Genomic DNA, 144,179 nt, shown 5'->3' on the forward strand with positions numbered 1-144,179 from the left:
TCCCATCCTAAAAGAGCGTGATAGCCACTGCTGAACGGGGCCACTTGGAATGTAATTTCTTCAGACCTGTAATTGTCCGGCATGCCGAATACCACATCTAGTGTGATTTTCCCAGCACAGCGTGCTTCCCGACTGTGGATAATTCCTCTGAAGCTTGTGCTACTTTCCTCGATGCGGTTCCAGTCTATTTCCATCTTTTGGAGAGTTTCCTCGTAGATGAGGTTTAGTCCGCTGCCGCCATCCATGAGTACCTTGGTGAGTCAAAAGCCGTCCACGATTGGACTGAGGACCAGTGCGGCTGGTGCTTGGGCTGTTCGGAACTTAGGTTCATCACTGGCATTGAAAGTAATAGCCGTGTCACTCCATGGATTTGTTGCTGCTACGTGGCAGATTTCGGCCATGCCGCGGAGTGTTCGCTTGCACCTATTATTTGACGCAAAGGTTTCGAACACTGTTAACACCGTATCGTTGTCCACTGGTGGTGCTTTGTGGTATGTGGGATAAGAAGATTCTCACCACTCTTGGCCACCTGCCAGAGTATCCAACATCCTCTAAGGCTGTGCGTTGGTATTATATTCGCCGTGCTATGAATTTTGCAAGGTCCGTTGAGCCATCCCTCCAGTACGGTTCCTTGCCCTGTAGAGGGTTTTTGCTTTTTGGTAGCTAACCCGGGTGTATTGTGATGATGCACCCTTTTATTTCGGACTGGGTTTGTGTTCAGGGCCGGATTATCCCAAAAGTTTGTTTCGGTTTTCCAGGCACTTTCCATCGCACAGTACTTTCGTACTATGGACGCCAAGTCAGCAAAGCGTATTATTTCATGGCGATTTATGGCGTTAAGGATTCCCTTGTCCATGCAATTATTGCAGAAAAAATAAGATTGCGTCTTCCTCACTACAGTCCTTAACCTTGTTCATCGCAAGGAGGAATCTGGCCCAGTAATGATGCACTATTTCCTGGGGCTCTTGCCTGATGTGGGAAATATCACTTGTGTTTGGGTGGGTGGGTGGGTGGAATTGAATCCGAACCCCTACCCGATCTGGGATCCAGGGGCCGAGGAGTTTCCAATTTTGGAAGTTCCGGCTCCGGGGTGTTACCCGCTAATCCTGGTCCGCTGTCTGACTATAAGTTCAGGGATTGGATGTTGTCCTCCCGCGAACGGGCGTCCGGCTCGGAGAGCTCGGAAATCCGGACATAGTTGGTCCTCAGGATAGAGGAAAGGTCGCCACATTGTTCCTCCACCACTGCAATATGATGGGTGACCGGTGGAGAATTAATATCCCTTTGATCGGGTTTGAGCCCAATCCGATCATAGTCCATAGCGACTCCCAAGGCAGCGATGCGATCCAAGAGCTCGTTTATGGCGGAGAGCTCCATTGGATCCATCTGTTCGGCGAGTGCCGATTTGACGTGGAGGCTGTTTTCGATGACCCGAGAATTCATCGTTGGCACGACGGCCAAACAGGCGGTCATGATGAACCCGCCTAGCCGGAGAGTTTGGCCGATAGCCAAAGCTCCCCCAATAGTAGTACCGTCTTTAAAGATGAGACGACACATCCTTCCTTCTAGCGACGACACAGAGGAACTCAGAATGAAAGCACCAATGTCGGTGTCAAAACCGGTGGATCTTGGGTAGGGGGTGCCGAACCGTGCGTCTAAGGCGGATGGTAACAGGAGGCAGGGGACACAATGTTTTACCTAGGTTCGGGCCCTCTTGATGGAGGTAAAACCATACGTCCTGCTTGATTAATATTGATGATATGGGTAGTACAAGAGTAGATCTACCATGAGATCAGAGAGGCTAAACCCTAGAAGCTAGCCTATGGTATGATTGTATGTTGTCCTACGGACTAAAACTCTCTGGTTTATATAGACACCGGAGTGGGCTAGGGTTACACAAGGTCGGTTACAAAGGAGGAGATACACATATCCGTATTGCCTAGCTTGCCTTTCACGCCAAGTAGAGTCCCATCCGGACACGAGTCTAAGTCTTCAATCTTGTATCTTCATAGTCCAACAGTCCGGCCAAAGGATATAGTCCGGCTGTCCGGAGACCCCCTAATCCAGGACTCCCTCACTCGGTGAGACCGATTTTGGTAATGGAATAACAAAGAGTTCGTCAGGCAAACTCGGTGGGACCGATTTGCTCATCCCGGTTCGACCGAAATATTACAAAAGGGAAACAGAGAGTTTGCATTGCAATCTCGGTGGGACTGGTCGCTCATCTCGGTTGGACCGAAATGTTACGAAGGGAAACATAGAGATTACAATACCATCTCGGTGAGACCGAGATCCCTATCAGTGAGATCGAAAAGACTAGGGTTTCTGGCAGTGGCTATGTCAACTGAACTCAGTGGCGCCAGATAGAAAGTTTCGGTGGGGCCAAGTTTTACTTTTGGTTTGGGACATATGTGGATGTGAGAATGTAGTTGAGGTCTTTGGAGCATATCACTAAGCACTTTGAGCAATCAAGCCATTAGGCAACACCTCATCCCCTCCTAATAGTATTGGCTTTTCCTATGGACTCAATGTGATCTTGGATCACTTAAAATGAAAAGATGTAGAGTCCTGAGCTTTGAGCTTGAGCCAATTCTTTGTCCTTAGAATTTTGAGGGATCCACTTTTCTCATCCATGCCATGCCAATCATTGAGCTTTCCTGAAATGTTTATCTTCAAGTAGCATTAGCTCAATGAGTTATATGTTGTTAGGAATTACCAAAACCACCTAGGGATAGTTGCACTTTCATAAAGGCCTAATCCAGTTTGAGGTGCTATTGCTTATGTCTCAATTACCAGGGAGCGAATACGCTTGGCCTAGCTTTCGATCTCTTCTTTATTTTTCTAAGTCACCGTTGGGTCGTCCCTTTATATACACAGGTTGACGCGCAGCGGTTTACATTGTCCTGGCCGGCTCATAAACAACGTGTCCGACTCGGTGACTAACTGCACATGCCTTATACTACAAGTTACATACATATGACGGTTTACAATTGTTTGGGCCTTAAGTCGCCTTTGGGCTCCAGGCTTTGTCATCTGCATAATAGACTACCGCCTTAAGCGTCTTCATGGGCCTTGTCTTGATAAACCGCCAGGGACTTAACCCGGCCCCTCCTCGGAGGGTTAACCCAATAGTCATATCCCCAAGAAGGAGGTCTCGGGCTGGAAGATGCTGCATGAGCAGAGCAGTGCCTCAGAGATGACGTTGAAAGCAGTCATTGAGGAACTGATGGGTGGCTTGAGGAAGCTCCGGATCGAGCGTGGGCAGGAGGTGGAGGAATCCGTGGCTGCTTTCAAGCAAAGTCGTGAGGAATTGAAGAAGGAGCTGGAGGATTTCGCCGCCCGGTGATCCATCGACGAGTAGAGACAACAGCGACCCAGATCGTTGTCTACAATTTCCTTCTTATCTTGCCCACGTGTCTTCCGGGCTTTGCCGCATGTGGCATTTTAAATTATCCGGAATATGTAAGACAATTATTATATGCGCCATTGTAATTTGTTGTTGTATTATCCGTTGCCATTTTATTTGTGGTGGTATTATCCGTTGCCCTATGTGGCAATTTAAATTAGGGCGGAATACGAGTTGAAAACATGAACGAAGCAAATGCTGCCATGGGATCACAAGCAAACACCCTCGGTCCAGGTGCTTTAATTAACCCATTGATGGAGAAGTTGTGAGCGAGGCGGGCAACGGTTGGTGCATGGAGGTCAAAGAACTCGCTTCCTGGTGAGCGTGGGTGGCCTTGCTACTCGCAGATGTCCCATCGAGCCTGTGAGGTGGACAGGATGCACGTGTCTCATCGAGCCTGCACGGCGCACTGCTCGCACGCGTCCCGTCGAGCCTGCAGGGTGGACTTCTCATGCTCGTCCCGTCTAATCAAACAGCTACACGCATGCCACCGAGTATGGTCAAATTTCGACACGGTTAATACAATACAACCATTTGCGATATTAGCGCGTCAGCTTTTTGTTTCAAAAAGGACTTCGTTGGCTACTAATGTGTGTGCCTCTTCTCAAACTGGACAATTTTTTTACCATGGCATATATGTGCTATCTCATGAAACCATGCCAAGTTTCATGTTTTTTGGGTGACTTTTTGATTTACTGCCATTTAAAAAACGAGATTCTCAATGTTTCAGGACGACGACAAGTTTGTAATTCATTCCCATTCCTTAAATGAGACCTAAACATGCACCCAATGACACATGTGCGATTTCCCACCGATTTTGCTTCACTAGACCATGTGGTCGTAGTTCAAATTTGAATTATGGACTACATTAAATGCATAGAAAACTTAGTAATTAGTAATATATATAAAATGGCCAAACGAACCCTGAATAGTTTCAAATTTCAGCCCGACGCTCCTGTTATTCTATGTTGCCTGTAGAAAACAAAGTTCAAGGCGAGAAGAGGTAGTGATTATCGTTTCGCCCACAAGAGGGGCATGTTTCCCTATTGGAACCATGAGTGTAGCGACATGCTCCGGTTTGTAAAAGGATTGTAATATGGCTTCGCCCAAATTGGAAAATTATATGTACCATGTAGTGACACCATGCCAAGTTTCATGATTTCCAGGTGAGTTTTGGATTTACAGAGATTTAAAAACTAAGATTCACAATGTTTGTGGCCAAGCCAGGATGGCGAGACAGTTGAATTCGTCCCCATTCGTTCCATGGGACCTAAACATGCACCCCAAGGAAACATGTACATTTTTATAGCCATTTTGGCCCACTAGAGCATGTATTTGTAGTTTGGATTTGAATTATGGACATTAAATGCCTAGAAAACTCAATTAATTATTAAAAAAGGTCAAGCAAACCCTGAATAATTTCAAAGTTTAGCATGAATCTCCAGTTGTTTCATGTCGTGTGTAGAAGAAAATACGAGGCTGGAAGAGGGAGTGATTATCGTTTGGCCCACAAGGGGACACGTTTCCCTATCGAAACCACGAGGGTTCTTGCGACAGGCCCCGGTTTGTAAGAGGTTTGTAATAAAGCTTGGACGAAATTGGCAATGTTTTACCACGACATATATGTGCCATGACGTGACACCATGCCACCTTTGATGACTTTCTGGTGAGTTTAGGATTTATGGGGACTTAAAAACCGAGATTCGAAATGTTTGAGGACGAGCCAAGACACAGGTCACTGGTAGAAAAAGGGCATATAGTCCCGGTTCATAAGGGCCTTTAGTCCCGGTTCCGGAACCGGGACTAAAGTGTCGGTACTAATACCTCCCTCCTTTAGTCCCGGTTCAATCCAGAACCGGGACTAAAGGCCCTCCACGTGGGCAGTGCGCAGAGCCCAGTCAGGAGACACCAACCGGGACCAAAGGGTCTCCTGACTGGGCTCTGCGCACTGCCCACGTGGAGACCCTTTGGTCCCGGTTGGTGGCACCAACCGGGACCAATAGGCATCCACGCGTCAGCACTTCTGTGGCTGGGGTTTTTGTTTTTTTTGAAAGGGGGGGTGGTTGGGGGTTTTGGGGGGTTAATTTAGGTGTTTCATATATTGTGTTAGCTAGTTATAATTAATAGAGAGAAGTGTCCTCTGTTATGTCCGTGCTTGGTCGACGCTACGTACTATACATACGTATATAGAGAGGACTAGACACGCTAGCTAGCTAGTAAGCAAACGAAGGAAACAGAAGATCGTCATGAACATATATGCATATATACAGAGAGAAGTGATATCGACCACCTCTCGTTCTCCGAGAGATTGGTCGAACAACAAGTTCTCGTATATCTATCTGACACTACCGGCTACATATATACAATAATTATCTCTTACAAATATAATCATGCGGACTCAGGGTCCACATAGAATTCTCCGTCTTCAGGGATCACATGGTCAAGAAAGAATGCCGCCAATTCCTCTTGAATTGCTCGCATGCGAGCTGGTGCTAGGAGTTCATCCCGCTTCCGAAACATCTAATTTGAAGAAGGGGGTCAATACATATATATATATATAAATGAATGAAACTCAACACAAATGATGGTAATAAAATAAAATTGTGAATGTTGTTATTTACGTACTTCATATTGTTCGTTAGAGTACCCGCCCTGCTCACAGGTCGTGTGGCGGATGGACTCGCAGATGTAGTATCCACAGAAATCATTCCCTTGTTCCTGCCACAACCACTTTACAAGAAATAGAGGTCAATCAAACTGATAAGCAAGAATGCTAAATGGTATTGATGAAACTAGCGCTTGAATCACTAGGAGATGCGCGGAACATGCTACTATAGTACTTACTTTCGGGTGTCTAAATTCCAGCTCCTTCGGCAGTCCCGGAACTGTTTTGGTGAATTTTCTCCAAACCCTGCCGGACAAAGAAAACAATTACTTGATATCAGGAAATGAACAAAGTTGCTGATATGGTGGATAATGATCGATTTAACTTACTTCTTGAGGATTTCAGTCATGTCCGCATACTTCTTGGGATCTTTTCGTTTAGAGTCCAAGACGGTTACTACTCCCTGCTCAAGCTTAATCTCTAGGAGAATATAGTGGTAACTGCACACACATGCATAACTCATCAATTACATTACTATAACCTTGACTAATATATAAGAGAAACCGAATACGCACAAGACAGTAACACTCACCTGAAGTTGTAAGGAAAGAGTATTATATCTTTGTTTTGATTTATTACGAACAATCGTAGCAAGCTGGCCTCGGTAGCTGCGGCATGAAGTTTAACCTGAGTTGCATCTATGAGATATGTGTTAATGAACCCAATATCACCGACTTGTCTTTTCTTCAATTCGGCGATCTTCAATCTGCATAATATAGTGAGGATGATTATAAATACATGCAATGAAAGAGCTAAGCTATATAGAGAAACTTAATGACAGAAGTAGTACTACTTACAGACAGTAGCAGGCGACCGTTGTTTTATCGAGGGCCAATTGATTGAAAAACTGATAGAACTCCTCAAATGGAATAGGCAACAGATCAATTCCAACGAGGTCATGCTCCGGTTTAACTCTCGCATACAAAGTACTCCTCCCCCCAGAGTCTCTGCAGATTTTCAAGTACCAATCATGCAATCTTCGCATCATCGTTGATAGAGATCTTTCATCTTTGACGAGAGGCTTCCCGTACTCGTATCTTTGTATCTACACCTCCATGGGTTCATAATATACTTCATCGGGCAGGTAATCTGCAAGATTGCTATAACCGGGCACCATCCTCGGATCATTATCGACGTTGTTGCTAGGCACCTTGAGCGGGGGGCATGATTGCTTCGCTTGTTCGCCGAGCTGGGCAATTTGTTTCCCAGCTCGTCGTTCTTTCAGCCTTTGATCACTGACAGTACTTCCCAACCGCTACGCTTCGGCAAATTCCTTTCCAATAATGCGGTCATAGTTTCCTTTCGGTGGATCAAACTTCGGTGTTTTTGTCAGGGCAGCTAGAGTGCGCTTCACTTTCACCCGATCTACCTTCTCCTCCGGAGGTTGATGTTTCTTTGCTTTCACCCCTTCAAAGAAGTTCCTCACTTCTTCTCGCGCGGTCTCGGCGTTCTCCTCCAGGGTCCTCTCATATGGTAACTTCTCTGGAGTCTTCAGAGAAGGACCGAATCTGTATGTCCTCCCGCCTCTGATTGTACTACTAGACGCCGACCGAGCAGACGGAGCGTTGTCTTCTTTACTTGCTTAAGCGGCGGAGGAGAAGGACTACGACGCGCCGGAGCAGCTGGAGCGGCGACAGGTCTCTTCCGCCCTTGCTGACGAGGCGGAGAAGGAGGAGGCTGGCTGCTCGGGCGCGTCGGCGCAGGCGGAGAAGGAGGCGGAGTGCCGCCACGCGCCGGAGAAGGAGCCGGCCGAGGGCCATGATCGTCACTCGCCGGAGGAGGAGGCGGTGGAGGCGGAGTGCCTTGACTCGCCGGAGGAGGAGGAGGAGGCGGTGGCGTCCAGTTCGGAAGGTTGATGAGCTCCTTCCGCCATAGGCATGGAGTCTTCAGAGCAGACCCCAGCCGAGTCTCCCCTTCACCGGTAGGGTGGTCAAGCTGGAGGTCCTCAAATCCCTCCGTTATCTCATCCACCATCACCCTAGCATATCCTTCTGGAATCGGCCGGCAGTGAAAAGATGCGCCGGGTTCAGTAGGATAAACAGAGCCAACAGCCACCTTGACCTTCAAATTCATCCATTGCGTCATAAGGTGGCAGTTTTGAGACTCCGTTATAGCATCCACGGGATAGCTGGCAGGAGCCGTCAAGGCATGCTCCAGCTAAAGCAGCTCGGTGGAAGCCACACTGCTTCTGCGCTGAAATGGCAGGGTAGCTTCGGGGGAGGCTTCGGCAGTACGTTTGCTGCGATTTGCTTATCGTTCCTCTATCGCGTCTACCCTTGCTTGCAGCGCCTGTATTTGGGTCTGCTGCACTTTTTTCCTCCTCTCATGGGATTTGTAACCGCCTGCGTCCGGAAACCCAACCTTCCACGGAATGGAGCCTGGCGTGCCTCGTGTCCGTCCAGGGTGCTCAGGATTCCAGAGGGCCATTGTGAGCTCGTCGTTCTCTTTGTCTGGAAAGAACGTCCCTTCCTGCGCTGCTTTGATATACTGCTTAAGCTTACTGACTGGTATGTCCATTTGATCGTTCGTCCAAATGCACTTCCCTGTTACAGGGTCCAGTGTTCCGCCAGCCCCGAAGAACCAAGTCCAGCAACGGTCTGGCCAGTTAATTGTCTCTGGTTCAATCCCTTTATGAACCAGATCATTCTTAGTCTTGGACCACTTAGGCCGGGCTACGAGGTAGCCACCTGACCCCGTGTGATGGTGAAGCTTCTTCTTCGCAGCATTTTGCTTGTTTGTCGCCGACATCTTCTTACTCTTTTCCGATGTCTTGTGGGCCACAAATGCGGGCCAGTGATCTCTGATCTTCTCATATCTGCCCTTGAATTCTGGTGTCTCATTATTTTCGACAAACTTATTCAGCTCTTTCTTCCACCTCCTGAATAGTTCTGCCATCCTCTTCAGAGCAAAAGACTTGATTAATTTCTCTTTAACTGGGTTCTCTGGATTATCCTCAGGCGGTAGGGTGAAATTTGACTTCAGCTCAGTCCAAAGATCATTTTTCTGCATATCATTGACATAAGACACCTCAGGGTCTTCTGTAGCCGGCTTAAACCATTGCTGGATGCTTATCGGGATCTTGTCCCTAACCAGAACCCCGCACTGAGCAACAAATGTGCTCTTTGTCCGGAGGGGTTCAATAGGTTGGCCGTCGGGCGCGATTGCTATGATCTCAAACTTTTCATCCGAGCTCAACTTTTTCTTCGGGCCTCATCTCTTTACCGAAGTTGTGCTCGATTCAGAGGGCTAGAAAAAAGAACAAAGACTTAATTAATATGTGTACATGCCAAAACAATGAATGCATCAATCAGCTAGTCAGCATAGGCTTAACTAATATATATACCTGGCCGGACTCGGTTCGGTCACCGGAGCCGTCATCACGGTCTCCTTCTTGCACCGGCATTGGGTCACCGGAGCCGTCCTCATGTTCTTCTTCTTGCACCGGCATTAGGTCACCGTAGCCAGCTTGTTCACCCTCTCCTTCCAGACCATCGGTTTCGTTGAGAAACAACGAGAGGGCATCACTTCCTTCTGCGATTATGTCCCTCAACAACGCTTCTTTTGTTGCTTCATCTAGGGCGGTGTCCATAGTTTCTACAAATATTTACAACATGGCAATTATTATTCAAACATGACAGATGGATATATTAGTGCCAAACGTAGAACTAGCTACATAATCATAGTAAGCTATCGGGAGGGGCTATATATCGACAACGACGACACTACATCATGTTCGAGAGGATCGCCGAGGGGTCGGGAGGTTACCTAGTGTCAAAGTATTCAACAAAACCATGTCTTCATCATTAGGCGAAAGTAACGTGTGCATGATGGTACGAAGCTCTTCAAAGTTGTTCTGGAACGGAGTCCCAGATAGGATAATTCGCTTTTTGGTACAAAGTTCAGAAAGAGCCTTCCGAATATCGCTATTTGGAAGGCCTTTGCTGAATTCGTACCAAAAGGCGGATTATTCTATCCGGGACTCCATTCCAGAACAACTTTGTAGAACTCCGTACCAACATGCCCTGGTTACTTCCGGCTAATGATGAAGGCATGGATTTGTTCAATACTTTGACACTAGGAAACCTCTCTCGACCCCTCGAACCCTCGACGACCCTAGAACCCTCGACCCCTAGACGACCCTGTTCTTCCTCTCATGTTCGAGAGGATCGCCGAGGGGTCGGGAGGTTGCCTAGTGTCAAAGGATTCAACAAAACCATGTCTTCATCATTAGGCGAAAGTAACATGTGCATGATGGTATGAAGCTCTGCAAAGTTGTTCTGGAACGGAGTCCCAGATAGGATAATTCGCTTTTTGGTACAAAGTTCAGCAAGAGCCTTCCGAATATCGCTATTTGGAAGGCCTTTGCTGAATTCGTACCGAGAAGCGGAATACTCTATCCAGGACTCCATTCCAGAATAACTTTGCAGAACTTCGTACCAACATGCCCTGGTTACTTCCGGCTAATGATGAAGGCATGGATTTCTTCAATACTTTGACACTAGGAAACCTCTCTCTACTTCCGGCTAATAAGAAGAAGAAGAAGAAGAAGAAAAGAAGAAAAAAAAAGAGGAGAAGAAGAAAGGAATAGTGGAGAAAAGAGAAAATAGAATAGATTATATTTTCTCTTCTTCTCCTCTTCTTTTTCTTCTTTTTTCTTCTTCTTATTTATTTCTCCTCTTCTTTTCGGTAGAGAAAACCCTAAATAGCTAGCAAGTATCATGGGTGTGAGATACATGTGGCCTTCGGTGTCGGACACTACATCCACGTCCCACAAGTGACGTGGGCGTCGAAGCCCGCGCCACTTGTGGGATGTGGGTGTAGTGTCCGACACCGACGGTACATGTATCTCAGACCGACGATACTTTCTATTTAGGGTTTCTCCTCTACCGCTCCTCGACCTCTCGACGACCCTCGTTCCCGATAAAATAAAGAGGAAGAAGAAGAAGAAAAAAGAAGAAAAGAAAGAATAGAGGAGAAGACTTCCTCTTCTTCCTCTCCTCTTCTTCTCCCTCTTCTTCCCTTTCTTCCTCGCCTCTCTCAGGAATGTCCGACGTTCTCGACCCCCCCCCCCACGTGTCGAAGAAAAAAAAGAATAAAAAAAAGAGGAGAAGAAGAAAGGAATAGTGGAGAAGAAGAGAAAATAGAATATATTCTATTTTCTCTTCTTCTCCACTATTCCTTTCTTCTTCTCCTCTTCTTTTTCTTCTTTTTTCTTCTTCTTATTTATTTCTCCTCGTCTTCCTCTCCCCTCTCGGCGACCCTAGACCCCCTCTCGACCCTGGACCCCTAGATGACCGTCGACCCCTCTCTTTTTTTTCTTCCTCTTCTATTTTATCCTCTTCTTCCTCTACCGCTCGGCGACCCTCGACGACCCTCGTTCCCGATAAAAAAAGAGGAAGAAGAAGAAAAAAAGAGGAGAAGAAAGAATAGAGGAGAAGATCATCTCCTCTATTCTTTCTTCTCCTCTTTTTTCTTTTCTTATTCCTCTTCTTTTTTTTATCCTCTTCCTCCTCTCATGTTCGACGACCCTCGACCCCCTCTTCTTCTCCCTCTTCTAATTCATTTGTTCATATGAATATACAAACATTTTCATATTTACAATAATTAATATCACCAAAAAAATCTATGAACAGAAAAAAATCCTAATTTTTCTAATCCTAATCTTTTGCATATATACATGAACATAGATATATACACAGAGAACATATGTATACATATATATATAATCCTAATATTGTTCTCCCTCTTCTAATCCTAATCTTTTGCATATATACATGAACATAGATATATACACAGAGAACATATGTATACATATATATAAAACAAGCACATATATATGAAAAAAAGCATATATATGAAAAAAATGCTAGCTAGGGCGCCGGCCGGACCAGAGGAGGACCGCGGAGTCGGCGGCGAGGATGGCGACGGGGCAGTGGGCGCGCGCTTGGGGTAGGAGACGCGGGCGACGGTGATGGCGGGCTGGGGCGGCGGGCGTCGGGCAAGGGGCCGGCCGGCGCGGGCGACGGCGAGGGCGGGACGGGGCGGTGCGCGTCGTGGCAGGGACGAGGGCGACGGCGACGGGGGCGGGCCGGGGCAGCGTGCGTCGCGGGCGACGGCGACGATGGGCGCGGGCGACGGCGACGATGGGGGCAGGCGGTGTTGGGGCAGCCTGGCGGCGTCGGCAACTGCAACTGCAAGATGAGAATGAAAAATTCCAAAGTGTGGCCTTATATAGCAGAGGCTTTAGTCTCGGTTCGTGGCAGCAACTGGGACTAAAGGTGGGCATTAGTCCCGGTTGCTTCCACGAACCGAGACCAATGGCCTCTTTTCAGCAGCCCAAAGGGCGGGAAGCGACCGTGACCATTGCCCACCTTTAGTCCCGGTTGGTGCCACCAACCGGGACCAATACCCTTGTGCGCCCCGCGCCCAAAAGTTTAGTCCCACATCGTAGTTGACAGCGCCCAACACCAGTTTATAAGCTCTGCTGCCTCCTCCCTCTCGAACTCCTCTGAACTGCAGGCCTATGGGCCTAATTTGACACTGCTTTGCCTGTGGGCCTATTGGGCCTTCTGCGGGCCTGAATCCTGGCCCATGTAGGGTTTCTAGTCGTATTCAGGCCGTGGAGGCCCCGTAGGTGGCATTTTTTTTGGTTTTTTCTTTTTTATTTCTAAATTTTTTGGTTTTTTATTTTTTTTATTTCTACTTAAAACTAAATACTTACAGTTTTTTAGTGATTTCTTTTTGCTTTTAGGTCACAAAAATTATAAACTTTCTGTTAGTGCCATTAGTTTAAATTTTAAATAGTTTAAATTTGAATTTTTAAAAATTTGTGTGAATCACTAGTTTATAAATAACTTTACTATAAAATTAGAAATTTTTTCTATTTATTTTTTATTTCTACTTACAAATAAATACTTACAGTTTTTTAGTGATTTCTTTTTGGTTTTAGGTCACAAAAATTATAAACTTTCTGTTAGTGCCATTAGTTTTAAATTTTAAATAGTTTAAATTTGAATTTTTAAAAATTTGTGTGAATCACTAGTTTATGAATACTTTAATATAAAATTAGAATTTTTTTCTTCTTTGCTATTTATTTTTTATTTTAGGTCACACAAATTATAGTTTGATTTTAGGTCACACAAATTATAGTTTTCTTTTTGCTATTGAAGAATATTATAGTTTTATTTTAGTTGATCATAACATAACATTTTAATTGATTGTTTTTATTTTCATAAAAGTTTTGTAGTTCATTCTGTTTGCTATTAATTCATTCTTTGAGCTAAATGACTCTGAAATTGGAAAGCATTTCAAAATGAACTCTGAAAAGGTTGAAAGTTGGCATGGTCTCATCATTTCACCCACATAGCATGTTCCAAAAAGTAGAGAGGGTTACGACAAAAACTTGATGCACTTCGTGTACAAAATGGACAATCACTTTCGAAGTATCAAAGTTTCGAACCATAAGACATGAAAGCATTTCAAATGAACTCTGAAAAAGTTGAAAGTTGGGATGGTATCATAATTTCACCTACATAGCATTTGCTTATTGCGGGAGAAAGTCTTCACTTTTTCTTCGCTTGTGTCATTTTCTTATTGCGCCGTAACCATGGATAATCTTCATTGTTTATCAGGATGCTTGGGTCAGCCTTGACATTGAAGGGAGGAATTTCATGAAACTTTTCATAATCTTCAGACATGTCTGTCTTGCCGTCCACTCCCAGGATGTCCCTTTTTCTTGAAAGAACTATGTGGCGCTTTGGCTCATCGTATGATGTATTCGCTTCCTTATCTTTTCTTTTTCTCGGTTTGGTAGACATGTCCTTCACATAGATAACCTGTGCCACATCATTGGCTAGGACGAACGGTTCATCAGTGTACCCAAGATTTTTCAGATCCACTGTTGTCATTCCGTACTGTGGGTCTACCTGTACCCCGCCGCCTAACAGATTGACCCATTTGCACTTAAACAAAGGGACCTTAAAATCAGGTCCGTAGTCAAGTTCCCATATGTCCACTATGTAACCATAATATGTGTCCTTTCCGCTCTCGGTTGCTGCATCAAAGCGGACACCGCTGTTTTGGTTGGTGCTCTTTTGATCTTGGGCGATCGTGTAAAATGTATTCCCATTTATCTCGTATCCTTTGTAACTCAATACAGTCAAAGATGGTCCCCTGGACAACAAGTACAACTCATTACAAACAGTGTTGTCACCTCTGAGACGTGTTTCCAACCAACTGCTGAAAGTCCTGATGTGTTCACATGTAATCCAGTCGTCGCACTGCTCCAGGTGTTTGGAGCGCAGACTGTTCTTGTGTTCATCGACATACGGGGTCACCAAGGTAGAGTTCTGTAGAACTGTGTAGTGTGCTTGAGACCAAGAATATCCGTCCCTGCATATTATTGAGTCTCTTCCAAGAGTGCCTTTTCCAGTCAGTTTCCCCTCATACCGCGATTTAGGGAGACCTATCTTGTTAAGGCCAGGAATGAAGTCAACACAAAACCCGATAACATCCTCTGTTTGATGGCCCATGGAGATGCTTCCTTCTGGCCTAGCGCGGTTACGGACATATTTCTTTAGGACTCCCATGAACCTCTCAAAGGGGAACATATTGTGTAGAAATACGGGCCCCAGGATGACAATCTCGTCGACTAGATGAACTAGGGCGTGCGTCATGATATTGAAGAAGGATGGTGGGAACACCAGCTCGAAACTGACAAGACATTGCGCCACATCACTCCTTAGCCTTGGTATGATTTCTGGATCGATCACCTTCTGAGAGATTGCATTGAGGAATGCACATAGCTTCACAATGGCTAATCGGACATTTTCCGGTAGAAGCCCCCTCAATGCAACCGGAAGCAGTTGCGTCATAATCACGTGGCAGTCATGAGACTTTAGGTTCTAAAACTTTTTCTCTGGCATATTTATTATTCCCTTTATATTTGACGAGAAGCCAGTCGTGACCTTCATACTGAGCAGGCATTCAAAGAAGATTTCTTTCTCTTCTTTTGTAAGAGCGTAGCTGGCAGGACCTTTATACTGCTTCGGAGGCATGCCGTCTTTTTCGTGCAAATGTTGCAGGTCCTCTCGTGCCTCAGGTGTATCTTTTGTCTTCCCATACACGCCCAAGAAGCCTAGCAGGTTCACGCAAAGGTTCTTCGTCACGTGCATCACGTCGATTGAGGAGCGGACCTCTAGGTCTTTCCAGTAGGGTAGGTCCCAAAATATAGATTTCTTCTTCCACATGGGTGCGTGTCCCTCAGCGTCATTCGGAACAGCTAGTCCACCGGGACCCTTTCCAAAGATTACGTAGTGTAAATCATTGACCATAGCAAGCACGTGATCACCGGTGCGCATGGAGGGCTTCTTCCGGTGATCTGCCTCGCATTTGAAATGCTTGCCTTTCTTTCGACATTGATGATTGGTCGGAAGAAATCGACGATGGCCCAGGTACACATTCTTCCTGCATTTGTCCAGGTATATACTTTCAGTGTCATCTAAACAGTGCGTGCATGCGTGGTATCCTTTGTTTGTCTGTCCTGAAAGGTTACTGAGAGCGGGCCAATCATTGACGGTCATGAACAGCAACGCCTTAAGGTTAAATTCCTCCTGTCTGTGCTCATCCCACGTACGTACACCATTTCCAATCCACAGCTGTAAAAGTTCTTCAACTAATGGCCTTAGGTACACATCAATTTCGTTGCCGGGTTGATTAGGGCCTTGGATGAGAACTGGCATCATAATGAACTTCCGCTTCATGCACATCCAAGGAGGAAGGTTATACATACATAGAGTCACGGGCCAGGTGTTGTGATTGCTGCTCTGCTCCCCGAAAGGATTAATGCCATCCGCGCTTAAAGCAAACCATACATTCCTTGGGTCCTTTGCAAACTCATCCCAGTACTTTATCTCGATTTTTCTCAACTGCGACCCGTCAGCGGGTGCTCTCAACTTCCCATCTTTCTTTCGGTTCTCACTGTGCCATCGCATCAACTTGGCATGCTCTTCTTTTCTGAACAGACGTTTCAACCATGGTATTATAGGAGCATACCACATCACCTTCACAGGAACCCTCTTCCTGAGGGGCTCGCCGTCAACATCACCAGGGTCATCTCGTCTGATCTTATACCGCAACGCACCGCATACCGGGCATGCGTTCAGATCCTTGTATGCACCGCGGTAGAGGATGCAGTCATTAGGGCATGCATGTATCTTCTCCACCTCCAATCCTAGAGGGCATACGACCTTCTTTGCTGCGTATGTACTGTCGGGCAATTCGTTATCCTTTGGAAGCTTCTTCTTCAATATTTTCAGTAGCTTCTCAAATCCTTTGTCAGCCACAGCATTCTCTGCCTTCCACTGCAGCAATTCCAGTACGGTACCGAGCTTTGTGTTGCCATCTTCGCAATTGGGGTATAACCCTTTTTTGTGATCCTCTAACATGCGATCGAACTTCAGCTTCTCCTTTTGACTAATGCATTGCGTCCTTGCATCGACAATGACCCGGCGGAGATCATCATCATAGGGCACATCGTCTGGTTCCTCTTGATCTTCAGCAGCTTCACCCGTGGCAGCATCATTGGGCACATCGTCTGGTTCCTCTTGATCTTCACCAGCTCCCACCGTTGCAGCATCACCGTATTCAGGGGGCACATAGTTGTCATCGTACTCTTCTTCTTCGCCGTCTTCCATCATAACCCCTATTTCTCCGTGCCTCGTCCAAACATTATAGTGTGGCATGAAACCTTGTAAAGCAGGTGGGAGTGAAGGATTTTCCGGTTAGAGTAAGACCTCGTATTCCCACATTCAGTGCATGGACAACACATAAAACCATTCTGCTTGTTTGCCTCAGCCGCATCGAGAAACTCATGCACGCCCTTAATGTACTCGCGGGTGTGTCTGTCACCGTACATCCATTGCCGGTTCATCTGTGCGTGCATTATATATAATTAAGTGTCCAAATTAATAGAAGTGTACAAATCTCGAGGAAAATGGAGCTTGAAGGTCGAGCTTCGAGAGGAGTAAGCTTAAGTAGTGTGGCTCGGGCATTCCATCGAACACCTCATGTGCATAGGAGGTGAGCTAGAGCACCACAAAGCCCTCTCCCCCTCGGCCAGAAAAAACAGAGCACTGTGCTGTGCTCTTGCGCGAGGGGGTATATATAGGCACCTCATTGGTCCCGGTTGGTGGCATGAACCGGGACTAAAGGGGAGCCTTTGGTCCCGGTTCAAGCCACCAACCGGGACCAATGGTGGTGGGCCAGGAGCGAGGCCCATTGGTCCCGGTTCGTCCCACCAACCGGGACCAAAAGGTCCAGACGAACCGGGACCAATGGCCCACGTGGCCCGGCCGGCCCCCTGGGCTCATGAACCGGGACCAATGCCCACATTGGTCCCGGTTCTACACTGAACCGGGACTAATGGGCTGAGCCGGCCTGGACCATAGCCCTGTTTTCTACTAGTGGGTACAGTTGTAATTCGTTCCCATTCCTGGCATGAGACCTAAACATGCATCCAAGGACACATGTATAATTTTTGTAGCCATTTTTGTGAACTGGAGCATGTATTTGTAGTTCAGATTTGAATTATGGATATTAAATGCCTAGGAAACTCAATTACTGTATAAAAAGGCCAAACGAACCCTGAATAAGTTTAAATTTCAGCACATATATCATGTTGTTCCATGTTGCCCGTGGAAGAAAATACAAGGGGAAAAGAGGCAATGATTACGTTTTCCCCACAAGGGGAACACGTTTCCCTATCGGAACCACGAGGCTTCTTTGAGAGAAACTCCGATTTTTGTAAGAGGTTTTGTAATAAAGCATGGCCCAAATTGGACAATGTTTTTACAATGACATATATGTGCCATGACGTGACACCGTGCCACCTTTGATGACTTTCTAGTGAGTTTAGGATTTGTGGGGACTTAAAAACAGAGATTCAAAATGCTTGAGGATGAGCCATGACACCGGTACGGTTGTAATTCGTTCCCTTTCCTAGCATGGGACATAAACATGCACCCAAGGACACATGTATAATTTTTCTATCCATTTTGCTTAATTGGATCATGAATTTGTAGTTCATATTTGAATTATGGACATTAAATGCCTAGGAAACTAAATTAGTGTATAAAATGGCCAAACAAACCCTGCATAAGTTTAAATTTCAGCACGGATATCCTGTCGTTCCATGTGGCCCATAGAAGAAAATACAAGGCGAAAAGAGGCATTGATTACGCTTCGCCCACAAGGAAGACACGTTCCCTACCAGAACCACGAGGCTTCTTTGAGAGAAGCTCCGGTTTGTAAGAGGCTTGTAATAAAACTTGCGCCACAATGGACGAAAAACATTCCTCGACATATAAGTGCCATGTCGTGACACCATGCCAGGTTTCATGATTTTCGGCTTAGTTTTGGATTTATGGGGATTTAAAAATCAAGATTCTTCTCACAAAATGTTTTCAAATAGCACACGGTTCACTCACGAAAGCTGATATTCAATGAAAACTTCATGGAAACCATATTTTAAAGTTTCATAAAAATCTGAAATAAAAGTGGGATGTTAAGAAGGTGATGTTTTATTGCAACACAAAATTTCAAGTTGAATTACAAGATGTGAGCTATGAAAAAGACAAACTCAGCCCTGAATAGTGACATTACTACTCGGCACTATTCAACGCTGATTTTGTCTTTTTCATAGCTCACATCTCGTAATGTGTTTCAACTTCAAATTTTGTGTAGCAATAAAACATCATCCTCTTAACATCCCGCGTTTTTTTCAATTTTTTTGAAACATCAAAACATCTTTTTCTCGTGGTTTTCACCGGTTTCACCGAATGTTGGTTTCTGTATGATATTCTCCCCCTCCCCGTGCTCCGCGCGTGATCTGAGTCGTGCGTTCTGATTGGCCAGAACTCAAACCCCACGGATCGTACATGTGCACCGTTGGATGCTCCTAGATCGAGCGGCAACCCTGATCCCTTTCGACAGCACGTGAAGTACATGGGTAAGCACTGTGCGCATGCGTCGTGTAGCTCACCCTTCCTTCTCTACTCTGTTTTCATTCAAAATAGGCTACCGTTTCTCGCCACTCCTCTCATCGGTTTACCGCTGATAACCCACAAGTATAGGGGATTGCAACAATTTTCGAGGGTAGAGTATTCAACCCAAATTTATTGATTCGACACAAGGGGAGCCAAAGAATATTCTAAAGTATTAGCAGCTGAGTTGTCAATTCAACCACACCTGGAAACTTAATATCTAGAGCAAAGTATTTAGTAGCAAAGTAATATGATAGTGGTGATAATGGTAACAAAAGGTAATAATAGTAAAAGTAATGTTTTTGGTATTTTGTAGTGATGATAGCAATAGCAACGGAAAAGTAAATAAGCGAAGAACAATATATGGAAAGCTCGTAGGCAATGGATCGGTGATGGAGAATAATACCGGATGCGGTTCATCATGTAACAGTCATAACCTAGGGTGTCACAGAACTAGCTCCAGTTCATTGATATCATGTAGGCATGTATTCCGAACATAGTCATACGTGCTTATGGAAAAGAACTTGCATGACATCTTTTGTCCTACCCTCCCGTGGCAGCGGGGTCCTTACAGAAACTAAGGGATATTAAGGCCTCCTTTTAATAGAGAACCGAAACAAAGCATTAACACATAATGAATACATGAACTCCTCAAACTACAGTCATCGCCGGTAAGTATATCGATTATTGTCACTTCGGGGTTAACGGATCATAACACATAATAGGTGACTATATACTTGCAAGATAGGATCAAGAACAGTCATATATTGATGAAAACATAATAGGTTCAGATCTGAAATCATGGCACTCGGGCCCTAGTGACAAGCATTAAGCATAGCAAAGTCATAGCAACATCAATCTCAGAACATAGTGGACACTAGGGACCAAACCATAACAAAACTAACTCGATTACATGATAGATCCCATCCAACCCATCACCGTCCAGCAAGCCTACGATGGAATTACTCACGCACGGTAATGAGCATCATGAAATTGGTGACGGAGGATGGTTGATGATGATGATGATGGCGATGGATTCCCCTCTCCGGAGCCCTGAACGGACTCCAGATCAGCCCTCCCGAGAGGTTTTAGGGCTTGGCGGCAGCTCTGTATCGTAAAACGCGATGATTTCTTCTCCTTGATTTTTTTCTCCCCGAAACTCAATATATGGAGGTGGAGTCAAAGAGGCAACAGGGGGCCCACGAGGTAGGGGGTCCCCCTGGCCTTCATCTTTGGCAGGTATTTTTCTTATTTTCTGAAAAGTGTCTCCATGAAGTTTCAGGTCATTCCGAGAACGTTTGCTCCTGCACATAAATAACACCATGGTAATTCTGCTGAAAACAGCGTCAGTCTGGGTTAGCTCCATTCAAATCATGCAAGTTAGTGTCCAAAACAAGGGCAAAAGTGTTTGGAAAAGTAGATACGTTGGAGACGTATCAACTCCCCCAAGCTTAAATCTTTGCTTGTCCTCAAGCAATTCAGTTGACAAACTGAAAGTGATAAAGAAATTTTTTTACAAACTCTATTTGCTCTTGTTGTTATAAATAAGTAGAGCCAGCATTCAAGTTTTCAGCAAAGATTATAACTAACCACATTCGCAATAACGCATAGGTCTCAAGTTTACTCATATCAATAGCATAATCAACTAGCGAGCCATAATAATAAAACTCGGACGACAACACTTTCTCAAAACAATCATAATATGATATAACATGATGGTATCTCGCTAGCCATTTTTGAGACTACAAAACATAAATGCAGAGCATCTTTAAAGACCAAGGACTGACTAGACATTGTAATTCATGGTAAAAGAGATCCAGTCAAGTCATACTCAATGTAAACTAACAATAATGAATGCAAATGACAGCGGTGCTCTCCAACTGGTGCTTTTTAATAAGAGGATGATGACTCAGCATAAAAGTAAATAGGTAGGACCTTCACAAAGGGAAGCGGGGAATTGTAGAGGTGCCAGAGCTCGGTTTTGAAACAGAGGTGAATAATATTTTGAGCGGTATACTTTCATTGTCAACATAACAACCAAGAGATGGCGATATCTTCCATGCTACAGACATTATAGGCGGTTCCCAAATAGAATGGTAAAGTTTATACTCCCCCTTCCACCACAAGCATCAATCCATGGCTTGCTCGAAACAACGAGGGCCTCCAACTAACAAGAGCCCAGGGGGAGTTTTGTTTGCAATTATTTTGATTTAGTTTGCATAAAGCATGGGACTCGGCATCCCGGTTACCAGCCATTTATCTCGTGAATGAGGAGCGGAGTCCACTCCTCTTGAGAATAACCCGCCTAACATGGAAGATACAGACAGCCCTAGTTGATACATGAGCTATTCGAGCATACAAAATAGGATATTTATTTGAAGGTTTATAGTTTGGCACATACAAATTTACTTGGAACGGCAGGTAGATACCATATATAGGTAGGTATAGTGGACTCATGCTGAATAACTTTGGGGTTTAAGGGATTGGATGCACAAGCAGTATTCCCGCTTAGTACAGGTGAAGGCTAGCAAAAGACTGGGAAGCGACCAGCTAGAGAGCGACAACAGTCATGAACATGCATTAAAATTAATCAACACCGAATGAAAGCATGAGTAGGATATAATCCACCATGAACATAAATATCGTGAAGGCTATGTTGAACATGTGCCAAGTCAAGTCACTTAAATCATTTAGAGGAGGATACCAACCTATCATACCACATCATAACCATTTTAATAGCATGTTGGCACGCAAGGTAAACCATTATAACTCATAGCTAATCAAGCATGGCACAAGAAACTATGATCTCTAGTTGTCATTGCAAACATGTTTATTCATAATATGCTAAATCAGGAACGATGAACTAATCATATTTACAAAAACAAAAGAGGTCGAGTTCATACCGGCTTTTCTCATCTCAGCCAGTCCATCATATATCATCATAATTGCCTTTCACTTGCACGACCGAATAGTGTGAATAATAATAATAGTGTACGTGCATTAGACTAAGCTGGAATCTGCAAGCATTCAATAAACAGGAGAAGACAAGGCAATATGGGCTCTTTTGTCAGATCAACAATAATGCATATAAGAGCCACTTCAACAATTTAATCATGGTCTTCTCCTATCGACCCCCAAAGAAAAGAAATAAAACTATTTACACGGGAAAGCTCCCAACAAGCAAAAGAAGAACAGGAAATCTTTTTGGGTTTTCTTTTTAATTACTACTACAAGCATGGAAAGTAAACTAATTAAAATCTACAGCTAATTTTTTTGGTTTTTCTTAAGGTTTATTAAACACACAAGAAGAACGCATAAAAAGGAAATAAACTAGCATGGATGATACAATGAAAAAGTATGAGCACCGAGCAATGAGTGTGTGAACATAAATGTAATGTCAGTGAGAAATACGTACTCCCCCAAGCTTAGGGTTTTGGCCTAATTTGGTCTATGGCCATGGCTGTCCTGGCGGATATCCATAATAATAGTTGGGGTTGTACCGTGGTGCAGACGAGGAAGAATCCGATTGCCACTGGCTGACAATCATCTCAGGATCCCACTGGTAATTAGACTGTCGTGAAGGATCAAATTGTGGTTCCGGCTATGGCTACTTGGCTGGTGCAGGGTTCCGGTAGGCGTGGATAACCATCAACGGAACAAGGTACGTGCCTACACTCAAATCAAACAAAGAAGGAGCAGGCAAGGTAATAGTCTCAGGATGATGTTTATTAAAGAACAATTGATATTTAAGCTCTCCTTCCCTATTCTTAACAATAAAATCATGCGCCACCATACTTTTATAATCTAAATAAACACGAGGCAGCACCTTTTCTTCCTTCTCATAATGCCTAATAGGTATGTTAAAATGTGCAGCTAGGCGTGTAGCATAGATGCCTCCAAAGATGGGGCCCTTGGTACGGTTCAAACTTAACCGTTTGGCAATAATGCCGCCCATACTAAAAGAGTTATAACCGTATAAACCGTGGTGCAAAATAATAATATCAGGGATACTTAGGTTTCCACAGGTTCCGCGACCAATTAAGCAACGACTAGCTAATAATGCAAAATAACGTAAAACTGGAAAGTGCATGCTAGTGATTCGTGCATCGGAAACTTTCCTTGTTTCCCCTTCAGTGATAGTGTCAATAAATCCCTCCACATCATCACAACGTGGTTCTTCTGTATTGCCCTCAAAAGGGACTAAACATATCTGACAGAAATCATAAAGTGACATCTCCTTATGCTCATCATATAAATAAAACTCCACCGTAGGTGGTGAGCTCCTAGAATGGAAATGAATGTTTTGCACAAAGATATTTGTGAGCAAGAGATACCGATCGCATTGGTCGTGGAGGAAAGCGGTAAGGCCCGTAGTCTGAGCCAATTCATGAAAATCTTCATAAATCCCGGCTGCTCTTAAGAAATCCTCGGAAGGCCATTCACACGCCCGAACCTCCGCGGTGCGAGGCAGATTATACTTAGGCTTCGGTGCCTTTTCCTTCGAGCATTGGCTCGATGAGCCCCTCAAAAGTCTCCTCATCATTTTCTGAAAAATTCTGAAATTTTTAGTTACTTCAAAATAAAAGTAAATCAAACTCAATAATATTGATAGTAACTACTCCTACAAGTGCCTAGGGCCTATATCATACATCAAAACTACATGGAACCATATAAATTTGACATGGAAGCTCAAGAACAGGGTCACCTAAGCAGCAAATTTTTGCAATGAACAAAGCACTAGAACAAAAACAAATTGTACCAATGGGGGAGTCACATACCAAGGAACAATCTCTCCAAGCAGTTTTGTGAGAGGTGCTTTGAGCAAGGAGATCGAAAATGGCAGCAAAACGAGCTTGGACTCGGGTTTGAGTTGGATATTCATGTTTGGGGAGGAAGATGAAGTGTGTGGGTGCATGAATAAGTGGAGGAGGGCCACCGTGGGCCCACGAGGCAGGGGGCGCGCCCTAGAGGGGTGGGCGCGCCCTCCACCCTCGTGGGCAGGTGGTTGGCCCCTCTGCTGTGTTCTCAGTTCCATAAATCCTCAAATATTCTAGAAAAAATCATATTTATTTTTCAGGGCATTTGGAGAACTTTTATTTTCAAGGTATTTTTATATTGCACGGATAATCAGATAACAGACAGACAAATATTAATTTTTATTTCATTTAATATAAATAACAGAAAGTAAAAGTGGGGTACATAAGGTTGTGCCTTCTAGTTTCATCTATCTCATGGTCATCAAAAGGAATCCACTAACAAGGTTGATCAAGTCTTGTTAACGAACTCATTCCGAATAACATGGAACTGGAGAAATTTCGAATAACACTATGTTACCTCAACGGGGATATGCACATCCCCAATAACAAGAATATCATATTTCTTCTTGACAGTAGGAAGAGGAAATTCAAAACCTCCAAATATAATCGATGGAATTATTCCAATAGAGTTGATACTATGAACTTGAGGTTGTTTCCTCGGAAAGTGTACCATGTGCTCATTACCATTAACATGAAAAGTGACATTGCCTTTGGTGCAATCAATAACAACCCCTGCAGTGTTCAAAAAGGGTCTTCCAATAATAATAGACATACTGTTGTCCTCGGGAATATCAAGAATAACAAAGTCCGTTATAATAGTAACGTTTGCAACTACAACAGGCACATCCTCACAAATACCGACAGGTATAGCAGTTAATTTATCATCCATTTGCAAAGATATTTTAGTAGGTGTCAACTTATTTAAATCAAGTCTACGATATAAAGAGAGAGGCATAACACTAACACCGGCTCCAAGATCACATAAAGCAGTTTTAACATAGTTTCTTTTAATGGAGCATGGTATATAGTGGGTACTCCTGGATCTCTAAGTTTCTTTGGCATTCCACACTTAAAAGTATAATTAGCAAGCATGGTGGAAATTTCAGCTTCCGGTATCTTTTTTTTATTTGTGATAATATCTTTCATGTACTTAGCATAAGGATTTGTTTTGAGCATACCAGTTAATCGCATACGCAAAAAGATAGGTCTAATCATTTCAGCAAAGCGCTCAAAATCCTCATCATCCTTTTTCTTGGATGGTTTGGGAGGGAAAGGCATGGGTTTCTGAACCCATGGTTCTCTTTCTTTACCATGTTTCCTAGGAACAAAGTCTTTTTTATCATAACGTTGATTCTTTGATTGTGGGTTATCAAGATCAACAGCAGGTTCAATTTCTATATCATTACTAGGCTGAGCATCATCATGAACATTATTATTAGCATTATCACTAGTTTCAGGTTCATTACTAGATTGTGTTTCAGCATCAGAAATAGAAATATCATTTGGATTCTCAGGTGTTTCAACAATAAGATCACTAGAAGCATGCAAAGTCCTATCATTTTTCTTTTTCTTCTTTTTAGAAGAACTAGGTGCATCTATATTATTTCTCTGAGAATCGTGCTCAATTCTCTTAGGGTGGCCTTTAGGATACAGAGGTTCCTGAGTCATTCTACCAGTTCTAGTAGCCACTCTAACATCATAATCATTATCTTTACTATTCAATTCATTGAGAAAATCATTTTGAGCTTTAAGTACTTATTCTACTTGAGTGGTAACCATAGAAGCATGTTTACTAATAAGTTTAAGTTCACCCTTAACATTAGCCATATAATCACCCAAGTGTCCAAGCATATTTGAATTGTATTTTAATTGTCTACCAAAATAAGCATTAAAATCTTCTTGCTTAGCCATAAATTTATCAAACTCATCTAAGCATGGGCTAGCAATTTTAGTAAAGGGGATTACAGCTTTATCATATCTATAGAGAGAATTTACCTTTACTACCTGTGTCGGGTTATCAAGACCATGAGTTTCTTCAATAGGCGGTAAATTAAGACCATGTATTTCTTCCATAGGAGGTAAATTCTTAACATCTTCAGCTTTAATACCCTTTTCTATCATAAATTCCTTTGCCTCTTGCATATCTTCAGGACTGAGAAATAGAATACCCCTCTTCTTCGGAATTGGTTTAGGAATAGGCTCAGGAATTGGCTCCAAAGGTGTCCAATTATTTTCATTTGTCAACATATTATTCAATAGAATTTCAGCTTCATCCGGTGTTCTTTCCCTGAAGACAGAACCAGCACAACTATCCAGGTAATCTCTGGAGGCATCGGTTAGTCCATTATAAAAGATATCAAGTATTTCATTTTCTTAAGAGGATGATCAGGCAAAGCATTAAGTAATTGGAGAAGCCTCCCCCAAGCTTGTGGGAGACTCTCTTCTTCAATTTGCACAAAATTATATATATCCCTTAAATTAGCTTGTTTCTTATGAGCAGGGAAATATTTAGCAGAGAAGTAATAAATCATATCCTAGGGACTACGCACACAACAAAGATCAAGAGAATTAAACCATATCTTAGCATCACCCTTTAATGAGAACGGAAATATTTTAAGGGTATAAAAGTAGAGAGTTCTCTCATCTTTAGTGAACAGGGTGGCTATATCATTCAATTTAGTAAGATGTGCCACAAAGTTTCAGATTCATAACCATGAAAAGGATAAGATTCAACCAAAGTAATTATATGAGGATCAACAGAGAATTCATAATCCTGATCAGTAACAAAGATAGGTGAAGTAGCAAAAGCAGGGTCAGGTTTCATTCTAGCATTTAGAGATTGCTTACTCCATTTAGATAATAATTTTTTAAGTTCAGTTCTATTTCTGCAAGCTAAAATGGCTAAAGAAACATCTTGATCAAAAACATAACCCTTAGGAATGGCAAGTGGTTCTTCATCATCACTTGCATCAGTATCATCAGATTCAAAATTTTCAATTTCTCTAGCCCTAGCAAGTTGTTCATCAAGAAAAGCACTAAGTGGCATAGTAGTATCAGGCATAGAGGTAGTTTCATCATAAGTATCATGCATAGCAGAAGTGGCATCATCAATAACATGTGACATATCAGAACGAATAGCAGAAGCAGGTGTAGGTGTCGCAAGCTTACTCAAAATAGAAGGTGAATCAAGTGCAGAGCTAGATGGCAGTTCCTTACCTCCCCTCGTAGTTGAGGGATAGATCTTGGTTTTTGGATCTCTCAAGTTCTTCATAATGATAAGTAGATATATATCCCAAGTGACTCAAAGAACAGAGCTATGCTCCCCGGCAACGGCGCCATAAAATAGTCTTAATAACCCACAAGTATAGGGGATCGCAACAGTTTTTGAGGGTAGAGTATTCAACCCAAATTTATTGATTCGACACAAGGGGAGCCAAAGAATATTCTCAAGTATTAGCAGCTGAGTTGTCAATTCAACCACACCTGGAAACTTAATATCTGCAGCAAAGTATTTAGTAGCAAAGTAATATGATAGTGGTGATAACGGTAACAAAAAGTAACAGTAGTAAAAATAATGTTTTTGGTATTTTGTAGTAATGATAGCAATAGCAATGGAAAAGTAAATAAGCGAAGAACAATATATGGAAAGCTCGTAGGAAATGGATCGGTGATGGAGAATTATGCCGGATGCGGTTCAGCATGTAACAGTCATAACCTAGGGTGACACAGAACTAGCTCCAGCTCATTGATATAATGTAGGCATGTATTCCGAACATAGTCATACATGCTTATGGAAAAGAACGTGCATGACATCTTTTGTCCTACCCTCCCGTGGCAGCGGGGTCCTTACGTAAACTAAGGGATATTAAGGCCTCCTTTTAATACAGAACCGGAACAAAGCATTAACACATAGTGAATACATGAACTCCTCAAACTACGGTCATCACCGATAAGTATCTCGATTATTGTCTCTTTGGGGTTAACGGATCATAACACATAATAGTTGACTATAGACTTGCAAGATAGGATCAAGAACACTCATATATTGATGAAAACATAATAGGTTCAGATCTGAAATCATGGCACTCGAGCCCTAGTGACAAGAATTAAGCATAGCAAAGTCATAGCAACATCAATCTCAGAATATAGTGGACACTAGAGATCAAACCCTAACAAAACTAACTCGATTACATGATAGATCCCATCCAACCCATCACCGTCCAGCAAGCCTACGATGGAATTACTCACGCACGGCGGTGAGCATCATGAAATTGGTGATGGAGGATGGTTGATGATGACGATGGCGACGGATTCCCCTCTCCGGAGCCCCGAACGGACTCCAGATCAGCCGTCCCGAGAGGTTTTAGGGCTTGGCGGCGGCTCCGTATCATAAAACGCGATGGTTTCTTCTCCTTGATTTTTTTCTCCCCGAAACTCAATATATGGAGGTGGAGTTGGAGTCGGAGAGGCAATAGGGGGACCACGAGGTAGGGGGCCCCCTGGCCTTCATCTTTGGCATGTATTTTTCTTATTTTCTGAAAAGGGTCTCCGTGAAGTTTTAGGTCATTCCAAGAACGTTTGCTCCTGCACATAAATAACACCATGGTAATTCTCCTGAAAACAGGGTCAGTCCGAGTTAGTTCCATTCAAATCATGCAAGTTAGAGTCCAAAAGAAGGGCAAAAGTGTTTGGAAAAGTAGATACGTTGGAGACATATCAACCGCCTCTTCTCCCATCGTTTTCCCGCGACCAGTGTTAAGTGCTCATTGAAAGTTTGAGTAATATATGCATGATGTAGATATTCATTTAATTCAATGGCCAACTTTCAAAGTTATTCACACACTATATAGGTGTATAGATGTATGTATATATATATATAGATGTGTCCCATGCTAGACAAAATAAAGTTTGAGCGCATGCGTGGGACAACCCCCCCCCCCTCGCCGCCGCCGCCTGCTCGAAGTTGGGAAACTGACATCGTACGTATTGAACTAGGCTTGGAGTCGGGTACAGTGTTCGGTTTGTAATGTAGTTGGTGGCCCATCGAAGTTATGCATTTGGGATTTAAACATATCATACACCAACGTACCATTCATATTTTCGGTCCGCATGCAGTTTATACGGGGTCTTCTGATCGACCACATCTCCCTTGTGCGCTTTTTTGTGACGACACACATATCTGTGGGCTCCCCGAGTATATATATATATATATATATATATATATATATATCCCTTTGACCGATTATGGGGGTTATGTGTTGGCCATGAATGGATTCCTCCTAGTTCGTGTTAGGGCCGGTCACCGTCAAATGCCGCTCAACCAAAGCTCGAGCTCATGCGTTGTCAGGATTCCCTCCCAGATGCTCGGATGGTTGGGTTCGACCTACATCAAACCCTGCGTATCTTGTCCATAACTACATTGCCTTCATGGTTGTTGTCTGTATCGAGAGGTGGCCGCATGCAGTTTATACGGGGTCTTATGGTACTAGTGAGCAGGAATTTCAGAAGGCCACTGACGCCCTATGCATTGATGGGGGTGCGTCTTTGCACACCTCTCATCGCCAACTGAAGCGATGGGCACGAGAGGTCAATGTTGTGGAACCAGCGCTAGAGGCCCGGAAACCGCTCAAATGGTCCCGCACACCCATCAATTTTTATGAAGAAGGTCACCCTGATCGCACCACTGCGGTGGGGTGTTTGCCGTTGCTGGTCTCCCCAACAATTCGCAACCTCAAGGTCACAAAGATGCTAGTGGACGGCGGGGCCAGATTGAATCTGATTTCCGCCAGATTGAATCTTCCCCTTTAGATAGGAGAAGAGCATCTAGAGGTCACCGGCACATTTCAAGGAGTTAATCCCGGCAAGAGTCATCCTAAGGGGAAGATTACGTTGCTGGTGACGTTTGGCGGAGAGCTGAATTATCGGACTGAGAAGATAGTGTTTGACGTGGTTGATCTCCCCCTGCCGTACAATGGGATTCTAGGACAACCAGCCCTAGCCAAGTTCATGGAAGCATCCCACTATGCTTACAACACTCTAAAAATGCCTGGGCCATTAGGAGTCTTCACTATCCCGTCATTTGAGAAGGATGCGATTATCTGTGTGGACAAGATGTATCAGGATGCAGTCGCAGTAGAGGCTGCGGCAGCAGCAATTCCCGCCAAGGAAAGCAAAGGAAACAAGAGGGATTGTAGGACCTCCGGAGAGGAGTCCAGGAAGCGTGCCCCCTCTAAGTGCACGACACCCGTTAACGACATGCCGGAGTGTTCCAACAACAAGAGATCCAAGGTTACTGCACCCCAAGTGAAGAAGGTCCTGGCAGGGCTGGCTGGCGTTGATGGTACTTTCACTATTAGCGCCATCCTTGATGACAAGTAGGAAAGCGCGCTCATTGCCTTTCGGCGGGCGAATATCGATGTGTTTGCTTGGCAACCATCTGATATCCCCGGTGTTCCTAGGGAGGTAATTGAACACCACCTTGTTGTCTTCCCACATGCCCGACCCGTGAAGAAGAAAGTACGGAAGCAGGCCTTGGAGAGTTAGCAGTTCATTGCCGAAGAGATCAAGAAGTTAGAGGCGGCTGGTTTGGTCTGAGGAGTACTGCATCCTACATGGTTGGCAAATCCAGTAGTGGTCCGGAAGGCTAACTGGAATTGGAGGCTTTGCATTGATTTCACAGACCTCAACAAGGCTTGCCTGAAGGACCCATTTCCCTTGTCGTGCATCGACCAGATCGTGGATTCTACTTCGGGATGTGATTTGCTCTCCTTTCTAGATGCATACTCAGGATATCATGAGATCTTCATGTCCAAGGAAGATGAAGAGAAGACATCATTCATCACTTCGTGTGGTACATACTACTTTTTCCACATGTCGTTCGGATTAAAGAGTGCCAGGTCCACTTTTGCAAGGGAAGTCCATATCGGTTTTGAGCCATAGTTGCACAGGAATATAGAAGCCTATATGGATGATATCATGGTCAAAACCAAGGATAAGGCCACCCTTATCCAGGATTTGGAAGAGACATTTGCCAATCTGTGCAAGATCAATTTGAAGCTTAATCCAGAGAAGTGTGTATTTGGTGTTGCCACCGGCAAACTACTTGGGTTCTTCGTGTCCCAACGGGGGATCGAAGCCAACCCTGACAAGATCAAGGCCATTGAGCAGATCCAAGCGCCAAGGATAGTTAAGGATGTGAGGCGCTTGATGGGATGCATTGCCGCGCTGAGCAGATTCATCTCCAAGTCTGGCGACTGTGCCCAGCCATTCTTCAAGGTTTTGAAGAAGGTAGGGCCTATGAAGTGGACCCTGGTAGCAGAAGCAGCTCTGTAGGAATTGAAAGCCTACCTATGATCTGTGCCTACCTTGGTGTCACGAAAACCCTTAGAGCCATTATTGCTTTACTTGACGGCAACCAACCAAGTGGTCAGTGTGGCTTTGGTAGCGCAGCAAGATGTGGATGAGGCAGAAAGTGGCCAAATCACGGTAGAGTCAGAAAAGAATCAGGACAACAGTGAGTACGGCAACGAGAACAACCCCAAGGATGTGCCCACTGTACTTTGTCAGCTCCTTGTTACAAGGAGCTAGATCGAGGTACTGTGGCATGCAAAAGTTGATCTTTGGTGTCATTATGGCCTCAAGGAAACTACACCATTACTTCCAAGCCCATGAGATCACGGTTGTCACTCATTTTCCATTGCAAAGGATACTCCGAAACCTTGAGGAAACTGGCAGAATAGTGGAATGGACTTTGGAGTTATCCAGCTTTGATTTGAAGTTTGAGAGCACTTCAACTATTCATAGCAGGGCAGTGCCAGAGTTTATTGCAGAATGGACATCAACCCCTGATGAGGAAAGGACGGAGACAGCCATCCCCGGCATGGAATCACCCCAAGAATGGATTATGTATTTTGATGGTGCTTTTTCCCTACAAGGTGCATGGGCTGGCATGCTTCTTGTTGCCCCCTCCGGGGAGCACTTGAAGTACGTCGTCCAGATGCACTTTTCCCGAGAAGAAGCCACCAAGAATACATCGGAGTATGAAGGGCTCCTTGCAGGGCTCAGGATTGCAGCAGAATTTGGAATTAAGAAGTTGATCATTCCATGAGATTCACAGCTCGTGGTGAGACAAGTTGTCAGGACCCCGATTCCAAGTCACATCGATCTAGCCGGTAACACCTCATATCACTTTGCGGCCTCACGCACGGTATCCCACGGGTGTCGCCTTACCATGGCTTGGGACCGTTTGCGCCTTTTGGCTCACGTATATGATAGTGTCGCTAGCATCCATATGACAGAGAACCCGGGCTGACATGGCTAGTCGTGAACCCAAAGCGGCACAGACCTATGGAGACAGGCATACATGAATCACATCGAACATGTCGGTCATCAACGAGTGATTCCGGGCTGTAGCACTGGGCTAACAGGACTCCGGGGAAGCCCGGGCTGTAGCAGGCTAGGCAGGACTCCGGAAGTCACCGTGTGACATTTCCCCGAAGGGACAGACATAGGGACGAAGTGAAACACATGCCGGCCAGTCAAGTGTCCTGAACAGTAGTGCTGGGCTAGCAGGACTCCGGTGAACCGGGCTGTAGCGGACTACTATGGCTCGAGGAACACTAGACTACATTTCCCCATAAGAAAGGCTGCCAAGGATAAAAAACTAGATTGTCGGATCCCACTCATACCAAGCATTTCAATCATACACACAATATGCCCGATATGAGTACATACAACATGGCATCACAACAAAACTCTACAACTCAAGTACTTTATTTAAAGGCTCCAGAGAGCCATACATAACATGTTCATACAGATAGGGGTCACATGACCCGACACTCAAGTCATACAAACATACAAGCACATGCGGAAGCAACTAGTCTGAGTACATACTCTAGAAAGAAAGAAGGCTTCTCGAAGCCTGTCTATCTACATAGGGCCCTCCATGGCCAGGATCACCACCTGGGTGGCTAGTCACTCGCCGACGTCAAGGTCTACATAAAACCCATCGGAGGGGGCAGTGTTGTCGTCTGAAAACAATAAATAAGCAAACATGAGTACAAAGGTACTCAGCAAGTCTTACATCAAAACCTACTATACATGCTTATTCTCAAGAAGGCGGTGGGGTTGATGCAGCAAGCCAGCTTTGACTCTTGGCTAAGCTATCCTACGGAACTCCACCAGTAAAATAGTTTTCGCACATGAGTCCACTACTCACCAACACAATACTCCACCGGGGATCCTCCCTCGTCATCCTACGAGAGGGCCATCCTCGGTACTCACAATTATCTTGAGTCTTTTAGTAGTATCCATTAACTTGTCTATGAACTGTATAGGCAACCAAGTAGTCCTTTACCGCGGACGCGGCTATTCGAATAGTTTTATACCCTGCAGGGGTGTACTTCGTCACACATGTTTCCACCACTTAGCGTCTGCACACGACATGTGCTCGGCAGACTTCAAGCGAAAACCGACGTGGGTGTAGACCACGACCTGACTAAGCTCACAAGTCTCTAGTCCAGGTTTATCGCCTATTCAGGTTCCATCCGCAAGGAAATCCGGCCGGGGTGTCCTCAACGGCCCCAAACGATGTGTACAAGGTCCCGAGACGCCAAACGGGCGCCCGGCATACCCGGCCACGGTGTATCTACCGCATCATAGCCCACCCCTAGGGTCAGCGCTACGCACGGCCGCCAACACATGTCCTACAAACACCAGAAACTAGTTGCAACTCCTGGACAGAGGCGAGAGGGGTCAGTAAGTCGAGTGGGATCATATTTCAGGGCCCAATGTGTGGTAGTAGCTGAATCTTAAATCATGCATACAGATCTTAGTTCTTAGGGGCGGCCTCAATGAAACAACCCACCATGTACTCCTACATGGCCTCTCATCGATACCTTTACCAAAACATGTTCAATACATCCCTCATATTACTGACATAAGCATTTCACTCTAGCTCATCACCCAGATGAACCAGACCTGACCCAACTCTAAGCATAGCAGGCATAGCAAGGTAGGAATCACATACATGGCTCAATCGACTCCTACACATGCTAGTGGGTTTCATCTAGTTACTGTGGCATTGACAGGTCATGCAGAGGATAACGGTTCAACTACCGTAGCACACAGCAGTTTGAATCGCGGTGTCTTAATGCAGTAAACGAGAGCAGGAGCGAGAACATGGGTTGTATCGGAATGATCAATGGTTGCTTGCCTGATGGAGTGGTAACGGGATACTGCCCTTCAGTTGGATACTCGTGAATATCCTCGGAGGCAGAACCTACCACGAAGAACACATCGGAACACAATCAACACATGACGATATGCAACAATATGATGCATGCTATGACATGGCAATATGATTGTGTCTTGGCCTAATGCAAGCTAAAATAGGAAGGGATGAACCCATTTGAATCAAGGATTCAAATATTAGCTCATTAAACATGGCATTTATAGTGCATTACCTTATTCTGCCTAAACAGCAAGGTAAACTTGTTTTGTCATGCATGAAACCATTACAGATGGATAGATTGAATTTTTCTGATAATTTTTCATATATAATTTATCTCATTTGGATCTATGGTTGAATTTCTATGAATTTTTGAAGTTTGAACTATTTTCTGGAATTTCCTGTATAAAAAATAAATCCAGAAAATGCATTACTGTATCAGCATTGCGTCATGCTGACCTCAGCAGGTCAAAGGCGCCAGCCCAGGTCAAACCTGACTGGTGGGCCCCTTTTGTCAGCCTCTTAGTGCACTAACTACGTTTAGTTAGCCTAATTACTGGGCAGGGCCCACTAGTCAGTGACTATACTAATTAAACTAACTAATTTTAGTTAGAAACTAATGTGGATAATTAGCAGAGGGGGGGCCCACTTGTCATTGACTCAAAGGAGTCAACCTGGGCCCACCCAGTCCATGTCAGTGGTCAAACCACCGGTCAACAGGGCTAATCCCGCCGGCGTTGAGTCGCCGGCGAGGCCGAGACGGTGGAGTTCTTCGGAAAACGCCCTCAGGCGACCAAATCGACGGCGGAGACAATCTACGGGTAGCTGGGAACGAGCCGCAGCATTTGGTGGTGGTAGTTGGGCTCGAGGTGGCCGGAAACGTCGCCGGCGACGAGCTTGGCGGTCGCCGGAGTCGGGTGAGGTCGGTTTCGACGCTACGGTGCACAGGAGGAAGAGCTGGGGGTGGCTACGGGTTCCTGGTGCTGCACTGAGCATGGTGAGGCGCTCGGACGCGTGCTTACACGGCCGTAGCCACGACGGCGACATGGCCGGTGGCGAGGAGCGCTCGGGATCGAAGGGGGCGGTGGCTACGAGGCGTAATCGAGCACGGGAGCTAGGGGAAAAGAAGAGGAGCTCACAGTGGAGTCGAAGAGGGGGTCAGCGAGCTTGGGGACGGGCTGGAGAAGAGATACGGTCGCCGGCGATCTCAGATGCCCAAGGTTGAAGACGAGGGCGAAGGCGGCGTTGCAGGGCTTTCGGCGAAGCGTGGCTCGGTGGGGAGGACGAGGGAGTCGAGGCGGAGCTGATGGGCTCGTCGGAGGGGTGAGGGGAGGTCTCTGGCGGCGACTACGGCAATCGGCGGCAAGGGACGCGCTCGGCCATCGCGGAAGAGGATGAGGGAGACGAGGGGGAGAGTGAGAGAGGATGAGAGGGAGATGTGGGGGTCGCGTGGCGTCCTCTGGGCGTCTCCCGGCGTCGGCAGAAGCAGGAGGTGGCCGGCGCATGGCCGGCGCGCGGCGAGCACGCGCCCCTGCCTCCTGGCGCTAGGTAGGGGGTGACTGGCCGAGCCAGTAGGCTGGGCCGAGCTAGGTAAGGCCCAGGTGGGCTTCTTTCTCCCTTTTTTGATTTAGTTTCTGTTTTCTATTAAACTGCATGGTTTAGCTTTATTTAAAATACTAGAACATTTCCAAAAATCCTAGAAATAAATGTGGCCTCTGTTTAAATTATTTCCAACAGGAAACATTTACTCCCAGAGTTATTTGAGCATTTAAATTATTTTATAGCATTTAAATGCCCAAATTCAAATACTTATGATTTAATTCAATGACCTTCTGTTGACCTAGAAAATTGTGCACCAATTTTGCCAGAGGTTCTAAGCTAAGACAAAGAGGGTGAACATTTTAGAAGGGCATTTCAGGTTCATTGAAATTATTTTTAGTAAACCCTAGTTGATTTCAAAAGGGTGCTGGGGGTTCTGCCTTCCCCATTTCAAGTTTCTGATGAAAAGTAAACATGATGCACACTCTAATGCATGGACTAGCTAGGGTGTGACACAAGTCAACAAGGATTACAAAAGCCCATTGATGGAAGCATATGTCGAGGAATTAAGGAGATTGTAGGAGCACTTTGATGGGTTGCAAACAAAGCACGTACCCTATGCGGAAAATAGCATAGCTGATCACCTGTCAAAGTGTGCTACGCAGAAGCTTCCTGTGGAACCAAGAAGTTTTGTTCTCCATCTCTCTCAACCCTCCGTATCATCAGCCACAATGGCCCGGAAGAGGAGAAAGTTGGACTACGGTAAGCCTCTCCCGACAGAGCCATCTGCTCCCGACAGAGACCCTGCCGGAAACAACTCCTCACAGCCTGTCGGACCACCCCCTCTACCCGGGCCTTTGGACCCCGCGAACAAGGCTGGTGCTCCCGCAGCAGAGGAGGTGTCACTAGTCCTCATTGCCGAGCCCCGGGCTCCAACCTGGGCAAGGCACATTGTCCACTTCCTCCAAATCATAGAATTCCCTGGCAATCAGGACGAAGCTGAAAGAGTAGCCCGGAGGGCCAATATGTATTAGTTTTTCGATGACACTCTGTACAGAAGGAGGCCCAACAGTGTGAAATTGAAGTGTGTTTGCCGGGAGAATGGAAAGGAACTGCTAGCTGAGGTTCATAGAGGAATGTGCGGCTCACACATTGGATAAAGGGCAATAGTTGGGAAAGCATTCCGGCAAGGATTCTATTGGCCCACAACCCTCCAAGATGCAGTTGAGCTCGTCACGAAATGTGAAGCCTGGCAGTTCCATTCCAAGAGAACACACCTGCCTACCCAAGCCCTTCAGAGAATCCCTCTATCATGACTGTTGGGGATATAACTATTGGGTATAAACCGCCCAGAGGGGCCGGATTATACCCATAGTGAGCTGTTCCTATCATAGCCCATGAGGACAAGGAGTACGATGCTTTATGAAGGAGAGTTAACAAGAAGGCCCAAGGCCCAAAGGCGGATTATGGCCTATAGAGATAAACCGCCATAAGATGTATAACTTGTGTTGTAAGATAAGAAAATGTAGAAACCAAGACGGACACGTTTATGAGCCGGCCGGGACTCTATGTACTGCCGGGTGTCAACCTGTGTATTGCTACCTCTTTTAGCACTGCGTTGGTTTTCCCCGAAGAGGAAGGGATGATGCAGCAAAGTAGCGTAAGTATTTCCCTCAGTTTTTGAGAACCAAGGTATCAATCCAGTAGGAGGCTACGCGCGTGTCCCTCGTACCTACACAAAACAAATAAATCCTCGCAACCAACGCAAATAGGGGTTGTCAATCCCTATAGGGCCACTTACGAGAGTGAGATCTGATAGATATGATAAGATAATATTTTTGGTATTTTTATGATAAAGATGCAAAGTAAAATAAAGGCAAAGTAAATAGCAAAGGTAATAACTAAGTAGTAGGAGAGCAATATGATAAAGATAGACCCGGGGGCCATAGGTTTCACTAGTGGCTTCTCTCGAGAGCATAAGTATTCTATGGTGGGTGAACAAATTACTGTTGAGCAATTGCCAGAATTGAGCATAGTTATGAGAATATCTAGGTATGATAATGTATATAGGCATCACGTCCGAGACAAGTAGACCGACTCCTGCCTGCATCTACTACTATTACTCCACTCATCGACCGCTATCCAGCATGCATCTAGAGTATTAAGTTAAAAAAAATAGTAACGCCTTAAGCAAGATGACATGATGTAGAGGGATAGACTCATGAAATATGAAGAAAACCCCATCTTGTTATCCTCGATGGCAACAATACAATACGTGCCTTGCTGCCCTTACTGTCACCGGGAAAGGACACCGCAAGATTGAACCCAAAGCTAAGCACTTCTCCCATTGCAAGAAAGATCAATCTAGTAGGCCAAACCAAACTAATAATTCGAAGAGACTTGCAAAGATAACCAATCATACATAAAAGAATTCAGAGAAGATTCAAATATTATTCATAGATAGACTTGATCATAAACCCACAATTCATCGATCTCAACAAACACACCGCAAAAAGAAGATTACATCGAATAGATCTCCACAAGAGAGGGGGAGAACATTGTATTGAGATCCAAAAAGAGAGATGAAGCCATCTAGATACTAACTATGGACCTGTAGGTCTAAAGTAAACTACTCACACTTCATCGGAGAGGCTACGGTGTTGATGTAGAAGCCCTCCATGATCGATGCCCCCTCTAGCGGAGCTCTGGAACAGGCCCCAAGATGGGATCTCGTGGATACAGAAAGTTACGGCGGTGGAATTAGGTTTTTGGCTCCGTATCTGATCGTTTGGGGGTACGTGGGTATATATAGGAGGAAGAAGTACGTCGGTGGAGGAACAGGGGGCCCACGAGGATGGAGGGCACGCCTGGGGGGGGGGGGCAGGCGCGCCCCCCTACCTCATGGCCTCCTGTTAGTTGGCTTGACATAGGGTCCAAGTCTCTGAGTTGTATTCGGTGAGAAAATCAAGTTCCCGAAGGTTTCATTCCGTTTGGACTCCGTTTGATATCCCTTTCTTCGAAACCCTAAAACAGGCAAAAAATCAGCAATTCTGGGCTGGACCTCCAGTTAATAGGTTAGTCCCAAAAATAATATAAAAGTGGATAATAAATCCCAATAATGTTCAAAAACAGTAGATAATATAGCATGGACCAATCAAAATTATAGATACGTTGGAGACGTATCGAGCATCCCCAAGCTTAATTCCTGCTCGTCCTTGAGTAGGTAAATGATTAAAACCGAATTTTTCATGCAAAGTGCTACTTGGCATAATTTTAATGTAATTCTTCTTAATTTTGGTATGAATATTCAGATCCAAAAGATTCAAGACAAAAGTTTATATTGACATAGAAAATAATAATATTCAAGCATACTAACAAAGCAATTATGTCTTCTCAAAATCACATGGCTAAAGAAAGTTATCCCTACAAAATCATATAGTCTGGCTATGCTCTATCTTCACCACACAAAATATTTAAATCATGCACAAACCCGATGACAAGCCAAGCAATTGTTTCATACTTTTGACATTCACAAAACTTTTTCAATCTTCACGCAATACATGAGAGTGAGCCATGGATATAGCACTATAGGTGGAATAGAGTGGTGGTTATGGAGAAGACAAAAAGGGGAAGATAGTCTCACATCAACTAGGCGTATCAACGGCTATGGAGATGCCCATCAATAGATATCGATGTGAGTGAGTAGGGATTGCCATGCAAAGGATGCACTAGAGCTATAAGTATATGAAATCTCAAAAATAAACTAAGTGGGTGTGCATCCAACTTGCTTGCTCATGAAGACCTAGGGCACTTTTGAGGAAGCCCGTCATTGGAATATACAAGCCAAGTTCTAAACACTAGTAGAAAAAGGTTCAAATGCGAAGCACATTAGTGCCGGTTTGAATGTGAGCCGGCACTAATGTGTCCATTAGTGCCGGTTCCAACGGCTAGGCGGGCGGACATCATTAGTACCGGTTCGTGGCGAACCTTTAGCACCGGTTCGTGCCACGAACCAATACTAAAGTGATTGGTGGCAGGATGTTGTTAGTCCGGGGCCCCTCCAGCACCTTTAGTACCGGGTCGTATCACGAACCGGTACTAAAGGTCGTCCTACATACACCTTTCGTCCACCCGAGCTCGCTCTATTCTTCCCCTTTCCCCTCTCCTCTCTGTTCTTTCCCTCTTCCTCTCAAGCTCACCACACATTTTGCCCAAAATTTGTCAAGATTTGAAGGCCCGCATCCATTCAAATGATCACAAAGGTTAGCAACTTTGTCCTTCCATCTCTCATTGCTAGATTAGCTCGTGCAATGCTTTATATAGTGATTGATTTTTGAGTTTAGTAATTTGGGAGGAATTATATATATGTGCTAGTATTTGATTTATATGCAATTTGAGGTCAAAATAACACTTAGTTTGAATATGTAGGTTGGTTTAGTTAGTGCCTTCTAAATCTCCATCGTAACCACCGTCGATCGCCCGCAACGTCCCGTCGCCGACATCACTTTGTGGTGAGCCTCTTGTTCATGAATGCTTTATATAAAAAATTGATGTTTGTGTGATTTCGATATATAGTTACTCGTATAATTATCTTACCCATACGTTGTTTGTTATACATAGTGCCATGGTTTTGATATCCGTCCCCGTCGGCCCTCGTCCGGGTTATGATTCAGATGTGCTATATTCTCTTTTAAAACTATTTGTTGAATTTCGTGTTTATGACAAATTATGTCCATCAAGTTGACATAGATATTTGTATGTAGGAGGTAGTTGAACTGGAAATTCCAACCGACCCTATTGTCGAGAGGTTAAATTTAGTTGAAAGAGAAAACGAGGATTTGAAGGAAAAATTGAAAAGAATTGAGGGGAGAAGATGGAACTGGAGTCGCATTTTGCCGATGTCGTCGATGATCACAAGATTAAGATGGAGAAAATGCGCTTGAAGATTAGAAAGATCAAAAAATATGCCATTCATAGTGAGGCTTGGTATCATTATGCTGTTGGATCAATTGTTACCTTAGTTGCGATCTTGATCGCATTTGTTGTTGCATTTAAATTCTTTAGCTAGAGAGTTATTTGTTTGTTGCATTTAAGTGTTGTATGAACTTTATGTATTGTATCAATTTGTTGTTTTCAGTGCTGTGTATTGAAGATGAGCCGGCAATGGATGTACGATGATCGATGGTCTCCCAAGTTCATTAATGGCGTGCATACTTTTCTGCTTGCGGCTGAGGCAAACAAGCGGGCGGATGGTTTTATGCCTTGTCCATGTGCTGGCTGTAAGAATGGTCACAATTACTCTACGTCAAGAACCATTCACGTCCACCTGTTTGAGTCTGGTTTCATGCCCCACTATAATGTTTGGACCAAGCATGGAGAAAGAGGGGTTATGATGGAAGACAATGAAGAAGAAGAGGACGACGATAGATATCCTGGCCATGGGTTCCCTGAATACGATAATACAACAATGAGGGAAGAAGCTGAGCAGGTAATGCAGGAAGAAGCTGAGCCGACAATACGGGAAGAAGCTGAAGAAGAGTCATCGGATGAGCTCGTTGATGATCTAGGTCGGGCCATTGCCGTTGCAAAGAGAAACTGCGCAAGTGATTTGGAGAAGAAGAAGTTGTAGTGTATGTTAGAGGATCACAAAAAATTGTTGTACCCGAATTGCGTAGGTGACAAGAAAAAGCTGGGCACTACACTGGAATTGCTGCAATGGAAGGCAGAGAATGGTGTATCTGACAAGGGATTTGGAAATTTGCTGGTAATGATAAAGAATATGCTTCCAAAGGACAACGAATTGCCCGAGAGTACATACAAAGCAAATAAGGTTGTCTGCCCTCTAGGGTTCGAGGTGCAGAAGATACATGCATGCACTAATGATTGCATCCTCTACCACGGTGAGAACGAGGATTTGAACGCTTGCCCGGTATGCGGTGCATTGTGCTATAAGATCAGCCACGATGACCCTGGTGATGTCGAGGGCGAGCGCCCCAGGAAGAAGATTCCCGCCAAGGTGATGTGGTATGCTCCTATAATACCACAGTTGAAACGTTTGTTCCAAAACAAAGAGCATGCCAAGGCGATGCGATGGCACAGAGAAGACGGTAAGAAAGACGGAAACTTGAGAGTACCCGCTGACGGGTCGCAGTGGACAAAAAACGAGAGAAAGTACGGGAAGGAGTTTGCAGATGACGCAAGGAACGTATGGTTTGGTCTAAGCACGGATGGCATTAATCCTTTTGGGGAGCAGAGCAGCAAGCATAGCACCTGGCATGTGACTCTATGTGTGTATAACCTTCCTCCTTGGTTGTGCATGAAGCGGAAGTTCATTATGATGCCAGTGCTCATCCAAGGCCATAAGCAACCCGGCAACGATATTGATGTGTACCTAAGGCCATTAGTTGAAGAACTCTTACAGCTGTGGAATGGAACATGTGTACATGCGTGGGATGAGCACATGGGGGAAGAATTTGACCTAAAGGCATTGCTGTTCGTGACCATCAATGATTGGCCTGCTCTTAGTAACCTTTCAGGACAGACAAACAAGGGATACCGCGCATGCACGCATTGTTTGGACGATACCGACAGTATATATTTGGCTAATTGTAAGAAGAATGTGTACCTGGGACATCGTCGATTTCTTCCGAGTAGGCATTCTGTAAGAAAGAAAGGCAAGCATTTCAAAGGTGAGGCGGATCACCGGACGAAGCCTCGCCACCGTACTGGTGCTGATGTACATGATATGGTCAAGGATTTTAAGGTAGTCTTTGGAAAGGGACCTGGCGGACAACCTGTTCCGAATGACGCTGACGGACGCGCACCCATGCGGAAGAAGAAATCTATATTTTGGGACCTGCCCTATTGGAAAGACCTAGAGGTCCGCTCCGCAATCGATGTGATGCATGTGACGAAGAATCTTTGCATGACCCTGCTTGGCTTCTTGGGCGTGTATGGGAAGACAAAAGATACACCTGAGGCACGGGAGGACCAGCAACGTATGCACGGAAAAGACGGCATACATGAGGGTCATGCCAGCTATGCTCTTACCAAAGAAGAGAAGGAAATCTTTTTTGAATGCCTACTCAGTATTAAGGTACCGTCTGGCTTCTCGTCGAATATAAAGGGAATAATAAACATGGCAGAGAAAAAGTTCCAGAACCTAAAGTCTCATGACTGCCACGTGATTATGACGCAACTGCTTCCGGTTGCATTGAGGGGGCTTCTACCGGAAAACCTTCCATTAGCCATTGTGAAGCTATGTGCATTCCTCAATGCAATCTCTCAGAAGGTAATCGATCCAGAAATCATACCAAGGTTAGAGAATGATTTGGTGCAATGTCTTGTTAGTTTCGAGTTGGTGTTCCCACCATCCTTCTTCAACATCATGACGCACGTCCTAGTTCACCTATGCGAAGAGATTAACGTTTTGGGTCATGCATTTCTACATAATATGTTCCCCTTTGAGAGGTTCATGGGAGTCTTAAAGAAATATGTTCATAACCGTGCTAGGCCAGAAGGAAGCATCTCCAAGGGCCATGAAAATGAGGAGGTCATTGAGTTTTGTATTGACTTTATTCCTGACCTTAAGCTGATTGGTGTTCCTGATTCGCGGCATAAGGGCAGACTGGATGGAAAAGGCATGCTAGGAGGGGATCAAATAATATGTATGGACGGACATTCTCTAACTGAAGCACACTACACAGTTCTATAGAATTCCACCTTGGTGGCTCCGTATATGGACGAACACAAGAATTTTCTACGCTCCAAACACCCGGAGCGGTCTGATGACTGGATTACATGTGAACAAACCAGGAGTTTCGCCGGCTGGTTGTAGACACATACCATGCATGACGCCTCTATTGAAGTTGACATGTACTCGCTGTCCCAATTACCATTTTCGAATATAATGACTTTCAAAGGGTAAGAGATAAATGGTAATACATTTTACACGATCGCCCAAGATAAGAAGAGCACCAACCAAAACAGTGGTGTCCGCTTTGATGCAACAAGCAGGATGGGAAAGGAAACATATTATGGTTACATAGAGGATATATGGGAACTTGACTATGGACGTGGTTTGAAGGTCCCTTTGTTTCGATGCAAATGGGTCAATATGACACGAGGCGGGGTAACGGAAGACCGACAGTATGGAATGACAACAGTGGATCTCAACAATCTTGCGTATGCAGACGAACTATTCGTCCTAGCTAATGATGTGGCACAGGTTTCTATGTGAAGGATATGTCTACCATGCCGAGAAAAAGAAAAGATAAGGAAGCGAATGCATCATACGATCAGCCAAAGCGCCACATCATGGGAGTGGATGACAAGACAGACATGTGAGAAGATTATGAAAAGTTTGATGAAATTCCTCCATTCACAGTGAATATTGACCCGAGCATCCAGTTAAATGATGAAGATTTTCCATGGCTACGGCGCAAAGGGACACACGCGAAGAAAAAGTTTCACACCCAAAGATCTGCGATGTGATCGGCTTCACTATCATCACTTTCTTCTGTGTTTCACACCCAGGAGGGAATTTCTGTAATAGTTAGGGTAGTTATGTGTTTTGGCATTTTAAACGCGAAGAAATTTTATGTGCAAACAAATTGTTTCATGCATTTACTGATTTTTTTTCAGCTAAATGCCCCTGAAATTGAAAAGCATTTCAAATGAACTGAGAAAAGGTTGAAAGTTGGCATGGTATCATAATTTCACCCACATAGCATGTGCAAAAAAGTAGAGAGGGTTACCGCAAAAACTGGATGCACTTCATGTACAAAATGGACAATCTCTTTCCAAGTATTAGGGTTTCAGACGAAAACTCATCCGTTACAAAGGCATTTCATTTTTTAAATAACCTAAGCATTACCAAATTGAATATAATGATAAAACACACTAATATTAAACATAAGAAAAAAGAATCACTGAAAAATCTATTTTCAAAGTTAAGTTATTCACAAACTAGTGATTCACACAAATTTCAAATAATTCAAAATTTAAAATATTCAAATTTGTAAACTACCGGCACTAACAGAAAGTTTGTAATTTTTTGTACCTAAAGCAAAAATATTCACAAAGAAACTCTAAATACAGCAAAAAACAACTCAAAAATAAATAAAACAAAAATAAATAAATAAAAAATAAAGCAAAAAGAAGCCCGTCTACTGCGCCACAACGGCCTGCATACGACTAGAAACCCAACCTGTTGTTGGGACAGGATGCAGGCCCGCAAAGGCCCAGTAGGCCCACAGGGCAGCACAGAACATTTAGACCCAGTAGGCCTGCTTTGGAGAGGAGCTCGAGAGAGCTACCGCACCGGGGCTTATAAACCAGTGCGGACGCCCCTCGGCTAGCGAGGTGGGACTAAACATGACGCACCGTACCTGCGCCAGCGCAACCCCTTTAATACCGGGTGGTGGCTCATACCGGTACTAAAGGGGGGGTCTTTAGTACCGGTTGGAGCCACCACCCGATACTAAAGGGGTGCCGTTCCCGCCGCTTGGCCTGGCCAACAAACAGACCTTTAGTACCGGTTGGTGGCTTCAACCGGTACTAAAGGTTGTTCTATATAAGAAAACACTTCAAAAAATTTGTCAGTTTCTCATCTCTCCCTCTGCTTCTTTCTCCTCTGCACCGTCGCCGCCGCCCCTCGCCGCCGCCCCTCGTCACCGCCCCCGTCCCCGTCCGTCGCTGTCCCCGTCCCCGTCCCCGTCCCCGTCCTCGTCCCCGTCCCCGTCGTCCCCGTCGCCGCACCGCGCCCCGTCATCGTGCCCCGCCCCGTCCTCCCGTCGTCCCCGCCTGGCCCGTCCCCGTCGTCGTCTCCCCATCCCCATCCCCGTCGTCACCGCCTGTCTCCGTCCCCGTCACCGCCCCCCGTCGTCGCGCCTCGCCGGTGAGCTCCTGCCTCGGCCGCACACACACAGTCTTATAGAAATATTTGAAATGTTAGTTATATAGAAATGTTTTTTAGTTATAGAAATATTAGAAATGTTAGTTATATAGAAATGTTAGTTATATAGAAATATTAGAAATGTTAGGTATATAGAAATGTTAGTTAATTAGAAATGTTAGTTATATATAAATGTTAGTTATATAGAAATGTTAGTTATACAGACATGTTTTTTAGTTATAGAAATATTAGAAATGTTAGTTTTAGTTATAGAAATATTAGAAATGTTAGTTTTAGTTATAAAATTTAGAATTTGCATATATGAAATCACAACCCATCATTTAAAAAATGTTACTTTACTTTTGCGGCATATAGTATTTGTTGTCGACGATGCCCAGCCCGCATCCTTGCCGTCGACCAGTTCACGATGGCATCCTGCTTCAGAGGACCCATGTACGAGATTGGGCTCCGCCGGGCTAGCACTGGGAGGTGCTACCTTTAGGGGCGCGACGCTTGGTGAGGAACCCGGCCCCGGGTCCCATCGTCGACCCTGATCTCCTTTGGTGGCGTTTGCGTGGGCCACTTTCGGTGCAGAGGGAGCCGGCCCCGCCGGAGGTGGTACGTCATTGTGTCAGGGAGGAGGACGAGCACGTCCATCGCTACATGGCTGCTATGGACGTTAGGTTCTCCATTACCTGGCAGGTTCTTTGGGGAGATCACACGAGCTATGACCCAGTGATGGTTCCTTCACTTTGGTTGTCCACCGCCTAGATTACTCTCTAGTATTCGATCTTTATTAGCTATCTAGCTAGCTAGTGATGTATTCGATATATAATATTCGAGATGATTTATTCGAGATTGTATATATTATTCGAGACGATGTATTCGATATTATATCTATTATTCGAGACGACGTATTCGAGATTATATTCGATGATGCTTATTATGTACTATGATTGATTCAGTTTTTCCTTATTAATTGATTGCATCCATGCATTGTAATTTGAATATATTTCTTTTGGATTAGTTAAATAAAACCTATGGCGGACAATACTGGCAGAGAGGGAGAAGAGGCCCTGTTCAATATCATACGCAATCCTCGCGGGCCAGATGATGATCAGAATGAAGAAGATTATGACGGCTCCGAATATCTAAACAACACCGGGGAGGGTGATATGATATTCGATCGCGACGACCGAATTGATGAAGTCATGAACTATGAACATGACGAAGAAAATGTTGATCTTGAAACAACAAAGACCGGCGAGGTATATTTATATAAGCAGGCATCTGGTGATCATCACATGTTTTAAATGACTTGAAGATATATATTAACGAATCGATCTTTCTTCTTTCAGCCATCCGGATCGGGTAAATCTTCAGGCAGCAGGACAGTACGAGGCCCGAACAAAAAGTTGAAGGAGGGCGTAAAGTACAATATCGAGGCCATCAAACCTAATGGTGAACCATTAGCACCTTAGAAGATTGCAGACAAGTTCATTCGTCAGTGCGGAGTTCTTGTGAAGGACCAACTCCTGATCTCCCTTCAAGAATGGAGAGAGCCAGCAAAGCCACGTCCAGATCTTACTTTTGTCGACGACAGACAAAAACTTCTGCTTTGGGAAACGCTCATGGGACATTTCACCCTACCAGATCATTTCACAGATGCAGATGTGGAGAAAGTCAAGGACGCTGCTCTTAGGAAGACGGCGGTTGCAATCAACAATCACAAGAATCGTGTATGGGACTAGTATGTCAAGGAAGGAAAGAAGACTCCAGTATTCAAGGGAACACTAGATAAGCAAAGTGCTCATTGGGACGATTTCGTGAAATTCAATGAATCGGAATTATCTAAGGAACGGTCAAGAATAAACAAGGCCAATGCCGCAAAAAAGGATAAGTTCCATAAGCTGGGGCCAGGTGGCTACGCGGTGGGAATGCCTAAGTGGGATAAGTCTGAGAAAGAGATGGAGGATGCAGGTGTCACTCCAGAAACATTAAGCTGGCCCCCTAGGTGCAGGACTTGGTTCTATGCGCATGGGGGGAGTTGGACCCGAAGACAGCCAAAGTTTCGAAGAAGGCATGTCTGGACGGAGCCGAAGATAAGCTACTTGTTGCAATAGAAGAGGCTCGATCGGGGGTGTTCGAGCCCAACAGAGAGAACAACGAGCTTACGCGTGCCCAGGGAAATCCTGAACACCCGGGAAGAACACGAGGCAAGGGCGTTATTCCGTGGTATGAGGGGTTTTCGGACTGGAACGTTGACTACAGAACCCGTGCGAGAAAGAAGATTGCAGAGGAGAAGAAGAGGAAGATGGAGGAGGAGTAGAGGAAAATGGACTATGAACGCCTTCAAGGCCTTGAATCAGTGTATGCGGACTTAGCTGTTGAATTCCAGCGGCAGCAGGAACAGATCGACTCACTTAGCCAGCAAAGGGGGTCTCAGCAGCTGCAGCAGCTAGCGGATGATCCAGCATTGGATAGCACCATCCCATCCATGCCAAGAAGCAGCGTGGGTTCCGCCCCGGGCGACGCATTGCTGGATAGCTACCCAGTGGATGACATCATGGAGAACACTAACTGCGAGCTACACTTCAAAATGAAGAACATATCCATGAAGGTGGCGGACGCCGTTGCTTTTACAAATCCCCCCGAGGCAACCTTCCATTGCAACCCGATTCCAGCGGGCTATGCTCGTGTCTTGGTTGATGAGGTGGTGGGCCAATATTCGGGGCTAGAGCTTGACATTCCTGGAGGTGACGAGGAGCACACACTGGGAGAGGCCAACCATCGTATCATCCTATGGAGAAAGGATTGCATCATCTTTCAAAGGCCACTGACACCGCGTCATCCGACTCGTCGTCGAAGTCCGCCACTGAGTCAACACACTTCCGCTCCTCCAAGTCCACCAACGCGTCAGGCCACTCCTCCTCCAAGTCCGCCACAGCTTCAGGCCACTCCTCCTCCTCCAAGTCCGGCAAAGCGCCAGGCCACTCCTCCTCCAAGTCCAGCACAGCTTCAGGCCACTCCTCCTCCTCCAACTCAGCCACGTCAGCCGTCTTCGCCGCCTCAGCAATCACGGAAGAGAGCCACCTCAGCTATGGTGCGTAGCGGTAGAAGTCGAGGTAGTACTGGAGGTACAGGCGGAGGCAAGCGATTTCAATATGGTGCAAGCAGCATCGCGCCTCTTCTGCAGAGGCCTTACGACAAGTCCGAGGAGGAAAATGCAGCCATATCGAAGGCCGAGGTGGAAGCCCATTTTGCATCGAAACCGCCACCGCCGCCAAGGGAGAAAGTGCCTAAGGAAAAGACTGACCACTTCATTCATATGGCTAGAGCACCAGCTCCCAAGCCTGTTGACACAGACTATGAGCGCCACCTCAGGAAGTTAAATCAAGCACGTCTACAGAAAGGGACGAGCTCGAGCTCGAGCAAATCAACTGGCAAAAGGAGCGGTAAAACCGTTCCCCAGCTGGGAGAACAGGCGGCGCAATCAATCCCCCCGCTTGTTGTGCCAACAACACATGAGAGTACGCGCGCCCAATATTATTGTGGGCAAACCGTTAACATTCCTGGGTTGGGCGATGTGGTAATAACCGAGGAGCATATTGAGTAGGCTGAAAGGATCATGATCACTATTGGACAACTCCTTGATATCGAGCCCATGTCTCTGATTAGAGAGGAGGAAATAGAACGGAAATATGTCCAGGGCCAACCTTTGGTCGAACCAGACAAGGTCAAGAAGCTCCCAACGAGAATGTATGAATTGCATCAATGGTACATGGACATTACCAAGATTTCCAATCGAGAGTCCCTCATGGTGAATGTCAAGAAGGATCATTACTACCATGAGAAACCTGTGTCTGTTGAGTATTCAGAACTATTTCAGTTATACAATCAAGACGCACTCGACAAATCTAACGTCAGTTGCTATTGTCTGTAAGTGATTTATTTCTGTAATTTAAGTCTCAAGCTAGCTGTAGTGATCATTTTGATCAATCATTACCTGTAATTATCCTCACTATATTCTTTTCTGTGGTATTATGCAGGATGAAGATTTATGAAATGAAAAAAGGTGGATGCTATGGCATTGGGTTCATTGACCCAAATAGAATTAATGAATACACATGGAAATTAGATCCATATTATGAAAAAAGTGTAGAGGAAAGCATGCTAGAGTTCTTCAAGTGCCTCAATACCAATGAAGATATACTACTTCCTTACAACTTCGAGTGAGTCACACTGTCTTGTACTACAAATTCTGTTTTTGCCTACTAGCTAGCTACATGTTTTTGCTTACATATGCCCGCTTAATTAAGACATCCAAACGTGTGTGCATGCAGATTTCACTGGATCTTGTTAATCGTTAAAGTTGATGAAGGAATAGTTGAAATACTAGACTCACTACTTAAAAAAAGCAAGTGACTACACCATCTTGTTTGGGATAGTCAATAGGTAATTTCAATCATTATTAACTATATCTCGGCCTATTTAGTTCGTCATTTCCTGATATGAACTATTTAATAACCCCTTTATTCATTTTCTTTGTCGGCAGGCAGGGCTTAGGCAAAGTTCATCAGCGTCACTCCAGGCCAATGGAAACGAAAGCTGAAATGGTATCGACCCAAGGTAAGTAATTAAGTAGTACAAGCTAGCTAGCTGCCATCTCTTTAATTATCATGCTTGATTAATTATTATCTGATCAAATTCTATTCTCGTAAAGGCCCTGAAGCAGGCGCCGGGGAATAATCTGTGTGCATACTACGTTTGCGAGAACATTCACATGATGGCGTCCGAAAGGAGTAGATCTCAAAGACAGGAGTTGGTACGTTTCTTAGAACACTATTCACAATTTTTACACCATTATCGATATCTAGTCACACAACTAATACACATGCATATTGATCTCCTTCTTAACAGTTCAAAGAGGTGCGGGAGTAGCTCCTAGCATAGGATCACATAGAAGCAATTCAAGAGGAAATAGCCGGATTTTTGCTCGACCAGGTCATAGATCCCAAAGGAGAATACTATTACCCGCTACCGCCCCCATGAACCACTTCCAATTGTCATCGTGCTCCGAAGGCATCAATTAGGCTAATGCCACTGGCTCCGAAGGCACCAATTAGGAGAAATTGTATATAGCTAGCTAATTGTATATATATATATACATGTGTGTATATATGTGTGAATTAATTAATGGTGGTTGTGAGACATTCGATGATATATATATATATGTATGATCGGTTCTACTAGAAATTCTATTTATATATATGCATAACGTGTACAATATGTAGTATCGTAAAATACCAGCAAACGAAAAAGAATTAAATGGAAAACACAAAATTCAATGAAAAAGAAATCATAAACCCAAAACCCCCCCCAACCTTTTAATACCGGTTGGTGTCACCAACTGGTACTAAAGGGCTCCCTGCCCCCGTAGCTGGCTCGTGCCACGTGGTTGCCCTTTAGCACCGGTTCGTGCTAAACCGGTACTAAAGGGGGGGGGCTTTAGTGCCCACACTTTAGTGCCGGTTACCGAACTGGCACTAAAGGGCCTTACGAACCAGCGGTATTGCCCGGTTCTGCACTAGTGATAATGAAAAATTCCCACTAGTATATGAAAGTGATAACATGAGAGTCTCTCTACTATGAAGATCATGGTGCTACTTTGAAGCACAAGTGTGGTAAAAGGATAGTAACATTGTCCCTTCTCTCTTTTTCTCTCATTTTTTTTCTTTGGGCCTTTTCTCTTTTTTTATGGCCTCTTTTCTCTCTTTTTTTCGTCCGAAGTCTCATTCCGACTTGTGGGGGAGTCATAGTCTTCATCATCCTTTCCTCACTGGTACAATGCTCTAATAATGATGATCATCACACTTTTATTTTTCTTACAACTCAACAATTACAACTCGATACTTAGAACAAGATATGACTCTATACGAATGCCTCCGGCGGTGAACCGGGATAGGCAATGATTCATGAGTGACAAGTATGAAAGAATTATGAACGGTGGCTTTGCCACAAATACTATGTCAACTACATGATCATGCTAAGAAATATGACAATGATGGAGTGTGTCATGAACGGAACGGTGGAAAGTTGCATGGCAATATATATCTCGGAATGGCTATGGAAATGCCATAATAGGTAGGTATGGTGGCTGTTTTGAGGAAGGTATATGGTGGGTGCATGATACCGGCGAAAGGTGCGCATTATTAGAGAGGCTAGCAAGGGTGGAAGGGTGAGAGTGCATATAATCCATGGACTCAACATTAGTCATAAAGAACTCATATACTTATTGCAAAAATCTACAAGTTATCAAAGCAAAGTATTACGCCATGCTCCTAGGGGGATAGATTGGTAGGAAAAGACCATCGCTCATCCCCGACTGCCACTCATAAAGAAGACAATCAATAAATAAATCATGCTTCGACTTCATCACATAACGGTTCACCATACGTGCATGCTACAGGAATCACAAGCTTCAACACAAGTATTTCTCAAATTCACAAATACTCAACTAGCATGACTTTAATATCACCATCTCCATATCTCCAAACAATTATCAAGTATCAAACTTATCATAGTATTCAACACACTCATAAGAAAGTTTTATTATTAATCTTGCATACCAAGCATATTAGGATTTTAAGCAAATTACCATGCTATTAAGACTCTCAAAATAATCTAAGTGAAGCATGAGAGGTCACTAGTTTCTATAAAAAAAATCCACCACCGTGCTCTAAAAGATATAAGTGAAGCACTAGAGCAAAATTATATAACTCAAAAGATATAAGCGAAGCACATAGAGTATTCTAACAAATTCCAAATCATGTATGGCTCTCTCAAAAGATGTGTACATCAAGGATGATTGTGGTAAACTAATAAGCAAAGACTCAAATCATACAAGACGCTCCAAGAAAAACACATATCATGTGGTAAATAAAAATATAGCTCCAAGTAAAGTTACCGATAGAAGTAGACGAAAGAGGGGATGCCTTCCGGGGCATCCCCAAGCTTTGGATTTTAGGTGTCCTTAGATTATCTTGGGGGAGCCATGTGCATCCCCAAGATTAGGCTCTTGCCACTCCTTGTTCCATAATCCATAAAATCTTTACCTAAAACTTGAAAACTTCACAACACAAAACTTAAAGTAGAAAATCTCGTGAGCTCCGTTAGCGAAAGAAAACAAAATACCACTTCAAGGTACTGTAATGAACTAATTCTTTATTTATATGGGTGTTATATCTATTGTATTCCAACTTCTCTATGGTTCATAAACTATTTTACTAGCCATAGATTCATCAAAATAAGAAAACAACACACACAAAACAGAATCTGCCAAAAACAGAAACGAATGTAGTAATCTGTAGCTAGCGCAAGATATGGAACCCCAAAAATTCTAAAATAAATTTTTGGACGTGAGGAATTTATCTTTTAATCATCTTAGAAAAGAATTAACTAAATAGCACTTTCCAAATAAAAATGACAGCAGTTCTCGTGAGCGCTAAAGTTTCTATTTTTTACAGCAAGTTCAACAAGACTTTCCCCAAGTCTTCCCAACGGTTCTACTTGGCACAAACACTAATTAAACAAAACCAAAACAGAGGCTACATAATTTATTTATTACTAAGCAGGAGCAAAAGGCAAGGAATAAAAATAAAATTGGGCTGCCTCCCAACAAGCGCTATCGTTTAACGCCCCTAGCTAGGCATAACAAGCAAGAATAGATCTAGGTATTGCCATCTTTGGTAGGCAATCCATAAGTGGCTCTCATAATAGATTCATAAGGTAATTTAATTTTTTTCTAGGAAAGTGTTCCATGCCTTTCCTTAACGGAAATTCGAATCTAATATTTCCTTCCTTCATATCAATAATTGCACCAATCGTTCTAAGGAAAGGTCTACCAAGAATAATAGGACATGAAGGATTGCAATCTATGTCAAGAACAATAAAATCTACGGGCACATAATTACTATTTGTAACAATAAGAACATCATTAATTCTTCCCATAGGTTTCTTAATAGTGGAATCCACAAGGTGCAAGTTTAGAAAGCAATCATTAAAATCATGGAAACCTAAAAAATCACACAAAGTCTTTGGAATCGTGGAAACACTAGCACCCAAATCACATAAAGCATAGCATTGATGATATTTAATTTTAATAGTTGGTTCCCACTCATCATAAAGTTTTCTAGGGATAGAAACTTACAATTCAAGTTTTTTAATAAGATTGCATCAAGGCATCAACGATATGTTTAGTAAACGCTTTATTTTGACATAAGCATGAGGAGAATTTAGCACGGATTGCAACAAGGAAATACAATCAATAAAAGAGCAATTTTCATAGTTAAATTCCTTGAAATCCATAATAGTGGGTTTAGCAACATCTAGGGTTTTAATTTCTTCAATCCCACTTTTATCAAATTTAGCATCACGATCAAAAGATTCAGAATACTTGGAAGGCCTTCTAGGTAAAGGTGGATCATATCCAGTCCCATCATTATCAAGATTCATATTGAAAAACAAAGATTTAATAGGGGACACATCAATAACTTGTCGATCTTCATCATTATTTTCATAGGAACTAGAAGAACACGCTTTTATAAAGGCATCTTTCTTAGCACGCATCCTAGCGGTTCTTTCTTTGCACTCGTCAATGGAAATTCTCATGGCTTTGAGAGACTCATTGATATCATGCTTAGGTGGAATAGATCTAAGTTTCAAAGAATCAACATCAAGAGCAATCCTGTCAACGTTCCTAGCCAAATCATCAATCTTAAGCAATTTTTCTTCAGTCATAGCATTAAAATTCTTTTGCGAAGTAATAAATTCTTTAATATTAGAATCAAAATCAGAGGGCATCTTATTATAATTTCCATAAGAATTGTTGTAGGAATTACCATAATTATTAGAGGGATTACTAGGATAAGGCCTAGGATTGAAATTTCCTCTATATGCATTATTACCAAAATTGTTCCTACCAACAAAATTCACATCCATAGATTCATTATTATTCTCAATCAAAGTAGACAAGGGCATATCATTAGGATGAGAAGAAACACTCTTATTAGCAAATAATTTCATAAGTTCATCCATCTTTCCACTCAAAACATTAATTTCTTCTATCGCATGCACCTTTTTATTAGTAGATCTTTCAGTATGCCATTGAGAATAATTAACCATAATATTATCTAGGAGTTTAGTAGCTTCTCCTAAGGTGATTTCCATAAAAGTGCCTCCCGCGGCCGAATCCAAAAGATTTCTAGAAGCAAAATTTAATCCGGCATAAATTTTTTGTATAATCATCCACAAATTTAAGCCATGAGTAGGGCAATTACATATGATTAATTTCATTCTCTCCCAAGCTTGTGCAACATGTTCATGATCAAGTTGCTTAAAGTTCATAATATTGTTTCTAAGAGAGATGATTTTAGCGGGAGGAAAATACTTAGAGATAAAAGCATCTTTGCACCTGTTCCATGAATCAATACTATTTTTAGGCAAAGACAAAAACCAAGCTTTAGCATGATCTCTAAGCGAAAAAGGAAATAGCTTCTATTTAACAATATCATTATCCAAATCTTTCTTCTTTTGCATGTCACACAAATCAACGAAGCTATTTAGATGGGTCGCGACATCTTCACTAGGAAGGCTGGAGAACGGATCTTTCATGACAAGATTCAGCAAAGCAGTATTAATTTCACAAGATTCAGCATCGGTAAGAGGATCAATCGGAGTGCTAATAAAATCATACTTGTTGGTATTGGTGAAGTCACACAATTTAGTATTATCTTGAGCCATCGCGACAAACAAGCAAACTAACACACAAGCAAACAAAAAGCAAGCGGACAAAAAGGGGCAAATAGAGAAAGAGAGGGAGGATAGAGAGAGAGGGCGAATAAAACGGCAAGAGTGAATTGGGGGGAGAGGAAAACGTGAGGCAAATGGCAAATAATGTAATGTGGGAGATAAGGGTATGTGATGGGTACTTGGTATGTTGACTTTTGCGTAGACCTCCCCAGCAACGGCGCCAGAAATCCTTCTTGCTACCTCTTTTAGCACTACGTTGGTTTTCCCTGAAGAGGAAGGGATGATGTAGCAAAGTAGCGTAAGTATTTCCCTCAGTTTTTGCGAACCAAGGTATCAATCCAGTAGGAGGCTACGCACGAGTCCCTCGTACCTACACAAAACAAATAAATCCTCGCAACCAACGCAAATAGGGGTTGTCAATCCCTATAGGGCCACTTACGAGAGTGAGATCTGATAGATATGATAAGATAATATTTTTCGTATTTTTATGATAAAGATGCAAAGTAAAATAAAGGCAAAGTAAATAGCAAAGGAAATAACTAAGTAGTAGGAGATCAATATGATAAACATAGACCCGGGGGCCATAGGTTTCACTAGTGGCTTCTCTCGAGAGCATAAGTATTCTACGGTGGGTGAACAAATTACTGTTGAGCAATTGATAGAATTGAGCATAGTTATGAGAATATCTAGGTATGATCATGTATATAGGCATCACATCTGAGACAAGTAGACCGACTCCTACCTGCATATACTACTATTACTCCACTCATCGACCGCTATCCAGCATGGATCTAGAGTATTAAGTTAAAAACAGAAAACCCCAACTTGTTATCCTCGATGGCAACAATACAATACGTGCCTTGCTGCCCTTACTTTCACTGGGAAAGGACACCGCAAGATTGCACCCAAAGCTAAGCACTTCTCCCATTGCAAGAAATATCAATCTAGTAGGCCAAAACAAACTGATAATTCAAAGAGACTTGCAAAGATAACCAATCATACATAAAAGAATTCAGAGAAGATTCAAATATTATTCATAGATAGACTTGATCATAAACCCACAATTCATCGGTCTCAACAAACACACCGCAGAAAGAAGATTGCATCGAATAGATCTCCACAAGAGAGGGGGAGAACATTGTATTGAGATCCAAAAAGAGAGAAGAAGCCATCTGGCTACTAACTATGGACCCGTAGGTCTGAAGTAAACTACTCACACTTCATTGGAGAGGCTATGGTGTTGATGTAGAAGCCCTCCGTGATCGATGCCCCCTCCGGCGGAGCTCCGGAACAGGCCCCAAGATGGGATCTCGTGGATACAGAAAGTTACGGTGGTGGAATTAGGTTTTTGGCTCCGTATCTAATTGTTTGGGGGTACGTGGGTATATATAGGAGGAAGAAGTACGTCGGTTGAGGAACAGGGGGCCCACGAGGGTGGAGGGCGCGCCCCCTACCTCGTGGCCTCCTGTTAGTTGGCTTGACGTAGGGTCCAAGTCTCCTGAGTTGTATTCGGTGAGGAAATCACGTTCCCGAAGGTTTCATTCCGTTTGGATCCGTCTGATATTCCTTTTCTTCAAAACCCTAAAACAGGCAAAAAACAGCAATTCTGGGCAGGGCCGCCGGTTAATAGGTTAGTCTCAAAAATAATATAAAAGTGGATAGTAAAGCCCAATAATGTCCAAAAGAGTAGATAATATAGCATGGCGCAATCAAAAATTATAGATACGTTGGAGACATATCATGTATATAAAGCGACGACCCGACGGTGGTTTGAGAACATGAAACAAGAGATCGAGAGCTGGGTCAAGCGTATTTGCTCCCCGTTCATCAAAACTCTAGCAATACCAACTACAAACTGGACTAGGCCTTTACCTTCATCGTAAGGGGCCGAACAAGTATAAACTCCCGTGTCCTTTGTCCTGTTTAACCCCTTTACGCTAACCACCAATGCGATGGCCTCATGACTAAGTCCTCACACTAGGACATCTGCCATGACGTTTCCATGAGAGTTGGCACCCACCGTGGAGCTATCGCATGATGGTTTAGAGTTCTTGAAGGGCAGCTTTGAAGGGCTCAAGGGATACGCCGTGGGCCGGATGACCAAGATTCTCTGCAGCAAGCTCTACATCAACGACGCAGGCTGGGGCCCCGAGGCCGTTTACATTGAGTACGGGTACCGGGTCCCCTTCGGCAGAATTCACGTCTTCATCGGCAAGATCGGCAAACCGGGCCCTGAGCCGGACATCTACACCGACATCATCCAAATGGCTCAGTGTGCGAGACCCGCCCGGGTTCAACCTGCGATGAAGCGTGCCTTCGTTGGAGTCATCCACAGGGCAGAATCCGAGGATAGATCGGTATCTGATGGTGAAACTTTCGTTTACTCCGATGGCGATTTATCTACAGGAGAGACCGAGTCATTGTACTAGCTGCAAGACGGCCAGCTTGGGGGCTATTCCGATGGCAACAGTATTCCGCATTCACACGAGCTGTTGAATAGGGTTGCAATCTTCATGGCAGGTACACAGCTAGTGCAGAATTCTTCAACTGCGGCGGCATTAATCTCTGGGTCAGCAGCGACAACAGCGGCCGGGGCAGGAGGCCCTGTGCGCCCGTCGGCTCAAGTCTTTGTCCGGTTTACTTGACGTGTAGCAACACTGATGACGACCAAGGTTAGTGCGGTAAACCGGGATGAATATAATGCGGAAATTGCCAAGGTGAGAGACCAGATAACTCAAGCCAAGGAAGACCTGGCGGCCGAGGATATAAGGATGGCCACGATGCAGGCCGAGTTGGAGGCTCAGGTGCAGCGGGTTCAATCGGAATCCTTCCGGCTTATGTTAGATCAGAACGCGTCGAATGATGTCATGAGGAGAAGGCATTAGACCCGCCTACCTTTGGTTTACGAGCCAAGAAACCTCCTCAACATGCCTGGAGCAGGGACTAGTAACCAGCCAGTGATAAACTGGACTGAAGCACCAGGAACAGGGGTGCCGGTTCAACCGCGCACGATGGATCCGCCTCGTCAGGGTGATAACCCGCCGCGGCATGCACCGACGCCGCATCATGTGTCGACACCGTCGGGTCATTACTCTAACCCCTTGGATAACATGGTCGCGGCCGCTTCACGCTTGGCGGCTCTCCTAGTCGAAGGCGAGTCCCCAGTAGCGGTTGAGATGCGACAGGCTAGAGAGCTTCTTCAGACAACCTTGGCTCAGCAGCAGGCTTATTCATACAGCCGTGAGAGGATTCATTCCACCCCCTCGTCCGAGCCGGAGTTACAATAGACATATTGATGAGCCAGCCGTGTCCAGCAGTGGGTGGAATCGTAATCCGCCTCATGGCCATAACCCGGTAGGCGGTTGTGCCGGTGCTCGGAACATGGTGGACCAAGGGAGAGCACGTCAAGAGGCCGAGTTAGTGGTGCAGTACGTGGCCTGTCAACCTTCTCCGATTAATCTGACGGCTTCAGTCGAGACAGGAGTAACTTTCAGGTCTTTGGGTGTGCCATGTTTGACCCCGGCTTTGCGTGACGTACGGTTGCCCAAGGATCTCAAAGTTCCCCGTAAGGTACCCAACTAAACGGCCGATTTACCTCCTGAATCATGGATTAAGAGTTATGAGATGGCGATGGAACTGTTGGATGTTAATGATTCTGCGTGTGCGAAGTATTTTACCATGATGTTAGAAGGAACGACTCGTACTTGGTTGAAGGGTTTACCGGCTAACTCCGTTGGGGCATGGGCTGAGTTAAAAGCCTGGTTTATCCATTTCAAGGACACGTGTAAGCAGCCCATGTCAATTGTGGATTTGGCCTCCTGTGTCCAGGAAGAAGGAGATTCACCAACCCATTGGGTGCGCCGGGTTTCCAAGATACTGCACTCTTCAGACGAGATCAATGCCGATTCAGCAGTCTTGACGTGAGAGAAAAATAGCCGTTTTATGCCCCTCAAGCAGAAATTAGGGCGGCTCAAACGTTACTGCAACGACATGGGGACACTTATGGCTGCTCTGGGTAAGTACGCTGACTCTGATAGTACCAAATATCCTGAGTCTGACGATGACAAACAGGGAAAGGGAAAGAAGTGCAGGAGCACCAAAAGGCAGCACCATAATGCGGCGGCGAATCAGGGACGTAATGGTAAGCACAAGGCTGATAGCAACTTGGATTTTGTAGCAAATACCAATACGCAGAATAATGGCCAGGGACATAAGGGTAGACTGCCCCCACAGACCAGAGGATCAGGCGTTAATCTTGAGCATATGTTGAATCAGCCCTGCCCGAAGCATGGTACACATCAAAGATCGTCTACTCATCTTTGGAAGGATTGTTACATGATGAGGGAATTCAAGAATTCAAATCTTTTTCAAAGTAACCATGGACCGGGAGGCGGTCCGAGGTCCGGTTCACAGAGTCTGGGTTACGGTGGTGGTGGTTCAGGCTCCGGTTTCCAAGATCATCAAGGTCATCAGGGTCATCAAGGCAACCAAGGCAATCAGGGCGGCTACCATCAACAGTCTGGTCAGGGGAATCAGCAGCAACAGTCTGGATAGCAAAGTAACCTGAAACAATTAAATAGTGGATAGTATCACGTCTTCACCATGAGTTTGTGCACGCGGGATCGGAAGCTTCATAAGAGGGCAGTGAACTCCGTTGAACCGGTAGTACCCCGTTACTTGCGCTGGTCTGAGCAGCCCATTGTGTGGAGTCGAGAGGATCATCCGCCCCGGGTTGATAATCCGGGTCATCTGACATTAGTGGTTGCGCCTCAGGTTGGCGGGTATAAGTTCACGAAGGTGCTCATGGATGGAGGGAGCAGCATTAATATCCTTTATTATGACACCTTCCGTCGTATGGGTTTGACGGATAAAAATCTTAAACCGTCAAACACTATTTTCCATGGAGTGGTGCCTGGTAAGTCGGCGTATCCAGTTGGTAAGATAGCCCTGGAAGTTGCTTTTGGAGATGATCATGATTCTAGATCGCAGACGTTGACCTTGGAGGTGGACAAAATCAAGAGCCCTTATCATGCCCTGTTCGAACGGCCGGCTTATGCTAAGTTTATGGCAAGACCCTATTATTTTTATCTGCAGCTCAAGATGTCAGGTCATAAGGGGACTATCACGGTACATGGGGGCCGAAAGATAGCTTTGGAATGTCAAGAAGGTGATGCGGCTTATGCTGAGTCGGTTTGTGCAACAAAGGAGTTGAAGTTTTATAAGGACAATGTTAATCCAGTAGATATGACTTCTTTAAAAAAGCCAACTACAGAGCATGATCTGGCCTTGAAGTTTAAATCACTGAGGAAACCAAGTTATTTTATTTTGTTCCTGGCGATTCATCCAAGCAGTTTAGCATCAGTGCTAATCTGGATCCGAAATAGGAAAGTGCGCTCATCGAGTTCATCCGTGAGAACCGGGACATCTTTGCATGGAAACCTTCTGACATGCTAGGTGTACCGAGGGAACTCGCTGAGCACACTCTTAATAATGATCCTAAGTTTAAACCGGTCAAGCAGTTTCTCCGCCGCTTCCATGAAGAAAGACGTAAGGCTATTAGTGAGGAGGTAGCTCTACTCCTGGCAGCTAGGTTTATCATTGAAGTGTTTCATCCTGAGTGGTTGGCTAACTCGGTGCTGGTACTTAAGAAGAATGGTACTTGGCGCATGTGTGTGGACTACACAGATTTAAACAAGGCGGGCTGATCCTTTCGCCCTCCCTCGTATTGATCAGATTATTAATGCTACGGTGGGTTGTGAGCGTTTGAGTTTTCTGGATGCTTATTCTGGTTATCATCAGATCAAGATGGAAGTTAAGGACCAGGAGAAGACAACTTTTATAACTCCCTTTGGAGCCTTCTGCTATGTGTCTATGCCTTTTGGGCTCAAGAGTGCCCAGGCGACTTATCAGCGCTGTGTGCAAAACTGTCTTCATACTCAGATTGGGCGTAATCCGGCCAAGTGTGCCTTTGGTATACCGACAGGAAAGCTCTTGGGTTTTTGGGTGTCTAACAGGGGTATTGAGGCTAAGCCGTAAAAGATTAAGGCAATTACTTCTCTGGCTAAACCGGCGTGTATCAAAGATGTTCAACGTCTAGCGGGTCGTATTGCAGCGTTGAGCCAGTTTATCAGCCGGTTGGGGGAGAAAGCTATCCCTGTATATCAGATCATGAAAAAGACAGACAATTTTGTCTGGAGTGATGCTGCTGATGCGGCGTTTGAGGACTTGAAAAAGCAGTTAACTGAGCCACATGTCCTTGCTGCTCCTATTGATAAAGAGCCGTTATTGTTATATGTGGCTGCCAATGCCAGGGCTGTCAGTGTGGCTATTGTGGTAGAGCGAAAGGAGGCAGGCAAGGAATATCCGGTTCAACTGCCGATTTATTATATCAGCGAGGTTCTCATTGAGTTCAAGCAGAGATACCCACATTGGCAGAAGCTAGTGTACGGAGTTTTCATGGCGAGCTGGAAGCTCAAACAGTATTGTCAGGGTCATCCCATCACTGTGATCAGTTCTGCTCCTTTGGGAGATATAATCCAAAACAGGGAAGCAACTGGCCGGTTGGGTTCTCAACGTAAACCGGTACCGCCCAATGTTTTTGTTGATGTCCTTCATAACCCATCAGTCAAGTTACCCATAGAGGAGGATTTGGCTATCCCTGACCCGGAGGCTCAGTTGGTGGCAGCTCTTCATGTTATCCCGGATTGGACAGTTCCCTATTTGGCGTATATGACCCGGGGCGAGTTACCTGAGGATGAAGTTTTGGCCAGGCGGATAATCTGGCGGTCCAAGTCAATGACTATTGTCAATGGAGAGTTGCATCATTGCAGTGTCACAGGGGTGTTTCAGCGTTGCGTGTCTCCTGAAGAAGGTTATGGGATCCTACATGAAATCCATGAAGGGGACTATGGTCATCATGCTGGTTCAAAATCTCTGGTGGCCAAAGCTTTTCATCACGGTTTTTGTTGGCTCACGACTCATGCTGATGTTGAGGACTTGGTCAGAAGGTGTGACGGTTGTCAGAAATTTGCACGTCGAGCTCATGTTTCGGCTCAGGAGTTAAGGATGATCCCAATTACATGGCCTTTTGCAGTCTGGGGACTTGATATGGTTGGGCCCTTTAAAAGATCCAAGGATAAGAAGACCCACCTCTTGGTAGCAGTTGACAATTTCCCTAAATGGGTAGAGGCAGAGCCAGTGAGTAAGTGTGATGCAGCAACGGCGGTTCAATTCATGAAGAAGGTGATTTTCCGCTTTGGCTTTCCACATATCATTATAACTGACAATGGCACTAACCTCTCCAAGGGAGCTATGGAAGATTTTTGTCACCGTGAGCATATCCGGCTTGACGTATCATCAGTGGCTCACCCCAGTCTAATGGTCAAGCTGATAGAGCCAATCAAGAGATTTTGAGAAGTATCAAACCCCGGCTTATGGTTCCCTTGCAGAGGAGACCGGGATGTTGGTTCGAGGAGTTACCTTCCGTGTTATGGAGCATTAATACCACCCCCAACAGGTATATGGTCTATACGCCTTTTTTCATGGTTTATGGAGCAGAGGCAGTTCTCCCTAGTGACATCCTCATGACTCGCCCCGCGTGGCGGCTTATGTTGAAGCTGACAATGAAAAAGCACATCAGGAAGCAGTTGACCTGTTATATGAAGAGCGTGACATCGCAGTGCCTCGTTCGGCGATTTACCAGCAAGATCTGTGCTGCTACCACAGCCGCCTGGTTAAAACCAGAACTTTTCAAGAAGGAGATCTGGTGCTCCAGCTCATCTAGGATCAGACTAATATGCACATGTTACCCCACCTTGGGAAGGACCTTTGTGGTCAGCAAGAATCTAAACAACGTATTAGATTACCTTATCGATGTTCGAGAGCACAAGGACTCATGCACGTCGGAGGAGGAGACCCGTCGGCCTTGGAATATCGCTCAACTTAGGCCATACTACACTTGAGCCGTAGGCTCTCCTTATGTACATATTTAGACAATGTATATATTATGATTGATATAATAAACCGACATCCTTGCTAAAGCGGGGCCTCAGTCGTTCTTTTAAATGAGTTTCCGATCTGGCTATCAAGCCCATATCATAAGAGCACAACTCTGGTTACTTCGGTAATCCGGCTATCAAGCCCATATCATAATAGCACAGCTATCAAGCTTTGGTTACCTTTGTGATCCAGCTATCAAGCCCATACTATAACAGCACAGCTCTGGTTACCTTGGTAATCCAACTATCAATCCAATATTATAACTTCATATGAGCATAGCTCTAGTCTACTTGGAGGCCTCAAATAAAGGGACCAAAGAGAGTCTGCTGCACATCACAGCTCAAACATAAGTACCCCTTGGGCACAACCCAGATAATCACTTGAGGTCTTGGTCGTATTCGAATCATAGGGATACCTCTTGATTGGCGTAAGGCCACTAGGGAAATCACTTGGGGGCTTGGTCGTATTCGAACCATAGCTACACCTCTTGATAGGCATAAGGCCACCAGGGAAATCACTTGGGGGCTTGGTCGTATTCGAACCATAGATACACCTCTTGATAGGCATGAGGCCACCAGGGAAATCATTTGGGGGCTTGGTCGTATTCGAACCATAGCTACACCTCTTGATAGGCATAAGGCCACCAGGGAAATCATTTGGAGGCTTTGTTGTATCCGAACCACAGCTTAAACCCTCTTGATCAGTGCAACACCACAATTATGACTATTTAAATCCTTCTTGATTTTTTCGGTTGATAATGTTTTATCTATACTTATTAACCCGGCCTGGCCTTTGACTATAAGTCACCAGCAAGCAGAAAATTATTGTCTGGTGTTTATTGATCCGGCCTGGGCCCGTTCATAAATTGGCAAATAGATGATGAATACCAGTATTCAAGTTATGGTTTATCACCCTTATTATACCAGATTGCTAACCCAGCAGTGTGAGAAAATATCACAGGTATGGTATATCTTACATTGTATATGGTTATTTTCATGCTTAGCCATGGTTATAAACTATGTTGTTGGGCAAGATAACCCGTCTAGCGGTACACCGCTAGGACGTTTTTTATTTTATTAATTGTAGGAGCAGATTCTATGGTGCTAAAATATCATAAGCAGACATAACATATATTAACATGGCGGATTAACAGTGTCATGCAAAGTAAATATGCATGATGGCATGGCAGACCAAGTGTTTCAACTAGCCTATTACAAGGTGGTTTGTTGCCCATAAGAATAATTGTTTTAAACAAGTCTTGCAGCGGGAAGAAGCTAAACTGGCTACCTGTTTATGAATCTTGATCGGGCTGGCTTGAAGGTTCTGGATCATCTTGTGCTGGTTCACCCTCCTCTTCTCTACCCAGTTGCTGGAAGTCATTGGTTGACCAATCGATCCCAGTTAAAGCCCTGAATACATCTTCATCTCTTATAAGTGAGGAGGGGTCAACATCAGGAGCATAAGAATGCTTACGGATTAGCGGAATAAGATCCGGAGCATTGCAACTTGGCGGATTAACCTTCTTGTTGTTGGCATCATAAATCGCCTGATAATGTGACAGATCAGTTTCTCTAGCCAATTTGCTAGCCAGTGGGCACATCTCCCTTGTCAAAGCTCTAAGGTCATCATTATCAAAATCTGACCCGTCCTCTTTTATGCTAGGATAGCCGTTTCCTAGATCGGCCAGGTCAAGACCAGAGATCCAGGCTTTGGCTCGCGTCAATGCGGTAAGAGCACCCGCCCTGGCAGCTGATTTCTCCAGCTCCTCAATCCGGGCAGGCATCACAGCTAGCCTTACCAATGTATCTTTGATCAAAGTTAGGGCGATTTATTATGAGAAGCTATATAGATGACCCTTTGTACGCCGGTATATAGCTGTTCTATAAAGGTATAGGCAGCCTTCAGACTTTGACGCATGTCTGAGCCCATATGACCAAATTGGTAAACCGGCAGTCTATTTGATAATACATGTTTACGGTTTGTGAAGATAATTACTCACCAAAGACAGCAGTAGTCATGGAAGTTATTTGCCACTTTAAGCCAGTTAATTCCTCCACGACCGGATTAAGGGCCGCTTCAGCGTCTTCAGCCTTCTTCAGCAGAGTGGCTTTCTCTGTATCCCAACCCGCCCGCTCACTCTTAAAGTTCTCTTTTAGCTTTTCCATAGCTGCTAAAGCGTTGGTCAGCTCTTCTTTGTCCTTGGAAGTCTCGGCTTGTTGAGTTTTGATATTCTCTTGAAGGTTGGCGACTTGGGATTCCTTTTTGCTAAGCTCAGCCTGCAAGAGGTATGCAATTTGTGAGTTGGCAGTATACATTTGAAGTCCCAAGCACATGACAATTCATACACTTGGCACTTGGGGGCTAATGGCTATAGTTTCTTCTCTAAAATTATTACAAAGTCCCAAGCACATGACAAGTCATATACTTGGCACTTGGGGACTAATGCATATTTGCTCAAGTTAAAGACTATGGATTTTGCTGCCATCGATCAGTTTGGTGGTTCATCAGTTTACATAGGTTTTTGCATGAATGTTGGGTTTGACTAATAAGCCCCGGTTCCTCTTGAAAAGATAAACTAGTCCTTAGGGGCAACACAGGGAAAAGTTGAAGTATTTTTTACAAAGTCCCGGCTAAATATCAGTACTATAAACCGACCCTTGGGGGCTACTGGAGTTAGTAGCACTAAACCGGTTATAAGGGAAGAGTAGTCATACATAAGTGTTTACCTCATATCGCTCCTTCATCATGTTCAATAACCCGACTTCATAATCACGGCTGGCATACAGCCGGTTTAAAAGACCAGAGTGGATATCTTGGGCGCTGAGATGGGTATAACTTTCCAGATCCATCTTCCACTTTCCCTTGTCTATAGCAGAAAATTCCTCTTTGGCGCTATGTTTTGACAGAGTAGTGGGATTGCCGGGGGCAGTATAGCTAACACGAGTAACAACAACATCGTCCGTTTTATCATCAGCAACTTTGGTTGGACTTGGCTGGTTATCATCATGGTCCATCGGATCAATTTACACTTGCTCAACAAAGGTTTCATGGTCTTGTGCTGGCGGATCATCAAGGACAACATTAGTATTTCGTTCAGATGGTTCTGGAGTCTTTTCTGGGTCAGCTGTCATGTCATCATCAGCCGGTTTATTCAATTTGGCCTTTTTGCTGGGTCTGGCCTTGGCTCTGAAATGAATGGAACTAAAGTTTAGCATATTAAATAGGCTCAAGGTGTAAAGGGTTAATTTTGATAAGCTCACCCAGGAACAGTTTTAAGAGGTGGTATCTGTGTTCCTGTTGACTCGCCAGATGATGAATGAGATGTTCCCTGATAGTTTGAGTCAGATGGATTAAGAGGTTGCCAAAAATAACCTGCCTTGGGATAAGATGTTTCAAGAGTAGGTGAAACCTCTGGGCGGCATTTACGAACCGGCGTGTTCGGTAAACCAGACGAAGTAACCATCTGGCCACTATGCCGGGTTGTATGGCGAGCTTCATGTTGCTGTTTCTTCAAAGAAAGTTTGGATCCAGATAAGCTAGAGGGTGTGAAAATTTTACTTTCCGGCTTTCTTGACGGGTTTTCTGTGTTGGCAGAGGATCTGAACCGGAGGAAAGAATAATTACCTATACATCATCAGCCCGGCTAGCCTCAGCGTCATCCTGATAATGGTCATTGTCAATGAGGTGTATGAAAAAGGAACCAAGAGACTCAAGTTCTACCTCTGATTCCAGGTTATCAAGATCCTCGTCGATGTTCAGCTCGGCGAGCTTGGCGGTTTTCTTCTTGGCAGGCCTTTTGATGACCTTTGTCTTGGGGCGAGGCATCTTGGCCGGTTTATCCTGAGCTTTCTTCTTCCAAAATGGATCATCATCCTGTTAAAACATTGACAAAGGTTATAAGGAAGGGTTAAGAATATAAGGTTAACACAGGGGTTATGCAATTCTAACAGCTGGCAGTTTATTTGAAACACAGAATGGAGTAAGCCCTGTTTTGTTGCAGACAACCACCGGTTCATCCAGTATCTTTTTGACAACTTAAGTGATTTTAGCGTCAGTTAACTGAATGTCAGTGTGCCGTTGAGGGTCTTTCAAATCCCCTATGTACTCACACATTAAACCGGGGCGACGCCTTAAAGGAAAAATTCCCCAAGATATCCAGCAACGAACAGAGTCAAAGCCTGTTAAACCATTAGCCACAAAGGCTCTGAGCTTTGCAAGTTGTGGTGCATATTTGCCCCGTTCTTTTGTAGTAAGCATTTGGGGAAATGGGTGTGTATTGGTAAGCCGGTGAGCACGATAACGCGACAGAGGATTCTCATCAGCTGGGGATGTATCTTTGCAATAGAACCAAGTCTGGTTCCAATCCTTGGGGTGACTATGATGCTTGGCGTGAGGGAAGCTGACATCTTTCCTTTTCTGAATTGAAATGCCGCCAAGTTCAATATTAGGCCCATCTGTAAATTCAGTACGGCGGTTTAAATAGAAGAAGTCTCTGAACAGTTCAACGGTCGGTTCTTCTTGCCGATAAGCCTAAGAAAACACTTGAAAATTGCAAATATTGGACACAGAGTTAGGTCCAATATCTTGAGGGTGGAGTTGGAGGCTAGCAAGCACGTCACAGAAATTTTATGACCTGGGATGTTTAAAACCGTGACTCAGATGATCAACAAACACAACTATTTCGCCATCCTTGGGCTCAAGAGGATTTTCTGGACCGGGAGCTCTCTAATGGATTTCATTCTGTTTGGATAAAGCTCCAGTTGCAACAAATCCATTCGGATCTTCTTTCGTAATCCGGGACGGAACCCAGTTGCAGGCACAAAAAGACTTGGCCATTTCTTTCACAACATGATGGAAGGTTTGTGCCGGTTTAAGATTCATGATTGACAAGCATAAAGCATTGTAGGTTATGAGATGGAAAGTGTTGAAACATGCAAAATTGTTAAACCAGATATCGGTGTTGTCGAAGGTACAATGCTAAGCGATTGGCGGTTTAAGAGGGGACTAATCGTACCTAGCGGGTTATCATTTTCTAAAGTTAAACCGCCTAAAGATACAGATCTGAAATAACTAAGTGATGGAAAAACAAGTTTCACAAGTTGGCACAATAATTTTGGATCTACCACGGGTCGGAAAATGAAAGTATATTCAGACTTAAATATGGATACCGAAGCAGTTGATAAAGGTTCATATTGGAGTTGCTGTTTAAACAAGATGTAGTGATGAAAAAACAAGGACTATGGCCATCACTATACAGGTTGAATATTGAGGTTTGAATCAAAAATCATCGCACAGTGACGAACGCCAATGAACAGCGATGAACGCTCAAACCCTAAGGACAGATCTACAGAGGAAGAAAAGGAAGCTTACTAAGGCTGGGGAACAGCAGAGAGGTGTCGCAATTCTCTGGTATGTTCAGGGTGATGTAGCGGCCAAGGGCGAAGCAGAGGCAAAGTCCGATGGCGGCGGCGGAGTTTGAAGCACTGGGGCGACGCTAGGAAGACGACAAGACAGAGAGGCATGAAGGGGAAAAGGGAAATGACCCCCGGCCCTATTTATAAGGTGAATGGAGAAGTGCTAGGCACAGGAATCGAGGACGTCGAAAAAACAGATATGTAGATATGTAGACGCCTCGATTTTTGGAGATTCATTAAAGGATATATATTAAAAGATTTGGGTTCTGTGTAAAGTTAATGGCAGATGACGTCACGACGGATTACCATGGTCTTGGAAGATGACGTCATGATGGTTTACAAGGTTTTTGTGAAGATATTGAAGAAGGAATTTTTCTAAGTGTTGAAGATTGACATGAACAGGTTCAAATCAATCTGGAGCCTAATGTTGGGGATATAACTATTGGGTATAAACTGCCCAGAGGGGCTGGATTATACCCATAGTGAGTTGTTCCTGTCATAGCCCATGAGGACAAGGAGTACAATGCATTACGAAGGAGAGTTAACAAGAAGGACCAAGGCCCAATGTCGGATTATGGCCTATAGAGATAAACCACCATAAGATGTATAACTTGTGTTGTAAGATAAGAAAAGGTAGAAACCGAGCAGGACACGTTTATGAGCCGGCCGGGACTCTGTGAACTGTTGGGCGTCAACCTGTGTATATAAGGGATGACCCGGCGGCGGTTTCAGAATAAGAAACAAGAGATCGAGAGCCGGGTCAAGCGTATTCGCCCCCCGTTCATCGAAACTCTAGCAATACCAACTACAAACTGGGCTAGGCCTTTACCTCCATCGTAAGGGGCCGAACCAGTATAAACTCCCGTGTCCTTTGTCCTATTTAACCCCTTTAAGCTAACCATCAACGCGATGGCCTCATGACTAAGTCCTCACACTAGGACATCTGTCGTAACGTTTCCATGACAATGACCATTTTCGGTCTGGGGGCTTGATATCCTCGGCTGTTTTCCCCGAGAAACCGGGGGATTTGAATTCTTGTTCGTTGACATCGACAAGTTTATAATCGGCTAGAAATGACTGCCATGAGAAAGGTGACTGCTTAGTCAGCTATCAAGTTCTTGAAAGAATTGGTGTGTCATTTCGTAGTTCCGGTAAGGATACACAGACAACGACACCTAGTTCACGAGCCACGCCTTCATGCAATACATTCACACCCTCAGATGCAAAATCTCTTTCGCTTCTATGGCACACCCCCGGAGAAATGGACAAGTTGAGAGGGCGAACGCTGAAGTGGTTCGTGGACTCAAGACAAGAACTTTCGATACACTGCAAAAGCGCGGCATGCGGTGAATTGAGGAGCTGTCGGTAGTTCTCTGGTCCATCAGAATGACACCTAACCGAGCTACTAGGCAGACTCCCTTCTCCCTGGTCTACGGGGCAGAAGAAGTTATCCCTACGGAACTCATTTATGGGTCCCATTGATTGCTTGCCTACGATGAAGTTGCGCAAGATTAGCACCAGCATGATGACGCTGTGCTACTCGAGGAAAACCGTCTCCGGGCTGCTATGCGTGTTGCACGCTACTAACAAGCCCTACGTCGCTATCATAGGCGCAGGGTTCATGCCCGGTATTTTGAGGAAGGTGGCCTTGTCCTTAGGCGTGTTCAACCTGCCAAGGGTACACACAAGCTGTCACCATAGTGGGAAGGCCCTTACTGGGTGGTACGAGTTACCACACCTGGCTCAGTCCGTTTGGAGACCTGGGATGGCACACAGTTGCAAAACTCATGGAATATTGAGCATCTCCGTAAGTACTACCCGTAAGGTGCGAGGCTGCCGGGAACTGATGAAGCTATGTACCTAGGGTAGGGTCATAGACCTGACCTAGACACCCTCCCCTAGGACACCATCCTAAAACCAGAAGCATTCGAGGTATAGCTTCATCCACTTGACTACGAGGCATCCCACTCGAAAGACTCAAAGTCACTAGACCATGACAATTATCACTCGACGGACAAAAGATCTAAAGTCACTCTGCACGACAATGGTCGGACGTTTACTTCATAGAGTTAATAGGCATTTATGTCACTTTATTGCTAGCGTTACTAGTAACGCCCCCCTCTTGATGTACCTTAAAACACCTGTGACGTGGGCTGGCTGGGATCTGGGCGCACTCTATATAAGCCACCCCCTCTACTGGCATAAGGGTTCGCACCCCCTGTAAACACACACGTACATAATCCAGTCGACCGCCTCCAGGCACCGAGACGTAGGGCTGTTACTTCCTCCACGAAGGGCCTAAACTCGTAAAACTCGTGTGTACAACTTTGCCATAGCTAGGATCTTGCCTCCTCATACCTACCCCCCATTCTACCGTCAGTCTTAGATCCACGACAGTTGGCGCCCACCTTGGGGCAGGTGTCTTAGCGACTTTTTGGTGGAGTTGCGATCCTTCCGATTCTCATCATCATGGTTTCCGCTGGCAGATTGGTTGAGGGCCGCGAGATCCGTCTCGGCGCGTTTGTTTTCATCACCGACGACTCCGGTTGGCTTCAGGAAGCTCCACTCGACGTCGATGCGCTCCCCGTTCGCGGGGAGACGCACTTTCGCGCGTGCGTCCGCGGCGTCCTTCTACGGCAACTGTCGACCTAGTATCTGTCGGTTCCTATGGTGTCCTCATCCCCCACTATTCGCCAGCATAAGCGTTCCGGTCGGTCGCGGCTCCAGCGGTGGGTGAGACACGTGGTGGCCCGCCAGTCGGCCACCTCACAAGTCGTGGAAATCGAGCCCGGCGAAACTCTCTACGGCCTGTTCGACATGTCGACTAGCTCCATCGAGACCGCATCCAAGTGCGACAACAGCGATCCCACGGCAGAAGTCTTGATGGTCAATGGACTACCCAGTCCTCCTGGCTTCCCCCGCGACAACGGTGGTGATGGTGGCGGCGATCCGTCGCACGTTCATGAAGAGTACCGCCCCGGGCCCCTTTCTTCACAGCGGAGGGAAGAGCTTCGCCACCGCAATATGGATGCACTTCACACTCCTATCGTTGGAGAAACCCCCGAGGCTCGGGCCTTGGAGGAAGCGCGCCTGGCCAACTTGGATGAGCGCACTCGACTGGAGAACTTGCAGCATGCACTCGACGAGCGTGCTCGGCAGCGGATCCCTGAATCCAGTCGACGGCAACTGTTTCCGCCTCAAACTCAGGTATACTGCACTTCGATTCAAAATCTCACAGCTGCAGCCCGAATAGCAGAGTCAATCCAGCTATCCCAGTCAGGGGTAGGCAGAGGTTCGATGCAGATCCGGGCCTTGCTCCGAGCGGCTGGGGAGTAGAACACAACAGTCTCCTAGTCGCGGAATAGGACTCATAGCTGGTCTGTGGTGGCGGATACAATGCAGTCGGCCCACAGCCCAAGATCGCCCCCGCGGCATGAAGGACATGGGCACAGGCAAGATCAGTACAGAAACCATGAGCAATATGATCACCACCTTGGCCACGAAGACCGACGTCGAGTGCCCATATCTTATGTGCCTCGGCGGCATGATGACAGATGCCCTGTCAGGACCCCGATTCCAAGTCACATCGATCTAGCCGGTAACACCTCATATCGCTTTCGGCCTCACGCACGGTATTCCCACGGGTGTCGCCTTACCATGGCCCGGGACCGTTTGCCCCTTTTGTCTCACGTATATGATAGTGTCGTGAACCCATATGACAGAGAACCCGGGCCGACATGACTAGTCGTGAACCCAAAGTGGCACTAACTTACGGGGACAGGCGTACATGAATCAGCATCGAGCATGTCGATCAGCAACGTGCGAATCCGGGCTGTAGCACTGGGCTAACAGGACTCCGGTGAACCGGGCTGTAGCAGGCTAGGCAGGACTCCGAATGTCACCGTGTGACATTTCCCCGAAGGAATAGACACAGGAACGAAGTGAATCACATGCCGGCCAGTCATGTGTTCCGGAGCAGTAGTGCTGGGCTAGCAGGACTCTGGTGAACCGGGCTGTAGCGGAATACTATGGCTCATGGAAGCACAAGACTACATTTCCCCGTAAGAGAGGCTACCAAGAATAAACAACTAGGTTGTCGGATCCCACACATACCAAGCATTTCAATAACATACACACAATATGCTCGATATGTGCAAATACAACATGGCATCACAACAAAACTCTACAACTCAAAGTATTTATTCATTATGCTCCGAGGAGCGAGATATTACCAACATCATTCTCATGACCCAACATTCAGAGCATACAAGTCAAAGCACATGCAGAAGCTTAACATGTCAGAGTACAGACATCTACAAATGAAAAAGGCTGAGAAGCCTGACTATCTTCCAGATCCTGCCAAGGGCACAAGATCGTAGCTGAGGTATCAAGCTAAACGTCGAAGTCCACACGGAACTACTAGCGAGACTGAAGTCTCTCTGCAAAATATAAATTAAGCAAACGTGAATACAAATGTACCCAGCCAGACATACATCAGATCTAACTACATATGCATCATTATCAACAAAAGGATGGTGGGGTTTAACTACAGCAAGCCAGCATTGACTCAGTGGGTAACCTGAACTACTACTGCAAGTAACTTTTTTGAGGTGGCGCACACGAGTCCACATATTCACCATATCAATACACCACTATGGATCCGCTCCCGTCTCCCTACGAGAACGCCATCCATAGCACTCAAGCTTATCTTGCGTATTTTAGAGTATCCACTTTAACTTGTCTATGAACTGTATAGGAAACCAAGCAGTCTTTTACCCAGACGCGGCTATTCGAATAGATGATGTTAACCCTACAGGGGTGTACTTCTTCACACACGCTCTCACCACTTACCGTCGTTTACACGACATGTACTCGACAACCTTCAAGCGGAAGCCCAACGAGGGTGTCCGCCACGGCCTACCTAAACACTCAAGTCTCTAGTCCAGGTTTATCGCCTATCCAGGTTCCATCCGCAGGGAGTCCGGCTGCGGTTTCCACATACGGCCCCGAACGATGTGTATAGGCTTCCCGAGACACCAAACGGGCGACTTGGTACACCGTGCCACGGTGTATCTACTGCATCATAGCCCACCCCTAGGGTCAGCGCTACGCACGGCCGCCAACACATATCCTATAAACACCAGAAACTAGTAGCAACTCCTGGACAAAGGACTAGGGTGGTTAAGAAGCCAAGAGGGTCCATTGGATTTGGGCCCAATGTGTGGTAGTAGCTGGTTATTAAATCACACATACAGATCTCGGTGCTTAAGGACGGTTCCAATGAAACAACCCACCATGTACTCCTACATGGCCTCTCATCGATACCTTTACCAAATCGTGTTCAACACACTTAGCTAACACAAAGTAGGACATGTTCACAACTTTCCAATTCATCCTTGATGAATCAGACCTGACACAACTCTAAGCAATAGCAGGCATGACAAACAAGCATGAATGAGTAGGCACATCAGGGCTCAAACAACTCCTACTCATGCTAGTGGGTTTCATCTATTTACTGTGGCAATGACAGGTCATGCAGAGGAAAGGGGTTCAACTACCGCAGCATGTAACAGTTGAATCGTTGTTGTCCTAATGCAGAAAAAGAGAGCAGGAGCGAGAGAGTGGGATTGTATCAAAATGAAAAAGGGGGTTTTGCTTGCCTGGCACTTTTGAAGATAGTATAGTTCTTCATCGGTGTCATCGAACTCATCGTCGGAAGCACGTCTATCGAGAGGGGACAATCACCGCAACTGAGAAAGAACACAGTCAATGCAATGCCACAATATGATGCATGATCATGACATGGAAATATGTTGTGATTTGAACTAATGCATCTAGCTATGATTTAAATGAAGTTGGTTTGAATACATGATTCAAATTCCAACTCCATATATGATTACTTAAATGCCCTTTATTTTTTTGGTCCAAAACAGAGGACAAAGATTGTTCAGACATGCATGAAAATGGTACAGATGGATTCCTTGAATTTTTATGATAATTTTTCATATATAAATTATTTCATTCTGAGTTATAGATTAATTTCTATGATTTTTAGAAGTTTTAGACATTTTCTGAAATTAATAATTCATTTCTGATTTATTTAAAATTCCAGAAAACGCTTATTGCATCAGCATTTCATCCGGGTGACGTCAGCAGGTCAATAGACGGGGTCTAGGTCAAACCTGACCAGTGGGGCCACTGGTAAGTGACACACTGCAGATTGGGTCACTTACATGTGGGTCCTAGTCAACGGCCAAATCAGCAAGTCAACGCTGACGCGTGGGGCCACTGTGATTAGTTTAAGCTAAACAGAGAAATAAACTGCGGTTTAGTAAAACGTGGGGCCCAGGTGTCCATAACTCGGGGGGGGGGGGGTTAATCAGCAGGGTCATTAGTGGCTAATGACAGGCCACGTCATCTCACCGGAGTCCAACGCCGGTGAGCACACAGACGCAGTGGCGATGATCGGGACGGCTGCTCCGGCGACCAAATCAATAGCCGAGCCCACCTACGTGGAGTTGGGCCTCGTGCACATCCAACTGTGGCAGGGGGAGGGCACAAGGTGACAGGAGTTGGGCACGGCATCAACCTTGGCGGCGGCCGGAGCTACGGCGTCGAGCGGAACGGGGCTGCGGAGCACGACAGGAGGAGCTGGGGAATGTGTTGGGCTCCTAGGAACTCGGTGAGCACGGCGACATGCTCAGGCGCGAGCTATGTCGTCAGTAGCCACGGTGGCGCCATGGCCAGCGGCAGTGAGGTCTCGGGCTTGACAGAAGCAACAACCAGGGAGGCAAACGAGCACGGGGAGAGAGGGGTTCGGCGTAGTGGCTCACGGCGGTAGTAGGGGCGTGGAAGTGGGCTCGGGGAAGTCCTGCGTGCGGCGAATCAACGGTGGCGGTGGTCGGAGCCCGAGGTGGAAGACAACGACGATGGCGTCGTTGACGGCCACCTGCGGTCGCGTGCTTTGGCGTGCGGCTCTACGGCGTCGAGGCGGAGCTCGTGGGGGCGCTGGTTGGGCATGGGGGTGCTGGTGGCCACGGTAACGACGAGCGGCGGCAACGGCAGCGCTCGGACTGCGTGGGGGAGCGAGCCAGGGAAAGGGAAGAGGTCCAGGGAGAGAGGGGAGAGGTGCAGGTGGTCGAGGGCGGGTGCGTGGCGCCCTCAGGTGCCTCCAGCGGCGAGCAGATAAGCAGGAGGTGGCCGGCGTTTGCCGGCGCGCGGCGGACACATGCCCTCATCCTCCTGGCGCTGGGTTGAGGACGATTGGCAAGTCGCCAAGTGGGCTAGGCCAGCCAGTGGGCGAACTACACTAGCAGGTAAGGCCCAGGTACTTCTCTCCTTCTCTCTTATTTCTCTTTTCTATTTTGTTTAATTTGTTTTGATTTGATTTTTATACCAAATCATTTCATAAACTTCTGAAAATTATTATGTGGCCTGTTAAAAAGTATTCAAGGCCACTTGCAAACTTTCAGAGTTATTGGATCATATTTGAATATATCAAATATAAATCCAATGCAAATAATTATTGACTTAATTCCAAAAGCCCAAAATAAATTTTTATGTGATTCCGAAAGTATTGGTTTGAGTTTTACTTCTTGACATTATTTTCAGAGATTAACAGGAACATTTTCTTGGGCTTAGTTGAAGCAATTTTTATCTTGGTCATTTTCAGAAATGATTTCTGAGGCTTTCACATGTCCCCATTTCAAGTTCATTGAAATTTAAACATGATGCACACATGACTAGCTAGTCTAGGTCATACCAGAACCAGGGATGTGACAACTCACCCCTACTAAACAAGAATCTAGTCCCGAGATTCAAGCGTAGGGTAAGATGAAGGGGAAACGCAAACTAACACAGTCTTCAAGATTCTGGTTGCACTTTGTAATAACATTGATTCGTCACCATCTTTGTCTCGTAGTCTTACTCTGAGAACTCCAGTCAACATGGCAATGAGAGGAAGAGGAAACTCTAGAAGGCTCGATCTTCTCGAAGATCGAACAACTCAGGATCAACTCACGGAATGAGACATAGAAACATCCCTCAATCTGAGACATTCAAACAGACCTCAGAAGGGATGGGAGAACAGATGACTGGGTCTAATTTGGTAGGCAACAATTCCATGCTTGAGAGGATGGTGAATGGGGTCAAGTAGCGAGGAGATAATTGCCATGATTCCATAACGGGACACCTCGGGGAAGGTGACTCGTAGAATTATTCCCTTAAGTGTCAAAAAGAATTACTTTTGATATCTAGATCATCAAAACTTTTCATACCAGCCTAGGGAAAATCACAATTGATCGTTTCGGAGAGTTCGAAGAATTTACATACCCAGACTAGGATGGATGATGTGGACTACCTTGTTGAAGACAACACAATGGATGATTTTTGCTTATCATCGTAAATGGATGGGATCCATGGCAGGACTACTTTTGAAGATGATCCGACACATCAATTACTGAGAGGGCAGCCCATGGGAAATGGGCACAATGGCGGTGCAAGCTGGGAACAAAATGCAAATGGTGAGAATGATACAACCATCATATCTGCCTGAGATTCAGATCTGGTTGGTAATGGAATATTTCAGACATCATGTTTGGAAAAAGAAAGGTAGCGACACAAATCGACAAGATGACGTTGTGAGATTCTCAGGAGATGGACTATGGTAGTAGGCTTAAAAACAGGAGCTGGTTCTGCTAAACAAATGTGAACACGCTGTCCCAGACAAGCATGACCACATGGTGGTCTTACAATGAAACACTACTGAGTCCTGGTTGGGAACCATCATCAAGTATATCAAAGTCCTTGCATTAAGTCATATGATTAGCTCTTATGGAGAACTTCTTCTCCCTGAACAAGTCAGCCAGTGGCTTGGTGTACTAGGGAATACATATGGAATGGAGGTAATTAATCTACCAAACCACAGAATACTTCGCACATGCATGACTGACTTGGGATGATTCCATGGGAAGCAAAACTAACTTTCTCAAATTCACGGCGGCAACTTGCATCGAATGCACATGAATGAGAGGGAGTCACTTCTTTCATCCAACATATGCTTCATGAACGGGACATGAAGATAATGCTTATAAAAGTTTCCAACACTAGCTTCATGTTCAACATGATTCATGGAGGAGAAAAAATGTTGTTGATGGACTCAATAGCAACTCATTGGAATTTCCATTTCACTGGACTCCCACCATTATGTGAACATGGTGATGGAATTGGTTAGACCAAAAGATGTAATGGTGTCTTCTCGAGGGATCAACCACGAGTAAGACAACATTACGAACATCGTTGGTTCTGATTTGACTTGACGATAGCCCATACTCAAGTCAAAGTTTTGACAAGACAATAGATCCAACAACTGATCACGAGGACCAATTGGTGAAGATATCATGTTTATTCAACACACACACACAAACACAAGATATCCTTTCAAAAAGAACCAAATTCGGCAAGCTTTTTATCTTCCAACTCTCCAAGTTGTTGTTTAGCTTAACCAACTAGCTCAGGGGTATCCAACACAGATTCTTGGAGAAGGGGTGGTTTATAAGAAACCAACTTGACCATGAACTCCACATAGTGGTCAGGTGACAACCTGGTAATACTTCCGAGAACATATTCGGAAAATCACGAACCACCGATATGTCACTAAGCTCGAGAACAATCTTGCTTTTCAGGGCAAGACGATATGATCAAATAAGCAAGGATTGACACTATCCTAACTCATTGATCAAAAGGTGCACCGGAAATAAGGACAGGTAGCACGATAAACCTCAGGGTGATGATTCAATAATCAAGACACTAAGGATAAGATTGTTGGCCATTAACTACCAAGCAACACAGTTACTAGGAGTATTGATTTCACACATCACGATTCACTGGTCGGCATTCTGGTTTCAACAACACAACACCGAGGAACGAATAATGATGGCGAGAAGTATCACTACGTCAAGAATTCATAAGAGAAGATGCAATTCTCATGACATTCCTGGCATAAAGTGGGTAATACTTCAGGGTAGAACATAACAAAAACTTGATTGCATTTGATCTGCGGAATACAACTGCTTTGACCCAATCCTAGAAATGGATGAGGTACTGGAGTTTGTTTGTCCTAGTCATTCTAAACTAGAATGGCTTGACGGACCACAAGAATGATAGGCACCGATGAATGAATGCATGCATACTCTTGACTATCAATTGATAGAAGAAGGTCAGAAGACAACTAAAGAGAGACAACTCAAAGGAACATATGTTTTTCTAAGTTGTGGATGCATGGATTAGTGTGCCGAACAAATTCAACATATTTCTTCCGGATAACCCATGCAGAGAGGTAGGATTGGCAGAGTCACAATATAGAATGGGTAACTCATCGAGAGCACTCTTGTTGTGATCTTTTGGTTCAACGAGGAACTTCTTCCAAGGATGGTTCATGGTATTTGGAAGAATGATATACCACAGACCTCGAAGACTATCACAAGGTCACTAATATCCTAAAGGAACGAGAAACACTATCTACACGAATTAAGTAGAGTGAGTCTTGGGTTCAAGAACCCAGAAATAGAATGCCTACTAACTAAATGGCATCATGAGATGCTTTCGAGAATGATGGCCAGAATCATCACACTGGGAACACAAAACATGACTAGATTACTAGGTGACTCCCTAAAACACCTAGGGTCATAATAATAGCCCCAACATATATACCGAGGCAATAGAGTACCTCAATGCACCAGTTAGTGTGCTTATTCTGACCAAAAGGACATTGAGAGCGGAAAGAAAGGATTTGCAAGTGCATCAGACTATTTAGTAACCTGGGATGACTCGGACAGCATAACGGTTGTAAATGCTCAAAAAGATTTGAGACATCCTGCAAAATGGTGGCATAATCACTCAACTTCACAATATCAAGGTTCCGAGACCAACTATGAACACACGGAAGTATTGGAAACTGAACTGAGACATGAATCCATCAATCATATAGGTCTATGGAATAGTAACACGTCATCCTGATAGATAGATAGATGAGAAAGCCTAGTTTCTTAACCCCCATAGAAGACAAGAGGATGACTCAGTTTAGAAGGGCATAAGGTAAAGGAGTAAAAAGAACCTTACGTTCCCTTCCACAATCAATTCCCTTACATAACTAAAGCATTTCTAGACACAACTTCGACTTGGCTTGGTAATCCTACAGGCAGTCAGGCTCTGATACCAAAGCTGTCAGGACCCCGATTCCAAGTCACATCGATCTAGCCGGTAACACCTCATATCGCTTTGCGGCCTCACGCACGGTATTCCCACGAGTGTCGCCTTACCATGGCCCAGGAGCGTTTGCGCCTTTTGGCTCACGTATATGATAGTGTCCCTAGAATCCATATGACAGAGAACCCGGGCCGACATGACTAGTCATGAACCCAAACTGGCACTAACTTACGGGGACAGGCATACATGAATCAACATTGAGCATGTCGGTCAGCAGCGTGCGAATCCGGGCTGTAGCACTGGGCTAACAGGACTCCGGTGAACCGGGCTGTAATAGGCTAGGCAGGGCTCCAGATGTCATCGCGTGACATTTCTCCGAAGGAACAGACACATGAACGAAGTGAATCACATGCCGGCCAGTCAAGTGTTCCGGAGTAGTAGTGCTAGGCTAGCAGGACTCCGGTGAACCGGGCTGTAGCGGACTACTATGGCTCATGGAAGCACAAGACTACATTTCCCCATAAGAGAGGCTCCCAAGAATAAACAACTAGGTTGTCGGATCCCACACATACCAAGCATTTCAATAACATACACACAATATGCTCGATATGTGCAAATACAACATGGCATCACAACAAAACTCTACAACTCAAAGTATTTATTCATTAGGCTCCGAGGAGCAAGATATTACAAACATGGTTCTCATGACCCAACATTCAGGGCATACAAGTCAAAGCACATGCGGAAGTGTAGGATCGAAAGTATGTCTAGAGGGGGGGTGATTAGACTACTTGACCAAATAAAAACTTAACCTTTTCCCAATTTTAGTTCTTGGCAGATTTTAGCTATTGTAGGACAAGTCAAGCAATCATCACATAATTCAAGCAAGCATGCAAAGAGTATATCGGCAGCGGAAAGTAAAGCATGCAACTTGCAAGAATGTAAAGGGAAGGGTTTGGAGAAATCAAACGCAAGTGGAGACACGGATGTTTTTCCCGTGGTTCGGATAGGTGGTGCTATCCTACATCCACGTTGATGGAGACTTCAACCCACAAAGGGTAACGGTTGCGCGAGTCCACAAAGGGCTCCACCCACAAAGGGTAACGGTTGCGCGAGTCCACAAAGGGCTCCACCCACAAAGGGTCCACAAAGAAGCAACCACCCACAAAGGGTCCACGAAGAAGAAACCTTGTCTATCCCACCATGGCCATTGCCCACACAGGACTTGCCTCACTAGCGGTAGATCTTCATGAAGTAGGCGATCCCCTTGCCCTTACAAACTCCTTGGTTCAACTCCACAATCTTGTCGGAGGCTCCCAAGTGACACCTAGCCAATCTAGGAGACACCACTCTCCAAGAAGTAACAAATGGTGTGTAGGTAATGAACTCCTTGCTCTTGTGCTTCCAATGATAGTCTCCCCAACACTCAACTCTCTCTCATAGGATTTGGATTTTGTGGAAAGAAGATTTGAGTGGAAAGCACCTTGGGAAGGCTAGAGATCAAGATTCGTATGGTAGGAATGGAATATCTTGGTCTCAACACATGAGTAGGTGGTTCTCTCTCAAAACATATGAGTAGGAATTGTGTATGTGTTCTGATGGCTCTCTCCACGAATGAAGAGGAGGTGGAGGGGTATATATAGCCTCCACACAAAATCCAACCGTTACACACAGTTTTCCAATCTCGGTGGGACCGAATCAACAAACTCGGTCGGACCGAAAAGGTAAACCTAGTGACCGTTAGAGATTTCGGTGGGACTGACATGCAACTCAGTAGGACCGATATGGTTAGGGTTTGGGCATAACGTAATCTCGGTGAGACCGATTACACAAACTCGGTGAGACCGAATTTGGTAATTAGCTAACCAGAGAGTTGATCAGGCAAACTCGGTGGGACCGATTTGCTCTTTCGGTGAGACTGAAAAGTTACAAAAAGGAAACACTGAATTTACATTGCAATCTCGGTGGGACTGATTCGCTCTTTTGGTGAGACCGAAAAGTTACGAAAGGGAAACAGAGAGTTTGCAATCCCATCTCGGTGAGACCGAGATCCCTATCGGTAGAACCGAATTGCTAGGGTTTGGCAGTGGCTTATGACAAGTGAAACTCGGTGGCGCCGGATAGGAAGAATCGGTAGGACCGAGTTTGGCTTACGGTTTAGGTCAAATGTGGATATGGGAAAGTAGTTGAGGGTTTTGGAGCATATCACTAAGCACATGAAGCAAGAGGCTCATTAAGCAACACCTGATCCCTCCTTGATAGTATTGGCTTTTCCTAAAGACTCAATGTGATCTTGGATCACTAAAATATAAAATGAAGAGTCTTGAGCTTTTGAGCTTGAGCCAATCCTTTGTCCTTAGCATTTTGAGGGTTCCACTTTCATATCCATGCCATGCCAATCATTGAGCTTTCCTGAAATAATCATCTTGGAATAGCATTAGCTCAATGAGCTATATGTTGTTATGAATTACCAAAACCACCTAGGGATAGTTGCACTTTCAATCTCCCCCTTTTTGGTAATTGATGACAACATATAGATCAAAGCTTCGACAAATGATAATAAGCATGAAATATATCGTCGCTTTGAGAAATATGTGACAAGTAAGAGCTCCCCCTAAATTTGTGCATATTTTAAAATTTGCTTTTGACTGCAAATGAACAAGGAGTTAGAGTCATGGGTTACTCTTCCATGTCACATACATCTTGGTGGAGCGCTTAAAATGATAAGAATGAAATACATGCACTCATCACCAAGAAAAGTGAATGATCACATAAGATAGATAAGATAATAGCATTAAGCAAGCATTAAGTGTAGCTTATGATCAAACACATGATCATCAATGTCTCACAAGCAATGACATAGTATCTCAAGCACTCAAAAGCAAACAAGTTCGAGAAACCACCAAATAAAGCAAGAGAGAAAAGGGCAACACTCTCTCTCTCGAAGCCTATGATCTATACATTTTTCTCCCCCTTTGGCAACAAGTTACCAAAAAGTTCCTAGAAAATGCATAGTGCTAAGTCGACGCTCAGGCTTGATCTTCAGGTGGTGGTGGAGTCCGGATCACTCCAAGGACGAAGGCTTCTGTAGACGCTGAAGTAGACGCTGGAGTTGGAGCTGAAGTAGATGCTGGAGCTGGTGGAACTGAGGCTGTAGCTGGTGTAGAAGTGGTGGCTCTGGTGTCAGCAACTGGCACGGCAGACGACCTCGGACCTCGTGGCACTCTGGCAAAGGCATCAGTGGTAGTCCTGCCTCTCCTCTCCTGCATGTCATCCTGGAGCTGCTCCACTGCAGTCTCAATCTCTGTCACCTTGACATCCAAGTCATAGAACTTTTGTTCCATAATTCTCTCTAGGCTTGCCTGGTTCTGAGTTAGGGTGGCTAGTCCTTTCTCAATCCGCAGGGTGGATGCAATTAGGTAACCAAGCTGCTCTTGTTTGGTCTTCAAGAAATATTCAGATGCCTCCTCTTGAGTAGGCATCTTGGCAGCTTTCTCCTTCCTCGCCTTCTCCTTCTTGGCTTGTGCTTGAACTAATGATGGCTCATTCTCAGTCATGACTACTTGATTGTCCTCAAAATCTGGACGGATGGGCAAGTGTTCCTTGACCAACAAGTATATGCCCGTGCCCATCTTGGAGTTAATGAGCTCCTGAATTTGTGGGGCATATCCACAGCTCCTCTTCTGATCTGCTGCAGTCCTCTTGATAGTCTCTACTATGAGGCTCATGACCTTGAATTTTTGAGGTACATCAAATACATGTAGCAAGTTGATTGCATGGCCTCTGATCATCTTGTGATCTCCAGATTTGGGCAAGAGAGTGTGCCTCAATATCCAATTTATAGTAGGCAGCCCTGACAGAAGATAATGCACAGACCCAAACTTGAAAGTATCAAGAGCTTCATTTGGAATCTCCTTGTACATATTGGACATTGAGTTGTGGTCCATCTTCTTCTTGGCATAAATGTCCAAGTCATCTGCTTGCTCCTCTGGGGCATTGATCAACTTTGCCCATTCCTCAATAGTTGATTGGTACCTCGTACCTTCAGACATCCATGTGATCCTTCCATCTGGGTAGAAGTGTGCTGTGGAGTAGAACTGCATGATTAGCTCCTCGTTCCACTTTGTGAGCTTCTGCCCAACAAAGTCTGCAACTCCACACGCACTAAAGCTGTCATACACTCCAGGGTAGTACTCTTCGTTGTCCTTGATGTATTGCCAATCGACCCATCTCATGTCACAGACTATTGGCTTCTTGTCAAGCAAAACTGTCTCATAGAAGTCCTGCTATTCCTTGGTGTGAAATCTGTAATCCACAGCAGTCCTCCTCCTTGAAGCATACGGATCTGCTTCTCTCCACTTCCTCAGCCCTGAGTCTCTCCTGAGCTTCATGTCCTCAGCCACAGGATGAGCATCATTGTGGTCTGGGATCTTGGGCTTGAGCTTTCTAAGTACTTGCTCTTCATCCTCTTCTTCAGCAGCTTCAGGCACTGGGGCCTTGTTCTTCTCAGTTGCAGGTATGCTCCTTGTATTCCTCTTTGGTGCAGACTTGGGCTTGGAGGCAGCTTTGGGTGCTTCTTTGGGCTTAGATGTAGCAGCCCCTGTCCTGATAGCATCACCCATAAGCTTAGGTGCCTTAGGTGCTGGTGCAACAACCTCTTCTTCCTCTTCCTCTTCCATGATGGAAGCCTTTCCAAGCACTCTAGCTACGGTCTTCTTGACCCTTTCCTTCCTCTTCTTGCCTTCAGCAGCAACTGGCTCTTTGGGTACAGGCTTTTCAGTTGAAGCTCTAGCCTTTGACATAGGCTGCCTGCCTGCTGGCCTTTTGACTTTCATCCCTGGCTTTATGCCTTGAGCTGGCTCAACTCTCTTTGATGTGGCCTCTTCCTCTGCCACATAGTCTTCATCTTCAGAATCTGAAGTTCTCTTCTTCCTCTGTCGAGTGGCAGCTTTTGGCAGATTGCTTGGGGTACTTCTGCTGCCATCATCTGAAGAGCTGGAGGGACTAGTGCCCTCACTCATCTGCACTTGCTGCTCTGACAAGTTCTGGCTTTCACTCTGATCAGACATGTTGCAAACTCTGACTGCTGACCCTGTGAATAGTTTATAGATGAGGTAGAATAGATGAGCATCACAAAATGCAGAGATTTTTGCAAAAAGAATGATCCAAAAACTTAGTTTTAGTTTCCCACTGAAATCATCTCAGATCTACCAATTTTCAAACTCAGTGATACCGAAGCAGTTTTGGAACCTAAACTAGTGAACTCGGTTGGACCGAGTCACAGTTCAGTGGCACCGAGACTGCTAGGGTTTCACAGAGTTCCAAAATCGGTCACACCGATAAGTAATTCTCGGTCAGACCGAGTCTCACTTGTGCAATGGCATAAGCCAAATCGGTGGGACCAAGTTTTTCAACTCGGTGGGTCCGAGATGGTTTCGGCGGAAACCTAACCCTAAAATTTTCGAATCAAACCTAATCTACGAACGCATTAACTGGATAGGAGTGTTTCAATCGTGGCAAGAATCATGATGATCACAATGTGCTAAGAATCAGATTGGAGAATAGAACAAAGATCGAGTCCATACCCTAGTTCGGCAGAGACTCGCTACGGCGGCAACAGCGGGGTAGAATTCCCGTTGACGGCGACAAAGACCAGCGACTGGAGGCGGCTGGCGGCGAGGAGACGATCCGGAGACCACGTTGGTAGAGCAGGCTATCGCGCGGGCGAAGGGGTTCGGAGAAATTTCCAAAATTTTGCCCGTGACTATATATAGCCCGACCCTGTCGGTGTGACCGAGTGGAACAGCTCGGTGGTACCGAGATTCATAACTGCAAGCAGTTACTGAAACTCGGTGTGACCGAAATGTTCAAATCGGTTGCACCGAGATCGAAAACCTAGATCAACTTAATGATCTCGGTAGGACCGAAAGTGGGGTATCGGTCAGACCGAGAATCATAAAGAGGTTTTGGAAGTTTAAGTCTATGACGAATCGGGGACTCCGAGCGCTCCTCACACAGAGTGGTTCGAATCTGACTTGATCAAATTTTGTGATGCCGCATGAATAGAGTTTGAGACGAGAAAAGCATAGATAGCTAGAGGAGGTTCTTAGGCACTCTTGTCTATCCACTTGGCAAAAGGAAATAAAACCAAACAATCAAAACAACAATTGGATGTCCTCGAATGAGTAAAATATGCAACCAGCATGCTCACACAATAAGATGGCAAAGGAAATATGTGACAAGGCATGCACAACCAATTCTAGCATCTATCAAGCAATTTGCGATGACAAGGTCATCTATATATGAGTATATTGACTTAGGAGTCAAGTGAGAACACTTGATCATAGGTCATACTCATCGTTTAAGCTCAAGTGGGGTTACCACTTTTACATAAAGCATTGTTTTGTTCACATCTTTAGAGTTGCTTTAGCTCAAGTCTTAGAGTAAAGCTCCCCCTAGATGCGATATCCCCCCTTAGAGGGATGAACTAACCTCGGGTTTTGTCGATGATGACTTCATGTAGATGTTGAAGATGTGGATGCTCAATGTTGATGTAGATCACTTGGAGCTATCCATTTGAGTGAATTGCACTTTCAATACCTACATGGGTTAGTCCCACAAGGAACAAACAAGGATATCCATAGACATAGAGTGATGCACACACAAGATGATGTCCATGAAAACTTTTAGGTTACCTTGTCCCCTGTCTTACCAACAAGAGGGTTTGTGACTCCTTGGACTAGTGCAAGATGTGGAAGTTGATTGCACTTGTTCTTTGCCAAAATGATAAGAGTGAAGTATGTTGGCGGAGTCACCCTCAAGAACTCTTTAGTTCTTCTTCTTTTGGATCCACACCATCTTGATGGGAATCCTTGGAGTTGTAGTCGTACTTGATGAAGTGGAACTTGAAGTAGTCATGGGAATCCACTTGACTAAGGTCTTAGGAGCTTCTTCAAATGCATCAATTTCCTCTTGAAGCTTGTCCTTGCCTTTTTGCTTGTAGTCTTGTGGTGGAAGATCATCTTGAGCTTGTGTCCCCTTGAAAGAAGTATCATACTTCTCTTGTTGAGGAACAAACTTTGTCTTGGGGTATTGATCTTCTTCCCACTCAACTCCATTGGCATTGAACTTTCGTTCAAAACCAACACCTTGATTCTTCCGGTGCATTCCTTGCTTGCGCACAATTTCCTCGAATTTCTTACTCCCGGCAAGGCTTTTGTACACTCCTTTCTCTATAATTCCCTTCAATAAGCTATTTTCTTGCTCAAGTGTAACTTGGCTAAGAGAATCATTAGTGGAATCAAGAGAACTACTAGAAGCAACAATATTGGATTTAGCATGATCATTGTTACTGCTAGAGGAAGAATCTTTCTTATTCTTGTTACTAGACTTGACTTGAGGCATGTAAGTGGATAAGAGTAAACGCTTGGCAATGTAAGAAGAACTTTTCTTGTGGAGATCATCATTGATTGCTTTTAAGAGTAAACGCTTGGCAATGTAAGAAGAACTTTTCAAAGCGTAATTTCTCATGAGCTCTTAAAAGTTCTCGATGATCTTCGAAGATAGTTTCATGAGCTAACTTAAGAGTGTTTAGTTCTTTAGTTAGAGCCTCAATCTTCTCCTTGTCATTGTCATTCGTTTTATCTTGATTAGCATGATTAATTGACGTTTCACCATAGTATTCATCACTAGAGTTGTCAACAAGCAAATCATCACCTAACAAGTCATCTTCATCACTATTGAAATCAACATACTCGGGGTGTGTTACCTTAGGACCTTTGGCCATGAAGCATCTTCCAATTCCTTCATTTGGTGAGTCAAATATGTCGTAGGAGTTGGTTGACACAAGTGCTAGACCGGCAACACCTTCATCTTGAGTATCTTCGGAGTGGGAGTGATAACTTCTCTCGGAATGGCTGTCGGAGTCGGAGCCGGATACCCATTCACCAACATGAGCTTGATGTCTTCGTCTTGTGTAGCTCCTTGATGATTTTTCCTTCCTTTCCGAATCCTTGCTTCTCCGTGAGTATCTTCGTTCATAACGAGCATCTCTACTCCTTCTCTCTCTTGGTGGTGATTCTTTGCTTCTTCTTTTTGGAGAATCTTCTCTTCTCTTGTAGGGAGCCGTACACTCATTGGAATAGTGTCCGGGTCTTCCACAACTGTAGCAGTTTCGCTCTCGACTAGAAGATCTTTTGTCATTGTAGGACCTTGACTTGAAGCTTCTATCTTTGCTTCTACTCTTGTAGAACTTGTTGAAGTTCTTCACCATTAAGCTTAATTCTTCATTGAAGTTTTGTTTCTCACTTGATGATGTAGGGGCTTCACATGAGGCTTTATAGGCACCACTTGACTTGTTGTGAAGTTCCTCTTTATCCTTAAGTGACATCTCATGAGCAACAATTCTTCCAATCACCTCCGTTGGCTTGAGATCTTTGTAACTAGGCATCATTTGGATCAATGTGCACACGGTATCATATTTTCCATCCAAGGCTCTTAGAATCTTCTTGATGATAAATCTATCGGTCAACTCTTCACTTCCTAAGCCGGCAATCTCATTTGTGATGAGAGCAAGCCTAGAGTACATTTCAGCGACACCTTCACCATCCTTCATTTTGAACTTGTCAAGTTGACTTTGAAGCACATCCAACTTGGATTCCTTGACAGAGTCGGTACCTTCGTGCATATCAATCAAAGTGTCCCAAATTTCCTTTGCATTCTCAAGACGGCTGATTTTGTTGAATTCTTCGGGGCATAATCCGTTGAAGAGAATATCCCAAGCTTGAGCATTGTATTGCAACATCTTCAACTCATCCGCGGTAGCCTCATGGTTTGGTTCTTTCCCGTCAAAGAAGTCACCTTGCAAACCAACACACACAATAGCCCAAACGGCAGGGTTATGTCCAAGAATATGCATTTTCATTTTATGCTTCCAACTAGCAAAATTAGTACCATCAAAGTAAGGACCTCTACGGTGATAATTTCCCTCGCTAGACGCCATACTCTCCTAGGTTGTGAAACCAAGGCTATGACCACCAAAAGCTATGGAGATCAAAGCAAATGGAGACCAAAGCTCTGATACCACTTGTAGGATCGAAAGTATGTCTAGAGGGGGGGTGATTAGACTACTTGACCAAATAAAAACTTAACCTTTTCCCAATTTTAGTTCTTGGCAGATTTTAGCTATTGTAGGACAAGTCAAGCAATCATCACATAATTCAAGCAAGCATGCAAAGAGTATATTGGCAGCGGAAAGTAAAGCATGCAACTTGCAAGAATGTAAAGGGAAGGGTTTGGAGAAATCAAACGCAAGTGGAGACACGGATGTTTTTCCCGTGGTTCGGATAGTTGGTGCTATCCTACATCCACGTTGATGGAGACTTCAACCCACGAAGGGTAACGGTTGCGCGAGTCCACAAAGGGCTCCACCCACAAAGGGTAACGGTTGCGCGAGTCCACAAAGGGCTCCACCCACAAAGGGTCCACAAAGAAGCAACCACCCACAAAGGGTCCACGAAGAAGCAACCTTGTCTATCCCACCATGGCCATCGTCCATACAGGACTTGCCTCACTAGCGGTAGATCTTCACGAAGTAGGCGACCTCCTTGCCCTTACAAACTCCTTGGTTCAACTCCACAATCTTGTCGGAGGCTCCCAAGTGACACCTAGCCAATCTAGGAGACACCACTCTCCAAGAAGTAACAAATGGTGTGTAGGTAATGAACTCCTTGCTCTTGTGCTTCCAATGATAGTCTCCCCAACACTCAACTCTCTCTCATAGGATTTGGATTTTGTGGAAAGAAGATTTGAGTGGAAAGCAACTTGGGAAGGCTAGAGATCAAGATTCGTATGGTAGGAACGGAATATATTGGTCTCAACACATGAGTAGGTGGTTCTCTCTCAGAACATATGAGTAGGAATTGTGTATGTGTTCTGATGGCTCTCTCCACGAATGAAGAGGAGGTGGAGGGGTATATATAGCCTCCACACAAAATCCAACCGTTACACACAGTTTTCCAATCTCGGTGGGACCGAATCAACAAACTCGGTCGGACCGAAAAGGTAAACCTAGTGACCGTTAGAGATTTCGGTGGGACTGACATGCAACTCGGTAGGACCGATATGGTTAGGGTTTGGGCATAACGTAATCTCGGTGAGACCGATTACACAAACTCGGTGAGACCGAATTTGGTAATTAGCTAACCAGAGAGTTGGTCAGGCAAACTCGGTAGGACCGATATGGTTAGGGTTTGGGCATAACGTAATCTCGGTGAGACCGATTACACAAACTCGGTGAGACCGAATTTGGTAATTAGCTAACCAGAGAGTTGGTCAGGCAAACTCGGTGGGACCGATTTGCTCTTTCGGTGAGACCGAAAAGTTACAAAAAGGAAACACTGAATTTACATTGCAATCTCGGTGGGACCGATTCGCTCTTTCGGTGAGACCGAAAAGTTACGGAAGGGAAACAGAGAGTTTGCAATCCCATCTCGGTGAGACCGAGATCCCTATCGGTAGAACCGAATTGCTAGGGTTTGGCAGTGGCTTATGACAAGTGAAACTCGGTGGCGCCGGATAGAAAGTATTGGTAGGACCGAGTTTGGCTTAGGGTTTAGGTCAAATGTGGATATGGGAAAGTAGTTGAGGGTTTGGGAGCATATCACTAAGCACATGAAGCAAGAGGCTCATTAAGCAACACCTGATCCCTCCTTGATAGTATTGGCTTTTCCTAAAGACTCAATGTGATCTTGGATCACTAAAATATAAAATGAAGAGTCTTGAGCTTTTGAGCTTGAGCCAATCCTTTGTCCTTAGCATTTTGAGGGTTCCACTTTCACATCCATGCCATGCCAATCATTGAGCTTTCCTGAAATAATCATCTTGGAATAGCATTAGCTCAATGAGCTATATGTTGTTATGAATTACCAAAACCACCTAGGGATAGTTGCACTTTCAGGAAGCTTAACATGTCTGAGTACAGACATGTACAAATGAAAAAGGCTGAGAAGCCTGACTATCTACCAGATCCTGCCAAGTAACTTTTTTGAGGTGGCGCACACGAGTCCACATATTCACCTTATCAATACACCACTATGGATCCGCTCCCGTCTCCCTACGAGAACGCCATCCATAGCACTCAAGCTTATCTTGCGTATTTTAGAGTATCCACTTTCACTTGTCTATGAACTGTATAGGCAACCAAGCGGTCCTTTACCCCGGACGCGGCTATTCGAATAGATGATGTTAACCCTGCAGGGGTGTACTTCTTCACACACGCTCTCACCACTTACCGTCGTTTACACGACATGTACTCGGCAACCTTGAAGCGGAAGCCCAACGAGGGTGTCGGCCATGGCCTACCTAAACACTCAAGTCTCTAGTCTAGGTTTATCGCCTATCCAGGTTCCATCCGCAGGGAGTCTGGCCGAGGTTTCCACATACGGCCCCGAACGATGTGTACAGGGTTCCCGAGACACCAAACGGGCGACTCGGTACACCGTGCCACGGTATATCTACCGCATCATAGCCCACCCCTAGGGTCAGTGCTACGCACGGCTGCCAACACATATCCTATAAACACTAGAAACTAGTTGCAATTCCTGGACAGAGGACTAGGGTGGTTAAGAAGCCAAGAGGGTCCATTGGTTTCGGGCCCAATGCGTGGTAGTAGCTGGTTCTTAAATTACACATACATATCTCGGTTCTTAAGGACGGTTCCAATAAAACAACCCACCATGTACTGCTACATGGCCTCTCATCGATACCTTTACCAAATCATGTTCAACACACTTAGCTCACACACAGTAGGACATGTTCATAACTTTCCATTTCATCCTCGATGAATCGGACCTGACACAACTCTAAGCAATAGCAGGCATGACAAACAAGGATGAATGAGTAGGCACATCAGGGCTCAAACAACTCCTACTCATGCTAGTGGGTTTCATCTATTTACTGTGGCAATGACAGGTCATGCAGAGGAAAGGGGTTCAACTACCGCAACATGTAACAGTTGAATCATGGTTGTCCAAATGCAGTAAAAGAGAGCAGGAGCAAGAGAGTGGGATTGTATCGGAATGAACATGGGGGTTTTGCTTGTCTGGCACTTCTGAAGACAGTATAGTTCTTCATCGGTGTCATCGAGCTCATCGTCGGAAGCACGTCTATCGAGAGGGGATGATCACCGGCAACTGAGAAAGAACACAATCAATGCAATGCCACAATATGATGCATGATCATGACATGGCAATATGCTGTGATTTGAGCTAATGCATCTAGCTATGATTCAAATGAAGTTGGTTTGAATACATTATTCAAATTCCAACTCCATATATGATTACTTAAATGCCCTTTATTTGTTTTGTCCAAAACAGAGGAAAAAGATTGTTCAAACATGCATAAAAATGGTACAAATGGATTCCTTGAATTTTTATGATAATTTTTCATATATATATTATTTCATTCTGAGTTATAGATTAATTTCTATAATTTTAGAAGTTTTAGACATTTTCTGAAATTAATAATTCAATTCTGATTTATTTAAAATTCCGGAAAACGCTTATTGCGTCAACATTTCATCTGGGTGATGTCAGCAGGTCAACAGATGGGGTCTAGGTCAAACCTGACCAGTGGGGCACACTGGTCAGTGACACACTTCTGATTGGGTCACTGACGTGTGAGTCGTGGTCAACGGTCACATTAGCAAGTCAACGCTGACGTGTGGGGCCACTGTGATTAGTTTAAGCTAAATAGAGAAATACACTGCGGTTAACTAAAATGTGGGGCCCAGGTGTCAGTAACTCAGGGGGGGATAATCAGCAGGGTCATTAGTGGCTAATGACATGCCACGTCATCTCACCGGAGTTCAACACCGGCGAGCACACAGACGCGGCGGCGATGATCGGGACGGCTGCTCCGGCGACCAAATCGATGGCCGAGCCCACCAACGAAGAGTTGGGGCTCGTGCGCATCCAACTGTGGCATGGGGAGGGCACAAGGTGATCAGAGTTGGGCATGGTGTCAACCTCGGCGGCGGCCGGAGCTACGGCGTCGAGCGAAACGGGGCTGCGGAGCACGACAGGAGGAGCTGGGGAATGCGTTCGGCTCCTGGGAGCTCGGTGAGCACGGCGACACGCTCAGGTGCGAGCTATGTCGTCAATAGCCGCGGTGGCGCCATGGCCGGCGGCAGTGAGGTCTTGGGCTTGACGGAAGCGACAGCCAGGGGGGAAAACGAGCACGGGGAGAGAGGGGTTCGGCATAGTGGCTCATGGCGGTTGTAGGGGACGTTGAAGTGGGCTCGGGGAAGTCCTGCATGCGGCGAATTGACGGTGGCGGTGGTCGGAGCCCGAGGTGGAAGACGGCGACGATGGCGATGTTGCTGGCCACCCGCGGTCGCGTGCTTTGGCGTGCAGCTCTACGGCGTCGAGGCGGAGCTCATGGGGGCGCTGGTTGGGCGTGGGGGTGCTGGTGGCCATGGTAACGACGAGCGGCGGCGATGGCAGCGCTCGGACTGCGCGGGGGAGCGAGCCAGGGAAAGGGAAGAGGTTCAGGGAGAGAGGGGAGAGGTGCAGGGGGTTGAGGGGGTGCGTGGCGCCCTCGGGTGCCTCTAGTGGCGAGCGGGTAAGCAGGAGGTGGCCGGCGCATGCTGGCGCGCGGTGGACACACGCCCTCATCCTCCTGGCACTGGGTTAAGGACGATTGGCAAGTCGCCAGGTGGGCTGGGCCGGCCAGTGGGCGAACTACAGTAGCAGGTAAGGCCCAGGTACTTCTCTCCATCTCTCTTATTTCTCTTTTCTATTTTGTTTAATTTGTTTTGATTTGATTTTTATACCAAATCATTTCATATACTTCTGAAAATTATTATTTGGCCTGTTAAAAAGTATTCAAGGCCACTTGCAAACTTTCAAAGTTATTGGATCATATTTGAAATATATCAAATATAAATCCAATGCAAATAATTATTGAATTAATTCCAAAAGCCCAAAATAAATATTTATGTGATTCCAAAAATATTGGTTTGAGTTTTACTTCTTGCCATTATTTTCAGAGATTAACATGAACATTTTCTTGGGCTTAGTTGAAGCAATTTTTATCTTGGTCATTTTCAGAAATGATGTCTGAGGCTTTCACATGTCCCCATTTCAAGTTCATTGAAATTTAAACATGATGCACACATGACTAGCTAGTCTAGGTCATACCAGAACTAGGGATGTGACACGCCCTCACAGTGGCGAGCGAAGAATACCAGTCAACCCAAGGGAGGCAGGCTTTGATGCGAGACCTATTCTCATTCAAGGTCTGGTTGACAGGAACAGAGCACACAGAGAAGGCCATGACAGAGATTATCCGACTGGCGGCAGAGTGCACGTTTCAGGTCCTCAGTGTTTCAGCAAAGGCATCAGGGCCACAGTGATTCCTCCCAATTTCCAATTGGCGACTAGAGTCAGCAAGTTTACAGGTGAGTCTAAGCCTGACACTTGGCTTGAGGACTACCGAGTAGCTGTACAAATTGGTGGTGGCAATGATGAAGTCGCCATGAAGCACCATCCTCTGATGTTGGAAGGCTCGGCCAGAGCATGGCTGAAGCAGTTGGCACCTGGCAGTATATTCAGTTGGGAGGAACTCGCCCGAGTGTTTGTTAGGACTTTGGAAGGTACTTGCAAGCGACCAACAGGGTTGAATGAATTACAAATTTGTGTACAAAAACCGAATGAAACCATGAGAGACTATATCCAGAGATGGATCACGTTACACCATACAGTGGAGAATGTGTCAGATCACCAAGCAGTTTGTGCCTTCAAGGATGGCATTAAGTACCGGGAGTTGAATCTGAAATTCGGTCGGATAGGAGATATGTCTTTGACTCGGACGATGGAGATTGCCACCAAATACGCTAACGGCGAAGAAGACCGACTCCGGAGTGGCAAACACAAAATAATCGCCCAGGACCCCGGTGGAGGTACTTCCAATCGGGAACAGAAGCGTAAGGATGAGCCAGTTGCTCCTGGCGAAGCTTTAGTTGTGGCTCAAGGAAAGTTCAAGGGGAAGCCCAAAGGGCCCTGGAACCCCAAGAAAGTGAAAGATCAAGACGGAAATGATGTGTTGGATTTGCCATGTCACATTCACACCAAGAAAGATGAAGAGGGTAATCTGATTTATCCTAAGCACACCATTCGCCAGTGTCGACTCCTGATCCAGCAGTTCCGAGAGAAACAACCCAAGGAGAAGGAAAAAAGAGTCGGACAAGGATGAGGATAAGGAAGAGGATGATGATGGTTTTCCCAATGTCAACTCCACTCTGATGATTTTTGCTGATGTTGAGAGCAAAAGTCGATTGAAAGTTATCAACAGAGAAGTGAACATGGTTGCTCTGGCAACACTAAGTTATTTGAAGTGGTCCCAGACTACCATCACATTGGACCAGTCTGACCATCCGGCACGTATAGCCACCCCTGGGAGGCAAGCGTTGGTGATCGACCTAGTTGTTGAAGGCACTCGACTGACTAAAGTGTTGATGGATGGTGATAGCGGCCTGAATATCCTTTATGCTAAAACCTTGAAGGGAATGGGGATTCCGATGTCGAAGCTCAGCGGAAGTAATATGAGTTTCCATGGCGTTATACCTGGCAAGAAGGCTGAATCACTCGGCCAGATCGCCCTTGATGTGGTTTTTGGTGATTCCAAGAATTACCGCAAGGAAAAGTTGATATTTGAAGTAGTGGATTTCCAGAGTGCTTATCATGCCATTCTAGGTAGGGATGCCTATGCTCGTTTCATGGCTCGACCATGTTACGTGTACCTCAAATTGAAAATGTCTGGTCCCAGAGGAGTGATCACTATCACTGGCAATCGGCAGAAGGTAGAAGAGTGCTTCCATAAGGGCTCAAAAATCACCAACGCACAAATGGCAGCAGTCGAAATGCAAGAATACCAGAAAAATGCGGATCCGAGTGATTTGTTGTGCTCCAAGAAGCCTGCCACCGATTGGGCATTCAGTCGTCCGGTGAAACCAAGCCATTTCATATTCACCCGACAGATCCTAATGCTACTCCTACTCATATCTCAACATCACTCGACAGCAAATAGGAAGAAGAGCTCATCCAGTTCCTCCGTGAGAACTGGGACATCTTTGCATGGAAACCTTCTGACATGCCGGGTGTTCCCAGGGGATTGGCTGAGCATCATTTGCGAGTCGACCCGAAAGTAAAACCAGTCAAGGAAGATCTTCGACGATCCGCTGGACAGAAGAGAAAATCAATTGGTGAGGAAGTGGCTTGGCTCCTGGCAGCTAAGTTCATCCGAGAGATTTACCACTCCGAGTGGCTCGCTAATGTTGTTATGGTCCCCAAGAAGGACGACTCACTTCGCATGTGCATTGAATTTAAGCATATCAATCGGGCCTGCCCGAAAGATCATTTTCCTCTCCCCCGCATCGACCAGATTGTCGACTCGACTGCGGGGTGTGAGCATTTGTCTTTTCTAAACGCCTATTCCAGGTACCATCAGATACAACTGTATGGACCTGATGAGATAAAAACAGCTTTCATCACACCATTCGGGTGTTTTTGTTATGTCACCATGCCGTTCGGTCTCAAGAATGCTGGAGCTACATTCATGAGGATGATTTAGAAGTGTCTGCTGTCTCAAATCAGTCAGAATGTGGAAGCATACATGGATGACATTGTGGTCAAGTTGCGAAAAGGTTCCGACCTGCTGACTGACCTTGCAGAAACCTTTGCCAACGTGAGAAGATATGATATCAAGCTTAACCCGTCAAAGTGCACATTCGGAGTTCCTGGCGGAAAGTTACTCGGCTTCCTTGTTTCCGAATGATGGATCGACGAACCCAGAGAAATTTGGTGCCATACTCCGGAGGAAGCGTCATGTGCGTGTGCATGATGTCCAGACGCTTACTGGTTATTTGGCCGCCTTGAGTTGATTCATTTCTTGCCTCGGTGAAAAGGCATTGCCTCTTTACTGTCTGATGAAGAAATCTGACAAGTTCGAGTGGTCTCCAGAAGCTAATGCAGCGTTTGCAGAACTCAAAGCCCTGCTTTCCACCCAGCCGGTGCTTGGTGCCCCAATCATCAAAGATCCTTTGCTACTTTATATTGCAGCCACTGGACAAGTTGTCAGTACAGTACTCACGGTCGAGCGGGAAGAAGAAGGAAAAGCCTATAAAGTTGAGCGCCCAGTATACTATGTTTCTGAAGTTCTGACTCCATCCAAGCAAAGATATCCACGTTATGAGAAGCTTGTTTATGGGATTTACATGACCATGAAGAAGGTTGCACATTATTTCTCTGATCACTCCATTAGAGTCATCAGCGACGCACCATTGTCAGAAATTCTGAACAACGGAGATGCAACTGGTCGAGTGGCAAAGTGGGCGATTGAACTCCTTCCCTTAGATATCAAGTTCGAGGCAAAGAAAGCTATCAAGTCCCAAGCAATAGCAGATTCCTCGCCGAGTGGATCGAAAAGCAATTGCCGGCTCATATTCACTCGGACCATTGGACCATGTTCTTCGATGGATCTAAAATGCTGAATGCTTCTGGTGTTGGGGTAGTATTGATATCACCCCGAGGCGACAAGATCTGCTATGTTCTCCAGATTCATTTTGATTCCTCCAACAATGAAGCTGAATATGAGGCACTTTTGTATGGGTTGCGTATGGCCATTTCACTCGGCGTCTGTCGCCTCATGGTCTACGGCGACTCAGATTTGGTGGTGAATCAAGTGATGAAGGAGTGGGATGTCAGAAGCTCGGCTATGACTGGCTATTGTAATGCAGTGAGAAAGTTAGAGAAGAAGTTTGAGGGTTTAGAGCTCCATCACATACCTCGACTGAAAATCAAGCAGCGGATGATTTGGCGAAGATAGGTTCCAAGAGAGAAGCCATTCCCAGTAATGTGTTTTTGGAACATATCCATACACCTTCAGTCCGGGAAGATCCTTTCACTGAAGAGCCCCCCACAACCAAAGAGCGCCACTGATCCGACTGAAGTCGAAGTTTCGGCCGTGGTCGACTTGGTCATGGAGGTTTTGGTCATCACTCCCGACTGGACAGTGACATACATCACGTACATCCATAGGAAGGAACTCCCAGAGGATGAAGAAGAGGCCCCACAAGAAGGTGAAGCTTGCGTTTGAGAAAAAAGCAGCTAAGGACACGAAAAAAATAGCCGAGGAGAAAAATGAGTTGCTACAACACGCATTCAATGCCACTGTAACTGCATGCAGAAATGATTTTGATGCTAACTTGGTCCTGGCTATCATCAACTAGATGAAGGAAAATCCAGACAAGGCGATACATGATTTCCCATTGCCTAGTTTCGTCGCGAGCAACTCCGTGAACAACAACACCACCGCGCCATCACTTGCTCACGCAAGCGGGCCTCCTCTCGCACCCGCACCCGCTCATAGCAGCACGTCCTCAGTGTCAGGCGCTCTAGGCAGGCCTTTGTCTTTAGCTGAGCTTGACTCCCTCACGATAATTACATGTCGCACGAACATATATATCTAGAATATTCCATTTCCGTTGCCTTTCGGATGTTTTATGCCGCATACATGTGTTTGCAGCCCGACAAAACCCCATGCACCGTACTCTCATTGATCAAAGGCCAGAAGGTGGACATGGGAAATGGGGTGATAACAAAGCCGTTGGGTCTCATGTTCCACAACCAGCCGATGCCCACTAGGCACTTCAGGGTTACCTTGTCGAGTATGACATCGGGGCACGAGGATTTGCCTCCTCCATTACGCCTAGGGGGAGAGGACGATAAGACCCCGCCTAGATTGGAAGCTGCAAGGGTTGGGTGCTGCTATGGCCGAAGAATATTCTTCGTCTGGAGCCAGCTGAGAGCAGACCAATAACCACACATCAACAAGCATGTATGGAGACCACCACCCCGCCTACGCAATTACCAGCTCATGTAGTGCCGGGTGACAGTGGCGGACGATGTGATGAAGGGGGTGCAATAGTACTGGCTGATGTAATCGGTCCCGTAGAACAGAGAATGGATGATGAGATGGAGAACCTAATGGGTTTCCTCAATACAAACGCGTATGAGGGTGACTTAGATATGATGAGTCAACCATATGACGAATCGGGCTATCAGCTTGCTAATGAGGATATGGATGATATGCCGGGGCATGAACGTCGTAGTAGGGATTGCAAGAAGTCTCTCTTCATGAAATCCTCACAGGACACACCTGAAGATGCCGTCTCAACACAGGCTCAACTAGCCAGGGGTCGTACTAGAGTAGGGGTTAAGGAAGGGTCTGGAAGGTGTGCCTAAGAAAGAGGAGAGGAAGAGACCAGGGAAGATAGCTGCCTCCAAACAAGCCAGAGCACATAGCAGCCAGACGGTGGATTCCAAAGAGCGTGTACCCGTGAAAGGTGCGCCATGTTGCATCTCACGGGCGAGCCGATGGTACTGCCGAAACCGCTGGAGGCACTATCAGGGGATCTGAGGAGACTGCACGACTATGTGTTGTCGACTGAGAAAAGCCTACTAGCCTCGAAGCATCCAGGATATCTGACATATGCGGATCGTGTGCCTGAGGGGAAGTGCTACATCGACACACGGCCCGTGGAGGTATTCTTCCTGTGGTTTGACCATATCATTGATATGTTTGTGACAAGGCGGCTCGATTTTACAATCGTCTGCCTTTTTGCACTACATATGAGCTCCATCATGAAGAGAGAAGAAGTCTCGCAAATCTGTGTGGTGGATCCGTACTACATGCATGAGTCTTTCTTGTGTCTCGGCGACTTTGAGCGTGAAACTGCTAGGGAGTACCTCCAAAACTTCATGGTACAGAATAAGGACCAGGAAATTATCCTCCTGCCTTATCATCCAAAGTAAGTCAGTTCCGGATAATCATTTTGTATATTTTAATCATTCCTTCTCGCTCATATGGAGAATAATTTGAGGCGTCTTTTCCCTGCAGCAATGGGCGTGTCATCCTTATCGTTCTTTACCTGCGAGTCTCCCATGTCGTGTATTTCGACCCTACTAGAGACTACGAGAACCAGGATTACCCCCACATAATGAATATTCTAGATGATGCTCTCCAAGGCTTCAGCATTAGGGGTGGCCACCTGCAGATCAGGAAACAAAGGAACAAGAAGTTAGGTTTCTCACATAAAACTAAGTTCTGCTGCATCCATGTCCCAAAACCAAGAAAGAAAGATGAATTCTACCTCTTCCATCTCATGATTGAGTTCAACACGGATCACCAAAAGCTTCATATGACAACCAGAAACGATGATCATATCCGCAAGTGGGTATAATCTCATGGCAAAGCGGATTATAAACTTAGAGATGACTTCTTTCGCATCCAAAGGGACGTTGCGACGATCATCATGAAATAAGTCGTCGATGAGAAGGGGATATCCCACCACGGCCCTATATCCCGAGCTGACGTCCAAACTCCCATAGGCATGCAACATCATGACCTCACACCGTTCAAGAAGCTAGGGTCCATCCTTGATGATATGGAAAGATGGAACTTCTAGTGATTTACGATGCCGACGATGATGATATGTGTCGGTTGAACTTGTATACTTTCTGTAGCGCTTAAACTTTGTGATGTCCATGGTCCCTGCCAAACTTGCATAATGCTACTTTGTTAGTTTGGGTATGATGACATGCGTACCTCTAGTTAATTAGTTTGCGTATTATATGTTGCATCTAGTTGCTAACCCTTTCTTTTTAGTGTTGCTCTAGTATATTTTGTTGCATATGATCGTACATTCTCTTGATGAAGATGCATCTCTAACAGGTACCTAGATTCTTGATGGCGAAGGAGTGCTATGTCGTGTACAAAGGGAAGGTTCCAGGAGTGTACGACGAGTGGTATGAGTGTCAGGTGCAAGTGGAGAGGTTCTCAGGCGCCAGCCATAAAGGCTTCAAAAGCAGACAAGAAGCACAAGCTAGTTACTTGAGGTACATGCTAGTGCGAGAGAGGCCTCATAACCTCCGCCTCATGTACTGCATAGTTCCGCTATCACTCATAGTGATAGCAATTCTCGCGTATATCATTGTTTAGATGGATGACATTGTAGTTGCAAGTATTCGAGACTTGCATGTATCGCTATTTTCGAGATGATGACGAGAGACCACTTTGTATTAGATGATGATTATGACGAGACTATTTGTATGCATATGCTATGATTATATTTGTGGTCTCGCAGCCATTTTGTATGTGTATGATGATTACATTTGTATGTGCTAAAGATTCTTGCATAAAGCCTGTTCAAATACAAAACAAATATGCAGAAAAAAAACAAAAACTAATAAAATTAGTAGTACGAGTGGAGAAAAGTTAGCAGCAGTGTGCCACTAGCAGTAGCGAGGCCTAGTAAAGGGCGCTAGACCTATTAGCAGTAGCACACCTTAATATCGCTCACTACTGCTACGCTTGTATAGCAGTAGCGCGGGCAGACACGCACTGCTGCTATATGTTAGCTGTAGCGCTGTATCAGTAGCGCGGGACCCCGCACTGCTGCTAGGCTTTTCCTTAGTAGTGACGAGCACACCCAAATCACTACATAAGCATTTCATGAGGATTTGCATATGCATATAGATAGGATTGCATCCTGCATTCATTCTTATCTACATGGAGTTGCAGGTTCCTGCCGTGAACCTGACTCCGACAAGGGACGAGAAGATTGCACGACACAGTGATCTCCGGCAAGCCAAACAGATAAGTTTACCTCTTGTTCATTAGTGTTGTGTAAGCTATAACTTGTGCATAGAGAAACCTCGCCGCACTCTTGAAACTTGGGTGCTCCCATCTTTGGCTCGAACGCTGCTTCGGCCTGGATGGTCGCAGTGGCCCTTGGTTAAAAGGGTGTGGGCGAGGGGCTAGCCCCTCAGTCTGTTCCCCAGCAGACATGGTTCTCCGGCAGACATGGTTCTCTGGCAGACGAAAAGGTTGCCGGCGGGATATCCTGCCGGGGTAAACTCATTTAATTACAGTAAAGAGGCACTCCACCTCTGCATGGACATATACATGCCCGAGTTCCCGATAAGGGTTATCTCTTTCATTTACATGCAGATACAAGTATAAGCATTACATAACACGAAGATGGACTCGAGAGATTACATTATTTGAATTAAAATTTAGCTCTGTAATACCCTTTCTTGTCCCTCTCCACATAGGCATGGCCATCGAAGGCGAGGAGGTCAAAAGGAGCGCCAGAGCTGAAGTCCAGTCCGTTCCCATCGGGCTCCAGGAGAGGTAGCCCGGAGGGAACGGAAGCACGAGGGAACGCCTCGATGGAGAGCATGGAGGAAGGCGGTCCTGTCAACCACCGTCACCAGGGCCAAAAGGACTCAGTAGGGCTACTCATGAAGACGGTGCCCTCATGAAGGGGCCCTCATGAAGACGGTGCGGGCGACGGTCAGCCGGAGTCAGAGTCGTCGCTCCTCCGGCCTCTGCCGTCGTCATCACCGTCATTGTCCTCCTCATCGCTTTCGCTCGAGGAGGAGCTTTCGTCGTCGGTCAAGCTCTCCACACAGCACCCTAAGCAGCCTCCTGAGTGCCCAAAGATCTTGACGGAGAGTAGGCCACTCTCCATTAATTTGAAGTGGAGAATGTGCCCCTCCGAGAAGCTGTGGGCACGAGCAAAGGTCTTCCAGCCACGATGAAGATACATTACATGAGGGGTTGGGAAGTCGACGTCAACCCACATGCTTCCGTTCCCGCAGCAACTCATGTGTACCCTGAGAGCGCGCGGTTGCTCGAGCTCCATCTCCCGCGCAAAGAATATTGGAAGACAAAGGTGACCACACAAGGGCTTAGACAGACTGATGATGAACTATCGAGGTTGATCCCCGACATGGCATTCCATCGAAGGAAGAGCCGCCGGCTGGGGCACAGCCGAGGAGCTCCCTCGTCCTCCTCCTCCTCGGGCACCACGGTGGCCTCGGCTGCACCCCCTCCTCCCTCCTCCCGCAACGGGCTCTGCCACCTCAGCATCTGGAGGAGGAGGGATACATTGCCGAGCGGAAGCCCTTGTAGCTGCTGTTGAGACACTACTGTGCCCTCGCTCTCTCACCATGGCTAAGAAGAATTGCGGAGAAGAAGGAGAGGTATGTGCAGAGAGGTACTGCCTTTGCCTATTTTTATTGAGGGGACGAGGCAGGGGGCTGGCCTCTCGTGGTAAAGATGGCCACCTTGCTCCTCCAATACGGCCCTTTCTGCACCCCCGGCAGATTTGGGAATCAAGGCCGACTCTCTACTCCAACCATAGACGTTTGATTTTCGACCATGGAAGTCCTCCCCATGCCATCTGCATCGACCACCTACCACGCCTAATGCATGCAGGACACATGGCGAGGTGCGTGCGGAATGGGGGTGAGTGGGGTAGCTGTTTTTGCCGCATGATATTGGTGCGAGGGGAATCCATGGGCCACGATCCAAGTTCTCCCATGATGCCGAACACAACATGCGGGAAAACCGGAAACTAGCCCGGAATTAAGGCTGATGAAGCAGCAACAGAAAACTTAAGGGGACAACCCCTTCAGCAACTTTGCTTGTGCACTTATTAGGCCCTACCCCAACGACGCTTAGTAGCACGTTCGGGGCAGGCTCGGGGGCTTCCGTCGGTGCAACAAAGCCTGCGTTTGTTGACCAACTATGCATAGGAACAAGATCAAGATTGAAGCACCAGCTCAAGTCAAAGATTGAAGGACCAAGAGATTTGAAGAACCAACATGCAGCTTAGAGGGACCAAGATTGAGCCTAAAGAGAAAGATATCGGCAAGAGAAGGGCCTCCCTTGCTGGGCAGGTGATCCCGGCAAGGGGCAAGGCCACCACCAGAAGCAAGCAACTGAGGCTCCCCGGCAGAGCCTGCCGGGGTTCACAAGGGCAGAAGCACCCCACCAACCACACAAGCGCGACTCGTGTCGTCAATCAGTGCGATGTCATGCCGCAAGATGATCAAGTGGAAGCCTTTCGCCACATGGCAGCCATTTCCTTTAGAGAAACCTACAGGTGACACCCGTCTCGCGACGTGTCAAGAGAGCAGGAGCGGAGCTGGCAAGATAGCCCGGAAGGCCTTGCCAGGCGATTAGTGATTTGACACTCAACGACACACTTAATGCGCCCTATCAGCCCGCAGAGTTAGGTATGATAGCACTGTTTGATATCATATTGGTGGATAATGACCACTTTACCAATGTGGTGACCCCTTAATCTATAAAAGGAGACCCATGGCACTCGTAGGGGGGATTAGAGGGTTGGAAAGTTGATAGAACCCAAGCCACCACGCGTGCGTAGTCGCTGCACCCCTGAGGCAAACCTTGCCGGGCAAGTGTACTACGCACCACCACATTCATCCCATCATCAATCCAATAAAGCAGGAGTAGGGTTTTATGCCTGGTGGGGCCCGAACCTGGGTAAATCACTTGTGTGCTCTCTGTCGCGCTGCCGTACGCTGGTCTGCTCTTTGTGCAATGCGTCGTCCCCCTACCGAACTAACAAGGGGCCACCCGGTCCTATAGGTGGCCGCGGGAATCCCATGACAACGGTGAAGGCCACTGTTAGTGTCAAAACCGGCGGATCGGGTAGGGGGTCCTGAACTGTGCATCGAAGGTTCATGATAACAGGAGACAGGGGACACAATGTTTACCCAGGTTCGGGCCCTCTCTATGCAGGTAATACCCTACTTCCTGCTTGATTGATCTTAATGAATATGAGTATTACAAGAGTTGATCTACCACGATATCGTAATGGCTAAAACCCTAGAAGTCTAGCCTATGTCATTATGATTACCTCTATGGACTAAACCCTCCGGTTTATATAGAAACCAGAGGGGACTAGGGTTGTACAAAGTTGGTTACATAGAAAGGAATCTTCATATCCGAACGCCAAGCTTGCCATCCACGCGATGGAGAGTCCCATCCGGACACGGGTGAGAGTCTTCGGTCTTGTATCTTCATAGCCCATCAGTCCAGCCCATGTCCAACAGGCTGGACGCCCGAGGACCCCTTAGTCCAGGACTCCCTCAGTATCCCCAGGGTTTGTGAGGTTCAGCAGGAGCTCTAGGACGCAGTGAAGAAATGTGAGTCCTTGGAGTGCCAGAATGCGGACCAAGAGTCCAAACTCGCTAAGGCCCGCCAAAGCGCACAAGAGGCCCGGGCCGAAGCCCAAGGCGCCCTCCGGGAGATCCAAGAGGCCAAGAAGATCACGATGGGTAAGGCTTTTATTACGCAAAGAAAGTATGTGAGCCAGAGGTATCTCTTGCTGACCCGGATTTGGAGTTCTCCAGGGGCGTTTGTGGATTTGCCGCGTAGTGTTTCCGATGCCGCGGAATTCTTCCGGGTCGAAGAGGGAACTCAACGGAGAAGTTGTTCTGGTCACAATATCTTGCGCCAGAACATCCGGTTGCTTTTAGCGACCAGCTGAAGCAGCTGGTCGAGTTGCATAGGGTGGCCGAACTGGCCATGAAGGATTTAATAATCCGGCTATGGTCTGCAGAAGCTAAACCCGGCAGCTACTTTGGCCACGTGAAGCGGCTTGTGAATGCCTGACATCGGCTTGACGCCATCAAGCGGTCGGTCTGCATAGAAGGTGCGCAGATGGCCTTCGCCCATGTCAAGATACAATGGGCAAAGATGGACGCCATCAAGCTCGCGACCGAAGGACCGCCCGCGGGCAAGGAGCACCGCACGCCCGAGCGGTATTTTGAAGATGTTGTGAAGGGATCCCGCATTGTGGCGGAGCAATGTGCTAAGGACATTATTTCTGAATGAATACTTTCATGTAATCCCGTCCTGTATGATGAAAACAAGGCTTGATATGGAATGTAATGCTTTGCTATTTGTTAAAATTTTACCTCCTGTGCCGCCGTTTCATCAAGTCTGAGAGTTGGCCAGTCGTCGGCTTCAGCCCCCACGTAGGTAGTACGGGGGTGTTTGGGATGAATCAGGCAATTGGACTATGTGGCTTTATTACCCTCACTTATCCATAGGAGTTTGACAATGAAAATGTAGGCGCAGCCCCTAGTATACAGACTAGGGTGTTGTAAACACCTGATCGGATAAGAACCGATTCGTCGCATAATGTGGGAAAAATCGCTAAAGATTTGAAACCTCCGAAGAGCTGACCGGCTCACGCCGCATCATGCCATTCAGTTTTCGGCTTTCTCTACTGAGGTGCTCATCCGGATAAACCAAGACACAATCGCAGTAGTTCTCCCTTTACTACCCTAGCTGATATAGCGGAACTTAAGGTAGTAAGCACAGGAGTCGGGCAACCCAATATTGATCAAAGACATGATTCGGAGCCAATGCATATAATGCTAAATTCGGGGTCCCGAACTATACTGTAAAAGTGTTCGGACTTATTGCCATAGTGTGGGGCGCAATAAAGCCCTTGGCGGATTACGGCGTACCGAGGTGTATGGATGTAAATTAAAATAGCAAAATAAAAAATAAAGAAGAAGGTAGTGCCACATATGTTGGGCCGCAACGTGTTTCCATTATAATTTTAATTAATATGTCAGAGCGTACTTGAACAAAAATTGCGAGAAGCAATAGTGGCTATTTAACATGCCAAGACCAAGGGGGAGCTGCGTACGGGTCCTGAAGACAGGTAGAATGATCGCCAAGAAGGACATCTAGAGATACCCCCGCACGTCTGTGCTACTTGCCATCTTGGTGCGTCCGTCCTTCGAAAGGACCAATTTATCAGGCCATCGAGCGGGGCCTGTGAAAAGGAACCTAAACAAAGATAAAAGGAAAAGTAAGCGTATGTGTGTCCCGGGAAGGTCGAGCCGTATTGTGGATCACAGTATGGTTATGCCTCCGTCTCTACCCATGGTATTTTTAGTACGTAGTTATGTAGGCGCGGTACGTATGCCGCCACTTGGTCGGGACTAAGACGGAGGTCGAATTGCTAATCGAGCTCCTGACGAGCTGGACTGTCCTGCCGCAGAGTAGTCCAGACTTGTTTGACAGTGTCCGGGAGCATGGCCGCCGAATTAAGATTCTGCTTGTGAAGGCCGATCTGTACATCTGGTGCTAGGGTAGTGGTGTGCTCCTCGGTACGGAGGGAGCGCTCTGTGTTTCCATTGACTGTTATGATGCCGCGTGGTCCAGGCATCTTGAGCTTGAGATAAGCATAGTCTGGCACCGCATTGAATCGGGCAAACGTTGTTCGTCCAAGCAGTGCGTGATAGCCACTGCAGAAGGGGACGATATCAAAGATTAACTCCTTGCTTTGGAAGTTGTCCGAAGATCCGAAGACGACCTCCAATGTGATTGAGCCTGAGCAGCGGGCCTCTACACCTGGTATAACTCCTTTAAAGTTAGTTTTGGTGGGCTTGATCCTTGATGGATCGATGCCCATTTTGCGCACTGTATCCTGGTAAAGCAGGTTGAGGCTGCTGCCGACGTCCATGAGGACTCATGTGAGGTAAAATCCATCAATTATTGGGTCGAGGACAAGTGCGGCTGAACCGCCATGGCGGATACTGGTTGGATGGTCCCTGCGATCGAAGGTGATCGGGTATGACGACCATGGGCTGAATTTTGGGGCGACTGGCTCTATCGCATAGATGTCCCTGAGGGCGCACTTGCGCTCCCTCTTGGGGATATGGGTAGCGTATATCATGTTCACCATTTGAACTTGGCGGGGAACTTCTTCTGTCCCCATGTGTTTGGTGGACGAGGCTCCTCGTCGTCATTCTCGCTTTGCGACCCCCTCTCCTTGTCTTCGGCATTTAATTTGCCGGCCTGTTTGAAGACCCCACAACTCATGTGGGTATGATTGGCTGGTTTATTAGGGGTGCCATGGATCTGACATGGGAGATCGAGTATCCGGTCCAGGCTGGAAGGGACCTGATTATTTCTTTTATATGGCTTCTTCCGCTGACCGGACTTGGAGCCACTGAATCCGGCATTGACCGTCGTGTCATCGGTATTATTACCATTGCTTCGACGCTTATGTCTGTTGCGTCTGGGCTTACCATTGCAATTTCTTGGTTCCGATGTGCCAGGTTCGCTTGTATTGTTATTGCTATGGGCTAGCCAGCTATATTCTCCCACGCAAAAGCGGGTCATGAGTGCCGTGAGGGCTGCCATGGACTTCGGCTTTTCTTGCCCGAGGTGTCGGGTGAGCCATTCATCCCGGACACTATGTTTAAATGCTTCTAGGGCTTCGGCATCCGGACAGTCGATGATCTGGTTCCTTTTAGTTAGAACCTAGTCCATAATTTGCTGGCTGACTCTCCAGGCTGTTGAATTATGTGACGTAAGTCATTGGCATCCGGAGGTCGAACATATGTAGCTTGGAAGTTGTCAAGGAAGGCTTCTTCCAAGTCCTCCCAGCTGCCAATGGAATTTTCGGGCAGGCTGTTCAGCCAGTGCCGGGCTGGCCCCTTGAGTTTTAGGGGGGAGGTATTTGATGGCATATAGATCATCGCCGCAGGACATATGAATATGGAGAATGAAGTCTTTAATCCATACCGCAGGATCTATGGTTCCATCATATGATTCGATATTCACGGGTTTGAACCCTTCTGGGAATTCATGTTCCATTACTTCATCAGTGAAGTAGAGGGGGTGTGCGGCAGCTCTTTGTTGGGCCAGGTTGCGACGTAGTTCGGACGGAGTCCGTCTGGGGTTTTTGGCTCGAACATAATTGTGCTTGCCATGTTCGGCTTGATAGCCGTCATCGAGCGTCGAGGCTCGCCGCCGTGATCCATAGATCGATCTAGCCAGACCTGTTTTATTTCTCAGGCCCTGCCGGATATCATACGTGTATCGCTGAGTAGTTTTGTCTCCGCCTTTATGGCGGGGTAGAGCAGGCTGGCGTTCGGCTTGTGTTGCCGCTTTGTCCCGACCATGCGATGGCCGGTCAGCCACATTGTGCGCTGATGGTTCGAGCTCCAACGCCTCATCATCGAATTGAGGTTGTAATTTGCGCTTCAGGTAACTTTTGAGTGGTCTCTTGAGGCCGTATTCCTCGGCTTCCAGGATGTTAGTCCATCTATCATTGAGCAAATCTTGATCGGCTTGAAGTTGTTGATGTTTCTTTTTCAGGCTCCTTGCAGTGGCTATTAGATGGCGCATGAAGCGCTCCTACTCGAGAGGTTCCTCAGGCGCGATAAAATCCTTGTTCCCGAGGCTCACCTCATCCTCGGAGAGCGGAAGATAATTCACTACTAGGAAAAGGCTAATTAGTGGCGCACCTCTTTTTGCCATTAATGGCGCACTAAAGGTGCGCCATTAGTATGCGTAGAAGTGCGCCATTACTATCTGACTTAGTAATGGCGCACCACATAGAAGTGCGCAGAAATTTTGTTTCAATTTTTTTTTCGATTTTTTCTTAATCTCGGGTCACTATGGCTTAATCTCAGGTCAATATGCTTAATCTCAAGTCGAATCGCACTAAGTGGTCAAACTTCCCAAAAGGTCACCTATCCTCACAATACTCCAGCCCAAGCACGCTTAACTTTGCAGTTCTATCCCACCCCAGCACCACCTCACTTAACAGGCACATGTTGATATATCTATCAATCCTATTAAACCTTGTTAATGTCTAGGACTTTGTTCATGTTCATGAGTGTGATGAAATTTTGAAAAAATATTTCAAACTTCCTGGTCATATTACGTATCATATTTTGAAAAACATTTCCAAAAAAATTCGAAACCAGTTTGTTTTCTGTTACTATTGGCGCACCTAGCAAATGGTGCGCCACTAGTAAGTTTGAATTCTTTTCCATTTCCCCCCTCTAGATCTTAAAAGCCCCGTATCTTTCGTTCTGTTAGGATTTTGGGGATTCTGAAAATCTTGAATGGCGTTCCCCCGATTCAATCTCCCGGTTCAATTCAGATGTAACTTTTCGAGTAGATGATTTTTCATATCAAAAACTTTTTAATCCGAGTTCGAGTTCGTATGCAAAAGTTATGCCCATTTTACTAAATTCCAGAGAGATTTTGCAAATAAAGTCGAATTTCATATTTGTAAATTTTCCCAACAACTAGACCACATATCACATGGGAAACTTATTTTCTTTTATTTTTTTAAACTGAAAAGGCGGTACACAGGGGGGGGGGGATTTGGTCAAAGCTACCAATGGTGCACCACCTACCAATGCGCCATTAGTAACCCTGGTTACTAATGGCGCACCTGTTAGATGGTACGCCATTACTAGTTTTGCAAAAAAAAAATTGTTAGTAGTGGCGCACCGTCGTTGTGGTGCGCCATTACTAGTTTGAACTAGTAATGGCGCACTATACCCTGGTGCGCCATTACTAGTTTTGAAAAAAAGAAAAAAATCGTTAGTAGAGGCGCACAGAGTGTGTGGTGCGCCATTACTAGTTAAAACTAGTAATGGCGCACTATGCCCTGGTGCGCCATTACTAGTTTTGGAAAAATAAAAAAGTGTTAGTAGTGGCGCACCGTGGGCGTGGTGCGCCATTAGTAACGGGGACACTAATGGCGCACCTGTAACTGGTGCGCCACTGCTATATAGCTGTGGCGCACCACATACATGGTGCGCCAGTAATGTCCATATTAGTTATAGCCCTTTTCTTAGTAGTGATTGTTGTCCTCTGAGTCTTCATGCATGGCCTGTTCATCAGGGCTGACTCGCCCCTCTTCCCATTCGTCCTGTTCGGAAGCTGTCTCAACGGGATCTTCATTGTCTCCGGCATCGTCTAGAGTATTGTTTTCTCCTGTGCCGGTATTGCTGTCTTTTTCACGGCATGACTTAGAGCAGCGCCACTATCATTGGCGCTTTGGCTGTATCACAGGGGTTTTATCTTCCACTGGGTCTTCCTTGTCATCAACGTTAATTTCTTCGTGTGTATCCACCATGTACATGTTGTAGGAGGAATTGGCCGTCCAACACCCGGTAAATGGCGGGTTTTGGGCCTTCTCCTCTTCGGCATCATCGTCCATACCGTTGATGTCTCCAGAGTCGTAGTCGAGCATGTCGGTTAGATCTTTGACAGTGGCTATTAAGTGGGAGGTGGGTGGGAAGCGAAATTCCCCGTCATCGGGCCCCAGTTCAAACCGGATATAATTCGGCTATGAGTCCCCTACTAAAGAGATGTTTTTTAGTGAGTTTAGCACATCGCCTAGAGGTGAGTGCCGGAAGATGTCCGCGGAACTGAATTCGACGATCGGCGCTGGGTAAGGCTCAGCAGACCCGGATGCACGCAGTTCGGAGCCAGTGATCAGAGATGGATCCGGGGGTTCGGTGATGCAGATCTCGCTTGAGGTGGGGTCTGCGTGCGGCTCCAATGCCGCTGAGTCTGCGGCTTCCGTGGCGGGGTTAAGCCTCCCATCTTCGGATGGCGCATGCTTCTCCGGATCTAGGGCCAGAGCGCTTATAGGCACAGTCTCCTGGGTATAGTCCGATGACAGATCTAGGTCATCTTCATCGCGATGGCAGGGAGCGGCTGCCATGGGCTCAAATCCATCAAAGATCAAGTCTCCGTGGATATCAGCGAGGTAGTTCAAGCTTTCAAACCTGACCCGACGGGCAGGGGTGTAGCTGTCGATCTGCTCTAGATGGCCAAGTGAGTTGGCCCGCAGTGCGAAGCCGCCAAATACGAAGATCTGGCTAGGCAGAAAGACATCCGCCCGGGCAGCATTGTTGTAGGTGATGGATGGAGCCATCGAACCTTCTGATGACGACACAGCGGAACTCTGAATGAAAGCACCAATGTCGGTGTCAAAACCGGCGGATCTCGGGTAGGTGGTCCCGAACTGTGCGTCGGAGGTTGATGGTAATAGGAGACAGGGGACACAATGTTTACCCAGGTTCGGGCCCTCTCTATGGAGTTAATACCCTACTTCCTATTTGATTGATCTCGGTGAATATGTGTATTACAAGAGTTGATCTACCATGAGATCGTAATGGCTATAACCCTAGAAGTCTAGCCTATGTCGTTATGATTACCTCTACGGACTAAACCCTCCAGCTTATATAGACACCGGAGGGGACTAGGTTTGTACAAAGTCGGTTACATAGAAAGGAATCTTCATATCCCAATGCCAAGCTTGCCATCCACGCCAAGGAGAGACCCATCCGGACAAGGGTGAGAGTCTTCGGTCTTGTATCTTCATAGCCCATCAGTCTGGCCCATGTCCAACAGGCCGGACGCCCGAGGACCCCTTAGTCCAGGACTCCCTCAGCCACCTTTGGCCTCCTTGCTCTTCTTCTCGGCCGTCTTCTCCGGCGCCTGGACCAAAATCCTCGTTAGCAAGGGAATGGCTGGGTCTTCGGGTAGCGGAGCCGGACATTTGGTCGGCTCCGCCTTCTTTGTCCAGCCCTGATTGAAGGATGGAAGGGTCATCATATCTTTTGATTTATGAACTAAAGTTATGTTCGAAAACTAAAATGCTTACCGGGGTGGCTGGATGGGCGCTGTTAAGGCCGATGTCGTCGGTCGTCTCCGGCCACGTCTTCTGGGCCTTGAAGAGCAGCCTCCAGATCTCTTCGTGTGTTCACTACTGTAGGATGCTGCTAACGCGACACTTCGATCAGAGACCCTTCGACGAAACTGTGTGTGGTGCCATAATCGCAAACAGTGGTGTAAAAAAACCGTCAAAAAGGTCCAAAATGTTTGTGATGGAGGATGCATCAAACACGGTTTAGATTTTAGTTGCGTGTGCGATGCAGGGCATACGGTTCAGCTCAATTAACTATTTGCGATGAGGTGGAACAAAAGAAACGGGCAGCCAGATGAAGGTGTGTGCGATATACAGCGTACGGTTCACTTGGATGAACTGTTTGTGATTAGGCAACACAAAAAAACGGTCAGCCAGATCAAAGGTGTGTGCAATATATGGTATGCGGTTCACTCAGATGAACTGTTTGTGTTGAGACATGAGAACATAAAGGGTTCAACTTAACAAGATGTGTGTGATACGCAACAAATAGGTCTGTAATCGGAAACGTGTGTGAAGACCGATAACAATGCAGACGATTACTGCTAACAAGCCGTGTGTGTTGTGAGCAAACAATTGCTAGTATACAATTGTGAGTGATTGATGAAAACATCACCGACGGGTTCTATTTTTTAGTCCGTGTGCGATGTGATTTTCTTTGTCCGCACAACAGCTACGCTCTGTCTACAGAGCATCAACATATATTCTTAAAAAGACAACATTGCATAACCAAATTAAGCATACAATTACACAAGTGACTACACACATAACATTTCCACACACCAAAGTAAGCAATTACATGCATGCTAAAGTAGGAGAAACGAGGATCTAATCATCTACTTATTGTTGCGACGATGCTTGCCATTGCTCTGCTTCTGGTTGGATCCCTGGCCGTTTTGGGGAAGGAGGCACTTCCTCATGTCAACGATCCGCTTGTACATGTCGTAGCTCGTGTACTCCTCCTTGGCTGCATACACGACGTGAGCTTTGTCGAGTTTCTCCATCCAGACCGAGTGCGAGGCACGCTTGTCCTTGTTGCACGAATCCTTCATGTCTCTGTAGTAGGGGGCGATGATGGCCTCGGCGAGGTGAATCAGTACAGTCCTTCTCATGCTCCTTGTTGCCCGAGATCTTGTATTGGCCCTGGATGTCGACAAGATTCTGGCAGGCGATGCCCAAATTTTCGAGCGCTTTACGTCGTTGGTGATGTCCGCCGTAGCGAACATGTAGTGGGGGCTGTTGACAAACCTAGTGAAATGCTCGCAAGGCCTTGTGGCCAGGTAGTAGTGGTAGACGAGGACGTGATGGCACACGCACATCCGGGCGACGACGACCTTGGGATGAGATCCGGCATGAGCATGGGTGTACTCGAGTTCGAACCCGACCACCTTGTACTTCTCCTCGGCAAGCAACATCTCCATGATGTGGATGGAGTGCTCCACCCAGACCGGGTCGTTGGTGTACACAAGAGAGAGGTCCATGAACCTTCTCTGGCCGTCCACCATGGTACGCATGGTGAACTGCTTCTCGTCGTTAGTAACCGCTCGAGCGCCATTGGAACCCCGCAGGATACCCTCTAAGAATTTCTCATGGTGGGTGTACTTCTTGCAAAGGTGGGGCGCGATCAAAAGGTTGGCCGCTGTAATAAATGGGGGCCGGCCGGCCTGTAATTGTCACGTCTTGTCACGACGCTCATAGCGGAGGATTCCAGTGCACGCTTGACAACACCGCATCACTCGCGTGGGCTCGAAGAGGCGCCAAATGTATTGTCGGTGAGCCTGTTCCCACTCTACCGCACAGTTTACCGCGCAAGGTTCCCGCCCGGCTAGTTTGGCCATGCGTCGGCTAGAAGAGGGACAAATCGTGGGCATTTATTGGCAAAAAGCTTTGTAAAAACAAAGTGTGTGGAATGACTTTGGTCATCATTTTACCCATGGGTGATAAGGTCAAAGTTACACAGAAGTGTGATGATGGACACTCGAGTGCGATAATTAATTCTGCGCTCTACAGGGCACGCGGTGGAAGAAACCAGCTGCGTGCAATAATGTCAAAGATCGCAGTCAAGTTAGCTATACAGATCGTGTGCTGTGAGATCGACAAGGTAAATAGATTCAAGAATGGTTAATAAAATCTAAGACCATTGCTTATTAAGGTCAAAATAGTGCCACCAATATACGTGTCTCATACAATGTCATTTCAAGGATTGTACCACAAAAGCTCAAAATATTACAAGGTTCAAATTCCAGAGTTATGTGGCTCAAATTCGAGGATTACAAGGTTCAGACTGATATTATAAATGAAATTCAGCTCATCAGCTGCAAACGCTCGCGCTGATCCACTGAACATGGATATCAGAGAGGTTCAAAGTAATATTACCACTTCTAAGTCTGCTTTCAAAACCTCACAATTTTGGCAAAGGGGTCAGCCACTGAGAAGTCATGTATGGGGTCATCTGAAGTTCCAAAATGAAATTCGGCATTTTTGGAGCCTATTCCATTCTACCGCAGGTGCCCTCGTTGATCAACCATTCATTTTTGCGAAATAAATGTAGGGCAAACCTCAATTCCTTCAGCACCCTTGCTCTGAGAACAAAGAACCTAGTGAATATAATCTCTGGTAAGGTCCCTCGATAGGATTTCAAAGTAATTTCTGAGAGATGCAAATCTAGGCATTCGACGTGATAGTTATATTGTATAACATTATCCACCATTGGGCCTAATCTTATCTACAAAAGAAGAAAACGTGTTAGTGCCTACATGCAGTTTTGCACATTACTACAGGCCTATTTGGTTTGCAGGATTTTTAAAATGCACTAACATGCCATCTTCGATATGGCATTCTAGAAAAATGTAGCCTTCTTCACAAGAGGTTTGAGTGGGTGAAAAGTTCCCTAAGAAAACTAGTATAGATGAATCCAAAGGAGAAATCCTTATTGATTGTAACCACATGGGAGGTGCAACATGTTACCGAAATCCTCCAAAATAATCCTTCACAAATCGTAGTACATTGTCATTGTTAACTTGGAAAAATGTGTCACAAATTGAACTCCTTTATGGTTAACATTTAACAGGAAAGGAACATCACCTCGATATATAGCTTCTCCAGGCACGGAAAGCATCTCAGGAAACAGACAACTTGCTCCAGGTTGGGGCCGATATATTCTAGAGCCAAGACCTTCGTTGTGCGTAGTTTCAGGGTCAAGCTTGTCGGGATCATTTTCTGAATGACAAACGAACAAACATCTTCAAATTTACAAATAATGTTAATTTGTAGAAGGAGAGGTAGATGGCGGCTGTTGTACCTTGACGGGCGTGGATCCAATAACAAGTTCGGAGTATTTGTCAGACGAGTAGCCCACCACTGTTAATTTCGGCTCGCAAATGACATTGATTCTTGTTGGACCTTCTTGATCAACTACAAGTAATCTCTCAAGTGCAGGTGTGTCCTCAATGGCCATACCGTGGTACACATCTTGTGATGTCTTCCTGCCGCAGCAGCAACACACATAAATAGTCCGGAGAGTCATGGAGGTGATATGGAAGGTACTCAACCCATTGATCGCCTGAAGACGAAGTTACTCGAGTGTAGTACAGCCACTAAGCAGGCGCTCCATGTCATCATTTGAGAGGCAGGCGGCAACGAGCTCGAGGTGCTTCAGTCATGGTAGAATAAGAGCGAGCGCGTCATTAAGGGGGATGGCAGTTGCTGAACTTGGTGATGCGTAGCATGGGCGTGAGGCAGAGTGCGGACTTTGGCAGCGACCGCATACGCTCATCATCAAAAGTGAGCTCCTCGAGCTGATCTAGGGCGGGGGATCAGAACTAGTTTTCAAGCTTGGCTCGGTCCTTGCCGTTGGAACGGAACTTGCCCGTTCTAAGGCCTCTGGTTGGGCTAGGTGACTGCCGAGGATCTTGGAGAACGCATCCAAGCTTTTGCGATAGCCATGGAAGAGCTCATGGGTGTCGATGAGGTCGAGAGGGCTGGACTTCCATAGGGGGCGCCACCGCCTGGAAAGGACGGTTGTCCGCGCACCATATTTAATTGGGAGGAGGTAGATGATGATTGTCAACATATCATCGGGGAGGCTACTGATGAAGTCTAGGCCTGCTGGAGTCGCTTGCGGTTCTAGCTCGCCCCGCCTCCGCTTGTTAGCAGGCCCGTTCTCTACCTCCGGAGACTCCTTGTCAGCGGCGCTTTTGGATAGAAATGGGAGTACAGGGAATATTTATTTAAAATAGGGCAATAGAAAAGTGTATTGGTAACTACAAGTTATTAGGTAGGAATATAGTAAGAAAAGGGAATAACAGTTGGTTGTTTAAATACTACACAATTCATTTGACTTTGTTGGGTAAGTCAACATGCAGATAGTTGAAAAGAAAACTTACTTCGAAAAAAGTCTGGACAGATGATTTCGTCAGGGAAGTTAGCATATATCTCAGGACAAGGCCCTTTTATGTGCAGTGCAATTTTAGTGCCAGGTTTCAGTACATAAAACTTAGAAAATTCTTTCCAAAAGCCAGTGCGAAAATAGGAGTCACCACATTCATCAAGTCTTGTAGTAGCAACGATTGTAAATCCATGGTTTGTGTGCACTATGACATCTGTAGAGTCTTCATCTATGTAAAGGGAAAGTTTGTGCACTACATAATTTGTTGCATAAGAAGGGATGCGTTGTAGAAAATGGTAGGATTGTTAAAGAAAATATGGTAACACGCAAATATGGGTCAAAATTGAAAGAACTGTACAGCAGTTGAAATTGAAGGACAAAAATCTACAATTTAAAAGATAGGGTAAACATGATGTCATGGAAATATGAGAGTAATCGAAAGAACAATACATCATTAATTTGCCTAATATAGAAAGAAGAGGGGGGAAATCCCCTTTGACGTATATGGTGCATGTGGCACCTTTTATCCAAATGTAGCAATATTTAGAATATGTTCAGGAAAGTAGGCCATGCCAACCTATTTAGGGTGAGATTGAACATACCACGCGCGTCCTCAAGTTATCTGGTACAATGAGATGGAATCTCTGGTGGAGATCGCAAAGTCTTGATGTGTCGGCGCACTGTACATTCTATGAATGGAAGAAAACCCTCAAAACAACTCGAGTAAAAATGAATTCACGGCGATTTCTGCCGAGTGATTAAAGGAGGCAGATGAATTGGGATGAGAGATGAGATAATATCTCATTAAATTAGTTACCTTGCCATCCATGAGAAAGAACCCTCAGTACGGCAGATTCCCCAACCGAGCGGAGCTGGGCCGACCGCGAGCAGCGTCGAGAAAGTGGATGGCGATAGGCGGTGGCAAGCGGAAGTGGAGAAATGCGGTGGACTTTGCCAGCATCCTGGCGTCGGCGGCATGCGTCGAGCTAAGTGTTACCGCCGCGAAAGGCGGTGCCATGGCACAGACACGGAGGAGCCTTTGCAGGTGTGATTGGGGGCCGGAGGGGGTGGCGGGCGGGGTGAGGGTTTTTGTGAACACTATGCTCAAACACCCATCCAGCGATATATTTTGCTGACCTGCACTAACATTTTGTCAGTTAAACCTTTGGTCAAAATTTAACACAAATTACAAAGGGGACCAGTAAACCAAGACGGAGGTACATTCCATCAACCAAACTGGTTGCATCCATGTCCCACGGTTAGACAGAAGTAAACATAGATTAAACATACTCAGATATAGATAATAAGCATACATGTACATAAGCGTAGTTCAACCATAAGTACATAGTTCAAGCGTCATTAAGCATACTCAAGTGTACATAGTTCGATCCATCCCACATCTCATCTCAGATGCCGGCACGATCCTGAAGATTTTCCAGGTACTCGGTGTACGCGTCGTGCGCCACCCTGCAAGAATACTTCTACTTCAAGGAGCCAACGGCCCATCCTCTTGCATGCGCCAGAACACTTAGATACACGTCATGAAGCTTGTGGTTGCAAAATGGGCATCGATAGCCGCCGTTCCAAGTACTAATATGCCTATTATGCATTCCCACATAAAGCTCCCTCGGGATTTGCCTCTTGTACCTCCTATGGACATCTTCATCCTTGTTGTCCACATCGTCAGACATCACCTATACAAATAGTAAAACAAATTTGGCATCAAATCAATGATTACATGATGTGAAGTAGGATTAGGAATTTATGGCTTGATTTTTAAGCATAGTTGTCTATGTACAAGCCAATCTTGAAGAAAATAATGGCACAAACATATGTAGGTCATTCAAAATCAATTGTCAAGTCCTGGCTAGGAATTATTAGCACGAACACTCACCCTAGTCGGATTACTAGCGGAAATCATTTGCACAGATGAAACAACTAATCACTTATCACTTGTACCATTCAAAAAATCAATACACTACACGGATCTATCGAAACTTACTCAGATTTCATGGATTGGGAGAACATAACCATAGGATTTCTATTCCAAAAAGGGGGAGGCAGGAGTAACCAGAGAAACCCTATGATCTATTTGACACATAAATGGGTATAGGTGACTAACCAGCTATCCTTCCTCATCGGAGTCGTCGCTGGAGTGGTCACCGGAGTCATCGCTGGAGTGGCCGTCGGAGTCGTTGCAATGGTCGTCACCAGAGTAGGTGTGGAACTCCACCTACGGTTGTGGAAGCTCGACGCCGTTAACGACGTCAGGGTGTAGCTATAACTCGCCGACGGTGACGGCAACCTCTGTCTCCATCTCCGCGTCGTGCTCTGGTGCTTTAGCAGCCCCGACATCACCACTCCCTCTGATGGGGCACTTCGGCATTATCCTCATACACTGACGACTTTGAGAACTGATAGCGGCATCAAGGATGCAAGCGGAGAGAGAGGATTGTATGTGTGTGGCAAGGATGGGGGGTGCTACCGCTCAGGCGCACCATTAATATGGAGTAGTGGGAGTTGTGGGAGAGAGGAGAGTAGTGGTCAAACCGATGGCTCGCCTCCCCGGTGAGCCAGCGCACCGGACTGCTGGCATGCCTACCAAACTGTCACACCGCTACTCGCACGCCTCCCGATGACAATGCGCTCCGAGCATGCCTTCGTCAATTCACACACCTACACGCATGCCTCCCCGTCTGCCTGCACGGCGGACTGCTCGCATGCGTCCCGTCAACTCACGCCTGCTCGCACGGTACACGGGTCGCGTGGCGGCACATATATTGTTTTTCTATTTGGATGATTAATTTTGCCGCTTTATTTCTTAATCGAAGCATGGCACGTATCCATTGTTGGTCTAACGCTCACGGTTCGAATAAATAATCCATTTGGGATATTGGTTCCCAATTATCAATAATCTCTCGTTTGTAATTAGATAAAGATTACATCAAAACTGGTCTCAAATTTGACAAAAAAAGTACAATGCCTCTTTGTATTGGTGTCCATGTGACAACACGATAAGTTTTGGACGTACTAGAATTTAAAAAACAAGATTCTCAATGTTTGAAATTTGTTGCACGGGGAGTAAACATGCACCTAGTGTGACACATGTGTTTTTGCAATCCATTTAGGTGCACTGTCATGTGTGCATGTAGCTCAAATTTGATTTTTTTCACATTATACCCGTACAAAAATCAATCAATTAATGTACAAAAACGCCTTAATGATCTCTGTGATTTTTTCGAAATTAAAACGTCCCTCCTTTGGTAACATATGTTCACCGCGGGATAATTAATTTAACATGCATCGTAGTTGCGGTGGATTTGCGGTGTGTGTGTGGGTGTGTGCGCCTGGGGGTGGCGGGTGGCTCGCAGTACACTACGAGTTGTGAGCCACTGTGTGGGTTGGCCGGTGCCACATTAGAGTTGTGAAATCTTTATTTAAAACATTACACAATCCTTTCATACATGCATGTTTTGGCCACATGTACTCGATGGTTGTCCTACACAACACTCGATACTTGCATGTGACGTTTTCTGTGGGCCCGTGAGGTCGTCATCCATCACTTTGACGAACAGCCGGCAGTGAGGTTAATTTGACCAGCAAGGTAGAATCTTTTTTGTTTGTGTTATGGTGGTATATAGTATGCGTCGAAGAGGTGGGAGGAGACTAGCATGTATACTATACATACGCGTCTGTGAACAAGTACACCTCACTCAGTGTCGAGACTTTTTGGTTTCCGAGACACGTGCCACATCAAAATTGTGAAATTGGCTATTCAAACATCACACAACATCTCTTTGGGCCACATGCATGCACGCGGTGGTTATCCTAGCTAGGACACTCATGTGGGAGGGTTCCATCTATGGGCCCACGAGGCCATCGTCGATGCATGCATGCATCACTTTGACCTACATCGGGAGAGGTTACTTAATTTCACCATCGATGAGGATTCTTTTGGGTTTTACATATTACGGCAGGAGCATATAGTATGCGGTGAAGAGGGTGGAAGGGGACCATCATATGTAGTATGCTTCATGAACCTCCATCTGTGTGGGTGCATGGTTTACGGTTTTTGAGGCATGTGGCACATCAAAGTTGTGCATTTTGGGTATTCAACATATATATATATATATGTTTGGCCCACATGAAAAGTAGTGGTGGTTGTCCTCTCACACCCACTTAAGCGGTTATCAGTGATATCGATGCTTTCCATCTGTGGGCCCGCTTGGTCCATCACTACTTTTTGCCTGACAACAAGAGAGGTTAATTTGACTTTGGAGGGGATTATTATTTTTTTCTTGTAGTACGGTATATATATATAGGTCATGCTCTGGGATGACATGCATGATACAATTTGAGCACATAGACATGCATGTGTACGCATGAATCCCTCCCATCGAGTCAAAGTGGCTAGTACAACGACACTTCATGAACTGATCTCGCTCTGTGTGGGGAGCTAGTGTAGGATTTTTGACGCACACGCCACATCAATGCTGTGAAATGGTATTCAAACATGCATGCACGCATCACCTCCATACATATGCATGTAGTGGTTGCCTTCGAACGGTACACTCCCTCGCGTGGTTATCGGCGATGATGTCTACTACACAACCTTCTTCTTGTAGACGTTGTTGGGCCTCCAAGTGGAGAGGTTTGTAGGACAGTAACAAATTTCCCTCAAGTGGATGACCTAAGGTTTATAATTTCGTAGGAGGCGTAGGATGAAGATGGTCTCTCTCAAGCAACCCTGCAACCAAATAACAAAGAGTCTCTTGTGTCCCAACACACCCAATACAATGGTAAATTGCATAGGTGCACTAGTTTGGCGAAGAGATGGTGATACAAGTGGTATATGGATAGTAGATATAGGTTTTTGTAATCTGAAAATATAAAAACAGCAAGGTAACTAATGATAAAAGTGAGCGTAAATGGTATTGCAATGCGTTGAAACAAGGCCTAGGGTTCATACTTTCACTAGTGCAAGTTCCCTCAACAATAGTAACATAATTGGATCACATAACTATCCCTCAACATGTAACAAAGAATCACTCCAAAGTCACTAATAGCGGAGAACAAATGAAGAGATTATGGTAGGGTACGAAACCACCTCAAAGTTATTCTTTCCAATCAATCCGCTGGGCTATTCCTATAAGTGTCACAAACAGCCCTAGAGTTCGTACTAGAATAACACCCTAAGACACAAATCTACCAAAACCCTAATGTTACCTAGATATTCCAATGTCACCTCAAGTATCCGTGGGTATGATTATACAATACTCATCACACAATCTCAGATTCATCTATTCAACCAACACAAAGAACTTCAAAGAGTGCCCTAAAGATTCTACCAGAGGGTCAAGACGAAAACATGTGACAACCCCTATGCATAGATTCCCAAGGTCACGGAACCCGCCAGTTGATCACCAAAATATACATCAAGTAGATCAATAGAATACCCCCATTGTCACCACGGGTATCCCACGCAAGACATACATCAAGTGTTCTCAAATCCTTAAAGACTCAATCCGATAAGATAAGTTCAAAGGGAAAACTCAATCCATTAGAAGAGAGTAGAGGGGGAGAAACATTATAGGATCCAAACATAATAGCAAAGCTCGCGATACAACAAGATCGTACCACCTCAAGAACACGAGAGAGAGAGAGAGAGATCAAACACATAGCTACGGGTATGTACCCTCAGCCCCGAGGGAGAACTACTCCCTCCTCGTCATGGAGAGCGTCGGGATGATGAAGATGGCCACCGAAGAGGGATTGCCCCCTCCGGCAGGGTGCCGGAATGGGTCTAGATTGGTTTTCGGTGGCTACATAGGCTTTTGGCGGAGGAACTCCCGATCTATTGTGCTTTTTGGAGGTTTCTGTATTTATAGGATTTTTTTGGCGTAGGTGTCACGTCAGGGGGGTCTCCGGGTTGTCCATGAGGCAGGGGCCCACGCCCAGGGGGTGGGCGTGCCCCCACCCTCGTGGGTAGCCCGGGACTCTCCTAGCCCAACTCTTTTACTCCGGGGTCTACTTTTGGTCCATAAAAAATCCTCAAAAATTGGCACGTTAATTGGACTCTGTTTTGTATTCCTTTTCTGTAAAACTCAAAAACAAGGAAAAAACAAAAACTGGCACTGGGCTCTAGGTTAATAGGTTAGTCCCAAAAATCATATAAAATAGCATATAAATGCATATAAAACATCCAAGGTTGATAATATAATAGCATGGAACAATCAAAAATTATAGATACGTTGGAGACGTATCAAGCATCCCCAAGCGTAATTCCTGCTCGTCCTCGAGTAGGTAAATGATAAAAACAGAATTTTTGATGTGGAACGCTAGCAAGCATATTTCTCAATGTAATCTTCTTTATTGTGGCAAGAATATTCAGATCCATAAGACTCAAGACAAAATTTTAATATTGACATAAAAACAATAATACTTCAAGCATACTAACGAAGTAATCATGTCTTCTCAAAATAACATGGCCAAAGAAAGTTATCCCTACAAAATCATATAGTCTGGCTATGCTCCATCTTCACCACACAACATATTTAAATCATGCACAACCCCGATGACAAGCCAAGAAATTGTTTCATACTTTTGATGTTCTCAAACTTTTTCAATCTTCACGCAATACATGAGCGTGAGCCATGGACATAGCACTATAGGTGGAATAGAATGGTGGTTGTGGAGAAGACGAAAAGAAGAAGATAGTCTCACATCAACTAGGCGTATCAACGGGCTATGGAGATGCCCATCAATAGATATCAATGTGAGTGAGTAGGGATTGCCATGCAACGGATGCACTAGAGCTATAAGTGTATGAAAGCTCAAAAAGAAACTAAGTGGGTGTGCATCCAACTTGCTTGCTCACGAAGACCTATGGCAATTTGAGGAAGCCCATTATTGGTATATATAATCCAAGTTCTATAATGAAAGATTCCCACTAGTATATGAAAGTGACAACATAGGAGACTCTCTATCTTGAAGATTATGGTGCTACTTTGAAGCACAAGTGTGGTAAAAGGATAGTAGCATTGTCCCTTCTCTCTTTTTCTCTCATTTCTTTTTTTTATTAATTATTTGGGACTTTTCTCTTTTTTATGGCCTTTATGTTTTTTATTTTTCGTCCGAAGTCTCATCCCGACTTGTGGGGGAATCATAGTCTCCATCATCCTTTCCTCACTCGGACAATGCTATAATAATGATGATCATCACACTTTTATTTACTTACAACTCAAGAATTACAACTCGATACTTAGAACAAAATATGACTCTATATGAATGCCTCCGGCGGTGTACCGGGATGTGCAATGACTCATGAGCAACATGTATGAAAGGATTATGAACGGTGGCTTTGCCACAAATACGATGTCAACTACATTATCATGCAAATCAATATCACAATGATGAAGCGTGTCATAATAAACGGGGCGGTGGGAAGTTGCATGGCAATATATCTCGGAATGGCTATGGAAATGCCATAATAGGTAGGTATGGTGGCTGTTTTGAGGAAGGTATATGGTGGGTTTAAGGTACCGGCGAAAGTTGCGCGGTACTAGAGAGGCTAGCAATGGTGGAAGGGTGACAGTGCGTATAATCCATGGACTCAACATTAATCATAAAGAACTCACATACTTATTGCAAAAATCTATTAGTTATCGAAGCAAAGTACTACGCGCATGCTCCTAGGGGGATAGATTGGTAGGAAAAGATCATCGCTCGTCCCCGACCGCCACTCATAAGGAGGACAATCAATAAATAGATCATGCTCCGACTTCTTAACATAACGGTTCACCATATGTGCATGCTACGGGAATCACAAACTTCAACACAAGCATTTCTCAAATTCACAACTACTCAACTAGCACGACTCTAATATCACCATCTCCATATCTCAAAACAATTACCAAGTATCAAACTTCTCTTATTATTCAATGCACTCTATTTGAAAGTTTTTATTATATCCCTCTTGGATGCCCATCATATTAGGACTAGTTTCATAACCAAAGCAAACTACCATTCTGTTCTAAAGACTCTCAAAATAATATAAGTGAAGCATGAGAGTTCAACAATTTCTTCAAAATAAAACCACCGCCGTGCTCTAAAAGGATATAAGTGAAGCACTAGAGCAAACAACAAACTACTCCAAAAGATATAAGTGAAGATCAATGAGTAGTCAAATAATTATGCAACTATGTGAAGAATCTCTAACATTAATAATTTCAGATCTTGGTATTTTATTAAAACAGCAAGAAAAAAAATAAGATGACGCTCCAAGCAAAACACATATCATGTGGCAAATAAAAATATAGCTCCAAGTAAAGTTACCGATGAACGAAGACGAAAGAGGGGATGCCTTGCAGGGCATCCCCAAGCTTAAGCTCTTGGTTGTCCTTGAATATTTACTTGGGGTGCCTTGGGAACCCCCAAGCTTAGGCTGTTGCCACTCCTTATTCCATAATCCATCGAATCTTTACCCAAAACATGAAAACTTCACAACACAAAACTCAAAATAGAAAATCTCGTAAGCTCCGTTAGCGAAAGAAAACAAAACACCACTTCAAGGTACTGTAATGAACTAATTATTGATTTATATTGGTGTTAAAACTACTGTATTCCAACTTCTCTATGGTTTATAAACTCTTTTACTAGCCATAGATTCATCAAAATAAGTAAACAACACATAGAAAACAGAATCTGTCAAAAACAGAACAGTCTGTAGTAATATGGAACTAATGCAAACTTATAGAACCTCAAAAATTCTAAAATAAATTTCTGGACGTGAGGAATTTATCTATTAATAATCTGCAAAAATAATTAACTAAATAGCACTTACCAAATAAAAATGGCAGAAATTCTCGTGAGCGCGAAAGTTTCTGTTTTTTACAGCAAGATCAACAAGACTTTCCCCAAGTCTTCCCAACGGTTCTACTTGGCACAAACACTAATTAAAAAATAAAAACTCAATCATAACAGAGGATAGATAAATTATTTTTTACTAAACAGGAGCAAAAAGCAAGGAACAAAAATAAAGTTGGGTTGCCTCCCAACAAGCGCTATCGTTTAACGCCCCTAGCTAGGCATGATGATTTCAACGATGCTCACATAAAAGATAAGAATTGAAACATAAAGAGAGCATCATGAAGAATATGACTAGCACATTTAAGTCTAACCCACTTCCTATGAATAGGGATTTTGTGAGCAAACAACTTATGGGAACAATAATCAACTAGCATAGGAAGGCAAAACAAGCATAACTTCAAAACTTTAAGCACATGGAGAGGAAACTTGATATTATTGCAATTCCTACAAGCATATATTCCTCCCTCATAATAATTTTCAGTAGAATCATGAATGAATTCAACAATATAACCATAACCTAAAGCATTATTTTCATGATCTACAAGCATAGAAAATTTTCTACTCTCCACATAAGCAAAATTCTTCTCATTCGAAATAGTGGGAGTATCATAAGAGACTCGAATACTATAAATTGTTTCCACATTAAAAAAGTAATGTTCAGAAAAAGGGTAATCATAATCATGACAAGTTTTATAAATATAATCATCACTACTTTTTATAGCATATGTATCATCACAATAATTATCATAAGTAGCAACTTTGTTCTCATCATAATCGATTGAAACCTCTTCCAAGATAGTGGAATCATCACTAAATAAAGTCATGACTCTCCAAATCCACTTTCATAATTATCATAATAAGATTCAACATCCTCCAAAATAGTGGGATCATTACTTCCTAAAGTTGACACTCTTCCAAACCCACTTTCATCAATATAATCATCATAAGCAGGAGGCATGCTATCATCATTATAAATTTGCATAACAAAACTTGGGAGACTAAAAATATCATCTTCATTAAATGTAGCATCCCCAAGCTTGGGACAAACATTAATTGCAGCAAATATATTCTCAAAAACATCACCTTCATCAAACATAGCATCCCCAAAATTGGGCCTTTTCATATCATAAGCATAATCACCCTCATCATTAATAGTATAGATAGCACCAATATTATAGCAATTAGCATATTCTTCCAAGAAAGTGCCAAAAACATTTTCAAGATCATAAGAAGTATGATTATCTTCCCAATCATAATCATCACAACAAGCAATAGGCATAACGAGATCATCATCAAGTGCATCATCTTCCACAATTATATTTTCATGAGGCACAACAGTAATAGGAGCAGCATTATTTGGGAGAGATATCTTTTTACCTCTCTTCCTTTTTCTTTTCTTCTTCTTAACCACATCATGTGTGGGTTCAATCCTCTTTTTATAGATCCTTATTAATGAGATTGGTTGAATAGAAGGCTCCTCCTCGTTACCTGATTCATCATAAGAAATAATAGGAGGATATTGGGAAGTCCCTTCCCTTTCATTAGTATTCTCTTCATCTTCTATTTGTTTTATTTTCTTTATGTAGTTGGCAATATAAGGATTTTCAATACAATTCGCCGCACAATACATATAAATTTCCTCTAGATCAAAACCAAGAAGTTTATCACGGGCAAATACTAGAAGATAGTTAGTTATACGTTTCATTTCTTCATAACCCATAAGCAAACTAAGTTCATTATGATGTGCAAGGGAAATCAAGTCATCACAATTTTTGGAAACGATTAGATCATGAAACAATTTGCATCGGATGGTTAAATGACCACATTCATTGCAAAGTTCACAAGTACGGCTAAGAAAATATAAATTTTCAGCACAAACATCTAGCCTTTCTTGCAACAATTTATTTTCTAAATGCTTATGCCTCTTGCAATATCTATCTTCCCTATTTGGTGTGTACTTGCAAACCCAATGCACTCCACAAAATTGACATGTTTATAGGAGACATTTTCATGATAACTAGTGCAATCATCATTAGTACTATGGATATTCAAGGAGTTCATACTAACAACATTGCAATCATGCTCATCATTCAAAGATTTAGTGCCAAACATTTCAATGCATTCTTCTTCTAACACTTTGGCACAATTTTCCTTTCCATCATACTCACGAAAGATATTAAAAATATGAAGCGTATGAGGCAAACTTAATTCCATTTTTTGTAATTTTCTTTTATAAACTAAACTAGTGATAAAACAAGAAACTAAAAGTCTCAATTGCAAGATATAAAGATATACCTTCAAGCACTTACCTCCCCGACAACGGCGCCAAAAAAGAGCTTGATGTATACTACACAACCTTCTTCTTGTAGACGTTGTTGGGACTCCAAGTGGAGAGGTTTGTAGGACAGTAGCAAATTTCCCTCAAGTGGATGACCAAAGGTTTATCATTCCGTAGGAGGCGTAGGTTTTTGTAATCTGAAAATATAAAAACAGAAAGGTAACTAATGATAAAAGTGAGCGTAAACGGTATTGCAATGCGTTGAAACAAGGCCCGTAGTTCATAATTTCACTAGTGCAAGTTCTCTCAACAATAATAACATAATTGGATGACATAACTATCCCTCAACATGCAACAAAGAGTCACTCCAAAGTCACTAATAGCGGAGAACAAACGAAGAGATTATGGTAGGGTACGAAACCACCTCAAAGTTATTCTTTCCAAATAATCCGTTGGGCTATTCCTATAAGTGTCACAAACATCCCTAGAGTTCATACTAGAATAACACCTTAAGACACAAATCAACCAAAACCCTAATGTCACCTAGATACTCCAATGTCACCTCAAGTATCCGTGGGTATGATTATATGATATGCATCACACAATCTCAGATTCATCTATTCAGCCAACACATAGAACTTCAAAGAGTGCCCCAAAGATTCTACCGGAGAGTCAAGAAAAAAACGTGTGCCAACCCCTATGCATAGATTCCCGAGGTCACAGAACCTGCAAGTTCATCACCAAAACATACATCAAGTAGATCAATAAACACTACTAGAAAAAGGGCTATAGATGGGATTGACACTAATGGCGCACTAGACAAGCGGTGCGCCATTAGTATATACTAATGGCGCACCACCTTCTGATACGGCATTAGAGTTGAAACTACTAATGGCGCACCTGGCCCAGGGTGCGCCATTAGTATCAAAAAAAATTTTTAACTAGTGCGCCTGTCCAAACGTACTAATGGCGCATCCAGACACAGTGCGCCATTACTAGTTGTTTTTTTATTATATTTTTTATTCCCTTTTTTGCAAAACTACTAATGGCGCACTGTTCCAACGTGCGCCATTAGTATTTTTTTTTGCAAAACTACTAATGGCGCACCACCAGAAGGTGCGCCATTAGTAACCTGGATTACTAATGGCGCATTTAGAGTTGGTGCGCCGTTAGTAAGTGGGCAGCAACAAGATATTTTGGACAGCCTCTCCTACCCACACTCACTTTCTCTCCACTTCATTCTCTCCACCTCCTCCTTGTCTCGGGTGCCTCCTCTTTTTCACCTCATTTCCACCATAGATTCATTCAATTTAAGTGGTTAAATTACCTTGTTTTGATAGGTAAGTAAGGGGGGAAGCTATATTTATGTTGTTCTCCCTACAACAATGTGCACATGCACTTTTTATGGCCTAACTAGATCTATGTATGTTCATGGTGTTGCATATGTTTGTGGTGTTGCATATGTGTTTGTGTTTGGAGGTGTACCGGTATTTGAAATGCGATAGTTGCCAATATTTTGCTGGAATGTTGATTCATTTCCGTTTCGGCGAGAATTTTGGCATTAAGCATTCTTTTTGGTCCTATTTTTAGGGAATGTCATGCCAAATTTTTTCTTGGTTCTAAAATATCGTTTTGCTCTACCCCGCAGGCGACCATGGTCCGCATGATGACCGAAGGCATCGTGAATAGGTTTTTGAGGTCCGCGAAGGCCGAGATGCTTCAAAAGAACGAGACGGAGATAAGATGTCCGTGTCGAAGATGCAAGCTGAAGAGCCTTATTGCGGACCCGGAATCCGGGCAGGTGCGGGACCACCTGCTCTTGCGTGGTTTCATGGATGGCTATCGGTGGCAAGGTGATGAAGATGACTACGAAGTCGTCCATGGGGGCCGGGAAAGAAATGAGGAAGGGCAGCAAGACAACCACCGCGGCTCGGGCGGGCGAGAAGACGAAGAATCCCCAGGAGATGATCACAACGGTGATGCTGTACACAGTCATCATGTAGAAGATGCAGGACATGATGATGAGGAAGATGCCGGAGTAGACGATGGGCATGATCATGAAGATGATGATGCCGGCGGAGCAGACGACGCTGGACCATCGATGGGCTGGGTGCAGGACCCTCATATTCAAGAGCTGCTTCTCAAGCAGACGGATAACGCAAGAGCTGCCGCCCAAGAGAAAGCCAAGATGGATCAACTTGAGTTAGACGCGGTTACTCCATTGTATGAAGGATGCAGGCCCGAGGATACCCGCCTGAAAGTAACGCTCATGGCTCTGGAGATGAAGGTAAAACACAAAATGACCGACGCATGCTTCGACGAGAACATGTCATTCTGGCACGAACGTCTTCCCAAGGGGAACAAGTGCCCGACCAGTTTGGAGGAGGCGAAGAAAATCGTGTGTCCTCTGGATTTACCGCACGTGAAATACCATGTGTGCATGAACAATTGCATCATTTATCGGGACGAGCATGCGGAGTCTACCATATGTCCGGTGTGCGGCGTCACTCGATACAAGAAGAGGAAGAAAGCTCCTTGAAAAGTGGTGTGGTACTTTCCGATCACTCCTCGTCTGCAGCGGTATTTCGCGGACCCTAAGGTAGCAAAGCTCCTGCGTTGGCACGCGGATAGGGAGGAGAAGAAGCGAGAAGATGACGCAAATGATCCGGAGATAGATAAAAAAGACAAGATGCTGAGTCACCCTAAGGATGCGAGCCAGTGGCAAGCGTTGAACTTCGAAGACCCAGAATTTGGGAATGATCCAAGGAACATCGTGCTGGCCGCGAGCACCGATGGAGTCAATCCGTTTGGCAGCCAGAGAAGCACACATAGCACCTGGCCTGTGTTTGTGTGGATGTACAACCTTCCCCCCTGGTTGTGCATGAAGAGGAAGTACATTCACATGAGTATGCTAATTGAAGGACCGAAACAACCAGGGAACGACATCAATCTGTATCTGGGGCTGCTGAAAGAGGAGCTTGACACGCTGTGGAAAACGCCAGCCAATACATGGGACGCCGCAGAGAAAGAATATTTCCCTATGAGAGCCGCGCTGCTCATGACGGTGCACGACTATCTCGGTTACGGATATGTCGCAGGGCAGGTGGTCCACGGATTTTCTGGATGCGTCAGGTGCATGGATGACACAACGTATCGCCAGCTATATAGAGATCCCGGGTCTTCGAAAACCGTGTTCATGGGACATCGAAGGTGGCTTCGCGACGATGACCCGTGGAGAAAACGCAAGGATCTGTTCGATGGTGAAACCGAACCCCGAGGACGCCCGCGTACGAGGAGTGGCGAGGAAATAGACGAGCTGTTGAAAAATTGGAAAGACTGCCCACCGGGAAAGAAGAAAAAGGCGATAGAGTCGGGAAAGAAGCGAAAGGCGCCAGAGCCGCTGCTGAAGGTATGGAAAACGAGGTCTGTTTTCTGGGACTTGCCGTACTGGAAGATCCACCGTGTGCCTCACAGCCTTGATGTCATGCATATCACGAAGAACGTGTGCGAGAGTCTACTTGGTACCCTGCTCAACATGCCAGAGAGGACCAAAGATGGGCCGAAAGCAAGGGCAGACTTGAAATCAATGGGCATCAGGCAGGAGCTTCACGCTATATATGATGATCATGATGATGATCATGATGATGAGGCGAAGCAGGACACGGAAAGTCGTCGCAAAGGCAAAAAGGCCAAGAAGACCGGAAATGACTACCCTCCCGCGTGCTTCACTCTAAGTCAGGAGGAGATCGAGCGGTTTTTCACCTGCCTCGTAGGAGTAAAACTTCCTTACGGTTACGCGGGGAAGATAAGCAGATACCTAGACCCAGCGAAGCTGAAGTTCAGTGGGATGAATTCTCACGACTGTCACGTGCTGATGACGCAGATACTTCCAGTTGCAATCCGTGGGATCATGGACGCGCACGTCCGTGAAACCCTATTTGGCCTATGCAACTTTTTCGATGTCATCTCTCGGAAGTCTGTTGGCGTGAGGCAACTCAGAAGGCTATAGGAAGAGATCGTGGTGATACTATGTGAGCTTGAGATGTACTTCCCGCCCGCATTCTTCGACGTTATGGTGCATCTGCTGGTCCATATCATGGACGATATCATCCAACTCAGGCCGACGTTCCTGCACAGCATGATGCCGTTCGAAAGGATGAATGGTGTCATCAAAGGATACGTTCGCAACATGTCACGTCCAGAGGGAAGCATAGCCAGGGGCTTTCTGACCGAAGAGGGCATCTCCTACTGCATGAATTATCTAGGCATCGAGAACCCCGTTGGTCTGCCCGTCAACAGGCACCTCGGCAGGCTCGCTGGATGGGGTCACCGTGAGGGTCGTCGCGAAATGCATGTCGAATTCGAGGGTCGACTCGCCGACTTTGAAAGAGCAAACCTAGTCGCGCTACAACACATAGACGTGGTCGATCCTTGGGTGGTACAGCACAAAACTTTTATTAAGAAGACGTACAATGACCGAGGCCAACAGAGGACGGACGAAGATATACTCAAAGAGCACAACTCATGTTTCACACGTTGGTTCAAGCAGAAGCTTCTATCGTACCCTTTACATGAGGATTCTTCTGCGGAAGAACAACTCATATTCGCCTTGTCACAGGGTGCCGAGCACAACCTAATGACCTATGAGGCGTACGATATCAACGGCTACACATTCTACACCGAGGCCAAGGACATGAAGAGCGATGGTTATCAGAACTCCGGGGTAACGATGGAATCCTACACCGGTAACGACAAGGACTGATACTATGGAAGGATCCAGGAGATCTGGGAGCTGAGCTACACTGGAGAGAAGGTCCCGATGTTCCATGTCAGATGGGCCAAGAGCGTCCTAAAAGAAGACCGGTATTTCACCACCATGGTTATACCCAAAGCCAAATCCAAGACCGCGGGTGCAAACGTCACCGCGAAAAATGAGCCATGGGTACTGGCTTCCCAAGTGGACCAATGCTTCTTCATTACCGACCCGTCAAAGCCCAGTCGTGTTGTCGTGAGGAGAGGCAAAAGGAAGATCATCGGAATGGATGGAGTAGCCAATGAGCAAGACTTCGACAAGTACGGCGACCCGAGGATCGAACATGACGACGATGATGAAGTAGCAGCATACACCACAAGGAGAAGAAGGACCACCCTACCTAAAGGACGTCCGTTCCACAGAAGAACTCCATTTGCGAAAAAGAAGGGCAAGAAGATTGTGAACAGATAGCTAGCTAAGATCGATTGTATTTAAATCGTAGCCTTCATTTCTCGATTGTATTTCATGGGCACTTTTTGAACTATCATGAATATTTTTAAATTTCATCGACACTCGATCTCGATCCCCCTCCATCTCGATCACTATCCCACCTCGCCAGATCCGGTCCCCCTCGCCGCCGAGCACCCCCCGGTCCACCGGCCGCCGCCGCCGACCCCCCGCACCCCTCCCCTACTCAACCGCCGCCGCCGACCCCCCGCACCCCGCGCACCCTCCCCCGCTCCACCGGCATTACTGTTTGATGATATTTTTTAAAAAATTATTACTGTCTTATAAAAAATATTACTGTTATGATTTAAACAAGTTTGAACATATTTAAACACAAATAAGTATCAAACAGCATTTTAAATGCATAAAAAAAATTGTGGAGCCTGGGAATCGAACCCAGGACCTCCTGGTGTGAGAACTGGCTGCTGACCAGTCGAGCTAGTAGAGGGGACTTGGTGTGGATCAGGTCCGGTGGAAGATAACCTGTTGGCTCAAGCAGAAATAAAAAAAATACTAATGGCGCACCACGGTGAGGTGCGCCATTAGTATGGATGTACTTATGGCGCACCGAGGGGTGGTGCGCCATTAGTATTGTGCCATTGCTATAAGAAAAAAAACTACTAATGGCGCACCAGGGTGAGGTGCGCCATTAGTATTGTGCCATCCATATTTCCTCCCCGGCCCCTCCCTATCCCCTCTCTCTCCCTCGCCCTCGCCCTCGATCCCCTTCCCCTCTCCTCTCCCGACGCCGCTGCCCCGCCGCCTCGACGCCGCCCCGACGCCGCGACGCCGCCCCGTCGTCCTCATCTCCTCCCAAACGCGATCTGGATCGAGGCGCCTTGCCCCTGCGCCCATCGCCCCGCCTCCCTCGTCGCCAGCGGCCCGGACACCGCCCCGTCCACACCACCGTCGCCGGAGCACCACCACCACCCGGACCTCGTCGCCTCCTCCCATGCGTCGTCGTCGTCGTCCCCGACATCCTCCCCGCGCCCCACTGCCCCCGTGAGCTCCCCCTCCTCCTCTCCCCCTCTCCCCCTCGCGCGCACACTACATGAATATAGAAATTTCATTGACAGTTACTTACCATGGGTGCAGTCATCATTTCGTTTTCTGATTAACCGATGTTGCTAGCGATGTACTGGGTTCTGCATTGTGGGGGAGAAAGCTTTCAAATTGGCTTGTATGTACATGATGATTTTCAAGGGACATGTAGCCTAGTTACAAATTGGTGCTTACAATACATGCTTGTATGTTCATCGACTGCTCAGGAATCAGTTGCAGTTACCTTGTGTGATGTTATTTGGGTCCTGCATTGCAGTACAAGGCTCCAAATTTGGCTTGTAGGTACATGCAGATTTTCAAGGGACATGTATTAGCTTATGTTGTTGTTTAAGCTGTGTGTGTGCTTATTTATTCAGAATCAGTTGCAGTAGCCATCTGTATGTATACCCATCATTTTCTGTTTTTCTGGTAAACTAGTATTGGTACAAATGCATATGTTTCCCTGTGGAATACGTGTTAGCCTGCATCAGGTAAAGTATCTGTAAAATCGACTGACTTGTGCACTTATGATTTGAATGTCCATGCACAAAATTGCAAGTTAGGGCATAAAACTGGGTCTATGCTTAACTGGAGTAAAACTCACATCTGGGGGACATGCTGCATTGTTGTTTATGTTGATTACATGCTTTTTGACCCCATTGACTGTTTGAGGGCAGAAAATTGAGTACTTTAATTTGAGTATATGATAGGTTAATTTCAGATATGACACTGGTACTTCATGTTTGAGTAGTGAACATGACAGGTTAATTTCAGATATGACACTGTTTGGACATTAATTTGAGTAGATGAACATTTTGTGGTTCTGCTAGGACTTGCTCCAGATTTTTTGACGCTAGGATTTCTTTTCTTTTAGTTCTTTTCTTACAGAAAATTTACTAAAAATTCAGAAACTTGGAGTAACCTGTGGACTGTACTTTTGTGATCTCCTACTCCTGAATTTTCATGTCACTTGTGCTATTGCCAAGCATTTTCATGTCACTTGTGCTTACATACAGAGAACAACCTATGAAGCTGTATTTCTGAAATGTGGTGATGATCTTATCTGCAAGAATGAAAATGATGAGCTATGTTTCTAAAATGTGGTGATGATCTTATCTTAGCTGTATTTCTGAACTGGTAGCTAAGTGTATTACTTGTGATGATGCTGCTGCTGCTGTACTACTTGTGATGATGTTCCTGCTGTACTACTTGTGATGCTGCTGCTAGTTGTGATTTTATCAAGTGATGCTGCTGCTACTTGTGATCTTCTAAAATGACCCCTTTCTCCTGAAACGTTGATTAATTTCCGTTTCGGTTGAGAAATGGGGCACTCCTAGGTCAAGAAAATTAGCAAAGGTCATGCCCAATTTTCTTGACCTAGAAGGTGCCCGATTCTCAACCGAAATAAAAATTATTTTGCTTTAGTGGTTGGATTAGTTTAGTATTTTTTTCACACACTCAGACACCCTTGCTTGTCATGTGTGTGAGAGAGATAGTGAGAGGAGACAAGAAGAAGGGGGTTAGGAAGATGTTGCCTGCTCATCAAAGCTAACCATCTCCCCCTTTTCACCCCTTTTCCTTTGTCTTTTGTGGGTTGCAAGGAAGCTACTGTCTTAGCTAGCTTAGCTTGTGCACAAATCCCAGTGTTACAATCTAGAAAATTAGCCTGCAAAGATGAGGTCCCATGCTGGCTGTACCACTGCATCATGCAACAGTGCCTTCAAGATCCAAGGCAATATCACAAACATCATAGGCAATTTGACCAAACTCACAACCTTGTATCTTTGTAGCAACCAACTTTCTAGACACACCCCTCAAGAACTAGGTTACCCTGAGAACGTGGACTTGGACCTTAGCAACAACACACTAATAGGTTCTATCCCAAAACACCTAGGCAATATCACAAACATCTCTCAATTGTTCCTTGACAATAACCAACTTTTTGGCAACATTCCTCGAGAATTAGGTTATTTGGTCAACTTAGAGATCTTGTTCCTTGACAATAACCAACTTTTTGACCAAACTTTGTTCCTATTTATAGAGAAACATGGCCAACAACGATGAGGCCGGGGGTTCGGGCGGCAAGAAATTCTGGGAGCTGTCCCAGGAGATGGAGGAACAACCTCACTTGTATGAGGACGCCGCCTTCCCCATCGATCCTGAGACCACTGATGGTACCGCCGAGGATGACCCCACTGATGCCACCACTGATGGTGCCACCAAGGATGCCACCACTGATGATGGCGGCGCACGCACAGATGGCAGCCAACCGAAGAGGCAACGGAAGGACCGGCGCCCGACCGTGCTCCGCACCCTCAAGGAGGAAGTTACTGAAGTGGACTCCGACGGGAATCCAACGGCGCCCGAACAAATAGTCAAGGGGTACTCGCTTCAGCTCGGGTGCATTCTCCAGAGCACCGTCTCGATCAACACCGAGAACCTGAGGCATCCTGACCGAGGGAATTTGCGCAACCTCCTCTTCACGAAGCTGCACGAACGATACAAGTTCCCCGCTGAATTTAAAAACACAAGCCTCAAAGGGAACAAAGTGAACAATGCTGCCCTCACGAAGATGAGCAAGGCCCTGTCTACTTGGAAAAGCAATGTGAAGAGAATGATCGAGAAAGGTGAGAGTTATGAGAAGATCAAGGAGAAAAATCCTTCGATCACCGAAGATGACTACAACGACTTCAAGATCAATTGCTCGAGCACCGCAAACTCCGAATCAAGTAAGTGGGGGAAAGAAATGCGGGAGCTGAACTTAGGGGAACACACACTCGGTCCCGGCGGTTACAGAGTGGCGGAGCCTATATGGGACAAGGAGGAGGCGGACCGTGCCGAGCAAGGCCTACCGCCCCTCTTCGATAAATACAGTGACAAGCAGACCAGGAACTTTGTCAGGGCCCGGTACAAGAAGGACCCGAAAACAAAGGAGCTTACCACGGATCCGAAGACCAGGGCGCTTGAGCTTGTTCTGGTAAGGAATACACCCCCACGTAATTAGCTCCATATGGTTGCATTCTAATTAATGAAGCCAAATTTCTAAATGGTTCACATTCCTTCCACAGGCGACTGAAAGCAGTAGCGCGGGGTCGAATAAGAGCAACCCTTGGGACACCACTCTAAATAGGGCGTTGAATGTAATGAAGAACAAGGATAAGCTCAGTAAGCCGACGTCAGCTGGTCGTGTGGCCGGCAAAGACTTGTCGCCAAAATGGTCGTCATACTATAACACTGGTGGGCGAAAGGAGAAAAAGACCAGCTCGGAAAGCCAGGCGCGCGAGGTTCAAGAACTCAGGGCACAGGTGGCGTGGATTCCAGAGATTGTCCAAGAGCAAGTGCAACAACAACTCGGAGCGAAGATCACCGCCATTGTGCCTACCTTGATCCAGGGGATTAGTGCGTGGATTGCGGGCGGCCAACAGGGGCCGCCCCCGATTCCTAGCTTCACGGCCAGCAACTCGCAGAACGCGATGGCGGGGCCATTGGTGTCTCCGGCGGAGGCGGCATTGGTGTCTCCGACGCCGGCACGGGAGCTTAATGCACCCGGGTGTACGTCGGCCGGCACCTCTGCAGCAAGCGGCCCCTCCGTAAACTGCACGCCCACCGTTGGCGGTGCCTCGACATTAGCCGAGCTCAACGCCATCATCACGGTAACTAATTAAGCCTCTCTCGGCCGAGGACATCATCTCCTTGCCTTTGACTGGGCATCCCTGACGCCCTACATGTTTTCGCAGGGCGCCGCCGACGTTCCGTGCACTCTCCTGCACTTCGTGAACAAAGAGTTGGTCGATGTCGCCAAGGGCAAAATAGTTCAACCGGGAAACCCCTTGTTCCACGGTACCCAGATGCCACCCAACTTGTTTAGGGTTCAACTGGTTCGGGTGCTGCCAAGCTGCGATGAGTTGTTACCTCCGATTCGACCTGTCGGGGCCGACGATGATGACGTGATGACCCTCAGCGCCTGCCTGAGCTGGCCCCTGCTTTGGCCGAAGAGCCAGATTCATTTGGGGGCGGGGGACACCACCCCAAAGACAACACCGCCAGTCGTGCCGGCGCCAAGTCGGCCCCATGACAAGACCGCCGCAACGGTGCCAGACATCCCTATGCCACTGGATCCAAACATGCATATGGCACAGGATCAGAACGACGGCGACGACGATACATTTGCCAACGTCGATCAGTACTTTGCCGATCATGGGTACGGTGGCGACTTCATGGGGCCTCCTTCTCAAGAACCCAACCCAACAAAAGACGTGCGCGATCTAGCTGGTACCGCGGAGAAGCCAAGTTGCAACAGGCGTCGTCTGCAGTTCAGCTCTCAGGAGACGCCTCCAGCTGCCGACTTCACCGAGCCTCAGATAGGCGAGGTGTGAAATATGATCAGCCCCAACACACTCAAGAAGGCGGTCTGTGAGCAGAACTCGGTCCCATTACAGGAGAAGAAGAAGGCATGCAAAAGAAAGACTAACAAGGGTGCGGGCCAGCCGGCACCGAGTACGATCCGTGCTCAGGACGGGCCACCTTCACCTGAGGATATCTCGAGGAGGGTGCATGTGGCGGGTAGGCCGATGCTACCGAGAAATATGCTCGATGCTGCAACCGGTGCTATGCGGAGTCTGCATGACAATGTTCTTTCTTTGGAGAAGCGGCGTCTCGGAGAGAAGGATGTGGCATACCCGGTTTTCGCGGCCAAGGTGCCAGAGGGCAAGGGCTTTGTGGATAACTCCATCGGGGGTACGATCGTCCTGCGGTTTGATGACATCCACGCTATGTTGAACCTTCATCCGCTGCACTACACCTTCGTTCGGCTATTTTCGCTGAGTATGGAGATGCGGATCATTCGCGACAAGACCCCGGACATCATGATAGTCGACCCCTTCTACATGCGTGCCAAGATCTTGGGCAGCGCTGGGGACCGGCAAGTCGCGAGTTCTTACCTCGAAGGCGTCATTCTGGCAAACCAAGATAAGGATAACTTCCTCGTGCCTTACTTTCCCGAGTAAGTCCTCCCCTCAACCGCCCCGTAACATATGAATTCTTAGATTTCTATCGTTTTTCTTTTAACATTCCGTGTTTTCTGCAGTGACACACATTGCACGCTCATCCTCCTAAGCCCCAAATATTCCATGGCCACGTATTTCGACCCGGACCGTCAGTCGAACGTAGACTACACAAATGTCAAGAAGGTTCTTGATGATGTTCTCCCCGGCTACGTCAAATCTGGACGCACCTTCACCAGGCCTATTCGTAAGTACGGCAAGCACGTGTTCTCCCACAATACGACGTTCTGCTGCGTCAAGCAGCCGCCTAGCGGTCAGAAGGGTGCCTACTACGCCATCCATCACATGCGGGCGATCGTACGGGACCATCAGCAACTTCTGCTACCGAGTAGACTCAAAGATTGGGCCGCGAGCGTGTCGGCAATCCAGGACGCGGACATCAGACAAGGATTCTTTCACATCCAGTCGGAGTTTGCGGAAATCACCCATCAAGATGTCCTTCGTACCGCGGGGCAGTTCTACCTCAGAAATCAACCATCCAACAGTGACATCGACACAATACTACAAATGCAGGCTGACAACGCCCGTTCTTTCATGACTCCCACGATAGACGGCGGCTTCATCCATGCTCCGGTCCCTTGAGTCGAGTCGAAAGCAGTGATGCTGTGTCTAGTTCTGAAACATCGATTGGCTCATGTTGTAATTAAACTTTAATGAACTTGTAGTATGTCTCTTTGGTTTCGAGAGTCGTTCAACTTAGATGCAATCGATGCTATTAATGTCTTGCTTTTCTCTTCCGATCGTTCTGTTGCATACTTATATATTGCTTATGTATTGTCTGTGAATTGGTACTAACATTTCGTTTGGCTACTGCATAGCGATGCCGTGGTATGTCGTGTACAAGGGTAAGGTTCCCGGAGTCTACGACGACTGGGAGGAGTGTCGGAGACAGGTTCACCGATTCAGCGGTAACAGTTACAAAGGGTACGCCACTAGGGCCGAGGCCGAATCTAGATACGCCCGCTATCTAGCGGGAGAGGGGAGGGAGCGTTGGAGGAACCGGATGAAGACGAGTTTCATCGTGATGATGCTCATCGTGATGACCGCAGCTCTCTTCTATGTGATGGTAGTTTAGATGATCGATATCGACTTGTAATGTGAAGACAAACTCGCGGTCTCGAGACTTGTAATATAATGTTCTATCTTTGTTCGGTCTTTTCAATTCGGAGACTAATATGATGACTTGTATTCGGAGACTAAAATGATGAATTGTATTCAGAGACTAATCTTCTATTGTATTCGATGAATCTGTTGTTGATGTGTGCTGTCTATATTTTGGCCAATTATACATTTTGTAACCTGTGCAAAAAACAGAAAATTAAAAAATAAAAAAAACCTAATATTCATACTAATGGCGCATCACATCATAGTGCGCCATTAGTATGCCAAAGGATACTAATGGCGCATCACTAAATAGTGCGCCATTAGTATGACGAAGCACCTGGGTATACATGGCCCCTTGGGAGGCATACTAATGGCGCACTGTTGTATATACTAATGGCGCATCTGAGGTGCGCCATTAGTATACGAGATACTAATGGCGCACCAGTGGTGCGCCATTAGTAAAATATACTAATGGCGTGCTACTAATGGCGCACCACTAATGCGCCATTAATGGCCAAATTAGGTGCGCCATTAGTAGGCCTCTTCCTAGTAGTGAGAATACCCCCATTGTCACCACGGGAATCCCACGCAAGACATACATCAAGTGTTCTCAAATCCTTAAAGACTCAATCCGATAAGATAAGTTCAAAGGGAAAACTCAATCCACTACAAGAGAGTAGAGGGGGAGAAACATTATAGGATCCAAACATAATAGCAAAGCTCGCGATACAACAAGATCGTACCACCTCAAGAACACGAGAGAGAGAGAGAGAGATCAAACACATAGCTACTGGTATGTACCCTCAGCCCCGAGGGAGAACTACTCCCTCCTCGTCATGGAGAGCGTCGGGATGATGAAGATGGCCACCGAAGAGGGATTGCCCCCTCCGGCAGGGTGCCGGAATGGGTCTAGATTGGTTTTCGGTGGCTACAGAGGCTTCTAGCGGAGGAACTCCCGATCTATTGTGCTTTCTGGAGGTTTCAGTATTTATAGGATTTTTTGGCGTAGGTGTCACGTCAGGGGGGTCTCCGGGTTGTCCACGAGGCAGGGGCCCACGCCCAGGGGTGGGCGCGCCCCCACCCTCGTGGGCAGCCCGGGACTCTCCTAGCCCAACTCTTTTACTCTGGGGTCTTCTTTTGGTCCATAAATATCCTCAAAAATTGGCACGTTAATTGGACTCTGTTTTGTATTCCTTTTCTGTAAAACTCAAAAACAAGGAAAAAACAGAAACTGGCACTGGGCTCTAGGTTAATAGGTTAGTCCCAAAAATCATATAAAATAGCATATAAATGCATATAAAACATCCAAGGTTGATAATATAATAGCATGGAACAATCAAAAATTATAGATACGTTGGAGACGTATCAAGCATCCCCAAGCTTAATTCCTGCTCGTCCTCGAGTAGGTAAATGATAAAAACAGAATTTTTGATGTGGAACGCTAGCAAGCATATTTCTCAATGTAATCTTCTTTATTGTGGCAAGAATATTCAGATCCATAAGACTCAAGACAAAATTTTAATATTGACATAAAAACAATAATACTTCAAGCATACTAACGAAGTAATCATGTCTTCTCAAAATAACATGGCCAAAGAAAGTTATCCCTACAAAATCATATAGTCTGGCTATGCTCCATCTTCACCACACAACATATTTAAATCATGCACAACCCCGATGACAAGCCAAGAAATTGTTTCATACTTTTGATGTTCTCAAACTTTTTCAATCTTCACGCAATACATGAGCGTGAGCCATGGACATAGCACTATAGGTGGAATAGAATGGTGGTTGTGGAGAAGACGAAAAGAAGAAGATAGTCTCACATCAACTAGGCGTATCAACGGGCTATGGAGATGCCCATCAATAGATATCAATGTGAGTGAGTACGGATTGCCATGCAACGGATGCACTAGAGCTATAAGTGTATGAAAGCTCAAAAAGAAACTAAGTGGGTGTGCATCCAACTTGCTTGCTCACGAAGACCTATGGCAATTTGAGGAAGCCCATTATTGGTATATATAATCCAAGTTCTATAATGAAAGATTCCCACTAGTATATGAAAGTGACAACATAGGAGAATCTCTATCATGAAGATTATGGTGCTACTTTGAAGCACAAGTGTGGTAAAAGGATAGTATCATTGTCCCTTCTCTCTTTTTCTCTCATTTCTTTTTTTATTAATTTTTTGGGCCTTTTCTCTTTTTTATGGCCTTTATGTTTTTATTTTATTTTTTATTTTTAGTTCGAAGTCTCATCCCGACTTGTGGGGGAATCATAGTCTCCATCATCCTTTCCTCACTCAGACAATGCTATAATAATGATGATCATCACACTTTTATTTACTTACAACTCAAGAATTACAAGTCGATACTTAGAACAAAATATGACTCTATATGAATGCCTCCGGCGGTGTACCGGGATGTGCAATGACTCATGAGCGACATGTATGAAAGGATTATGAACGGTGGCTTTGCCACAAATACGATGTCAACTACATTATCATGCAAAGCAATATGACAATGATGAAGCGTGTCATAATAAACGGGGCGGTGGGAAGTTGCATGGCAATATATCTCGGAATGGCTATGGAAATGCCATAATAGGTAGGTATGGTGGCTGTTTTGAGGAAGGTATATGGTGGGTTTAAGGTACCGGCGAAAGTTGCGCGGTACTAGAGAGGCTAGCAATGGTGGAAGGGTGACAGTGCGTATAATCCATTGACTCAACGTTAATCATAAAGAACTCACATACTTATTGCAAAATTCTATTAGTTATCGAAGTAAAGTACTACGCGCATGCTCCTAGGGGGATAGATTGGTAGGAAAAGATCATCGCTCGTCCCCGACCGCCACTCATAAGGAGGACAATCAATAAATAGATCATGCTCCGACTTCTTAACATAACGGTTCACCATACGTGCATGCTACGGGAATCACAAACTTCAACACAAGCATTTCTCAAATTCACAACTACTCAACTAGCACGACTCTAATATCACCATCTCCATATCTCAAAACAATTATCAAGTATCAAACTTCTCTTATTATTCAAAGCACTCTATTTGAAAGTTTTTATTATATCCCTCTTGGATGCCCATCATATTAGGACTAGTTTCATAACCAAAGCAAACTACCATTCTGTTCTAAAGACTCTCAAAATAATATAAGTGAAGCATGAGAGTTCAACAATTTCTTCAAAATAAAACCACCGCCGTGCTCTAAAAAGATATAACTGAAGCACTAGAGCAAACAACAAACTACTCCAAGAGATATAAGTGAAGATCAATGAGTAGTCAAATAATTATGCAACTATGTGAAGACTCTCTAACATTAATAATTTCAGATCTTTGTATTTTATTAAAACAGCAAGAAAATAAAATAAAATAAGATGACGCTCCAAGCAAAACACATATCATGTGGCAAATAAAAATATAGCTCCAAGTAAAGTTACCGATGAACGAAGACGAAAGAGGGGATGCTTTCCGGGGCATCCCCAAGCTTAGGCTCTTGGTTGTCCTTGAATATTTACTTGGGGTTCCTTGGGAACCCCCAAGCTTAGGCTGTTGCCACTCCTTATTCCATAATCCATCAAATCTTTACCCAAAACATGAAAACTTCACAACACAAAACTCAAAATAGAAAATCTCGTAAGCTTCGTTAGCGAAAGGAAACAAAACACCACTTCAAGGTACTGTAATGAACTCATTATTGATTTATATTGGTGTTAAACCTACTGT

Source organism: Triticum urartu, chromosome 4A, assembly GCF_056163025.1.
Source record: "Triticum urartu cultivar PI428250 chromosome 4A, HENAU_Tu73, whole genome shotgun sequence".
Taxonomy (NCBI): domain Eukaryota; kingdom Viridiplantae; phylum Streptophyta; class Magnoliopsida; order Poales; family Poaceae; genus Triticum; species Triticum urartu.